This window comes from Prionailurus viverrinus, chromosome E3 (genome assembly GCF_022837055.1).
Source record: "Prionailurus viverrinus isolate Anna chromosome E3, UM_Priviv_1.0, whole genome shotgun sequence".
NCBI classification, from domain to species: domain Eukaryota; kingdom Metazoa; phylum Chordata; class Mammalia; order Carnivora; family Felidae; genus Prionailurus; species Prionailurus viverrinus.
This window is the reverse complement of record NC_062576.1, coordinates 4,333,566-4,449,772: the sequence shown is the minus strand read 5'-3', so window position 1 is coordinate 4,449,772 and position 116,207 is coordinate 4,333,566. Positions and strand designations below refer to the sequence as shown.

The following is a 116,207-nucleotide window of genomic DNA, read 5'->3' as shown; positions in this document are numbered from 1 at the left end:
CCGGGAGCTGATTTATTGGCGGTTTATTTGGAGAAACGCTATCGCTCTCGGATTCCGGAGGGGGGGAAAAAACACGCTCGTGGTGGACTTTAACCTTGGGCTGAAACCGCAGAGCTTTGTTTTCGGAGACGCTTCCTGGGGCGCCGCGGCGGGGGCCGGGGCCGAGGCGGGGAGGCACGGCCGGAATGCGGCTGGGCAGCCTCATCCGCTCCCGGGCGGCGGGGCGAGCGCTCGCATTCCTCTGGGCCCTGCCGAAGCCCTCGCGATCCTTCCGAATGTGCTTCTAGAAATTCTAGGAAGGAGCGAAGCTCCCACAGTAAGATCGTTTCGGGCCGAGGTTTCCAAACCTTCCACCTCCGGCATCTGCCCCGGGGCCGTTGCAGTTGTGTCAGTGGCACGGTGAGGGGGAGGTGCCTACGAGGGGGTGAAGGCCTCCCCCTTTCTCAGCTGTCCCCACCGAAGTCCCGAGCAAAGAGCAAAGACCATTTGGAGGTGATTGTCCCCGATCTGGCGCACGGCCTGCTCTGCTCGGCTGATGCGAGGTACCCGCCAGAAGGCTTGTTCCCCGCCCCTCTGGCAAAGAGACAAACAATGCTGGTGACATTAAGAGTTATTATCGTAAATTCACCTTCTCTGGGTCTGCCCTCCGGGTGCTCCGTGACTGCTCAGGTAGAAAGACCACCACCCCTACCAGGCTGCCACCAGCGCTCCACTAATTCCTGCTTTCCCGATGGTTCGGCTATAGACGCCAAAGCTGGTGGCGGATAGGGGTGCCGACTGGGAGGCGAAAAGTCCAGGGTATTCCTGGCATAAAGGGAGAAATGGGCTGGCGCGGGGTGGGGAGGTACACGAGCCCCCCTCCGGGGCCGGCTACCGCAGACACCCTGCTTGGTCCTCATCCCGCATGCACACGCGCACACACACACACACAAGCCCACCTCCCCTATATCGTGCGCCTGCAGAGGACTCTTGAGGGCAGAACGATGGCGTGGGATTAAAGCAGGGTCTTCGGAGAGGAGCAGCTGGCTGAGATCTGAAAAGGCACTCTGATCCTAACCCTGGCGTCACCCCTTAACGGTGCGGGAGTTGGGCTCAAGCAGGTGGCCGTGTGCCCATTCCAGCCTGAAAGAACCTTCCTAGGAGTAAGTGCCTGGCCCTGGTACCCCTACCCTAGGCGGAGATCCAGTGAGGCCCGGGCAGCCTCAGGGTCCAGCAACCGCGGGGATGGAAGGCGGTGGCACAGAACGGGGCGAGGCTGTTCCCTCTCTGGCGAATGGGGACGCTCCGGCCTTGACTCCCCGCGCCGCTCCAGGGAACCCCAGGCCATGGCGGGGAAAGCAGGGGGCCCAGTGCAGCCCGGGATGCCAGGGCGGCCAGGAGCACCGGCGTGTGAGCGACGGGAAGGAGGTCCCGCATGAAGATTTATGGCCGTATCCGGCCCCCTGTGCACCGAGCACGTCTCCGACCTCTCCGAGACAAACAGTGGAATGGAAGACCCGACCCGGGCCGGGGAAAGCGGCCAGGGCCGGAGGCGGAGCCGAGACGCGCCGGGATCCTCCGGGCCGAGCCTGCTGCTTCAGCCCTGGCTCTGCCCACCCAGCGCTCTTGTCCCTGCCGCGTTCGGGCTTGGGCGCCGCGTCCTTGGTCTTCCTGGAGGGTCGGGACCCCTCTTGGCTGGGCTGGCTGAACCTCGGCTCGGCGCCGAATCGTGGCTGAGCCAGTCACAGCACCAGAGGGATGGCGAGAATGGATGTCCCGGGCGCAGCCTCTCCGGGTTTTCGCGGTGCCCGGGCCGGGAGCTCCCTGGTTGCCAGACCCGGGACCTGGAAAACTGGCGCTTTTAAGCCCCAGATCCGGCCAGGGCTTCCCGAGCCGGTGGCAGAGGCCGGCGAACGCTCGAGGTCCCTTTCACCAAGAAGCTGGCACAGCGAGGGAACTGAGGTCCCCACCGGGAAGGCGGTTTGGGGAGACGGGTGGTGGTGGCTCATATGTCTTCGCCTACGAAAGGATGCCCATTTTCTTCCCGGGAAGGGTAAGGGGAGAATGTATTCAGGCGGCCAGCAACACCAGGGTTCCAGAAAGAGTCGGGTTCAGCCCTGAAAAGAACAGAGTTGACCAAGGCGCGGGGCTGTGCCTCCACGACAAAGGCGCGGCCGAGGAGAACCGGACTCAAAGTTGGCCTGTCCTTTGGTTTTAAAACAAAGGGGAATAATTTTGTCAGTGGGGCCTGGTGCACGGAGCCGAAGGCCTAGAACACACAAAAGGCCTCGGCTCCGGCGGCCCAGGCTGGCCGTGGACAAGAGCGCGGGCCTGGGCAGGCTCTCCGGGAACTGAGGTTCAAGTTGCGAGGAGGTCCCCCCTCCAGCCGATTTTCCGCCCAGTCAGTACAAAACACACACACACACACACACACACACACACACACACACACTGCGTCAACACACTTTTTGGCCAAGGATCCCGCCGGGTAAACACAAGTATGTGGCGGGGGGGGGGGGGGGGGCGAGAAGGGGGAGGCGGAAGATGGCGGCCAGACCCGGGCGGACCGCGGACCGGGCGCCTCCTACCAGCCCCGCGCAGGGCGCCCGGCCGGGCTTTGACGTCTCAGTGTGGTCCGCCGGAGAGGGCAGGGTGCTTCCGCAGACCCCGAAGCTTGGCATGGGATTCCCCAGAGGTGCCCGACGACCGGCGGCGGGGGTCTGCGAAGGAGCCCGGCTGCGCCCACCACTCGGCCTGGGATCCGTCCCCACCCCACCCCCCGCCCCAAGATGGCTCCCGGCCGCTGTTTACCCAGCGACTGCGGGGGCGCCGGGGCGCGGGGCCCGGCGGGCGGCAAAGACTAGGGCGCGCACCGATCGGCCGGGGCGGGCGGCTCCTCGGCGGGGCCCGCTGCGCCCCCACGAACGCCGCGCTCGGAGAGCCGGCGCTGGCAGGCCGTCCTGCGCACCCCGCGGCCAGGACCCGGGAGCAGCTGCCTCCGTGTCCCCAGGCCCGGTGCCCGGCCGGGCTCCGGAGGCGACCCGCGCGGCCGCGGGTGTGAGTGTGTGCCGGGAGGGCGGCGCGACGAGGGGGCTGGGGCCCACAAAGGCCCAGGAGGAGGGGGCAGGCGGGGGGGGGGGGTCTCGCCTGCCCCGAACCTCGACCCTAATGAAATGCAGGCTCGGATCGCCACGCAGAGAAAGGCACATACTTGGAAAATGCAAACGCCATTGGCAAATGCAGGGCAAACAGGCAGAATTTTTATTAGCAACTAAATGATTTATGGCACACATACCCCGCCATCACAATTACGGCGTCTTGGAGCATCCAGGGGTGAAAACATTAAACATTTATAAAAATCGGCTTTGTTTTTTTCCGCCCCTCAAGTCCTTTGTATTCCCCACCTCAACTTTCTCAAGATATATTTTGCTTGAGCTATACGGAGATTAAAACAAAACAAAACATTCCAGATCAAGGGCGGGGATAATGGGGTGGGGGATCAAGGTCTGGGCTCCGAATATTGGAGGGCAACCAGGGGGTGGGGAAACGATGGGGGCTCAGGCGTGGGAGGGCTTATTAGGGACCCACAAAGGCTTTCGGATAAGGTTCAAGGATGCTAGGCGCCTACCCGGGCTGCGCCCCCACGCACAGCCCCTTCCCCCTGCCTTGGCTTCTAGCAGCCCCGCGCAGCTCAACTGCATTTATTTCTGCAGTCAACCCCCTCCCCCAAGGCACACAAGACACAATACCTCCTTTCTCTAACCCCCCTCTCCTCTCCGTCTTTGCTCCTGGCCGTTCCGGGGCCGCACCGGGAACCTCCCGCCGCCCCGGCCGCCACTGAGACCTTCGCGCGGACACCGCCGCTGTTCCCCTCGGCTCCGGCTATTTTCGTTCCTTTCTTTACTTCTCACTCCTCCCTCCTCCCCCTGCGGAGCTCCAGCTTCCAAAAGAGGGCAGCCTCGAAACCAGCGCAGAGGCTCCTGCAGGGCAACTTGAAACTGCCCTCAAGAGGCTGAACTTTTTTCCTCAAATTTATACTGGAATTAAATTAGACACCCCCAGTTCGCTTTCTCCAAGCCTACCCCTCCCCGTCCGTTTTCTTCTAAAAGTGGAGAAAAGAAAATAGAACGGACGGGCGCCAACTAGCTCATTTCCCCCCCTCCAGAAAAGTTGCTTAAAAATGGATTAAAAAAAAAAAAAAAAAAAAACCAGCGATGCGAAAACGCTGAGTCCGCAGCGCCGGGCGAAAGAGCGGGCTTCTCTTGTTTTAATTAAAATCTAATCACCGCGGTTGCTCTCCGAGGCAGGATCGGCAAGGATTTCTGCCCCTCCAAGCTTCCATTTGAGGGTACGTAATGCCCAGCCGGGCATGGGTCCCTGCGGGGCTGCAGAGAGAGGGTGCGGGGCCCCCAGGGCGGCCCCTCCGACCGCGTCCGCAGTCCTTGCGCCCGCAGCCAAGTAGGTTGCCGCGGGCAGCTCCCGGCGACTCCACTCAGAAAGGATTTTGCTGAAAGCGCAAAATAAAAGTACAAAGTCTGGGGGATTGGTGCTCCCCTCCCCCTTCGGCCGCCGCGGCCAGCCAAGCACTTTTTGGGCTTGGCTTCTGCTTCCTCTGAGCTCAACAGATTTTTTTTTTCCCGGTCTCGCCCTCCCTGGAGGGGGCGCGGCGGATGGAAGGCGAGAGAGGCCCCCAGCCAAGAGGTTTTTAATATTACACTTTAATAGGTTTCAGAAGGCCCCGTGGAGAAATGCTAATAGGCTGAAATGTCAGAATCGAGAGGGAGTCAGTTCGCGCTCAGCCGATCTAATCCTTTTTTCTGCTCTGATTTTTTTTTTGGGGGGGAGGGGTGGGGAGAGCCCACGCAAAGAAAGGCTTTGGGGAAGGGCGCGCGGTGCAAAGCGCCACAGCCCCGGCCGGGGCCGAGCGGGGGGTGCGCCCTGGCCCGCGTTTCTATAGGAACCCCTTTTAGAAGATTAGAGACTCACCCGCTACCCGCCGCCGCGGCCTCTCCAAAATATTAATCAGTAACCATCTGACACAGGGTTTCAGGGAGGGACCCGCAGGCCGGGGCTAGGAAAACGGCCTTCACGCCTGCCCATCCCACCCAACCGCGCTGCTGGGGGAAAAGGAATGAATCGCTGCTTTGTTTTAAAAGGGGGAGTAAAAAAGGGAAAAAGCAGCCCTTGTCTGTTTTGGCGTCTCCACCGCGCATTCTAGAAGGCGCGCCCCAGGGGAGGTAGGGGGCCGGGGCCCGGGCGCGGGGTGCTGCCCGCCGGGCCCCAGACCCTTCCCGGCTCGCTCGGCTTGTCACCTCCTCCTGCGAGCAGGAAGCTGACAGGCGGCCCATTAAACCGCGCCTTGCAAAGCCCTGGATTGCGGCGACAACCATCTTCCTCTATTTTGATCACTCAGCCTAGACGCCGGGGGAGGGGGTAGGAAGAGGGAGGAGAGGGAGGAAGGGGGGGGTTCGAGCTGGTGGAGGGGGAGGGCTGCCTAGAAACGGCCGGGAAAAATTCTCACCACCAGTTTTGATCATTCAGCCCCGCCGTGGGGAGCCTGGAAACTGCTGGAGCCCCTAGGTCCGTAATTGGTTTTATAGGAATGGCTGAGGGCCAAGGTGTTTACATGCGTGTGATTGGCGGTACGCGCGGCCAATGGATGGCGGCCGGGGGCTGGCCTGGGGGGGGCAGGCGGGCGCCCGGGAACAATGCGTGTTTCTTCGCTGGAGAGTACTCCCCTCCCCCAGCTGCCCCCTCCCCCCTCCCCCCTCCCTCTGGCTTTTTTTTTTTTTTTTTTTTTTTTTTTTAGATCCAGCGAGAGGAACTTGAAAGGGGGGTTGTGTAATGTACCTTTTCCAATCCCGGGCTGTATATGGAGATTTGGGATTCTTTAAACCGGCGCTACCTGGATTTTATTAAAAAGCGGGGAGCTCGGCGGGAGGAAAGCTGGCTTTTCCGGGGGCTGCGGGAGCCGGGCCGCGGGAGGGCGGAGGAGTTGGCGCGCCGAGCGCTCGGCCCGGGGAGCGGTTTTCTACCAAAAAAAGGAAAGGCGGGCAAAAAGTGTGAGGCGGCTGCGGGTGGCGAAGGGGAGCAGCAGCCGCGGGATGGCGGGCAGCACGGGCGCCTAGCCGCGCCGGGAGCCGGGGCCACCACCGGAGTCGCCGTCGCCGGAGCCCAGAGCCGGGAGTCCCGCCGCGCCAGGTACGCTGCCGGGCCGCCCGTCCGTCCCTGGCCGGGCGCGAAGGTCTCCAAACTTCTTCATCTGACCCCCCACCCCGCCTCACCCTCGGGGTGCTCGGGAGGATCCCCGCAGCTCTGCGGTCCCCGATTACGGGATCGGGGACCGGCATCGGCGAGGTGGGGGCGCCCTGGGATGGGTGGGGGCGGGTCGCTGTGCCTCGGGCGCCCACCTGAGCCCTCAGCCCCGTTCCAGCCCGCCCAGCCGGGCTGAGGGGCGTCGGTTCCCTTCTCGGTTCCCGGCAGGCGGCGGGGGAGCCAGGGACGCCGAGACGTTTTCGATTATAGGCTGTTTTTAATTAAAAGCCGGAATTCAGCCATTTTAACTGCATTTAAGTGGGGGAGAAAAGTAGAGAGAACGCAGCGGAGCCCACAGATGGCCGAGCCAGCTTCTTTACCAGAGCGAGGGTGTTCCAGGGGCCTTCACCTCGACTTCCCCGAAGTGGGGCGTTGGGGCATGCTCCGAAGCTCTAGCTTTTAAAAGAAAGCTGCACAAAGAGCATTTAAAAAAAAAAATCACGGAAAGCTCATCGCCTCCTTAAGACATGTATCCTCGGATGTGGCGATCTTAGATTTTTCCAAAGTAAACGCGGATCTGGTAACCAGAGCCTGACGGGAGTGAGCGAGGGAGGGAGGGAAGAGGGTGTTTGTAACCAAAACCGGGTTAAAATAAGCACCCTTAGCAAAGTTGGGGAGGGAGGCTGGAGAAGGAGGCCGGGAGGTCAGCAGCTGAGGGGGTCTGCAGTTCGGGGGGCTGGGCGCCGGTCGCAGGGCGGGCACCCGGGAGCCGGTGGCTTTGGCGTGGATCGGTGGCTCTAGGAAACGCCCGGGCCTCTCGGAATCGGGAATCCGAGCTGCTGCGGGCAGACGGAGAGCGAGGGCAGCAGGGTTGGCTCCAAGACCCCCTCCCGCCCCCATGGGAATCGGCAAACGACAAATCTTTTAAACAAACAGCTTTAAACTGGAACTACAGGGGGATTTACCCAACGCTGGGGGAGGCGCCCCTTGGTCGGCCCGCGCTGCAAAGGTTTTCTTTGTAGGTTATTTTTGGGTTGGGGGGGGGGAGCTAGGGTAGGAGCAAGACCCTTCAGCCCCCTGCTTACCCTCTGACCGCCCCCCTCCCCCCAAATCCCCCGCGCCAGGCCACGTCCTAGGGCCGCAGGATTCCCAGGCCAAGGCGCTGGAAAATGAAACCAAAGCTTGTTTTGAAGGATTCTTTCCAGTGCTCGGGCGAGAATGCCACGTCTCGGGTCCTCGGACTCAGACTCTGCGACTCACAGTGGCCCGAGGGGGGCGGCGGGAGGAGGCACGAGCCTCTTTAAAAATAATAAACCAGCTTTGCATCTTCTCTCCTGGAAAAAAACAAAAAAATCCGAAAAAACAAAAGACAACACTAATTGGCGGCTCAGGGCGAATTTAGGGAAACCAGACTCAAAAAGGCAGGCCAGGGGCCAAAAAGGTTAAATATTAAACTTTCCGGATCAGATAGTGACCCAGTGTTTAGGGAGACATTTCGAACTGCTCATGGAAAGGTTTCACGGTTTGAAACCCCGGAGCATGTGACGCCCAGGAATCAGTCCCACTCGGGAGGTTTGTATTTATGCCGCCCGGGCGCGGCCGAGGGGCCTTCCCCGGTTTCGGGAGGACCGGTAAGCCGCCAAGCCAGTTTAGACTTGGGCGCAGCGCGCCACCGGCCACTTTCCGAGACGGGTCCCGGGAACCGCGGCCGCCAGAGCAAGGAGCATGGATTTTTACTTTTTATGGAGGACGGGTTACCCCCGATTTTATTTCTGGCCACCAGATCCGCATTCCCCGACCCCGAACGGCAAGACGACTTTCTGAAACTTTGTTGTCTTCTTTCCCCCCCTTCCCTTTTCCTTTTTCCCCCTTCTGTTTCTTCCGCGGCCCGTGTCCTTTCCTCGCCAAGACGCCGTGTGCGCCGCCTCGCGCAGCTCCGCCTGGCCGCCCGGAGGGGCCCCACCGCCGGCCGCCCGTGCGCCCCGGGCCGCGGGCCCGCAGCCGAGCGCAAACCCCGCTGGCCGCCGCCGCCATGCACGCCGCGGAGCCCCCGCCGCCCGAGGACTCTGGGACTACGCCGAGGCCGAACTTTTAGGTCCCACTGAGCGAGGCCCGCGGGCCGGGTGGGGGGCTGGCTGCGGCACTCCCGCGGAGGATGGATGGCCGAGACTTCGGGCCCCCGCGGTCCGTGCACGGCCCCCCGCCGCCGCTGCTGTCCGGCCTGGCTATGGACAGCCACCGCGTGGGCACTACTGCGGCCGGACGCCTGCCCGCTTCTGGCTTGCCCGGCCCGTTGCCGCCCGGGAAGTACATGGCTGGCCTCAATCTCCACCCGCACCCGGGTAAGTGCCTTGCGCCGTGGCCGCCCCCTCCTGCCCCCCCCCCCCCCCCGGGATCTTGGGGAGGGAGGCCCGGGAAAAACTGTTCGGCCTGTTCCTTGGCGTTCTTGGGACGCGGCACGTCTCTTTCCCTGGGCGGGTCCACGGGGGTGCGGGCAGGCTCAGCTCCCTGGGCGAGGAGACCCCCGGGCCCGGGACGGAGGCCATTCCCGAGGCCCCGGCGGAGAGGGTGCGCGGCTCGGCTGCTTTCCCCCGTGCGCCATGCCCTCCCGAAGCATATGCGTCTGCCGAAACCGGAGCCTCCGGGGGCGATTCCGACTCCCGGGCCCCTGCTGCTCCGGGCCAGCCTGGGGTTTTCAAAATCTGGGCGAGAAGAGAACAAGCCCGCTCCACACCCTTTGAGACGTCCGTTCCGCGAGCTCGAATCCTTTTCTTGGCAAACGCCCTTGCCCGGCGCCTGTGGGCCGTTCTAGCTCCTCCACTCGCAGCGTGCGGGGTTTCCGTCCCGCCCCGGCATCGGAGGCTGCGGGGAGAACGGAGACCACGGCCTCGGGCGGGCGGGGACCGTCTCGCCACCTCTCGGCCCCCGGGAGGAGAGCGGCGGCCCCGGGACTCACACCCCGGTAGGAGGGCAGCGACTGCGGCCCCAGGAGCCCCTTGTTCTCCGGCGGGAAGGCGGGCGCGCGGCGCGGTGGGGCGCAGAGACTGGGCCGCCGCCATCCCGAAGCTCGGGGAAGGAAGCGGCGTGCGAGCGGATCTGGCCGGGCACGAGCGGCGGAGGGAAAACCTTGGGCCTGACATCGAACCTCGGGAGAAGGTGGCCGAGAGGGCCCCGGAGGCCTCTGCCGTTTCCCAAGAGGGGCCGCTGAGGCTCGGTGGGGACGGCCCCCGGGCGGGAGAAGCTCGTCCTGGGCGGGCCGCGGCCGCTGCAGTCCAGCCGGGTGGGAAGGGAGGCGAGGGGCACCTCCAGACCTGCCGCCGGCCGCCGAAGGACACCCGCTCCCTCCTCCCCGGCTGCCTCCAGCTGCTTTGCTTGGCGTCCTACGCTTCACTTGAAAAAAAGCCACCTCTCCCACTCCAGAGTGTAGTCTGGGACTCTTGCGATTTCTCGGGGAGCCGCCGACTCTCCCCTCGGCCTTGGAAGGGACTCCTCCGGCCGCAGTGGCCGCCTTGGCCCTGTCCCACCGACCCTGCCCGCTCGACCGAGGCCGCGCTGGCCGGTTTTGCCTGTGTCTTTGATTTTTTTTTACGGAACTTTTCAGGAACCGGAGTCCCGGGGCTCAGAGGGACAAAGGGCCTTTGTGAGGCGCCGGGCAGGGGAGGGGCACACGCGGGGGCCGCGAGCCCGGGCATCCCTGCCCGCCGGGGTGCGAGGACTGGGTCTTGGCTTGGGGGCTCGTGCCCGTGTCCCCCCTGGAGCTGAGGCCGCAGCTGAGGCCCAGGGGGCCGTGACCAGGGCTGTGGTTTTCTCTACCGTGGTGCCAGGATCCCAGGGAGGGGTTAGGGGCTGCCCGCGGTACAAAGGGCAGCGTGGCCATCACCTTTTGCCCGCCCTGAGGCCAGGGTAATTTTTGTGTTTGCCTCTCTTTTGAGTTCATCCCTTCACTTAGTTCGCCCCAGGGTCGTGGCGGCATCCCTCGGCCTGGGAGTCAGACCCTGGGTCTTCCTGGCTGGGGGTGCCTTCCCTGGTCTCTGTGTGTCCCCCCCCTCCCCCCCCCCCCCCAGCCAGGGAGAAGGCGTCCCATCTCCAGCCTGGTTCCTGCCTGACAGAGCCATGTGCCCTAATGAGAAGCAGTGAAAACAGCTACTACTCAAGGGGGTGCCTCTGGCAGCCTGCAGTGTGCCAGGGCTCAGCGGGCAGACGAACGCCCATTAGCTAGATGGGGAGGCTGAGGCTGGATAGGTGAAGAACCTTCACAGCGGCAGGCAGGACAAGGAAGTCCAGCTGGAGGTGGCCGCAGAGGCCTGTCTTCTGAGCCTCCTGCTTTAGAAGCCGTCTGCCTCCTGCATGCTTGGTAGCTGAGGTCATGGAGGAAATAGCAAGCAGGCTTGGAAAGTGCTGCTGTGGCCATGCTCACCTGGGAAGGAAGGGTTGGGGTGGGGGGCAAGCTGGCGCTGTCCCTCGCTGCCTCCACCTTGAGTGGCCTCAGGGAGACCCTGGACCCTAGGCCAACGCCCAGAGCCCAACCCAGTGCTAATCCTATTAGCCAGGAGGTAGAGAGCTGTTTCCCATTCACTGCTCTGGTGGGGTGGATTACAGATTCCTCAACCCAGCCCCCCTCCCCCTCTTTCTTTGCTGGGTGCAGGTGCTAAGTTTTCTCTTTCAGGCGCTTCTCCTACTTGGCTGTCAGCTTCTTAGGTCTGGCCAGCGTTATCAGCCCTATCTTTATTTGTTTGTTTTTGTTCTGGGAAGCCAGGAGAGGCTGAGCCATTTGCCCTGGGTCACACAGCGAGGCAGTGTGAGACCAGATTACCTCCGACCCCTTCCTAGTCTGCTCTCCAGAGTGGGTAGGGGAGCCTGTGAATCTACCAGAGCTGCTCCTCTGGGAGAACTCCTGGCCTGAGGGGGACCCTGGCTAGGGCTGGGCTGTGGCCACCCCATCAAGGCAGGTGTTGACGGGCCCTGTGGTGAGTGAGGATCCCCGGGGTGGGGGTGGGGGGATGCCTTTTTGCATCCTCGGTCTAGGCTGAGGGCTTTGGCTCTTTCCTGTGCAGAAAAAGAGGCAAATAAAGAATAAATGGGGTTTGGTTGGCCATTACCTTGCGGGTAACCTTGAGTATTGTTATACAGAGTGAGCTCTTAAATGTTCTCAGCAGTCAGTGAAATGGACAAGTAAGTGACAAGCACCTGGTAGGCTCCCCTCTTCAGTTCTGGGGCTGGGAGCTCTGGACCCAGCCCTCCTCGGGCTGCAATTAAAGACCTATTAGCAGGATTTTGTACTTGGATGTTTATTCTCCCTGCCCCCACTGCCTGGGCTGGCTGGGCCCCGCAGGATACATGAATGGGGGGTGGAACCCAAGGATCAGGACCAGGAGGCCATGCACTTTGGACTGGCCAGGGGACAATAGGGGGCCACGGGCCTTCTCCAGGGTCCATCAGCTCTATCTCTGGAATCCAGCCCGTCGGCCTACTGGGATTGATTTAAAGAGATTAATCAGTGGGACTGGCCGGTGGAGTGATACGATCCAAAGATAAAGGAGATTTGCTGGGTGCTTCCTCCTCTCTGAGGCCTGGGGCAGGTTCTGGACTCTGGATGGGGGGCGGCAGGGGGCTCCTGGGCTCCCTGACTCTCCGAGCCTACTGGTTCCTTAGCTGTCAACCCAAACACTTCCTTTCTTCACTTGTTCATTTACTCGGCAAGCCATTTCCAAGCGTCTCTTGCGTGCCAGGCACTGCTCTGGCTCTGGGCATCCAGCGATGGCCAGACGCAAATCTTTGCCCTCATCGGAGTCCCATTGTAGTGTGGGGCCAGGCAGTAGTCGCACACACACAGATCGTCGAAGGAAATCGTTTTAAATAGAGATACAGGCTGCGAAGGAAAGAGAATGCCCAGGGTCTGTTTGGGCTGGAGTGAGGGGCTCCCAGGAGTGAGGGACTAGGAGAGGGGAGAGTGACTGCAGCTGCGGGGAGGGGAGAGGGGGACCCTGCAGGTCCCTGAAGGCCAGTAATGAGGTCTTGGAATTTCACACTGAGGAATGAGAAGGCAGTGGAAGGTTTTAAACGGAGAGGGTGATTCAAAGTGAGGGACGTTTTACAGAACTGGTCTGGACTCTCTTTTTCTTTCTTTCTTCTTTTAAATGTTTTTATTTGTTTTCGAGAGAGAGACAGACAGAAAATGAGAACAAGTGGGGGGGGGTGCAGCGACAGAGGGAGACACAGAATCTGAAGCAGGCCCCAGGGTCTGAGCTGTCAGCACAGAGCTCCATGCAGGGCTCGAACTCATGAGCTTGAGCTTCGAGATCATGACCTGAGCCCAAGTCAGAGGCTTAAAGGACTGAGCCACCCAGGTGTCCCGGAACTGGTGTGGACTCTTAAAAAATGTCAATGGCATGCCAAGACAGAGGAAGGCCGAGAACAGTTCCTGATTAAAACACTAAAAAAATGTGACCGCAGAAGGCGATGTATGGCCCGCGATTGGATCTTGGATTGGAGAAGAAATTGCTCTAAAGTACATCATGGGTGCAATTGATGAAATTGGAATATGGGCTGTAGATTAGCTGATAGTGTCAAATCAATATTAGGTTTCATGAAGCTGATAACTGGACCGTGGTTATGTAAGAGAATGCCCTTGTGCTTTGGAAGTAAGAACACTGAAATGTCTAGGGACAGGGGACATGATGGCCACAACTTACTCTCAGGAATGGCTCGGGAAGAGACAAATTTATAGACGTATGGGAGACACCCATAAATCGCTGAGCCCGAGTTACATACAGGGTGAGAAAGTTCACAATGGCTGGACCTGGGGAAGGTCATATGGCAGGTCATTGTACTATTTCAGACTTTTCCCCGAGTTTGAAATTATTTCAAAATAAGCATTTAGCAAAATTGGTCCGGGCTGCCAGCTGGAGACTGTGTGGTGGGTAGTCCGTGGCAAGGAGGCTGTTAGGGAGGTGATAGTGACCAGGGAGGGAGGCTGGAGGCGGCCAGGGTTTGGGGCTTTGGTGGAGGTCAGGCCACAAGGAAGACGCATGGAGGGGAAGAGAAGGAGGACGGAAGCTGGCTGGATTTTGGGGAGGTGCTGCTTGTGGAGGAATGGGGAGGAACAGATTTGGGGAGAGTGCGGTGATTGGGCATTCTTGATTTGGATGGGAGCAGCTTGGGGTGCTTTTGTTCCAGCGTGGACCAGTATGGTCTGAGCTGACTTATCTCCCTCCTGGTCATCGTCAGCCCTGGCCTCCACCCAGACTCCAGCCCCATCCCTGTGACGACCCTGTCCTCCTTTACGTCCCAGCCCAGCTTTTGAGGGGACCCATGGGAGCTGGTGTCCGGATAGGTCTTGGGGCTCCCCAGGGGCTCCTGGGAGCCCTGGCCAGCAGTCAGTCTTGGCCCCCAAGGTCAGGGTCCTGACCACACTAGCTGCCCACGGAGGCCTGGCATCTGACTCCAGAGGAGGTCAGGCTTATTAGGTGGGAAACACCAAAGCTCTGTGCCACCTTTGCAGGCCCACAGATGCAGCCATCACCTGCATCCGAGTTTCCTTCGTGAGCTAACGAAAGCGAACAAAAAAACCCTCTTCATGCGCTCTCCCAATCTTGCACGTTCTGGGCCTTCACGAGCCAGCTGAAGATTCTACCCTTTGATCTCCGGATAAAGAACTGCTTTATCTGGAGGCAGGTTGGCCTCGGAGCTGAGGTTAGACTGCTGGAGTTTTGGATCTTGCTCCTCCACTTACTGGGTGTGGGATGTTTCTCTAAGCCTTGATTTTCTCATCTATAAAATGAGTCCATTAGTGATACTGAATTCATCCGGCTGTTGTGAAGTTCGAATGAGCAAGTGCCAGCCAGATGCCTAGCATAGGGATGGCCCTCGCAAAAGTTCGAGTAAAAGTGATTGCTGGAATTATAGTCATCATTAACCGATGACTCAACAAGTCATCAAGTTAACAAGCTAATCTCTTGTTCTAGTCCCGTCCTCTCCAGGGGACCTCTGGAACTGTGTATTAGGCCCCTCTGAATGGCCCATGGGCTTCTGGGACTCCAGGGTCCCACCCTGAACCCGTCAATTGAATCTCTCTTTTTTTTTTTTTAATTTAAAAAAATTAAAAAAAATTTTTTAAAAAAAAGTTTAATTTTTTAAAAATTAATTTGGTGTAACAGATATACCGTAAAATGCTTCAATCGTGAGTGTTTAGAACGTGGCATATTTACAACACGAACACGCCTGTCTAACTACCAACCAGCTCGAGATCAGGGCATTGCCAGCGTCCAGAGGGTGCCATCTTGTTCTCTCCCAGCCACCCTCTACCCCACCTCCAACATCATTTCTTATTTCTGGTACCTTAGAATCGTTGTGCCTATTTTTGAACTTTCTATATATAAGTGGAATCATACGGCGTGCCCTCTTTTCTTTCTACTTGCTTTCACTCAGTCGTATGTACGTGAGATTTATCCGTATTGCGGTGTGAGGCGGTAATTTATTTCTTGGTGCTGCGTAGTATTATACAGAAAAATAGTACTACTTTATCCCCTCCTGTCGATGGACGCTGAGGGTTTGCTATGGATAGTGGTGTTAGGAACATGGCTTTTGGTATACATACGTACACAGTTGTTTGGATATAGTACCTAGGAGCAGACTGTTTGCTCACAGGGTATATGGAGGTTCAAGCTTTAACAGTTGTGCGTTCTCCAGTGGATGTTCCATTGTACCCTCCTGGCAATATCATTCCACCTCTTCCGCGTCTTCACCATTCCTATGAATACTGTCAGTTTCCTTAAATTCTACTCATGCAGGTGAGTGTGCGTTAGTATCTAATCGTGTGCGCATCTTAAAATCCTTTCCCTCGTTTATTTTTTTTTTAAAGTTTTATTGAGGAATACTCTGCCCACTGTGAAGTTCACCCCTTAAGAGTGTGCGGTTCTGCTTAATGCTAAATATAAACACTAGAGTAAAAGTTACACATCATCTTAAAAGTCAGTTAGTGTTAGAAGAAGAATTATGAAGAAAACCAGCCATCCCCTGCTTCCTGTCTCCCTAGTCTTGATTCCTTTAGTTAACTCTTTTGGCTATTTCTTGAAGCCTTTTCATCCATATTTCTATGTAATAACCTGCTTCTCCTGCTAGGTATTTTTCAGTCTTTGAGATTCTCTGTTGACTTCTGTGGAAGATGAGCATTTTGTGTGGACTGTCTGAGTCTGAATCGTGACTCTGCTGCTTCTTAGTGTGAGACCGTGGGCAAGTTTCTTTACTTTTCTCTGTGCCTTGAAAATGTTTGTCATCTGTAAAACAGGGAAAAATAATAGCGACTGCTTCAGGAGATTATTGTGAGGATTAAATAGTTAATACATGTAAAACACTTAGAACAGCATCTGGAATATAATAAGCTCTAGTAAGTATTTATTATTGTTGTTGTATCATGCCCCATCATGTTTCTTTCCTCTATCCTCCCAATATATGTGAAATAAAGTCTTGTTTAAACCAGGTTTATTATTTTGTGTTTGGCTTTGTAAATATTGCCTACATTTGAGCCAAGTAGTATAATAAAATTCACTTCTTTATTTCCTGGAGTTATTCATTGCCTTTTTTTCCCCCTTTAATTTGCTGGAATTTCTTACAATCTCTGTCTTCCAGTCTCTTGGACTCCTGTTTATTTGGTCATATGTACTGGATTAGTGCCTCTTTTCTTGCATATTTCTTTCCTAGAGTTTTCCATCTTTCTGGTCTAGTCTGGTTTGCCTGGTGCTTGGCCCTGTTTTAGAGCCATAATCCTTCAAACTCCCTTTATCTCTCTGCTGTGTTGGATTTCCTGTTTCCTCACTCCCTTGCTTTCCTTTTTTTTTTTTGTGCTTTACTTCCTTGTTTTGGTAGAGCACATCCTGCTGCAGTTTTCTGTGAAAGCGTCCGTGGAAGGCAAGTTTTTTTGAGGCCTGGTGTGCCTGAAAATGCCTCTGTTCTACTCTCATACTTGGCAGGCATTTTGGAAATAATTTACCCCTGGTGTTTGAAGGAATCGTAGCATCACCTTCCAAATTCCAGTGTTACTTTTGAGTAGTGTGATGCTCTTTTGTTTCTTGATCTTCATGTGTGAACCTTTTCTTTTTTTTTTTTTTATCCTTTTCCAAATGCTTAACATGTTTTAGAACTACATCAAGAGCATTGGCTCTACAATTCATGCACAAACATGCTTCACCACTCTCTAGCCATGTGGTCTTGGACATGCTTCAGTTTTCTTTTTTGTGAATTGAATAATAGTGCCTACCTTTTACCATTTCTGTGAAGACTGAATGAGCTTATGTACATAAATGCCCAGGACATTGTTTGGCACAAAGTAAGCCTCATGGATATTAATACTGTTACTATTCTTTTCATCACTTGTGGTCTGAAATTTCATATCGATGTGTCTTCCTGTGGATTCTTTTGCATTTCCTGTGTTGGGTGCTCCATAGGCCATAGTAATCTGGAAACTGAGGTCCTTCGGGCTGAATTATTATTATTTTTTTGAATTAATATTAATTTTATTAGTATTTTGTAATCCCCTTCCCTCTAGTAATCCTATTCATTAGATATTGGATCTCCTAGACTGATCATCTACCTTTTTTTATACTTTATTTTTTATTTTCCATCTCTCTTTATTCAGCTTTCTAGGACATGTTCTTAACTGTCTTCTAACCTTTCACTGTAATGTTTGTAATTTCTAGGAGCTCTTATAATTGGATATTCTTCCTTTTTTTTATTTTTAGGTTTATTTATTTATTTTGAGAGAGAGGGAGAGAGAGTGGGCATGTGTGCGTGCGTGAGCAGGGGAGGGGTAGAGAGGGAGAGAAGAGAATCCCAAGCAGGCTCTGTGCTGTCTGCACAGAGCCTGATGGGGAGCTCAAACTCACAAACCCGTGATATGACCAAAATCAAAGAGTCGGACACGTAAGTGACTGAGCCACCCTGTTCTTGTTTCATGGATACATTCATTCTCATTACTTGGAGAATGTGTGTATATGTGTATATCTATATCTATATCTGTATATTTTTTTTCTCACTTGTCTTTCACATTGGAGACTTCCATGGGTGTCTGGTGGTTGATTCTCTGGTGTCTCGTTTTTTTTTTTTCAACGTTTATTTATTTTTGGGACAGAGAGAGACAGAGCATGAACGGGGGAGGGGCAGAGAAAGAGGGAGACACAGAATCAGAAACAGGCTCCAGGCTCCAAGCCATCAGCCCAGAGCCCGACGCGGGGCTCGAACTCCCGGACCGCGAGATCGTGACCTGGCTGAAGTCGGACGCCCAACCGACTGCGCCACCCAGGCGCCCCTGGTGTCTCTTCATATTTAAGATGGGAGGCACAACAAAGCTAGGGGGACCCATTGACCCTTGTGGAACTCCCCTGAATGTCTCTATAGATCTTTCCCTTTTGAGTTTGCCAGACTGCCAGGCAGGAGTTCCAGTCTCCTGCCCACAGGGAGCTAAAGCCTGGCTGTTCCCCTTCCAACAGCTGGAACAGTGGAAGAAGGTTTCTACTGAGATCCATTTTTCATTTCGGTCCCACCCCAGCCCTGAGGACGTAGCCAAAGGCCCTCAGTGGCTCCATCGGCCCCTAGTAAGTAAACAGAGGGCTTGTGGGGGGCTCTCCATTCTTTCTCTGCTCCTCTCTGCACCATGGCCTTTGCAGGTGCTGGGTCCAGGTTCTGCACCTCTCAGGAATTGCTTGTTTCTCGGTAACCTCCGAGGTTCAGTTACAATTCTCCCAGCTCCCCACCCTGCCTCTTTGGTCCCTGCTTCCTGCTTCCAGAATGTTGTTTCCTTTCCATTCCTGTATTTTGTTGTTTCTCTCCCTGTTAAGCTGTACTGCTGTTGTTGTCGTGGGGTTCTGGCGTTTGGGAAAGGATTTGGCAGGACAGATTCTATGCACCACTTCTGGGATCCAGCCCACTCTCCTTCCCCTGGCCCCTGCGCCTGGGAGGGGAGGCCTGGTTCCTGGGTCCCTGCCTGTCCCACTCACGGGCTTTCTAGCTTTCGGCCCAGGGGTTCTAGAAGGCCCTCCTCCCTCCCTCTCTACTTCCTCCTCTAGACCTAGACCTAGGTTAGGGAGGAAAGAAAATCCACGGGCAAGTCCTCTAATTGCTTTAGAATTGAGAACGTCTGGAGCCCTGGGGCAAGGCTGGAGTGGATGCATTTGCATGTCTTTGGCAGGGTTGAGGCCTTGACCCTCTGGGCTGCTGCGGGATTCCCTTTATTTGGACTTGAGCACCTACTTTGTGGGCTGGGCACCTGGTTGGGGCCAGGCAAAGTCCCAGCCCACAGGGGTCCCACATTTAGGGCTGGGAGTAGGACGGGGGTTAAAGCCCCATTGTCCTTCTGTGGTGGGGGTGGGGTCAGCTAAAAGATGTGCTTTGGGATCTGACCCCCTGGGGGGAGCCAGGGTTGCCTCCCAGCGGGAGGGGAGAGGCCTGGTAGCAAGCACAAGGCTGAGTTGCGGAGCTGGAGGAACAAAACCCAGCGGCCGTAGCTGGAGAGGCGGGATGGGGAGGGGAGGCTGGGGCCGCCCAGCGGGTCTCCTCCCCTCCTGGCAGGGCAGGGCAGGGCAGCAGCTGGTCGATCTGGCCTGGTGGCTCCTCTCTGCTTGCCTCGGAGGAACCCCTGCAGCTCGACTCACCGCTGTCTCTGCCGCACTGATGGGAGCTTGGGGACAGTGGCAGTGGCCACAGGTCTCGTGGCCCAGCCAGAGCACCAAGAATGTGCAGAGCACCAAGAATGCCCCCCCGCCCCCCAACCCAGCCTGGAGCTCTGTCCCTCAGCCTTGCTTATCTGTCGTGTGGGACTTACCCCTAGCATAGGGGAGTGCTGTGGTCACGGCTTCGTTCCTTTCCTGCTGCCTTCACTTTCCTTTAGAGGAAAGTAAGGCACAGAGAGGTGGTGTTACCTCCCCAAGGCCACACAGCTGGGAAGTGAGGGCCTCTAGAAGCAAGGCCTGAGCTATCTGCCAGAAAGCCAGGGGCTGGGGAGAGCTCGGTCATTGGTAGGAATTTTTCCTTCTCTTTCCTTTTTTCCTCTCTTGGCTCATTTTAATTTATTCACTTGCTTCAGTTTTTGCAAATTTTGTCAAGGTGAGAGTTTGTAAAAATTACTCATAAAGATTACTTAAAATGTAATACTTATCATGTTAGTGTTCAGATTGGCCTCTCTCCACCCCCACTGACCTTTCTTTTCCTACAGATTTTTTTTTTTGAGAGAGAGAGAGAGAGAGAGAGAAGCGAACACACACACACACACACACACACACACACACACACGCACGCAGGAGAGGGGCGGAGGAAGAGCAGAGAGAGAATCCCAAGCAGGCTCCACACTCAGCACAGAGCCTGATACGGGCCTTGATCCCACAACTATGAGAACATGACCTGAGCCGAAATCAAGAGTTGGACACTTCACCCACTGAGCCACCCAGGTGCCCCATACGAATATTTTTTATTGGGGTTTAAGATGCACGGAGAAATGGGCATAGATCATAGACGTACAGTTGTATTATTTTTTCACAAACTGAACCCACTGCGTAACGGTCCCCCTGCTCTCTTCCCCCTCCCAAGAGGTGACCTTCTCAAACCACCTGAGATTTGAGTCGCTTGAGTCGCCTGTCCGCGCAGGAAGCATGTGCTGTGTTGCCTTTTGGGTGAGGTGGTGAGATTCACCACGGCCCCGGTCTGGGTGGTGGCAGCTTCTCCTCGCTGGAGATGTTCGTGGTGCGGCCAGGTCACGATTTGTTTATCCGGCTGTTGATGTACTTTTGGGTCGTTTTCCGATTTTGACTACTATCGTGGTTAGACTCTGCGCGCGGAAGGCGTAGAAATGCCGACTTGCTGTGCGCGTTTCCACACCTTGCCCTCGGATGTATACCTGCGAGGGCACGGCTGGGTCACAAAGGTTGGCAGATTGTGCCCAACCGGTCTCGAGAGTGGTTGTACCAATTTACGCTTCCTCCAGCCGCGTATTAATCTTTAATCCTGTCCATCTTTCCTTGTTGACATGAGCCCCTCTGGCGGGCCCGTACGCGGTAGTTTAAATTCACGTTCCCTCCCTGGTTTTAGAGGCTGAGTACCGGGGCGCCTGGCTGGCTCAGACGGAGGAGTGTGCAACTCTTCATCTCAGGGTTGTGAGTTCAAGCCCCACGTTGGGTGTAGAGAATACTTTAAAAAAAAAAAAAAAAGCTTAAAATAAAAGAGAATGAGGGCCTTGTTATCAGTTTACTGGCCATTTGGATATCTTATCTGTGACCCTCCGGGTGCCCATTTCTACCTTCTCTTGTCTGACTTTCTCTCATTGAATTGCAGGAGTTCTTTATATATTCCGGATACAGACCCTTCCCTGGTGACGTAGGGCACAGATCTTTTTCCATGCGGTAGCTTCCCTTTTCTCCCTCCTAATGGTATCCTGGGATGAATGGACATTTCTCATTTGAACGTAATCTCCGGTACATCATTCTTATCTCTTTGGTTCGTGCCGTTTATAAAATGAGCTTTGAGAAACCTTTGTTTGCCCTCGGGCTGTGAAGGTATTTTTTCGGCATGTTCTTCTAGAAGCTTTCCTGTTTTGCCTTTCACGTGGAGATCCACAGTCCACCTGGAATTGATTTTCGAAACCTTGTCCCCATTAAACAGCAGTTCCCTGTTCCCTGCCCCTCCCCCCGCAGCCCCTGCCACCCACCTTTCTACTTTAGGTCTCTATGAACTTGGCGACTCCAGGGACCTTCCTAAAAGAGGGATCCTACTTTGATCTCTGCATTTGTCTTTCTGTGTCTGGGTGATCTCCCTGAGCATAATGTCCTCAAGATTCATCCATGTTGGAGCACGTCAGAGTTTCCTTTTTTTTTTTTTTTAAATAAACTACTTTATTTATTTGTTTGTTTATTTTGAGAGAGAGAGAGAGAGAGAGAGAGAGAGAGAGAGAGAGAGAGAACCCGAGCAGGGGAGGGGCAGAGAGAAAGAGGGAGAGAGAGAATCCCAAGCAGGCTCCACACTGCCAACACAGAGCCCGATGCCGGGCTTGAACTCATGGACCGTGAGATCGTGGCCTGAGCCGAAACCCAAGAGTCAGATGCTTAACTGGCTGAGCCACCAGCCAGGGGCCCCTCCTTTCCTTTTAAGGCTGAATCATGTTCCATTTTATGGTTGGACCGAGTTCTGGTTATCCAGCCGGGCCTTGGGTAGCTCCTACCTTCGGCTGGTGGGAATAATTGCAAATGATGCCTCTCCGAATACGGGTGTGCAGATACCTCCTCGGGAGTCTGCTTCCTATTTGGGGGTAACATTCAGAGACTGAACACGCACACACAACTGCCAGGATTTGGATGGGGATTGCATTGAATCTCTGGCTCAGTCTGACCAAAGTGAGCATCCTAGGAGGTACATCTGGTGATTTCCTTGGGAGGGACCCCCAAAGTGGGTCTGCATGCCTTTTCCAGGCCTTGAAGAGTTCTGCTGATTTGCTTTCTGAAAGCTGGGGATGGGCTGGCTCTCTACTCACCCTCCCTGGGTGGCTTCCCACCCCGCCTCCGCCCTCCCCGCAGCCAAACCCCAAATGTGCTCGTTGGAAAGACGAAAATGGCGTCATCCCCTTTTGATACTTCTTTGTAAATCCTAACGAGAAATTTCTTACTGGATTCAGCCATTTGCTGTTGTCGGTGATTTGCTTGGGATTCTTACTGAATGATCAGACTCTTTTTTATACGGCGAGGGCATTAACCCGCTCTCTGGCTTAGATATTACAGAGGTCTGTGCGTCTCGGGATCAGTGGGAGTGAAGGTCATTTTATCTGGAGGGTCCTCACCCTATTTTCAGCTGCTGTCATAGAAACGCCTGAGTCACATGTCGGTGCTCTGGGCTGGAATGAGCTCTTTTCTGGGTGATAACCCTGATTTGATCATGCTGATGAGATGCTCTGATAGCCTTTGGTGACACTTTAAGGGATACAGCTCCTTTGTGAGGCCGGAACGTTTTAAATAGAAAGGGACGATAGATTTGTTCTGTTTTGGTTTAGGGAGGGGCTTTGCTGGGAGTGAAACCAGGCAAATAGGGTCCAGCGTCTGGGTGGTGTGGCTGAGTGGAAAAGTGTAGAATTTGGAGTCAGAGCCTCAATTTCCTCATCTGCAGAAGAGTTAAGAATCCTCCCCTCCCAGGGTTGAGGGGGGTGGGGAGACAGAATGAAGCAAAGCCTCTTGAACGCCGAATGCTGGCTGTGAAGCAGGGTCTCAGGAAAGGCTCTGGCTGATCATAACCTCCCCCATCCCTCTCCTTCATAATTGAGCTCCTTCTGTGCGCAGCGTAGGGGGCACTTGGGGTGGAATAGACCCACGCTGTAACGTAAGGGTCTGCGGACCCTAGCCAAATTAGGTGTACCTCCGGTTTTTTGTAAATAAAGTTTTATTGGCACAGAGCCCAACAGTTGATGTGTTGTCTGTGGCTGCTTTCCCTGCAGCAGGCAAGATAGGCCCACAGTGCCTAAATGATTTATTATCTGGCCCTTTCAAGAAAAAGCTTGCCGACTCCTGTTCCAGTGGGTGGAGAGGGACAATAAACAAGGAGCTACAATAAAGAAGGAACTAATGTGTGCTTGGTATGATAAATGGTGATAAGCGCTATGGAGAAAAATAGTTCAGGAAAGGGTGTAGGGTGGGGTGGGTCGCAGTCCAAAATTGCGTGGTTAGCAAAATAAATAAAATAGCATGGCTAGGGAAGGCCGTATTCATCAAGCGTCACTTGGGGTATAAGAGAAGGGAGCGGGGTCTATACAGATGGGAGTTTCCAGACCATTTGGCGTATCTGGAGGGAGGAAGGGATTCCAGGCTGAGGTGCAAAGGCCCTGGGGTGCAGCCTGGGAGGCTGTGCTGTTCCATGTTCCAGCCCAGCCCATTTGGAGTGATAAAATCCTTCATCGTTTACCAAACCTTTGTACCCGCCATGATCTCGCCGAGTACCCCTCCCTGCTCCCACCAGAGCAGGACTAGAAGGGTCCCCAGTGACTTCCATCTGTTACAGAGGCAGGATTCCACTGGCCAGCTGAGGTGGCCTGACTGTTACTCTGGCCGGGGGACGGGGGGGTGTCTGGCAGCAGATGGGCATAGCATAGCACGTTACAGAGTGTATCTGGATGGGCTTAGCCCCCAACTCCTGACACACAGTAGGCCTACATAAGCATTGAGGGAGGGAGGGAAGGAAGAAAGGAGGGATGGATGGATGGACAGACGGAAGGACGGACCTTGTCTGGATTCAAGTTCTGCCTTCTGGTGACCTTGGCCAGCTTCAGAGTAGGCAAACCTCGGAAGCTCTTCCTGTGTTCCAGGTGTGGGTGAGGGGGGTGGTGATGGCTGAAAACAGGCTGGCCAGTGTCCCCAAATCCATAGCTCCCTGCTGTGATCCTGGGGTGCTTGTCCATGGCTGGCAGTGTGTGGGGTGGGAGGGGCTGGGATGGTGGTGGTCCCAGCTCGGGGAAGGCCTGTTAACTCAGTGCGTGAGGGGGCACAGAGTGGGGAGGTAAGGCCGACCTTACCCAGCTCTCTCTGCTGCTTATGCTCCTGGAGGGACCCTGAATCTTTCCCCCGGAGAGCTGGGCCTCAGTGCCTCCTTCCTCGGCCCCCCTTGGGGCATCCTTGCCCTCTCCCTGGGCACTGAGGACCAGAGAAGGAGAAGACCACTTTCCAAGCACCTCCTAGGGTGGCGGTGGGGGAGGGGGGCCGGGGAGGGGCTTCCTTCACTTTCCCTCTCTTAGGGCCCAGGACTGGACTAGAGGTAGGGGTCCGCCATGGTGGGCTTCCCAAGCTGAGGGCTTGGTGTGACAGTGTGTCTATAGCAGTGTCCCAGCAACTTGGTCCCCCCAGGCAAGCTCTGAGCCTCAGTTTCTTTGTCTGTAACATGAGGAGAACCAAGTTCCTGCGCTCCCAGGCCTGTGGGAGGGTGAGTCAGGATGGGGAGCTGCCAGCCCAGGGACTGCCTGCCTTGCGCCGGGCATCAGGGCGCTCTGGGCAGAGAGGCTGGTCTACCAGCCAGCAGAGAGGAGAGCTTATCATTTGTTGTTGTTGTCTTCCAGTTCAAGGTGAAATTCATACAATGAATTTCAAATTAACCGTTCGGAAGTATGTGATTCAGTAGTATTTAGTGCCTTCGTAGGGGGCCATCACTAGCACTCTGCTTGCAAAATTAAAGTTTTTTTAAAAAAAAATTTTTTTTTTCAACATTTATTTATTTTTGGGACAGAGAGAGACAGAGCATGAACGGGGGAGGGGCAGAGAGAGAGGGAGACACAGAATCGGAAACAGGCTCCAGGCTCTGAGCCATCAGCCCAGAGCCCGACGCGGGGCTCGAACTCACGGACCGCGAGGTCGTGACCTGGCTGAAGTCGGACGCCTAACCGACTGCGCCACCCAGGCGCCCCGCAAAATTAAAGGTTTAAGGAAGGACAGAGGGAATTTGGGTAGAGGAAGTGGTCCCTTCCACACCCCGACTTTGAGCAGGTGCTCTGCTTCTCCGAGCCCCAGGGTTTGTACCGAAAAATCACGAGAATGACAGTAAAAATGGCAGCTGACGTCCCGTGGCACTTCACGAAAGCGTTTTGCACGTTATGTTTTACCATGTGACCACTTCACACAGCCTGGGGACACTGAGAAACTTGCCCAAAGTCAAGTGGGCCTTGGAGCCAGGGTCTTGTCTCCTTGTCGTCCCTGGGGACCCTTCTGTTACCTCCCTTCCTGTGGTGGAGGACGGGCTTGTCAGAGGTCTCGTCCCTGGCCCCAGTCTAGTTTCCAGCAAGGAGAGGCCCTCACAGACTGAAGCTAAATTAAGTACAAATAATTTAAAATTAAAACACGGTAAAAAAAAAATTTTTTTTAATGTTCTTATTTATTTTTGAGACAGAGAGACAGAGCACGAGCGGGGGGAGGGGCAGAGAGAGAGGGAGACACAGAATCGGAAGCAGGCTCCAGGCTCCGAGCGGGCAGCCCAGAGCCCGACGCGGGGCTCGAACTCACAGACCGCGAGATCATGACCTGAGCTGAAATCAAGAGTTGGACGCTGAACTAAGCCACCCAGGTGCCCCTAGACTCATGAAAATTTCAGAAAATTAGAGATGTGTTAACTCACAGGCCACATTTACGTGCTCAGTAGCCACAAGTGGCTGCTGTAGGTAGCCTCAGCACAGACACAGAGCATGTGTCCAACGCTGTTGGTTACCGGGCCGTAAGTGTCATTTATTCACCTGGCCTGCTCGGAAAGGCAAGCGGGGCAGCGGGAACACTCTTCTATGGGTGACTGCCCCGCAGGGCTGCAGAGCCGATTGCTGGGCTCTGGGGTCAGCCCCAGCTCCGCGCCCTGCCCAGCGCCCTGTGACTTGCGATCGTTGCTTGTCCTCATGCCGGCGAGAAGAGTCCACAAATGACCACGTGTGAACCTGAAGTGGTTTCAGCATGAGTGGTGCCAGGTGGCCCAGCCTGTTTGTTTAGCGTTCGCCGATATTATTCTGGATGACGGTAATTTGTTGTGGTTACACGTGTGTTTTAGGTCATTGGTGTTGGCTTCCAAGGCGGCCAGTGAGCAGGCGGCACCTCTTGCCACCAGGGGGCAGCCTGGGACCAGGGTGGGGGCCGGGCCTCGAGCTCAGCCCGCGGTGGGTGGCAGGGAGAGCCCCTCCCACCTCGGGCCCTGCGGGAGGATTTCCAGCAAAGTCTAGGGAGAGACCATTGGGCTCTGGCCTGACTGTCGCTGTCCCCTGGAGCCCTGAGACCCACATCTGGGGAGCTAGGAGGCCATCACCGGGTCCCCAGGGGTGGGTGCCAGGAGCAGGGGTGTGTACCTAGACTTTGAGAGGAGCACCAAGGATGCCGGGGCACGGGCTGGGGCCTCGGACGGCAGCCTGGAGGCTCTGGCGATGCGGGGCGGGGGTCAGCTGCCTGTCCTCCACGCCAGGGAGACCCGGCAGGATGGCCTGGGATGGCGCCTGGTGGGTGTCCTCAGGGGTCAGGGGCCGGCCCTGCCCTTAGTATCTGCGCTGCCGAAGGGAGCACTACCCTGTCTCCTAATCCTGACGCGGGTCTATCTGCTTTTGCCATCGGAGGATTAGAAACGGCGCTCGCGTAGCCAGTCCGCGAGTTGACACCTGCTGTGTGCCGGGTCCCGGGTGGCAGGAAGTGAGGCTGGCGGTTCTCGCCTGCAGGGAGGGGACCCGCTTGTGGGGAGGGATCCGCGTTACCAAGTGTGTTTGGCAGGGGCTTGGATGCAGTGGCCAGAGGGGCTTCGGTGAGGCGCCGGGAAGGCCCCACCTAAGGGGGAAACGGGCCGGGTCTGGGGGGGTCGACAAGGACACCTGGGGGCTGGTGCCCGAGCAGCTGGGTGGAACAGAGGCAGCCACCGGCATTCGGAAGCGTGTTTGGTTTGCATCCGAGATCCATCGCTCAGCGGCTTCAGGAGAATAGTTCGGGGAGAGCAGGGGGAGCAGGGTATATGTGCAAATGAACGCCCCTGTCGTGTGTAACCGTCCTTGTGACTGGCGGTGGGGTGGCGACAGTGTGCCCGTTCCACGGAGTCGCACACCTCTGGTCTGGGAGGGGCACACGTTGGCCCGCGTGGTCTTGCCAGGGCACCAGAATTCCCGCCGGACCCGGGGAAGGGAGTTTGGGTGCCGTTGAGCCCCTGTGGCGGGCGGGAGCCGTTGGTGGCATCCGGGCACCAACGCCCCACCGGGCCTTGGGTGCTGCTGGGCGGGTTTCACAAGCCTGGGCAGGGGCAGGCCTGGGCCACCGGGCTTCCGCGCGGCCCGAGGCAGGAAGAGCTGGTGGCTGATGTAAGCCCTTGCGCAAACCTCTGGCTGCTGGCTTCCGGAGCCTTCTACCCGCCTGCCTGCCAAGGAGGAAGCCTGGGGCCTAGCGGGGCCCAGAGGCCCTGCTGCCCGGGCTCGGGCCACATGGGTGTCCTGACCGGCCGCCATGGCCCTGGGTCCCGAAGGCTTGGCGCTGGAGTCTGGTGAGGGGGCTGGGTGAGGCCGGGCTGGAGGACGGGGACTCTGCAGACACGGGGTCTGGTGATGGCACATGTGGCCAGAAGGTGTCCTCCTGCCGTTTCCCTGCATGTACCCCCAAAGGGACCGGGTGGACTTTGTGGCATCCTGTGCCCCCGGGAGGTAGTAAGCGAGCACCTGTCGTATACAGACTGCAAAACGGCGCTGTTGGGGACCCTGAGGTGGGACGGGGCTCTGGGAGCACCCCCCCCCCCCCCCCCCCGTGGGCTGGGGCCACCGATGGTGTCTTGTCTGGGTCATTGCAGACAGTGCCCACCTCACAGGGACATGGGGAGGTTACCCGAGGGGGCACACGGGCAGCCCTTAGCTCGGGCTGGCCAGAGCTGGCTCCTGCTGGCTGCTTGGCCGTCCCCGCCAGGCTCGGCTCGGTGTGCAGGCCTCCGCCCCTCCTCCTGGGGGCGTTGGCGGGAGGATTCAGTCCCCAGACTGGTGCTCGTCAGTGACTGGGCGAGGCTGCCGTTTGTTGTTACTATTCTCCTGCGGTGCGTGCTTTCCTCTTCACTGTGGTTCTTAAGGGAGGCGTTAGTATTCCCATTTTGCTGATGAGCGACCTGAGGCCAGGGAAGGGCAGCACCCCCCCCCCCCCCCCCCCCGCCCAAGTCTCCCAGGCCTCCCCCTGGCCTGTGACCCGGAGGCCTGCCGGGATCTTCCCCTGAAGGGTGGGGTGTATGGATCCTGAGGGCCAGCGCCCCTGGCTGGTGGCAGCGAGGGGGCATCCCTTCTGGGGTGGGCCTGGCCAGGTGAGGCATGGCTGGGGTAGGCGACGTCCAGCCAGGCCCCGGCACGCCGCTCTACCAAGTAGCAGTTGGCCAGCACACCCCCATCCGAGGGACCTTGGGTGGGATGCTCTGCTCTCTGGAAGGATGGCCCATTGCTCTCGGTCTTTCGCTGCTTCCTCTCGCTAATCCGCTGTAGTTGTGGGGTGCTTGCGGGGTGTGTATTCCGGGTCAGGGCTCCCTGGCTGTGCAACCGGGCACTGCCCACCTCCGAACAGCAGCTTCCTGGTGCCTTAAATGGGCACGTGGTTCTTCCGGCACCGGGCTGGCCGATGCTGGCCGAGAACGCCTCAGGTCTGACCAGGGCTGCCTTGGGGTCGCTATCCGACTCGTGGGGTCCCCCCTGATCCAGGAGCTCCACGTGAGCAGGGGTTTAGGCCACGGGCCCCCCACCCCCTACCCCCTCGCTCTGTGGCCTCGGGACGGCCCTGTCCCCCGCCGCACCTCAGGTCCTATCTGCAGGTGGGGAGACCGTCCCGCTTGGGTCTGGGGTTGGGAGAGCCCTCTTGCTAACTGCCGGGTGCCCCGGAGGTGAGGGTCTTTGGTGGCGGGCGTCCTTCTGGCTGCTCCTCTGGGGCCGCACTTGCAGCCTTTTCAAGTCCCAGGGGATCTGGTCGAGGTGACCAGACCCATCCTGAGCCGGAGGGTCAAGGGTGGGGCGGAAAGGCTTCTCTGGTGTCCCTGCCAGTGGTAGCTCCAAGAAGTGGGGGAGACATGGGGATTCCGGGGTGCTGGGCCGGGCAGTGGGGGCCTGGTGGGTGCCTGACAGTCCCCCCCCTTCTCTCTGCAGGCGAGGCCTTCTTGGGCAGCTTTGTGGCCAGCGGGATGGGGCCCTCAGCCTCGTCCCATGGGAGCCCCGTGCCCCTGCCCTCTGACCTCTCCTTCCGCTCCCCTACCCCCAGCAACCTGCCTATGGTGCAGCTGTGGGCCGCTCATGCCCATGAAGGTAAGGAGTGTGCCAGGTGGGCGGGGCTGAGGGCTGTGGGCCACTGTCCTTGGCACCTCTCCATCCTGCCCACTCCCTTCCACCTCCGGGCCTCTCTCCTGCCGTGGCTGGGGGGTGGGGGGACAAGGCCTGGTCATCCAGCTGCCCTGCTGTTCCTCAGATACTCAGTGCTTCCTCTGGTCTCTGTCACGGGGCCTTTGCCCAAGCTGTTCGCACCGCTGTGGGCCCTCACCCACTGTTCATCCCTTAGGGCTCAGCTACCCGCATCCCCACCCCCTTGCCCTGGCCCACCTCTCACCTGAAGGACAGGTTGATCTGTGTGTTTATTTGTGAGACATCCGTTTTCTCGCCAGAGTGAGCTCTGAGGGCAGGGCCTAGTTCTGGTCACCGCGGTCTCCCGGGGGACCCTCGATAAGCAGTGTTGGAGCAGTGGGACCAGGGTCATCGGGTCCTCCTGTTGCAGTTCTGCAGTGAGGGCCACGGTCCCCTCTGCCAGGGAAGGGATGGGCCTGAGGGACCCTGAGCTCTTCCCCCCCCTGGTGGATTTTGGATGCCGGGTCCTGGGAGCGTCCACTGCAGACCCGAGGGCTTTCTGGGGTCTTTCGCAGCGCACTGTCTCCCCACTTTCTCCTCGGTGCCAGGGGCTCACCAGGAGGGGGTTGTCCTGCCTCTCCAGGCCTGGGAAGGTGGGCAGTCTTTTGGGGCTGGGGTCCCACCTGAGCCTCCCTCTTCAGTCAGCCAGGGTGGGGCTGGAGGGACCTGAAGAGCTAAGACTGTGCCTCTGGTGCCTGCGTGCCACCAGCCTGCTCCTCTGCCCCTCCTGACTCCCTTTTCTTCCGTGTCACAAGTGCTATGCAGTAACGCATATGCAGTAACGGCTCCAAGCACGTAGGGTGCTTATTACTATGTACATTGCGTTGCACATCTGAACTCATCTTATACGCCCAGCAAGCTGTGAGGTAAGGACCGCCGGGTCCACTCTACAGCCGAGAAAGCAGAGGGATCCGATGCGATGTTTCAGTGCTTGAAAGAGATCATGTGTATCAGGTGCTCTTGATCTTTCTGGGGTTGTGGTTAATATCTTTAGCAGGTGGCGCCGTGGGAGAAACGTGGGCCTGGTGTGGCCAGGGACAGGTCCTGCATCTCTGGCCTCGGAGGGAACAACTGGGGGCACGTGGGACCCGAGTCTCAGGTGTCTCCGATTGGCCTTTGGTCCCGTAGGACCCCCCCCAGCCCAGGCAGAGCATCAGGACCCTCCCCCGGTGCTCGGCAACCTGCCTGCTCGCCAGTTGGCCTGGCTTTCTGGGCCCTGCTCAGGGGCTCTTGGGCCTCCGTTGTGTGCCCTCTTAGATGTTCCCATTCTTTTCTCTGTGGCTACCCTCTCCTGTCTTCTCTGTCCCACAAAGCCCCAATTCTGGGCATCCCTGGTGGGAAGACCTCACCGGAAGGATCCTCACCAGGAGGAATTCTTGGGAGACCTGACAGTTGGAGATGCTGGGCAGGCTTGAGTTCAGAGGTGATCGACCTGCTCTGGGTCACACAGCAGAAGGGACTCATTAAATCAGTAAACCACCCGGCGTGGTCTGTGTGGGGCTGAGGTTAACTGTCCCAGTGACCTCCGTTCACAGTCGGGCTCCTCTGCTGTGTGACTTTGGGCCAGTGGTCCTCCCTGAGCCTGTTTTCTCATCTGTAAAGTGAGGATGTTAAGAGTATCCGCCTCGCAGAGTTTTGTGCTGCTGAAGTTTAAATGAGAATAACCAAGGCAAAACAGTTGGCAGCGCTTGGCCTGTGATTAGAGCCCCCATCATCATCATCATCATCATCATCATCATCCGCTGCTTAGCTGGAGCCATTCGGATCCTCTTCCGGTGGGGATTTGAGGGCTTAGGCGGCTGGGGGCTGGCTGGGCCTAGAGGGAGGCAAGCCTGCTCTACCGAGCTGGTCGTAGATCTCAGGGCTCCCGGAACCAGGGGCTCCCTCCACAGCTAAGAGATTTTATTTTCAAGAAAAAGAGCGGGCTGGAAGGAAGTTCCTGTTGGGAGGCCATGCCTTGGGCCAACCCGACTTTTTCTCTCTTCCAGGCTTCTCCCATCTGCCCAGCGGGCTGTACCCATCCTACCTCCACCTGAACCACCTGGAGCCCCCCAGCAGCGGGAGCCCCCTCCTCAGCCAGCTGGGCCAGCCCAGCATTTTCGATACCCAGAAAGGTATCGGGGTGGGAGTGGGGAGATGGGTTGGAGGGTACCTTCTGAGGGGCTTCTCTGGGGGCCCCCACCACTGCCCAGTATGCCAGGCAGCACCCCCTCTGTTTTCCATGCTCCTGAGGGCCTCCCCAGCTCCCCCCCCCCAGCCTTCTGGTGCCTTCTAGTGCCTTCTAGTTGTGCTGTACTTGCCTGACCCTCTCTCTGTAGGCTCGAAAGACAACCCTGGCCTCTACCCCTTTCCCAGATGAGGAAACTGAGGCCCAGAGAGGTTAGTCGGTGGCCAAGGCGAGATTATGACCTCCAGACCCTCCATTTCTGGAGCCTGCCCTCCAAGGGCTGTGCTGTGCAGGACTGTCCTTCCTAACCCTGGGGTTGCAGGGCGCCCCAGAGGGGACCTCCGCTTCTGCGTCGGCGGGGTGAGGGGGCACTCGCTCACGCCTGCACTCTCTCTCTTCTCCGCAGACGGCTTCTACCTGCCTGCCCCAGGGGCTCCGGGCGCCCTGCACTCTCACGCGCCCTCCTCCAGGACCCCGGGCGGCCACTCCTCCAGCGCCCCGGCCAAAGGCTCTTCGCGGGAAGGTGCGGCCAAGGAGCGGGCGGGCCGCGGCGGGGAGCCGCCCCCGCTGTTCGGCAAGAAGGACCCGAGGGCCCGCGAGGAGGCTGCGGGGCCACGCGGCGTGGTGGACCTGACCCAGGAGGCGCGGGCGGAGGGCCGCCAGGACCGCGGGCCCCCGCGCCTCGCCGAGCGCCTGTCGCCCTTCCTGGCCGAACTGGGGCCGCCGCGCGCGCCGGGCGCCGCCGCCGCCGAGTGCAAGGGCAAGAACCCACCCCCGCCGCCGGCGCTGAGCCTCTGCAACGGCGCGGGCGACGCGGGGCTCCCCGCGCTGGTGGCCAAGGAGGCGGCGCGCCAGGACGAGAGCGCGCGGCTGCGGCGCGCAGAGGCCCTGCTGCCCGGGCCCTGCCCCTGCCCGTCGCCCCTCCCGCCGCCGCCGCCGCCCAAGGGCCCGCCCCCGCCCCCCGCCGCCCCGGCCGGGGCCTTCGCCGCGCCGCAGCCGGCGCCCGCCGGCGTCTACACCATCTTCCCCGCGGCAGCCGCGGCGGCCGCGGCCGCGGCGGCGGCGCGCGAGTCGGGCCGCGAGCACCGCGTGGTGGCGCCCACCTTCGTGCCTTCCGTGGAGGCCTTCGACGAGCGCCCGGGGCCCATCCAGATCGCATCGCAGGCACGCGACGCCCGGGCCCGGGAGCGCGAGGCGGGCAGGCCCGGCGTCCTGCAGGCGCCGCCCGGGTCGCCACGGCCGCCCCCCGACCGGCCCGAAGCGCTGCGCGAGAAGAACTCGGTCATCCGCTCGCTCAAGCGGCCGCCGCCCGCCGAAGCCCCGCCGACGCGGGCCGCGCGCGCCTCCCCGGACGCCCGGGCTTACCTCCCCGCCAAGGAGCTGCTCAAGCCCGAGGCCGAGCCGCGGGCCTGCGAGCGCGCGTCCCGCGGGCCTGCCGCTGCCCCCCAGCAGGCCGCCAAGCTCTTCGGCCTGGAGCCGGCGCGGCCGCCCCCGCCCGCCGGCCCTGAGCCCAAGTGGAAGCCTTTCGAGCTGGGCAACTTCGCCACCACGCAGATGGCCGTGCTGGCCGCGCAGCATCATCACGCCAGCCGCGCTGAGGAGGAGGTGGCGGCCGCCTCCAAGAAGGCCTACCTGGACCCTGGGGGCGCGCTGCCACGCGCCGCGGCCGCCTGCGCCAGGCCGGGCACTGACGTGCACGCCGCGGCCCACGGGCCCGGGGAGGCCTCGGCCATGCAGAGCCTCATCAAGTACAGCGGCAGCTTCGCGCGCGAGGCCGTGGCCGTGCGCCCCGGAGGCTGCGGCAAGAAGAGCCCCTTCGGAGGCCTGGGCACCATGAAACCCGAGCCTGCCCCCACCTCCACGGGTGCCCCGCGCGCCCAGGCCCGCCTGCCACACCCCGCAGGCCCTGCGGCAGGCGGAGGCCGGCAGCTGAAGCGGGACCCGGAGAGGCCCGAGAGCGCCAAGGCCTTCGGGCGCGAGGGCACTGGTGCCCAGGGGGAGGCAGAAGTGCGACACCCACCCGTGGGCATTGCGGTGGCCGTGGCCCGGCAGAAGGACAGTGGCGGCAGTGGCCGGCTGGGGCCTGGGCTAGCCGACCAGGAGCGCTCCCTGTCACTGAGCAACGTTAAAGGTGGGTCTTGGGTCCCACCTGTCACCTTCTCCCTGCCTTCCTGGTATTGTGTGATTGTGAGATCTTTGTATGATTAAAATTTTTTTAACGTTTATTAATTTTTGAGAGAGACGGAGCTAGAGTGGGGGAGGGGCAGAGAGCGGGAGACACAGATGCTGAAGCAGGCTCTGGGTTCTGAGCTGTCAGCACAGAGCCCGACTCGGGGCTCGAACCCACGAACCGTGAGATCACGCCCTGAGCCCAGGTCGGATGCTTAACCTACTGAGCCACTCAGGTGCACCTCTGTGTATGATCTTTTAATGGCTTTAGTTATTGTGTCTAGAGCACACAGCATAGCTCAGCTGACCGTTCTTCTCATGGGCATCCTCGTTTTCCCTTCTCTGATGTGTTCGTGTTTAGAATGTTGCATTGAATATTTTTGTGCGTCGCATTTTCCTGATATTTTGAGCCATTTCCTAAGATAGGTTCCTAGGAACAGGCCAGCTGGAGGCCTTCAATCCTAAGTCCTTGAGGGGGGTGACTGCCTTGCCTCGTTCATCATCCCAGTGCTTAGTGTGGGACCTGGTGCCACAGTAGGTGTTTGATGAACGAATGAATGACCGAGTGCGATGGACAGAAACTGGGTCCTAGTGGTCTCGTGGGACATCCGGTGCCTTAGTGCCTAAAAAATGCTTGCTGATTTCGGTAGGGAAGAACGGTCCATTTCTTTCACTGATTGGTGAAGTTGAATATTTTCCCAGAACTTGGTTGATGGTGTTTTTTGTGTCCCTTGCATATCGTGCTGTTGGAATCGTTCACGGGATTGGGGAGGGTTGGTATTTGCGGCATTTTTATCAGAACTCTGGCCTTGGTCTGCCCATCGTTGAGCCAAGGACCCTTCGACAGTTGGGTATTAGGCCGTACCCTCTGCCTGGACGGTGTTAAGTGTGTTGTGGTGTGGGGTTGTGGGACTGGGGTAACCGCCCGGGAATCTCTTCTCCCACTGGCCTTGCTCTCGTGACTTCTCAATGGTCGGCCTGGATTTTTTTCCCTGCGTCTCTGTCCCCAGTGTCCAGCCAGCTTCCTGTACGTCCCAGCTGTGAGCTTAGGCTTTGGTCACATTGTGGGCCCCTGTCTGTGGCACCCACATGGCCCCCTTCCCTGCACCTCTCAGACTTTACCCCATAGGCCACCTGGGTGTCTTGGGTGTCTGACTCCTGGGTCCCTATCACTTCCTTTGTCTGGCCCACCCGTGCTGACTTCTGGGCTTTATCCTCCATCCGTGGCCACTCTCCTGTCCCAGATGCCTCTAGACGGCTCAGCCCTGCTCTCCTGGATGCGCTGGATGAAGCCCGCAAGGCACGGGCCGCCCTGGGACTCCTGCCGGTCCTCGCCCCACCCATTGGCATGCAGGCTAGCCGCCGAGGGTCTTTATCCGGCTTAGGTGACTCAGAGTGAGTGACGCTTCCTGGATGTTTGTTGAATGAGCCCGTGGTTCTTTGTGGAGCCTCCCTCGTCCCCTCCTCCCTGAGCCAGGAAGGCCCGTCCCCCGACCCGGGGAGCTGGCCCCAGGCCCTGCCTTATACTGGGATTGGAGGGGGATTGGGCAGCAACCCTCGGCCAGGGGGTGGCTGGTTCGGTGCTGGACGGGTCCTCTTGCTGGGACAGAGGTTTGCCCCCAGGGACCCCCCTGCGAGGTCAGAGCTCTTTGGGTCCTTGCCCGAGAGGATGCTCACGTGACATGGCACGGCACCCCTCTCGGGGGCTCCCAGTTCCCTGAGCTCGTGTCGGAGCGCAGAGTACCTGCTCGTGCCCGAGGGCCCTGTGTCCATGGGGTCCTAGGAGAGCGAGAGAGAGAGAACGTGTGAGAGAAAACATACGTGTGTGAGAGAAGGTCTGTGAGGGAATGCACGTGCATGTGTGTGAGAGCACGTGTGTGTGACGCTGCGACAGAACGTGGGGAGGAGGGAGGGCCTGGCGGGTTTGGGGTGAGATGTTCGGGGATTGGTCTGGAGCAGGCTGGGTCTGGTGCCGCCGCCCGTCGAAAAGTAGGCAGTGGGTTCTTCTCCTTAAAACCGTTCCCATAGGACGTGGTGGCTTTTCCCCAGTGCTGGGCGCCCTTGTGGGAGGGCAGGAGTGGGGGGCGCCCCCGGCCAAGTAGGTGGCCGTCAGCCCGGGTCTCTCGGTCTCGTCCCATCTTCCCTGTCGTCTCAGAGTTTCAGAGTGAGCCTTCTGCCTGTCGGTGGGTTCATGTCCCGTCTGTCCATCAGCTCCGTGACCTTGAACAAGAGGCCTGAGCCTTCTGGGCCCCAGTGTCCACGTGTACCACGTGGCTGCCGGACACATAGTAGGTGCTTCACGAACAGGCCTGCCTTTTCTTGGCTTGCATTTAGCGTGTTGGGGTCTGGGAGCTTCTGACAGTGCCTGTGAGTCCTAGATCCTCCCGGAGTAACGTCCCCGTGGGCCCTCAGGGGCCCTGAGATGGACCAAGGAGGGGCGTGATCTACGCCTGTGAGTCCCAGGGATCCGTGGCCTCTGCCCCGAAGCGCGGCACAGCCGTGGGAGAACTCGGTCGTTAGGTAGAACCAGCCCAGGCTCTGGTACCCTCCCAGCTTCACCCCTGGGGAGAGCGGGTGAGGAGGCAAAGTGGCTTGGCCAGGGTCCCAGGGCTCGGGCTCGAAGAGGCAGACTGAGCTTGAACCCTCGGCCCAGGCCTGTGTCTCCTCCCTCTTCGTCTCGCCTGTTGGCATCAGCTCTGTGATGGAGTCACATTAGGGGTAGATCTGGGGGGAGGGGTCGTGAGGACGCGCCCGCATCACTCCAGGCAGAGCCGGGGTCGCCTGAGTGTAAGCCCCGGCCATGGCCCCAGACCCGGGAGCCGGTGGCAGCCACATCTGCCGACAGGTTCACGGAGGCCAGGGCACCAGGCCTCGGTCCCAGCCTCAGCCCCGCTTGGAGAGGCTGTCGCCGCATGGCTGTGGGCCCCGGGAGCAAGGCTGCCGTTTCCCTGGCACCCATCCCGTGCCCGCTCTCCGTGGGAAGCGCAGGCGGCGCACTGATCTGGAAGACCCGCTCAGACTCCGATCCCAGCCAGGAGGCCTCCTTGTCAGTCGGTGCTGTGACCTGGGCAGGTGGCTCTGTCTTCTTGTGCCTCAGTTCCCTAACCTAGAGCAGGAAGACGGCTGGGGCTTACCTCCTGGGTTGATGACTCCTGAATGGGTGAATGCCCGGAGAAGATCCGGGGGCCTCCTACGCGTAGAAGTGGCCTTGAGGTGTGGGTTGTTTCCACAACTCATGTCTGGAGGGCCGGGATGGGGTCTTGTGCCTTTGGGACATTGGAGGGGGCCCCGCGCCTGCCCCGCACGTCTGCCTCGTGCAGGAGCTGGCCTCCCACCACCCTGGAACTCAGCACGGAGAGGTGATGGGCCCTCTGGTTTCCCTTCTCACTTTGAACAAAACCTGAACCACATTCCCTTCCACAGCCTATAAGGCCCTACAGTCTATACTCGCCCCTTCTGTGGTCTCCCCTCCTGCGCCCTTCTTTTTATTCTGTCTAGCCCCCATGGCCTCCCTGATGTTCTTTGGCAGACTTCTGTCTGAGGGCCTTTGCCCTTGCCTTCGCTTATCTCATTCTTCCTGGATATCTTCTTGTGACTCTGTCGGTTCATTTATCCGTTAATTCGTTCTCGCGTGTTTATCGAGTAGCTTCTTTTTGGCCAGCTATTGGGTAGGGAAGGAGGCACACAGGCGGGAGTGGGACTCAAACCAGAGCAGTTCATAATCTGATGGAGAAGACAGGTGGCGAACAGCCAGCGAGCAGAACAGCAATCCGTTGCGATCAGTGCGGGGAGGGAGAGAAACTAGAGCTTGATGGAGAGGTGGTCAGGGAGGGCTTCGTGGGGGAGGTGGCATTTCAGCTAAACTCTGACAGGAAAGGCTGAATAGTCTAGGGGAAGGGCACTCTGGGTGTCGGGAACAGCGTGTGTGGCCCTGAGTGTGGTGAATACAGAGAGCTATGGTGACCGGGGCATGGTTCTGTGGGGCTGGGGTTCTGCAGGAGGGACAGGCGTGTACAGGGGATGGGAAGCCACTGGCACCCTGAATGGTGACAGGGCAACAGACATCGGACAAGGGGGCTCGGGGCTAGGTGACCCTCTAGGCACTTGTCCCTTTTGGGGACTCCAGGAGTCACTGCTAAGTCCTGTCCCCGAATGCAGGGTGGGCCGCTGGGCAGGAGGGCCCTTGGGGTTTCTATGGGCTTGGGAGGCCATCTCCGCCTGGAGAAGGGAGCTGGGGCACATGCTCTAATTTCCCAGCCCGGCCCTGGGACTCTGGGGGGTCCTCCACACCTCGGCCTTGTCTGAAGCCTGGGCTGCCCTTCCGGACCTGCCCACCCCGGGGGATTCCCTAAAGGGACCCTCTACTCCGTCATGTAGCAGGTGGGTGGTCTCAGGATCCCTGTGGTTACAGGAACCACACTGACACTCCCCCCAGGCTGGCTGTGGCACTGCTCTCCCACTGAGGGCCCCTCCCCTGCTTGCCCCGGGCCGGATCGGGCCGGGTGAGACCACAGCAACTCTGAGCCGGTGTAAGTGAAGTTGGCTCAGCGACTTTGCCGACTGCAGCCCGCGTGGATAGTCGACGTAGCAGGGAGGCACCTCGGTGTCCCACAGGGGCCAGGTTGTGAAGACACGTGCTCCCTCGCCCGCCCTCACTCCTGCCTGGCCTCTGGATGCCCCCGTTGTTGGCCTGTCTCAGCTTAGATGCTCACTGCACTTCCCTGTCATCCTGGCCCGCCTCTGGGACTTCCAGGCTGTCCTCCCAGGTGGTCTCCCGGCCTAGTGTCCCCTCCTGCCTCTGGGGTGCGCCCGTCCCCAGCGCTGCTGTCTGTCTCCTCGTGTGCTTGGTCCACGGGCATGTGCCTCTCTCCGGGCTCCTGTCCTTTGTCCTGGGGCTGTCAGGCTCCCGCCTTCCTGAAGGCTTGGGGGGGGAACCCCGCGCACCCTGCCGAGCCTCTCCTGGGGGCTCTGTTCTTTGCTCGCTCCCCGTTTTGGGTGGGCAGAGGGGAGACATGAAGGGGAGATGGCTGATGGCAGCATTTCCCTGAGTGCGGGGGCCGCTGCCGGACCCCTGGTCTGGCGCGGAGCACCTGTGCTGGCGCCTCGGCGAGGCGAGGCCTCCTCCCTGCGTGCCCCTCCCAGGTCCGCCGGGCCTCTCGAGATGCAGCGGGGTGGGCGCCAGCCCCAGTGCATTTCTCTCTTGAGCAGCGTCTCAGCTGCTTTCTGTGAGGCCACTGCGGCCAGCGACCGTGCCCTAGCCTACCCGGGGCTGCCACATGTGCACCGGGTTCTGGCTTGTGCGGAAAACACCCCGAGAGAGGGCCCGGGGCAGGAGCTGGAGCTGGTGGAAGGTGGCAGGGGGAGGAGGGACGGACCAGACGGCTGTGTGCCAGGCCGGACTTGGGGACCCGCCTTCTCTGCTCTGAGGGCTCTCTGGGGGTCGGGCAGCTCATGGAAGGTATAGCCGAAGGGGCAGCTCACACGTTTTGCTGTCCTCCCCCCTTCCCTCTGACGTGGATCGTGTTCTCGAGTTTTACTTTACTGTCCTGATTTGAGAAGGCTTAGCCACGTGTCTGCAACAGCCAGAACCACGACGGGACCGCAGTGGGGCTTGAGCGTGGCAGGTGCTTCCCTGGGACCTGGGTCTGGCTGTGCTGCTTTCTTGGGTTGTGGTTTCCCCTCCGTCTTGACCCGCCCGCCCCCAGAACCTGCCTTCGAGGCACAGCAGTGGTGAAGCGGCACCCGCACTTCCCCGGGCGAGGTCCACACCGGCACTCAGGGGCGGGTGCAGGTGCGCCGGCAGGGGGTGCTTGCTGGGGGCTCACTGCCTGCCTGCTCCCCTCAGGACACGGTCGAGCTGATGACGACTGTGGGGACGAAAGGGCCAGGCACCGGGAGGAGCGGCTGCTGGGGGCGCGGCTGGACCGAGACCAGGAGAAGCTGCTTAGGTGAGGGCTTGGGGGGGCGAGGGGCCAGGGAGGGTGACCCTATGTGGGTGGGGCCCCTGTCCTGAGAGCCCGAGCTGCCCTGGCCCCTGATCCTAGGCCGGATGGCCCCACAGCCGCTCTCTACAGTCAGTGTGGGTCCCCCTCCTGGGGGAAAGCCCCGGGGGCCCTTCTGTTCTTTTTTTTTTTTTTTTTTTTTTTTTTTCAACGTTTATTTATTTTTGGGACAGAGAGAGACAGAGCATGAACGGGGGAGGGGCAGAGAGAGAGGGAGACACAGAATCGGAAACAGGCTCCAGGCTCCGAGCCATCAGCCCAGAGCCTGACGCGGGGCTCGAACTCCGGGACCGCGAGATCGTGACCTGGCTGAAGTCGGACGCTTAACCGACTGCGCCACCCAGGAGCCCCAAGGGGCCCTTCTGTTCTGAGGCTGAGCCCGCCCCTCTTTACGCTGGGTGTCCCCTGGGTACTTGGGGCGACACCCCATCTCTCCCACGTCCCCCTGGCCAGCTGGGCGGTTGCCAATGCCTCTGTTCTCCTTCCAGAGAAAGTAAGGAGCTGGCCGACCTGGCTCGCTTGCACCCCACCAGCTGTGCTGCTAATGGCCTGAACCCCAACCTCATGGTGACCGGGGGCCCGTCGCTGGCAGGCTCGGGGCGCTGGTCCGCCGACCCCGCAGCCCACCTGGCCACTCCCCCCTGGTTGCCCCGCTCGGGCAGCGCGTCCATGTGGCTCGCCGGACACCCCTACGGTAGGTGTGGGGCGGGCGACTTCCCCCTTGTCTGGCGGTTGAGGACGGAGCGGGCCTGACGTGGTTCTTACTGGAACAGGGGGCTGGGGCAGGACCGTGGGTGCAGGGGAGTCTCGTGCGGGACCCACGCCCCGAGCTGGCTCCTGTCTTCCTGTTGCTGGGGCCCGGGCCTTGCCCCTCCTCAGACGCTTTGGCTCCCTCACGTGTCTGAAGAGGACAGTTGCTAGGACACCGGCCTCGTGGGGGTCCCTCTGTTGAGCCCATTTGGAGGTGGTACCCAGGGGTGGTTGGCTTGCGGCCTGTCACCCCTCAGCTTCCTGCACGGAGACCCCAGGAAGGGGGCGTCTCGGGAATGGGCAGGATTGGGGTCGTCCTGGGCCCCCAGCCCCTGGCATTGACTCGGGCCTGGGTCTCTCCTAGGTTTGGGCCCCCCACCTCTGCACCAGGGCATGGCACCTGCCTTCCCGCCTGGCCTGGGGGGCTCCCTGCCATCGGCCTACCAGTTCGTCAGGGACCCCCAGTCAGGCCAGCTCGTGGTCATTCCCAGCGATCACCTGCCTCACTTTGGTAAGTGGTGGCCTTGTGGTGGTGGGGGGGGGGCAGTGGCTGTGGTAGCTTTGCCTGGAGAGCCTGACCCAGATGCCAAGGGCCTTCTTGGGGGACAGGCGTCTGCCCAGAACAATGGGGTGGGAGTTAGACCAGGGCTCCTAGGGGATGTTCTGATGTCTGGGGCTTCCCCGGGTATTAATGCTATGGTGGTCCCTGTTTTGATGGACTCCTACTCAGAACCAAAGCAGGCTGCCCCTAGCTGGGGCCTGGCCCCCCTGCCCTGGCCCCCCTGCCCTGGCGCCTCCCATTCCATGGGAGTCCACTTGGTAGAGCATTGGCTGCGGTGGGAGGAAGAGCTTTGGGTCCCCGCGTGTGGGTGCGGTCCCCCCTGGGCTGGGGACGGGGCCCGTGTCCCCTGGGCTGGGGACGGGGCCCGTGTCCCCTGGGCAGGGGACAGGGAAGGGGGTACAGAGGCTCCGCTGCCGGGGGCCTCAGCCTCCCCCTGTGTAGAGGGGGGCGGCGGGCACGGCCTCACTGTCCGCCCTGTCCCCAGCGGAGCTGATGGAGCGGGCCGCGGCGCCCCCCCTCTGGGCCGCCCTGTACCCGCCGGGCCGCGGCGCCCTGCACCACGCCCAGCAGCTACAGCTCTTCTCCCAGCAGCGCCTCCTGCGGCAGCACGAGCTCCTGTACCTACAGCAGCAGGCCGCCCAGGCCCTGGAGCTGCAGAGGAGCGCCCAGCTGGTGGTGAGTTGCTGGTGGGCGGGGGACGAGGGATGACCCTCCGAGCCCCCCACAGAGGGAGAGGCAGACGGGTCCGCAGGCAGAGACGAAGGATGGCGGGGGCTGGTGGTCAGGGAGGGCCGCCCGGAGTGGGGAGCGGGCGTCTGCCCCCAGACCTGGAGGAGTTGACCGCGGGCAAGGCCCAGAGGTGTGCGGAGCCGTGCGGGGGCAGGGTGCAGGGAGCAACGGGGAAACTGAGGCAGGAGAGGCAGCCTGCTGGACTGGGCAAGTTTGCGTTGGCTGCTGAGGAGGTCCCGGGGCCTCCTGCGGATTCCTAAGCCGGGCCTGACCTCCTCGACCAGCTGGGCTGGGCCAGGGCTGGCCTCTAACACCCACGTTAACTGTCCCGTGCGGGAGGAGCCACGAGGGGCTGGTTCCCCGTGTGGGTGGGCTCCCTGGAGCCAACGGCACTCCTGCCTACTTGCAGGTGCTCCGGGACGTCTGTCCTCTCGGCCTCGCTGCTTTCCCTTCGTGCAGTGGCCACCGCAGAGGCCACGGTGGTGGCTTGTGCGGCAGACGGGGCCTGGGTTTGACCCTTAGCTCTGGCATGCCTGGCTCTGTGCCCTTGGGCCAGTGACTTCACGTCTCTGGGCCTCAGATCTCCTCCTTGGGAAAGTGGCGATGGCGGTGATCCTATGTCCTCGGGATCGTTCAGTGAGATTCAATAATCGTGGGAGTAGCTGGTGCCAGCGTGTTCAATGTGCTGACCGCCTGGTCCCCCTGGCTCCCTGACCCCCAGCGAGCACTGGCTCTTCTCGAGCAGCTCCCTGCCATTTCCTCGAAAGCCATGAAATGTAGGAAGAGACCCCCACCCCCACCCCCACCCCCACCCCAGGCATCTTGAGACCCAAAGGTGTTAGGACAGCACACAGCGGGTAATGAGCTCTCCGTGAAGATAGCTATCCTAAAGCCATATGAGTGTGGGGAGTGGGGCGCCTCCTTCGTCGTCAGGAGCCTCATGCCTCTGCCCTGTCCCCCTTGTGCCAACTGAGGCTCCCGGTGGGGCCGGAGTCTGGACTGGAGGCCCCCGCCAGCCCCGGTGGCCCCCCAGACAGCCCCCCCGCCCAGCCCCGTCTGGGGTTCCACAAGGAATGCTGTGCTTGTTACACGTGAGCCACGACGGAATGTCCGTAGCAGGCTGGGAGGGTGGGCAGCCTGCATGCTGGGCCCTGCTTGAGGCGACCCCAGGGCCTGGGCAGGTGCCCGGCGATGGCTCCTGCTGTGCTCACCCTGCCTGCCGGCCCCCTCCCCAGCAGGAGCGACTGAAGGCCCAGGAGCATCGGGTGGAGATGGAGGAGAAGGTGAGCAAGCGGAGCCTGGAGGCTGCAGGCAAGGCCGGCCTGGCCGCCCCGGGCCCTGGGCTGCTGCCCCGGAAGCCCCCCGGCCTGGCCGCCGGCCCCACGGGCACCTACGGCAAGGCCGTGAGCCCGCCGCCATCTCCCCGCGCTTCCCCTGTGGCTGCCCTGAAGGCCAAGGTCATCCAGAAGCTGGAGGATGTGTCCAAGGCGCCCACCTACGCCTACCCCGCCACGCCCAGCTCCCACCCCAGCAGCCCGCCGCCCGCCTCCCCGCCGCCCACTCCCGGTGTCACCCGCAAGGAGGAGGCGCCCGAGAATGTCGTCGAGAAGAAGGACTTGGAGTTGGAGAAGGAAGCCCCCAGCCCCTTCCAGGCCTTGTTCTCGGGTAGGAGTGTGGCTGAGACCCTGGGGTGGGGGTGGGGGGCACGTGTCGCCCAGACCGGAGTCGGGTCTGGCTCTGGTCGAACCGATCGCCGCCAGTTCATTGACCGTCCGGTTCTCCAGCCCTTCCTTCCTCTGTCTCTGCGGGGCGCCGGCTGCGTACTGGGCCTGCCGCCAGGCTCTGGAGTGAATGCATGAGTGCGTGGGTTGGCCACAGCCTCTCTCCAGCCCCACCTCGGTAGTAAAGTCAGGGAAATGGGCGTGACGTTAGAATCTCCTTCAGAAGGACTCGTTCTGAGGGTTAACCAAACCGAATCGAGAACGGTAAAGGAAGCGCTCCTGGCACATGGCACGTGCAGGGTTGTCACGATGATCACGCCCTTTCTGGACCCCGACCCCACCCTCTGCCGTGTGCTTCGGGCACAGGTGCTCATCCCCTGCCCTGCGCCAGTGGGGACGTGCAGCAGGTGGCCTTCACGGCGTCCCTCTGCCCCGGCGGCTGTTAAAGAGTGTGAGAGCGTCCTCGGGAGGATTTGAGTTCCGATTCAGATTCTGCTACCACCAGAATCTTGGGGCAAGTGACTGCTCCTCTCTGGGGAGATTCGATGCCGTGCTGAAGGCCGGCACTAAGCCTGGCCCCGGGGGCTGCTCCAGGCACCCGTCTTCCCGCTGGTCTGGCTCCCGTGGAGCACCCGGAGCTTGCGCAGAAGCACCGCAAACACCTGGCCACGCGCCACCCTGCTCTTGGGCGGCTACACTCGCGGGCGGGGGTTCAGAGTAGAAACGTGGAGGGCAGCACCGTGTTGGCGTTGTTTTTGAACAGTTGGGCTGCCCCGACTCCACTTGAATGGGGTGAGGCGGCCACGGAGGCCAAAGGAGGCCCCGCCGGGTCAAGACCTTTGGTGGCCTACGGAGCATTTGCTTCTGGGCCAGCCTCGTGCCGGGCGCAGAGGCGTTGGGGGCCAGAGAAAGAAAGAGCCGACCGTGGTTTCTGCCTTTGGGTCCTGAGGCCCCCTCGGGACGGGGTGGCGGCTGACTTGTGTCTCTGTGGCCTGGACGTGCGGAAAGGCAGCAGGGGTCCTCCGATGCCGCCTGGTGTAGGACCGCCGGGGGCAGGGGGTGGCCACGGGGCTCCGTCCCGGCTGGTGGGTGGGTGTTGACGGGGGACGCGGGGGATGTCAGACGCGACGGGTGAAGGGGCCTCCGCTGACTGTCCGTGTCTTTGGCAGATCTCCCGCCCAGGTACCCGTTTCAGGCCCTGCCGCCGCACTACGGGAGGCCCTACCCGTTCCTGCTGCAGCCCACGGCGGCGGCCGACGCCGACGGCCTGGCCCCCGACGTGCCGCTCCCGGCCGACGGGCCCGAGCGCCTGGCGCTCTCGCCTGAAGACAAGCCCATCCGCCTGTCCCCCTCCAAGATCCCGGAGCCGCTGCGGGAGGGCCCGGACGGAGAGGCGCTGGCAGAGCGGGAGGTGAAGGCGGAGGTGGAGGACATGGACGAGGGTCCTGCCGAGCTGCCCTCGCTGGAGTCGCCTCTGGCGCTGCCCCCCGAGGAAGCGCTGGCGGCCCCGAGCCCTGCGGCCGGCTGTGGAGGCGGCCTGCTGGAGGCCCAGGCCCTGAGCGCCGGCGGGCAGGGGGTCGCGGAGGCCCCCGGGTGCCCGGACTTCGCGGAGGGGGCCGAAGCGCGGGTCGACTCACCCGGCCGGACAGAATCGTGCGCGGCCGCCCCGGACCTGGGGGCGCGACTGACGCCGGAGACGTTGGTGGAGGCCAAGGAGGAGCCGGTGGAGGTGCCCGTCGATGTGCCCATGGCTGTGCCCGTGGTAGAGGCGGTGCCCGAGGAAGGCCTAGCCCAGGCGCCCCCGAGCGAGCCCCGGCCCGGCCTGGAGTTGGCAGACTGTGACGTGCCCCCCGGGGACGGAGAGCACCCGAGTCTGGAGGCCCGGGAGGCCGCGCCTGTGCCCGGCGGCACCTGCTTCCTGGAGGAGGAAGGCTCCGACCAGTTTCTGCCTGGCCCGGAGGACCCGCTGGCTGGCATGAATGCCCTGGCGGCGGCTGCTGAGCTGCCCCAGGCCAGGCCTCTGCCCTCCCCGGGCGCCGGAGCCCAGGCCCTGGAGAAGCTGGAGGCGGCGCAGAGCCTGGTCCTGGAGCAGAGTTTCCTGCACGGCATCACCCTGCTGAGCGAGATCGCTGGGCTGGAGCTGGAGAAGAGGAGCCAGGACGTGGGAGGTGAGTCGCCATGGGCGGTCGGTTTCTATGGCATTTTTGGTGGTTTTAATTTTCCTAAGGATTTAAACAGTTTGAAAATCCCCAGGATGGGGTTTACCCGTACCCATTTTGGAAAAGTTGAGGCAGAAATACACGGGGCAGAATTTGTCATCTCTGCCGTTTACAGGTTAGTAGCGTTCACGTGCGTTTGTGTTGCTGCGCGCTCGGTCTGTGGGCTTCTCTGTGAAGTCTCTCCTGGTTCTGTCAGTGCCGCGTTTTGTATCAGCATGATTCTTTGGGTTGCGGGGACAGAAAGGCTCATTTGAACTGGCTTAGAAAAAGGGGAGGGAAATCGATGGGCTCTCGGCAGCCAGGTACAGCGGTAACTAGGTGATAAGTTTCAGGTATGGCTGGATCTGGGCACTCCGTCATCGGGAGTTTCTTGTCCTGTGTACCCCTTCCCCGTCTCTCCCTCTCCGCCTGCTCCACTTTCCTGTCTGTTGTCCTCATTCACGGCAGGCCCACTGTCCTCTTGGGGGTCACCCAATACTTTGCGCAGGCCCACGGGCCTGCCCAATTCAGCAGACTCCCAAAAGAGGCCACCTCTTTCCTGGTGGCTCCGGCAAAGGTATTCGATTCATTCTCGTTAGCTCCCTGGGGGTTCATGCTTTGTGCAGAAGCAAACTATCTGGGCTGGGAGATGGGTTGCAACGGGCTGATTGTGCATCCTCCCCAACTGCCCCCTCCCCTCCCCCCGCCATGGGGCCGTCACCACCGGGCTGCAGGGAATGGGTGCTTTCAGCAGAAGGGCAGCGAATTCTGGGCTGGGCACAAAAAACACGGGTGTTCAACACAGAAACTCAGGGTGCTCCAAGAAATGTGTACAGGAGGAGCCGTGGGCCAGGCAAGCCTCGCCACCCCACGCTCGGCCCAGAATCAGCGCAGAGGAGGGAGGGGCCCAGGCGACAGCTGTCAGAGAGATAATAATAGCGTTGCCAGTGTTTTGGTGCATTTTTTCTAGAACTTTTTCTACACACATACGCTTCTAAAATTAAGATCATTTTGTAAACAATGCCGTGTAAGCTGCTCTCTTCACTTAGCATATTTTTTATTAAATATTTTCTACAGCTATGTGTCTTTATTTTCTTCTTTTTTTTAAAGTTTGTTTTGAGAGAGACGGTGCGTGAGCAGGGGAGGAGAGACAGACACGGGGAGAGAGAGAATCCCAAGCAGGCTCTGTGCTGCCCATCGTGGGGCTCGGACTCACAAACTTCAAGATGATGACCTGAGCCCAAGTTGGATGCTTGACCACTGAGCCACCTAGGCATCCCAAGGCTCTGGGTCTTTAAACATTTTCTTAGGGGACAGTCGAGTTTTCCACCTAGTGGAGGCCCCAGCCTTCAATGCCTTAGCTGGCCCTAGGTTGTTAGGCATTTGAGTTTGCCTTTGGTTTTGTTTTATTGTTGGAACTAATGTGACGAATCTTTGTCCCCACTGCTGATTTTCCTGGGGGTATATTCTCAGGGGTGGAATTGCTGGGACCGAACAAAATCACATTTTCAAGGCTTTTTCATCGCCATGGTCACATGGTCCCCCGGAAGCTTGGACAAGTGATGCCCACTCCCCCACACCCCATAGCTGTCTGTTGTTTGGTTCTTGTTCTCCAGTTCATTACTTCTTTTCATTCATTTAAATAGTTTGGCACAAAAAATCACTTTTTGGAAAGAGACAACCCCCCTCTTGATCCTACCAACAGTTGGTGGGTTTTCCGTGAGGGCCACAGAGCATAGCCCTTGGCCCTGTCAGGTGGTGATAGGTGGTAGGTGGAGACACTGGGAGGGGGACAGGATGGAGGATGGAAGGGTGGTCTCTTACAGAGGGAGGTGCTTCTGGGTGAAGTGACCCAAGGAAGGCCAGGGAGGAACTCTTCTGGGGGATTTGCTGATGGAACAGCACCTGCAAAGGGCCTGAGGTCAACAGTACGTGTAGCACGTTGGAACCAGAGCAAGGAGGCCGGGGCTGGGGTGGAGTGGGAGGAGGAGAGTGGTGGCCGCCAGGGGGTTGGTGGGAGGGGGCCGGCATGGGGCCCTGGGCACCCACTGGAGGAGGGCTTGGAGTTACAGTGATAGGATTGGACTTAAATAGTGTCATTTTGGGGGGCTGTGTAGACACTTGACGCAGAGGCAAGGGGGATGCAGGAAGGCCCAGGCCCTGGGGTGGTGGGTAGAGGTGAGGAGCAAGAGGATTCTGGGTAGAAGTTAAGGTGGAGCACCCAGAGGGCTTTGCCAGCTCCCAGCTGGTGTAAGAGCGACTCCGAGGTTTCTAGCCTGAGCCGCTGGAAGGGCAGACTTTGCAGGAAGCAGCGGGAGGAGGTTTTGGGACCCACAGCTGGTTTCTGCATTGGAGGTGTGGCCCGCGGCTGGATCTGTGACCCTGGGCTGGAAAGCACACTTGGAGGTGCCGGTGTGCAGGGGTGTGTACATAGCAAGGGTGAGGGAGAGGCTGGCGGCCCTCTTCTCTACCCAGCAGGCAGCTGCCGATGGAATGCTGAAGAGGCCCCTGGTCGCCCGTCGAGCTTCCCGCGGCCCACAGGTCACCCCTGCATTGGTACAGCCACGAGGCTGTGTGTCAGCCAGGCCTTCTGTCACAAGTACCACAGACTGGGGGGCGTCTGGATGTTCTAGACCACTGTGTGGGCAGGGCTGGGTCCTGCTGAGGCCTCTTTCCTGGCGCGTGGACGCCGTCTTCTCCCCGTGTCCTCGCCCAGTTGCCTCCGTGCTTGTCTCCAGCTTTCCCCTTTCTGTAGAGAAATAGTCCTACTGGATTAGGGCTCATCTGGTCACTTGAACTTGGTGTCCTCCGTAGAGACTGCAAATAAGATCACTTTCTGAAATACTAGGGTCAGGACTTAAACGTGTGGATGGCGGTGGGGGGGGGTGGGTGGGACACATGATACATCCCGTAGCAGATGGCCTAGAGTCACCAGGCTCCCTGGCCTCAGTTGTGAGAGCCTCAGCCAGACTGGTTTGGAAGGTGAAGGAGGTGACAGAAGCTGCACCTCGGTCCCCTCCTCTGTGATGGAGCGGTGCTCTCCTGCCTTACCCAACCACTGAGAATCTCCCAGTTCGGACGACCTTGAGGGGTGGTCTGGTGCAGAGGCGTCACCTCGGGGTGGGCCCTCGTGAGCTGATGGGGTTCACTGCTGTGCAGCCTCCATGGCCGTGCCCGTAAGAGCAAAACCGCTAGTTCTCAACTGACAGTGACCCGTTTGGTTGTCGCAGCTTGGGGGAGTACTGCTGACATCTAGTGGGGAAAGGCAGGGGATGCTGTTGAGCCTCCTACAGCGCATGCCCAGGATGGCTGCCCCCATTGCAGAGGATGAGCTGACCAAAACGTGGATAGCGCCAAGGTCGAGAAGCCCTGATCTATGCGAGACCATCAGTGATGTCTGTTTTATGGAACTGCACGTGTCGGTAGTAAAGAATATGCTTTGAGGGCGCCTGGGTGGCTCGGTCGGTTAAGCATCCGACTTCAGCTCAGATCATGATCTCGAGGTTTGGGAGTTCGAGCCCCGCGTCGGGCCCTTTGTTGACCTCTCGGAGCCAGAAGCCTGCTTCGGATCCTGTGCCCCTTGTCTCTACGCACCCCCCTGCTTGTGCTCCATCCTTCTCTCTCGAAAATTAATGAACACTAAAAAAAACTTTTTTTAAATATTTTTTTTCTCAGGCATGTGTGGAACATTCATAAAAACTGATCACATATTAGATCACAAAGACAACGCCAATTAAAAAAGAAAACTGTTACTCTGGGAGAGATTGGAGGGGAGATGGGTGGCGTGCCCTTTCTGAAGGGGAGTGGGAATATTTATTAGATAAATGCACATACCTTAATCGTGTTAATCACAGAGAGGAATTTTCCTGAAACATGTGTCCTTGCTGTGTGCCTATGCCTCCACTACCCACCCCCCCCAAAACAAAAAGAAAAAAAAGAAATGCCGTTTAACGGAGGATTATTTAGATTAATTAAAACTGAGCAATGCAAGAGAACTCTAGGCAGTCGTTACTGGGTTTGGCCACATAAAAGTTGCTGACCTGTAGAAATGGCAGTTATAACTCATAAGGTCCAAGCTAACGACACGTGGTAGATTGCTGTCATGCGCTACCGTGAAAAGAGGGTAGGTGGAAAAAGGTGTGATACCGTATGTATGCGTTGACGCCGTTCCCATATTTACGAAGGATGCCCACGGACGTTGCGTGTGTTCGAGTGGGGGTCGGCATTTTTGGAGCCCTCTACCAGATTGTCGAGAGTGGCGCCTCTGGTGGCGGGGCCAGCTTTGTGCTGGGGCAGGGAAGGTTTTCGTTTCTTCGCACCTTTCTGCTCGGTTTGTCTTTTTTGTGTTCTCCTACTGCTTTTGCAGTTTATGAAACTTCATTTGGGCCCTTTTCTTCCTGAATATGAAAACCATGCATATTCCCTGTGGCAAGTTTAAAGGACAGATGAGCAGAAAGAGGCACAGCCCAGAACGCACCTCTGTGGGCGCTTGGCCGCCCGTGGTCATTTTCTCTGTGCGGCAGTGGACGTTTGGAACAGAGCCGTGCCGTGTGCCCCGGCTTCTGCCTGTTCTCTTCACTTAGCACCGTTTCTTGGCTCTCGGCAAGGCCGGGGTCCCGTCAGCATCGTGGGGGCCATGTGGCCTCGGGCAGGCCCTGAGCTGGTCCTGGGCTCGTTCTTCTCCCTGTTTGGGGTCTGAGTGGGGTGGGCTGCCCCCAGGGAGCACGGCGGGGCGGGCACAGTGGCGTGGGCTCACCTGCCTCCTATGTGCAGGTGCAGAGCGGGGCCCGGTGGTGCGGCCCTCGCTGGAGAGCCTGCTGGCGGCCAGCAGCCACATGCTGAAGGAGGTGCTGGACAGTCCCTTCGTGGACCCGCTCAAGAACCTGCGGCTTCCGCGGGAGCTGAACCCCAACAAGAAGTATAGCTGGATGCAGAAGAAGGAGGAGCGGGTGAGGTGTCCCGGGCCTGTCTTTGCCTGCCTGTGGCCCGTGGGGTGGGAGCAGAGATGGGTCCCCCAGAGACTCCGTCTGGCTGGGGACATGGCTGGCTTTGGAGTTGAAAGGGCCTGATCTGAGTCCAGGTTCCACCGCTGACTTGCCGCGCGGTCCTGGGCAAGCCGTATCCCCTTTCTGGGTCTCAGTTTATCCACGTGATAACGGGCGACCGCCTGGCGGGTCAGGAAGAGCAGGCCTGGCTGTGCCCCTTGGTGCCTGTGGGCCTCTGTAAGCGATGGATAACACGATGGCCCACACTGTTGGGAGCGGCTGTCTCGGGCCGCTTCGGCCTGGACGCGGCCCCGCAGAGTCGAGTTTTGGTCCCCGTCCCGCGTTCTGCCCACGGCCAGGGCTAGCGAAGGGGCAGGTGAGGCGTGAGCTGGGCCCCGGTCACCATCAGGCCTCGCCGCTCCCATCTGAGCGGATGCCTGGCCGGGTGGTGGGAGCCGGTGGGCGTTGGCATCCTTACCCCGCTCTCCCCGCAGATGTATGCCATGAAGTCCTCCTTGGAAAGCATGGATGCCATGGAGCTGGACTTCCGGATGCGGCTGGCTGAGGTCCAGCGGCGGTACAAGGAGAAGCAGCGAGAGCTGGTGAAGCTGCAGAGACGCCGCGACTCCGAGTGAGTGTGCACCCCGGCCGCACCCCAGCCATACCCCGCGGCCCCGGCCGGCCGGGCGACAAGGCCGCGGCAGGCGGCGCCCTGGTTGGGCTCTCGTAGGCGCTGGCGCTCAGTAGGTTGGCTGTGGTAGGCCATTAGAGGTGTGTGTGGACCCGAGTGACGTGTGTGCATCGTATGTCCTTCTCCGCGCCCCCCCCACCCCCCAGGTTCACAGCCGAGCGTGTGATTCTTTTTAAGGGACAGGCGCGAGGAACCCCATAGAAGCTTGGCACGCAGAGGCCCTGGCAGGCCGAGGAAACGGACCCACGCCCTGAGCACCCTGTCGCCCCCCCCGCAAGAGAGGGAAGAGCCGCAACAGTAGCGGAAAGTAAGGCTGGCCCCTCGGTGGGTCGGGAACTGGCACAGAGCTCGGAGGGGAGGAGCGCAGGCCCACGCAGGGCCTGCGTCTGGGCACCGGGGACCTCGAGTCCCTCGGGCTCCGACCCACCTGGTTTGGTAGCTCTCAGGGAGCACGGTGCGCGCCGCCCGGGCCAGGAGGGCGAGCCGGGCGAGTGGCGGAACGGACAGGCAGACTCATCCACCCGGCACTGAGTGGGCAGGTGACCCCAGTGAGAGAGGTTTCTGTGCCATGAGCTAAGTGCCTCGCCCGTCTTCCCGCCACACCTGCTTTCTCCACGGTTAGGGACGAATTCCTGCTCTTCTCCGTACACTTCCTCCCTGCAGGGGGATCCGCTGGCTTCCAGCCCCCTGGGATGGGTTCTGACTTGTGCTGTCACTTACTTCCCTCCGTGACGGACAGCGTCACTCTTGTCCTTCTGGCCTGACCTGTTGGCTTGTCGTGCCCGAGCCTGTGACCCCGGGGCCGCTCCTTTGCACACTCTTTGAGCGGCAGCAGGAGCGACGCGTGGCGTCTCTGGAGGTTTTCTTGAATGGTGGCTGGGATGAGAGCTCTTCCCCCAGGCTGAGCGTGGGTAGGAATGATGCTGCGGTCTTCCCTGGGTGTCATGGAGTAGCAGGAGCTGAATGAGGCCCATCAAGAGAGCGGGGTTGGAGTGTGCCCCAGCCTGGGACATCGGAGCAGGGCAGACTGTAGGTGGCCTGGTGCTTGGCTTGAGGAAGCAGAGGGGCCACAGGGTGCCCCCAAAAGGCGCAGGAGAGGCAGTGGATCGGCCACAGGGCTTGTCAGATCACCCCAAGCGTCCCCACGACTTGGATTTGTCCTCCTTGGATGTTCCTGTTTGAGGAGAGGATGGAAAGAGGAAGAAATCCCCTAAAACCAGCCAAAGGAGGATAGGGAAGCAGTTCCCGAAACCACAGGGGCTGGGCCGCCAGCACACAGCCACTGGTTAGGAGCACAGCCTCTGGAGGTGGGCGTCTGTTCCTACTTGTGAGTCCCAGCTCCATCCAGTGTTTGTTGTGACCTTGGGCTGGGTGTTAGCTTTTTGGAGCCTCAGTCTCCCCACGTGTAAAAACAGGATGTGGAACATTGTTTTGTGGCTAAAGTATCAAACACTAACCCGGAACAGAACACATAGTAAGCACCAAGTAAAAATTAGCTGCTTTTATTACTTGTGAGGGTTTAGCTTAAAGCAGGCAAGAGAAGCCTTCAACCTAGGACCGTGTCCCGACTGTCTTAATCCCAGGGGTGCAGGAGACCAGCCAGTGGCTCTTACTCCCCTTCCAATCCTGGGGGATTTCTTGGACATTTCTGATCTTCACTCTTGGCATGTTTTGATAAGGTGTGTGTGTGAGTGTATGTGTGAAGAAGCACAAGAAAGAGGCCAGCAGAGGATACTGCCTTGGAGAAGTGTTTCTTCTTTCCGGTATAACTCTCATTCTGCCCCACTCACGAATAGAATCCCAGCACCATAGTTTTACAGGATCCGTCTCCCCAGATTCGTCACTCTGCCATCACTGTCTGTGCTTCGACATCCAGAGCCCACCCTTCAGGGCTGTGAGGGCGGACCCCCAACCCTTGAGTCTTTCCTGGCCAGCGTGCTGACCAGCAGTGCATCTGGGTTTCAGGCTGAGCAGCAAGCCCCTGCTGACGTCGGATGAGTACGAGCTTGGAGCAGGGATGAGGAAGAGACACAAGGGACCTGAGGAGGAACACGATGCCCTGGTTGGAACAGGGAAAGCTAGGGGCAGGAACCAGCCTTGGGACGAGCACGAAGCCTCGTCGGACTTCATGAGTCAGGTCAGTAACCCTGTGTTCCAGAGATGCTGCCATCTTAGAGTGGAAGGTCTGGAGGGTGTGCCAGAGTTCACGCTCCCTTTGCAGGTCTGTTGGCCCCACCTGCTGCACAGACACTGTAGAAATGATTGTCTTAGTGCCAGAAGGACTGTCCTCTAGTCTTCCTTATTGCACAGAGGAGAAAATCCAGGCCCAGAGGAGGTCAGAGACTTAACCAGAGTAGTACAGCCTCAGGTAGAGCGGAGACGGAAAGCCACTCCCCCCCCCCCCCCCCCCCCCCGCATGCATGCTCGGTGACCCTTTGCTGAAGCCAGGAAGAGAGATTGCAAGTTCTTAACCAGATAACACAGTTACTATTGTTTAACAGTGTAATTGTTCAACGAGCAGCTTCGCCATCCTGTAGTTCTCAGAAGCAAGGGCTTGATCCCATCGTAATTTCCTTGTGAACTCTCCAGAGGTAATGGGGTGAGAGCCAGCTCCTTGGTTTTTCTGATTTCTGCAGAGCATTGAAATCGGCCACTTAAGGCCCTTGTCTCTAAATACTAATGTACCTTGTCATCTTTCCCCATAAGGCCCCATGCAAGGGGCTGTATGTTGATTTGGCCATCAGAGCGAAATAACACACATAAGGGGGATTGCATCCAGGAGGAGGGAATAGAGCCAGTTTGTAGATCAGCATCCTTTATTCACAAATTGTGAAGGATACTTGTGTTGTTTAAATGGCCCTATCCCAACTATCCCCCGCCTTACAATAGATTACCTGATTCAAGAAAAATAGAGACAAAACGTTCAAATGAGGGGCATTAATGGCTTTGAAACTGCATATTTCCCTTTGACAATGAGTGACTACAGCAGACTTGGAACCAGGAATTTAATCTGTGAAATCTTGAGTCGCGCTTTCTGCTTCAGGCATCCAGGGCACGCTCGCTCGTAGGGCGTTCTCTTGTCGGCTAGGCCCATTTAGTTGGATGGGCTGCTTTAGGTGGGAATCCATGGTATGACCTGGGTTTTCCATCTCGGTTCCATGCCTCTGACCTAATCCAGCTGCCTTCTGCTCATGGGCTGTGCTGCCTGCTTGAAGGGCTTCCCTAGGAGGCACCAGACAGCGCCAGGCAAAGCCAGTGGAAATGCCAGTGTTCATGAGAACCGTAACCGCAGTAACAGCTCTGTGATAAAAGCTTTGTGGGCCTGATCTTGTTCATCTTCAGAAAAACCCCCAAGATGCCCATACATAATTATCGCCGATTTACAGAGCAGAAGAATTGAGGCTAAGAGGAGGAGGTGAGCAGCTTGCTAGAAGCCACAGAGGCAGGAGGAAAGGACCGGAGCCCAGCTTCGGCACAGCCTGGGCACCGAAACACACGATCCTGTTTTGCCAAACGTCTTAACCCGTGACTCCCCAACTTCCCTCTCCAGCTAAAGATTAAAAAGAAGAAGATGGCCAGTGACCAGGAGCAGCTGGCAAGCAAGCTGGACAAGGCCCTCTCCCTCACGAAGCAGGACAAGTTGAAGTCGCCCTTCAAGTTCTCGGACAGTTCTGGAGGGAAGTCCAAAGCGAGCGGGGGCTGCGGCAGGTACTTGACGCCCTACGACAGCCTGCTGGGCAAGGACCGGAAGGCGCTGGCCAAAGGCCTCAGCCTGTCTCTCAAAGCCTCCAGAGAAGGTAAACACAAAAGGGCCGCCAAAGCCAGGAAGATGGAGGTGGGCTTCAAGGCCAGAGGCCAGCCCAAGTCGGCCCACTCCCCGTTCGCCTCGGAAGTGAGCAGCTACTCCTACAGTAAGTAGCGGACGCCGTGCCGCCTCGGGGCCTTTCCTCTCCTCAGTCTCCTCTCTCCGCATCTCGTGGGCGCTCCAACGACTCCTGCTTTTGCGCGGGCTCCAGGCCGGAAGTGCGTGCATGGGGTGGGGGTGGGTGCCTAAGGCAGAAGTGCCTGTGATTGGCGGGCGCCCGTGATTGGCGGGTGGGAGCGGAAGTCCGCCTGCCCTCGTGTACCGGCCTTCCGCTTGTTCCTTGTTCGAGGGGAAGCCGGCAGTGTGGGAGGCTTTGCGCCACCGAGTTGGCGGCCGCTGGGCCTAGAGCGGTCGCTCGCGACGACCATAGAGGGGAGTCCGTCTCCCCTGCCCACAGGCGGCTTTCTGTCCTGGGGCCGGAGATTCAGAGGAACGGTGTCCGGTGTCCGTGGAGCGGGCGCCGTGCTGGTCGGCGCACCGAGGGCTGTGCGGGCCGTGTTTCGCCTTGTTTTCGACAAAGACAGTCCTCCAGGTGGCTGCCCCGCGTTGTTCCCGAGGGTGGAGGCCGAGGCCGGGCGAGGTTGACCGCTAGGGGTGGGGAGTTGGCGGGGCCCGGATGGCTCGGCTCCCAGGACGGGAGCTGTGGAGCCTGGGAGCGCAGCCGCGGAGGGGCTGAGCGGTCTCGCACTGGCCCGGAGCCTGCCGCATCGGAGTTCCTTACCTGGGCGGTGGGCCTTGGGCCTTGGGCCCGCCCGCCCGGCTCTCCAGGGGCCCCGGGGCCGCTGCGTGGTGCGTGTGTGGGCCGAGCCCCTAGTGCCCAGGACCGATGCGCACCAAGCGTGTGGCCGCCGCAGGAGAGCCAGGCGGGGCTTCGTGGCTCCTGGCAGTTGTCCTCGGGGTTTGTTTTGGGAGTCCCCAGGCTCCGACGGGGGTGGGCGGCTTTTCCCCTTGACGACTGCCTGGCTGTGTGCGTCTAGGCTCTTGATTGACTCTGCGTGGTACATGAGGTGTCGGAGGGCAGCGGTTGAACGTCACGTGCAAGAAAGCGGACACTTGTAATGTTATTAGAACGTTTGTTTTCTTAAGGAAAGGAAATAAAGTTTTGTGGACATGGGGTTATCATCGTCTGCTTCCCATGGCTGTCCTGAACTTTAAGCGAGTTCACGTCGGTGAAGAGGTTGACGCGCGCGCATGCGTGTGCATACGTGTGTGTATGTTTTAATGTTCGTGGCTTTGGTTGCTGTGGACTGAAGGGTTTCTAGGGCTGATGCAGAGACGTGTGTGAAGTAAACAGCGCCTTTGTGGCTTATGTGCCCAGGACATGCTTGATTGCGATAGCTTTGATGGCCCTCCGGTCGTAATGGGTATGATCCGAGCAAGAGTGCCCAGGCCCGTGGCCACCATGAGCTCATACCGGAAACTCCTAGCTCTGGAGGAAGAGGGAAGAAGGGTTTTCCTCTGCTGTTTGTATCTCTGCTGGTTTTGGAACGATGGAGGGAGTGGGGAGCCATTGCTGCGGCTCTTACGTTTCAAGGGTGAGTGGCCGCTGGGTGTCGCCTGGCTGGTTGCCAGGTAAGAATCCTGTACCTTCCCACTTCTAGGTGGTTGGGGTACGTTTAGAGACCAGAGATCGGTTCAGCCGCTGAGATGTTTGGCGTGCTCTGAGCCAGTGAGTCGGCTGTGCGCACGTGTGAGCGTGCACAAAGCGATGTTCAGATTGCTAGTCTAGCTGTTGGGTCTGTGCCTACATTCCATCGTCCAGGTGAGAAGTGAGTAAACGTTGCAACATACAGGTCTAAAGGTCTGACTCCAACTAGATGCTGGCTCTGATACACGGCTGGAACTGGAGAGGGCCCTCGTTTGTATTTTTTATGTTGGCTTTTCCGCGGTTCTAGGTAAGTGAGAGTACACGGTCACAAAGAGGACAAGAGTGTTTTCTAGCACAGGGATGGCTGGCAGGAGATGGGAGGAGAGAACAGAACGTTCTTCTCTTTTTCGCTTTGGGGGTTTACAACTCTTGGGTTGTAGGGGTCAGGGACATGCCTGGTGGGAAGCCGATTCGGTTGTCGTCACCCACGAGTGGCTCTGGCCTGGGATGCGGCCTTGGGAATGATGGGCAGGGGCCTGGTGGGGCTTGTCTTTGTCCTAGCTCTGCCTGGAGTTTGGAGGCCATCCTGCCGTTGGGGTCTTGACGTGGAGAGCCCAGGTAGAGGAGGAGGCAGCCAGCGGACGCTGCGTCCCCCTCGCCTCCTGCGCCCGACGCGTATAGTTTTCTCGTGGACTTGCAGGTGGCAGGTGCTGCCAGAGCTGTGTCTCTGTTAGTGTTCCTCTTGTTCCGAGTGGATTTTATCAGATCAAGAGGTTATAGTTTCTGGCTGCAGAGCCCTTTCTTCCAATGAATTCTTGCTTGGGATGGGCTTCGAAGGGGCCAGAGCTGTGCCTGCTTGACTGTGGCACCCCCCCCCCCCCCCAAAGCTGGGGGATCCTCTCCCAGGAGAGCTTGGAAACCCTGACCTCACCTGCACGGTGAGGCCGGAGACAGGGAAGCCAGCAGCAGTGTGCCAGCAGCCCGGCACTTCGATAGGAAAAAGTTGGGGGGAAGCCTTGAGTTGTCCCGTCATTTGCCAGTTTCCTTGGCGTAACCCCTTTCACGATGGCCCATCTCGACGCGCCTTTGGGATGCTGCTGGGCGGGGAGTTGGGGTGCACGTGCGTGATTGTCGTCGTGAGCCTGCCTGTGCCACCCTGTGCCGGGGCAAACGGGTATTCTGGGGGAGAAGAGCTTTACCGGGGCCCTTCCTTTCTTGGGCCTTGTACCTCCCCATGCCCCCACGTGCTGGGTGCAGTGACCTCCATGACCACGGGCGAGACCCTCACGAGTGTGGGGCTCCTGCCTCCCCCCCCCAGGGCCCGGAAAGGCCTTGGCAGAAGTGGCTGTCTGGTGGGCGGGGCCGGCAGCGGCCAGCCCGGACAGGACAAGCTCTGTGATGCCTGCGGCTTGGAGGCCTCCCGGGCGAGAGGCGAGAGGTCCAGGCGGTGGGGCACGGCTTGTTCCGCAGCCAGTGGGCATTTGGACCTCTCTGCTCTAGCACGCGCCAGGGCCTTCTCGAAACCGCTAGTAGCGAGAGACGCCAGCCCTTCCCCGCCCAGCACCCCATGACTTACTGTGTCAAAAACTACTTTGACTGCAGATACGGACTCAGAGGAAGACGAAGGATTCCTGAAGGACGAGTGGTCTGCCCAAGGCCCGTCCAGCTCCAAACTGACGTCCTCCATCCTGTGTGGCATGGTGGCAAAGAACGGCAAGCCGGCCGGGGGCCCCAAGCTGAGCGAGCGGGGCCTGGCGGCCGCCCGGACTCTCAAACCCAAGCCGGCCGCCGGCAGGAAGCAGCCCTTTTGTTTGCTGCTTCGAGAGGTCGAGGCCCGATCCTCCTTCAGCGATTCCTCGGAGGACTCGTTTGACCAAGGTTACTAGCTCCAAACACAAAATACCTTCCGTGTTTCCTAGCGAGAGAGTGAGTGAGAGAGAGCGCGAGAGAGCGAGCGCGAGCGAGCGAGCGAGCACGCAGGAGATGGCAGGAGATGGCGGGCAGAGGTGGCCCGTCTGGGACGCCTCGGGAAGGGCGGCCGTCTTGGTTCTTGGCAGCGTAGCCTGCTGTATCCGCCTGAGTCTTTATTTTTGTTCTTACCTGTACCTGTATCATTGTGATAACGCCACGGCCTGGCTCTTTTTGAGCTCTTATATGGACTGTTTTTAGTCTCCACCCCTGTCCATTCTCCCCCTCTGCCCTCCTCCTCGCCTCCTCTGCCCCCTAGACCGCAGGCCTGGGTTGGGCGCTCTCGGGCGCGGACCCGGAGGAGGCCTCCGAGGGACATTTTGTAAATGGAATCCTGTCGTGTGGGCGTGTGACTTGATGTTTGTACCGCGATTTTGGTAATACCAAGCTTTATTAAACATACCGAGTTCATTTTTAACTAAACCCGTGTGCCTTGTCTCTCTTGCTGTGTCCTTACTAGACCGTTAGGTTGCTGCTCCCCCCAGTTTGTCCCTCCTTCCCCTCCCCCCCCGCCCCTCCCCCCCCACCAAGGGGCAGAGCTGGGGTGTGCAGTCTGCCGCTCTTTTCTATTGTTCAGATGTCCCCGGTAGCTCTTGGCATGCGTTTCATTCTTCAGATCGAAAGTCAGCTGCGTTCACCTCCAGCTTCATCTTTCTTCCTTTTTTTAATTTTATTTATTTTTTTAGCTGCTCGTTTGTTTTTTTATTTTCTTAAAGCTCTGTTCCTGCGTAACAGCGGTTTAAAAATACGAACACTCGTTTCCTAACACAGATTTCTGTTTTAAAGGGCATGTAGGCAGTGCAGGGTCAAGACCATTTGCTGCCCCGAGTTTTGTTGTGAGATGTGAAAGCGTGGGCCTCATTGCCGTGTTGAGCGGCGGGGCACAGGCTTCGGCAAGAGCACTGGCCTAGGAGCCCACAGGCCTGGTCTGCTGGCACCCCGGCCCCGCCCGGGGAACCTCATTCGCCTCACTCGTGAAGAGAGGGTGGGGGTTCAGTGACCCCTGCGAACACCCTGGCTCTGACTCTGCCCGGGTTAGGTGCGTCCCAGGGGCGGCGGGGGAGCCAGAGGATCCCTAAGTGTTTCCTCACCCTACTTTAGCATTTGCTTCAGGGTGGACCCCCCCCCCCCTTCAGGGATTCCCAGAGCCCGGACCCCACGCTCCCTGAGTGAGGCCCAGACACGTAGAGGCCAACCTGGACGGGAACTGGCTTGGGCCCTGGGGCTGGACTCTACCCTGATTTCGTTCCTGGTCCGCCTTCTCCCTGCCCACGCCCCTCGTCCTGATTGGCCCACATCCATTTTGGGTGACCAGGAGACGGCACAGCAGGGGGCCAGGTGCCCTTGGGACTCTGCTGTGCTGCTGCCCTCAGTCTGGGCCTGGGGGGGGGGGGGAGGCCACTAACCGATCAGCCAGCCTCCTTTGCCTCCTTTGCCCGGCCTCCCTCAGCCCTGGCCTCTGCAGACCAGTCTGGCTGGTTCATCCTTCTCCCTCCTTCCCTGACCCCTTCCTTTCCTCCCCGGGCTCCTCCCCTTTAAAGCCAAAGTTCCAGCTTCCATGTTTTTAAGCTCTCCTGCCCCAGCTCAGATCCTGTAGAGAAGCAGGCAGCCCCTCCCGATCCGATCTCTTCGCAAGGGGCCATTGGCCCAGAGTGGGCAGAGGGAGCCAGGGGCCCTCAGACCAGGCCAGAAGCAGCCGTGGAGAGAGCCCAGATAGGGGGAGGGGAGGGGCCTTGCTGCGCACACCAGCTGATGAGGTCTTGACAGGGATATTTGGGTAATAGGGACTTCTGACATCCGGTACTAAAACACCTGACTGCTTGGCTTTCTAGTGTCTGCTCTCTCCTCCCAGCAGCTTGACCATACCTTCACCCTTGATCCCTACCCATGATGCTTTGAATGTCTGTTTTGGTCTCTTGCATTTGCTCTCACGCTGCACTCTGGACGCAAAGCGAAGGCTGGGAGTAGGGCAGACGGCGCAGCGGGTCACTGAGCTTGGGTGCGAGCCTGGCTCGTTGCTCCGTAGGTAGGCAAAACCCTTTTCTTTGTGTCCCCTCTGCACCCCCCCTCCTCGGGGTTTGCCCCCATCGGCTATGGCAGCAGCGGATTGCTTTGGCATTTATCAATCGGGTTTTGGAAACCGAACCAAGTTAACAACAGACGACCCCACTGTACTGAGCCAAGAGATTTTTGTTGGTGGTGTTTTTTGTTTATTTTTGTAAAAAAAAGTTTTTCTCTATTTCCTTGGGCTTCTTTGTTGGGACTTTTTCTACCCTCTGCCCTTGGCAAGCCCTGTGACCTCAGGTGTGGACAGCTCTAGAAAGGCTTTCCTGGTCCGGAGACCCCCTCTACTCCCCCTGCCCCGCAGACCCCAGCCTGAGTAGACCGGCCACCATGGGAAACAGCCAGTGGGGGCTTGTCACGCTCCCAGCAGCCGGAGGTGGGGAGCGTCTCGGGAGACCAAGATCATCTGTGTCTCCGCTTTGGGGGAAGCACGCCCTGGTTTTGACTTTTCCCTTCCAAGCACTCTCCCGTCTCAGGGTGCTGGGATTGGGCCGCTGCTGGCTGACTGGTGTCCAACATAGACATCCCGGGCATCCGGAAGCCCAGAGCCAGCCCTCCCCCACCGGACGTTGCCGATGGGGACTCCTGGATGGGAGAGAGTTCTGGAGTCTCCACACCTGAGCAGCCAGGGGAGGCCTTCTCTACAAGGGAAAACCGGCCACACGTCTGACCCCGCGCCCCCACCCCAGCCAGCCCCCCGCCCGCCACCCTGCTCAAATTGGCCCACCCCAGGGAGGCCCGCTGTGGGGGACCCAGGCGCTGTCGAAAGTCTGCCTACACTTAGCCTGCTTTGCCGCTGTGGCCCGCTGGGGCGGAGACAGAACCATGTGATGTCTGCAATGTGAATGGACCGCAAGTGCGCACTGCCTGCCTGCTTGCCCCGCTGGCCTCCATCCTGCTTCATCCATTGCTCCGGGGGGGCCGGGTCTCCTCCTCCTGCTCCTCCTCCTCCCGCTCCTCCTCCTCCCCCTCCTCCTCCTTTCTCCCTCCTCCCCCTCCTCCTCCTCCTAACAAACCTCTGTCTCTGCCTCCTGCCTTTCTCAACTCCCTTCAGGGATTCCTTGAGCTCATCTCCACCTTCCTCGCCGAGGGGTCGCTCGGCACAGACCGAGGCTCCCTCGGTAAAGGGTTAGACAGAACCCCTGCCTGCATTGGCACACCCAGGGCCGCCACTTTGGGCTGTTAGTTGCACGCAAGCAGGCAGGTGGCTTGGGGCGTGGTGCGAGAACGTGGACTTGGCCAGCTGTCTCTGTCCCTCTCCATCCCCTGAGCCCAGGTGCTTCCCAAGGTAGAGTAGGGGGGATCTGGGCCACCTCCGTATTTCCCTTCCCCCTTCCTGCTGCAGAGGGGCACCTCCAGCCTCGCCTGGCCCTGCCCTTGGTCAGCAGCCCCCAGAGCCACCTTCATACTCCCAGCAGTCTGGGCAGACCCCGCCCTTGGGCAGATGTCCCTTGGGCATCTCGTGGGCAGTTGGCTTCTGATGCTCTCGTGCCTGCCTGCCCTTGTGGTGTTAGGCTGTCTCTTGGGGAAGGTCGGAAGCAAGCTCGTTACCTGCCTACAGTGTCTTGGAGGGCTGGGTTCATGTGCAGGGAGCACTGCCTTTCCTGCCCTGCCTGCCAGCCTGCCACCTGCCCTGCCTTTGTTCCCATGGCCCGAGCTGGGCTCAGGGCTGCAGGTTCCCAGGCGGGAGGCCGGTTCCCATGGAGAAGTACATCTCTGTTCACCAGCTGGAAACAAAGGCTGAAGCTCCTTTAGATTCTTGCCAGGAGATTCTGGGTGGCAAGACAGCCAGGCAGCCCTGGGTTTGAGTCCTGCCTGAGCACTTGGCCGTACCGAGTCTCCGTCTCCTGGTGTAGAGTGGGCTGACCTGGGTGCTTCTCCCTTCCCGGCTCCCCATGGGTCGTGAGGCATAGCCAGCTTGTGGCTCCCTTGGCCTTGGGGACAGTGGCTTCTTTCTGCTCAACAGGCTTGCCCTGTTTGACGCTTGTTGAGCCTGCGAAGTGCTTTCTCCTACATATTGGGAACCTCCCCTTACCTTGGGGAGGGGGGGCGCTGGGGAGACCATCCCTTGCCACAGATGAGACAATAGGTGCTCACGGAGGGCTGAGATTTGCCCCAGGCTTCTTGGCTCAGGGGGATCCTTGGAAGTCAAGTTTGGATCAGGGCTACAACCCAGGGGGTTTCCACTCCCGCAAGAGGAGATCAAACTCCACGTTCTCACCACCAGCCCCAGACCCCCAGGCGCCTGAGTCCCCGGGGCCCTCTCCCGCCTCCTTTCTGTCCCTCCCTGGCCTCCTCTTTCCTTCTCTCCTGCCTCCTTCCTCAGCCTCCATGTTGTATGTCGGGGCGTGTGTATGTGTGTGTGTGTGTGTGTGTGTGTGTGTGTGTGTGTGCGCGCACGTGCGTGAGACGGTGGAGAGAGCTGTCTCCAGTCCTTGTCCGTGTGTCTGTTCCCCTCCCCACAGCACAGGTGCATGTGGTGTTCCCCGTACAGAAACCCTCCGATTCCCAAGGCCGCTGCCCACCTCTGGGCTGTCCGGGATGCCCATGTCTTGGGCTTGCTGTGATGGGGTCACTGGGCCATCAGGGGGACTTGTGGGCTGGTATTGGACCACCCCCGGCCGGTGAGGAGTGAGGAGCTAGGCTGGAGCTGTGGCATCCCTCGCTGGTGCCCCGGCCGAGCAGGGGCGGTGGGGGGTGGTGCCCACCTGGGCCAAGGCTCTGACTCGCCCCCTGTTTTCTGCACCAGATGAGAGCTCCGAGGAGGAGGACGAGGAGGATGAGCTGGAGGAGGAGGAGGACGAGGCTGCCGGCGGCTATAGGCTGGGGCCCCGGGAACGGGCCCTGTCGCCAGGCCTGGAGGAGAGCGGGCTGGGCCTGCTGGCCCGCTTTGCAGCCAGTGCCCTCCCCAGCCCCACAGTGGGGCCGTCCCTCTCGGTGGTGCAGCTGGAGGCCAAGCAGAAGGCCCGGAAGAAGGAAGAGCGGCAGAACCTGATGGGTAAGTACTGGCAGGTGGACTTGCAGGGACGCTGCTGCCCCATCCTTCAGACAGGAAACCAAGGCTCGGAGGAGGCTAGAAGCAGAGCTGGGGGGCCAGTGGAGCCCTGCCTCGTGGGCCCCCATCCTGAGCAGAGTGGTCCTGGTGATGTGGGCCCGGCCCGCCCCCGGAGGGGTCGCCAGAGCTCTGCAGGTGACCTTCATTGTATGTGCATCTGACGGATGTATGTAGCCTGGCCCCGTGCGCTTCAGGCGTCCGGGGATGGGCCGTTCCGGGAAGCTCAGAGGCCTCAGATCTGCGCCCTGGGGGGCTGGAGCAGCCCAGGGGAGGCTACTCCAGGTAGGTGACACCCAGGCTGAAGCACGACAGAGAGGAGGCGCTAGGCTAAGTGTCATAGGAGAAACACAGGTACAGGTAGAGGCACAGGCCGGCCACGCAGAGGTTTGGAGGAAGAGGAAGCCCCTTCTGTCTGGGCATTAGAGGCGGTTCAGTCGGCGAGATGGCCATGCAGCCTGGGGTGGGCGCCCGGAGGAGGTCATCCCTAGGGGGTTGCCGGGCGCCGTGTGCCTGTTAGCCGGGCTCACCGTCCAGCTGCCCAGATGGGCAAATGGAGACAGCCGGGAGCTCCGGCAGGAGACGAGGCCTTGTCCTGGGCCCACTTCTTCCTCTCTGCCTGTCCGGTTGTAGCTGTGCCGTCTTGGGACAAACAGGGGATCTTCTCCTGGGCCCACCTCCATTCTCACTAGGCCAAGTGTCCCCACACGGACCTGGCTTACCTGTATCCGGGGTGTTGGAGACTGAGATGGTCCCACGTGTGTGCGCTGACCTGGGCCTGGCCTGCCCTCCCGGCCCCTCCCTGGGTCTCGGAGGTCCACGGGAGTCCCTCCTGGCAGGGGCCGGGACAGGGAACATGGGCACAGTGCTGCCACCCTGCTTTCCCCCCAGGTCTCCCCCAGCTGCCCCTGGCTTCATTTCTTGCAGGCTCCAGGACGAAGGCTCATTCCTGCGGCCTGTACCGCCCCCTGGGACCCCATCTCTGCGGCAGCCTCGCAGTCTCCTTCCTCCTCCTTCTCACTCCCTCTCACCCCACTTCCTGCCGTTGTTCCCTGGGAACTTAGGGCCTGGTTCCCCCGGACAGTGGCGCTGGCCTCCCTTCCGGCTTGCCTTGCTCAGGTTTTCTTTATGGTGAAGCAGCTGGAGGGCTTTTCCTCAAAGGTCGCGCTTGACCAGACCACTTCTCTGCTGAGAACCTCTCACTGGTCCCCCATTGCCCTCTGGTCACATTCCACCTGTCTGCTCCCCCACCCTCAGGCTGTGGCTGCTCAGACACCCATCATCCTGTCCACAGCCCCCAGCCTCACCCCCAAATGCACCAGCCATCCTGGAACCTGCAGGCTTCTGCATTTCACCCAGGTTGTCAAATGTATTGGCAGAGTTCGCATCATCCACCTGCTGCCCTCACCCCATTTTTTTTTTTAAACTCTGAGGGGTCTGTAGTGATGTTTTCTTCTTCATTGCTGATACAAATAACTTATTTCTGCTCTATTTCTTGGTCAGTGTGGCCAGAAGTTATCAATTTTATTAATTTCTGCTCTTTATTTCCTTCCTTCCTGTTCACTCTTGGTATAATTGCCAACCACTTCCTATTTTTTAAGGTGCAAGCTTAGGTATCAACTTGGGACCTTCTTTTTTTTTGTGGAGACTTGTAAAGCTCTCTCTCAACACTGTTTTAGCTGCAACTCATGCATTTTATGTTGTCCTGTTTTTAGTATGACTCAATTCAACACTTTTCTTTTTTTGTTAATTTTATTTTTTTTAATTTACATGCAAATTAGTTGGCATTGAGCGCAACAATGATTTCAGGAGTAGATTCCTTAAAACCCCTTACCCAGTTGGCCCATCCCCACTCCCACAGCCCCTTCAGTAAGCCTCAGTTTGTTCTCCATATTTCTGAGTCTCTTCTGTTTTGTCCCCTCCCTGGTTTTATATTATTTTTGCTTCCCTGCCTGTACGTTCATCTGTTCTGTGTCTTAAAGTCCTCATATGAGTGAAGTCATGATTTTTGTCTTTCTCTGACTGACTGATTTCACTTAGCATACTAATACCCTCTGGTTCCATCCACATAGTCGCAGATGGCAAGATTTCATTCTTTTTGATGGCCGAGTAATACTCCGTTGTGTATATAGACCACATCTTCTTTATCCGTTCATCCATCGATGGACATTTGGGCTCTTTCCATCCTTTGGCTATTGTCGATAGTGCTGCCATAAACACTGGGGTGCATGTGCCCTTTTCAAACAGCACACCTATATCCCTTGGATAAATACCAAGTAGTACAATTGCTGGGTCATAGGGTAGTTCTGCTTTTAGTCCTTTTGAGGAACCTCCATGCTGTTTTTCCAGTTTGCATTCCCACCAGCAGTCAAAAGAGATCCTCTCTGCATTATCCTCGCCAACGTCTGTTGTTGCCTGAGTTGTTCACGTGAGCCATTCTGACAGGTGTGAGGTGGTATCTCATTGTGGTTTTGGCTTGTATTTCCCTGATGATGAGTGATGTTGAGCAGGTTTTCACGTGTCAGTTGGCCATCTGGATGTCTTCCTTGGAGAAGTGTCTATTCATGTCTTTTGCCCATTTCTTCACTGGATTATTTGTTTTTTGGGTGTTGAGCTTGGTAAGTTCTTTATAGATTTTGGATACTAACCCTTTATCTGGTATGTCGTTTGCAAATATCTTCTCCTTTTAGTTTTGCTGATTGTTTCTTCAGCTGTGCAGAAGAGTTTTATTTTGATGAGGTCCCAATAGTTCATTTTTACTTTTGTTTCCCTTGCCTCCGGAGACGTGTTGAGTAAGAAGTTGCTGTGGCCAAGGGCAAAGAGGTTTTTGCCTGCTTTCTCCTCAAGGGTTCTGATGGCTTCCTGTCTTACATTGAGGTCTTTCACCCATTTTGAGTTTATTTTTTGGGTCTGATGTAAGAAAGTGGTCCAGGCTCATTCTTCTGCATGTCGCTGTCCAGTTTTCCCAGCACCACTTGCTGAAGAGACTGTCTTTCTTCCATTGGATATTCCTTCCTGCTTTGTCAAAGACCAGTTGGCCATACGTTTTTGGGTCCATTTCTGGGTTCTCTATTCTGTTCCACTGGTCTCAGTGTCTGTTTTTGTGCCAAGTTCAACACTTTTCTTAATTTATCTTGTGATTTCTACTTTTATCCGATGATTATTTACAAGTATTATTTATTTTCCAAATATGGTGGGCATTACCTTGTTATTTACTTGTTACTGGTTTCTAACATAATTCCATCTTGGTCAGAAAGAGTACTCTATATAATTTCAATCTTTATTGTTTATTTATTTATCTTTTGAGAGAGAGAGAGAGAGAGCACGCACGTGCGTGTGTGTGAGCACGAGCAGGGGAGGGGCAGAGAGAGAGGGAGACACAGAATCCGAAGCAGGCTCCAGGCTCTGAGCTGTCAGCACAGAGCCCGATGCAGGGCTCGAACTCACAAACTGTGAGATCATGACTTGAGCCAAAGTCGGAGGCCCGAGCAACTGAGCCAGCCAGGCGCCCCTATAATTTCAATCTTTTAAAATTTGAGGATATATGGTATTTCCTAGTAAATGTATTGTGTGCACTTAAAGAATGTGATTCTGGTGTCATTATACACAGTGTTCTGTAAGTCATTCCGTTCTATCAGGCAAGTCAATGTGATTGAAAGTATTAAGACCTTGTGTGTCTTTACTAGTTGTCTAGTTTTATCAGTTGCTTACAGATACATATAAAACCTCCGGCTATGGATTGCAGGATTTTCTTCCTCCTTATAATTTAACTCTGGACATTTGCTTCATGTATTTGAAGCTCTGTTATTGGGTGCATGTGTACGTTTATGAGTTCCTGTTTTCCTCTTAAAGTGATCCTTTTATTATTACCAAGTGTTCTATCTCTTAATATATTTTGTTTTGAAATCCCTCTTACCTGATATTAAACTGTCACTACCCTTTTTTTTTTTTATTTTGAGAGAGAGAGAGAGAGCACACCCATGAGTGTGTGCAGAGGATGGGAGGGCAGAGGAAGAGGGAGAGAAAGAGGGAGAATCTTAAGCAGGCTGCACGCCCATCGTGGACCCAGATGTGGGTGGGGCTTGGTTCTATCTCATGACCATGAGATCAGGACCTGAGCCGAAATCAAGAGTCGGATGCTTAACCTACTGAGCCACCCAGGCGCCCCTAAAATTCATCCTTTAAAGTGTACAGTTTGACGTGGTTTTTTTTGTATTCACAGAGCTGTGCAACCATTATCACTGTCTAATTTCAGAACATTTTTATCCCCCCGTCCCCGACAAGAAACCCCATACCTATTCATATCACTCCCCATATTCCCTGAACCACTATTCTCTATCTTCTGTGGATTTCTCTATCCTGGACATTTCATATAAATGAAATCATACCATATGTGGCTTTTCGTATCTGGCTGCTTTCAGTTGTTGTAATTGTCTGAAGGTTCATCCATGGTGTATGTCAGTACTTACTCCTTTTTTTTTTTTTTTTTTTTAGAGCAGTTTTAAGTTCGTAGCAAAATTGAGAGGAAGGTACAGAGATATCCTCTATACGTGCTATGCACCCCCCCACCCCCGTCCCACGCACAGCCTCCCCCTCCCCCCCCGTCATCGGCATTCCCCACCAAAGTGGTGCATTTGTTACCATTGATGAACCTACACTGACCCATCACTGTCACCCAGAATTCATAGTTTACATTAGGATTCACTCCTGGTGTTGTACATTCTGTGGGTTTGGGCAAATGTGTAATGGTGTAAAAACACCATTAGAGTGTCATACAGAGTAGTTTCACTGCCTAAAAATCCTCTGGATTCATCCGTCCCCTCCCCTCGCACCCTGGCAATCCCTGACACGCTTAATGTCTGCACAGTTTTGCCTTCTCTAGAATGTCACATACTGTGCACTTAAAGGTGTCTCCGTGTCTTTTCATGACTTGACAGCTTGTTTCTCTTTAGCTTTTACCTTTGAATAATATTCCATTGTCTGGACGGGCCACCGTTTATTTATTCATTCACCTGTTCAAGGACATCTTGGTGGCCTCCAGGGTTTGGCGCTCTTGACTAAAGCTGCTGTAATCATCTGTGTGTAGTTTCGTGTGTGTGGACGCAAGTTTTTAACCCCTTTGGGTAAATACCAAGGCGCGTGATTGCTGGATCGTATGGCAGGAACACGTTGGGTTTTGTAAGACATTGCCAGAATGTCTTACAAAGTGGCTGTGCCGTTTTGCCTTCCCAGCAGCAGTGAACAGGATTTGTCAACCCTTGCCAGCATTTAGCGTTAGTGTTTTGGATTTTGGACATTCTAATAGGTGTGTAGTGGTGTCTTGTTGTTTTAATTTGCATTCCTAGTGACATGAGGCGGAACATCTTTTCGAATGCTTCTTTGCCATCTCTGTATCTTTGGTGAGATGTCTATTCCAATTTTTGACCCATTTTTTCAATCGGGGTCTTTTCTTAATGTTGAATTTTAAGAGTTCTTTATCTGTTTTGGAGAACGGACCTTTATCCGGTGTGTCTTTGGCAGATATTTTCTCCTAGTCTCTGGCTTGTCTTTTCATTCTCTTTATGGTGTCTTTCACAAACCAGAAATTTCTACTTTTAGGGAAGCCCAGCTTTCGTGGATTGTCCTTTGGGTGTCGTATCTGAAAATTCACTGCCAAACCCAGGGTCATCTGGATTTCTCTTACCTTTTCTTTTAGGGGTTTTTGAGTTTTGCATTTTACATTTAGTCCTGTGATCCATTTTGGGTTAATTTTTGTAAAGATGTTAGTTCTGTGTCTAGGTTCACTTTTTCGCGTGTGGATCTCCAGTGGTTCCCATACCATTTGTTGAAAGAACATCTCCTTTCTCCATTGTATTGCCTTTACTCCGTGTCAAAGATTATGTGATTAAATTTATGGGAGTCTCTTTTGGGGTTCTATTCTGTGCCATTGATCTGTTCTTTTGTCAGTATCTCGTTGGATTACTGTGGCTTTATACTAGGTCTCGCAGTGATGTACTGTCAGTCTTCTTACTTTGTCCTTCTTCCATATTGAGTTGGTCATTCTGGGTTTCTTGCCTCTCCATATAAACTTTGGCATTAGTATGTTGATGTCCACTTCTGGGGGGGATTGTATCGAATCTATAGATCAAAATGGGAAGAATTGGCATCTTGACAATCTCAAGTCTTCCTATCCATGAACATGGAAAGTCTTCTTTGATTTCTTTCATAAGAGTTTTGTAGTTTCCATCCCATAGCTCCTGTACATCTTTTGTTAGATTTAACCTAGATATTTCATTTTGGGGAGTGCTAATATAGACAGTATTGTGTTTTAAATTTCAAATTCCACTTGTTCGACTTTGGTATGTGAAGGTTGTAAAATGCAGCCTTGCTATGATTGCTTATTAATTCCAGGAGGTTTTTTGGGTTTATTCTTTCAGATTTTCTACATAGATACTCACTCATGGCATCTGTGAACAAAGATAGTTCTATTTCTTCTTTTCCAATCAATATACCTTTTTTTTTTTTTTATTGCATTAGCAAGGACTTCTATCATCTTGAAAAGGAGTGGTGAGAGGGGACAACCTTGCCTTGTTCCTGATCGTAGTGGAAAAGCCTCTATAGTTTCTTACCCGTAAATATGATGCTGGCTGTAAGGTTTTTGTAGATGTTGAGGAAGTTCTCCTCTGTGCTTACTTTACTGAGAGTTTTTATGATGAATGCATGTTGAATTTTGTCACGTGCTTTTCCCGCTTCTGTTAATATCATGAGACTTTTCTTTAGCCTGTTGATGTGATGGACTCCATTAATTGTTTTTGATTTCTGAATGTTGAACAAACCCTGCGTACCTGGGATACATCTCACTTGATGGTGGCGTATACTTTTTTCATACATTGCTGGATTTGATTTGCTAATATTTTGTTGATATTTTGCATTTATGTTTATGGGAGATATCGATGTGTAGTTTTCTTTGTCTGGCTTTGGTATTAGGATAATTCTGGCCTCGTGGAATGAGTTAGGAAGTATTCCTTCTGCCTCTGTCCTCTGGAAGAGATGGTAGAGAATTGGTATAATTTCTTCCTTAAATGTTTCGTTGAATTCAACAGTGACCACATTCGGGCTTGGCATTTTCTGTTTTAGAAGGTCATTAACTGTTGATCCAACTCCTTTAATAGATAAAGACCCTTCATAAAGACCTGTTTCTTCTTATGTGACTTCAAACCTTTTTATGTCTATATAATACTCCATTTTATGAGTATACCACACACATTTTGTTTATCTACTCTTTTGTTTTTGTTTCTGTTTGGGGGCTGTCGTGAATAATGCAGCTCTGAATATTTATGTACACGTTTTTGTGTGGACATGTTTTCAGTTCTGGCTGCATTGTTTTTCAATGTTTATTCATTTTTGAGAGGGGGGGAGAGGGAGGGTCAGAGAGAGAGGGGACACAGAACCCGAAGCAGGCTCCAGGCTCCGAGCTGTCAGCACAGAGCCCGCCCTGGGGCTCGAACTCACACACCGTGAGATCATGACCCGAGCTGAAGTCGGATGCGTAACCAACTGAGCCACCCAGGCGCCCCTGTTCTGGCTACAAATCTAAGGGTAAAATCACTGGGTTATTTGGTAACTTAACGTTTAACCTTTTGAGGACTTGCCAAACCGTTTTTGAAAGTGGTCTCACCATTTTATATTCCCACCAACAGCCTGTGAGAGTTCCAGTTTCTTCATATCCCCCTTCTTGTCGTTACGTTGTTTTGTGGTTTTGATATGCATTTCTCCCGATGACGGTGAGCAGCCTTTCATGTTGCTCAGCCGTCCGTGTGTCTGGAGAGGTGCCTATTTAAATCCCTATTTCTTTAAAAAAAAATTTTTTTTTCAACATTTATTTATTTTTGGGACAGAGAGAGACAGAGCATGAACGGGGGAGGGGCAGAGAGAAAGGGAGACACAGAATCGGAAGCAGGCTCCAGGCTCTGAGCCATCAGCCCAGAGCGTGACGCGGGGCTCGAACTCATGGACCGCGAGATCGTGACCTGGCTGAAGTCGGACGCTTAACCGACTGCGCCACCCAGGCGCCCCTCAAATCCCTATTTCTTTCTTTTTTTTTTTTAATTTTTTTTTTTTTTCAACGTTTATTTATTTTTGGGACAGAGAGAGACAGAGCATGAACGGGGGAGGGGCAGAGAGAGAGGGAGACACAGAATCGGAAACAGGCTCCAGGCTCTGAGCCATCAGCCCAGAGCCCGACGCGGGGCTCGAACTCCCGGACCGCGAGATCGTGACCTGGCTGAAGTCGGACGCTCAACCGACTGCGCCACCCAGGCGCCCCTAAATCCCTATTTCTTAATTGGGTTGTCATTTTGTTGTTACGAGCTCTTTGTACATTCTGGCTGTAACTCTGACTGTGCTTCGCAAGTGTTTTCTCCCATTCTGTAAGTTGTCTGTTTATTCTCTTGGATTGTTTGAAATAACGGTTTCCAATTTGCATGAAGTCCAGAGAGATCACTTGCACTTCGGGCGTTTATGCAAACAAGTATTGCCTAACCCAAGGTCACAGAGATTTAGTCCTGTTTTCACTGAAGAGTTTTATGGTTTGTGACTTACCTTTAGGTGTGTGATCCATTTTGAGTTGATTTTTTGTGTATGGAGTGATGGAGGGGCCTTTGCACGTGAAGATCCATTTGGCCCAGTATCCTGTGTGTTGAGAAGTCCGTTCTTTTCCCATTGCAAACTCTTGGTGCCCTTGTGAAAAATCAGCGGAACCTAAATATGAAGGATTACTTCTGGACCCTCAGTTCTAGTCCATTGATCTCTATGTCTGTTCTTAGCCCAGTAGCATCCTGTCTTGATTACTGGAGGAATTATTGCAGGAAGCTTTGAAATTGGGAAGTAGGAGTCCTCCATGTTTGTTCTCCTTTTTCAGGATTGTCTTGGTGCCTCAGAGTCGTTTGCATTCCATAGGGATTTTGGGATTAGCTTGTGAATTGCTGCAAAAAAGCCACCTGGGATTCTGATTAGGAATGGTGCTAAATCGGGGAGTGTTGGCATCTTGACAATGGAAGTTTTTAAATCCAGGAACATGGGACGTCTTTCCACCTATTTGTGTCTTTAATTTTTGCCGACAACATTTCATAATTTTCACTGTACAACTCTAGGACTCCTTTTGTTAAACTTAGTTTTAAGTATTTGTTTTTCTGATGCTATTGTAAATGGGTTCTTTTCATCTTTGGAGTGTTCACTGCCAGTGTATAGAAATGCTAGTGGTTTTTGTATATTGATTTTGTATCCTGTGACCTCGCTGAACTCATTTGTTCGTACTAATAGGTTTTTAGTAGATTCCTTAGTGTTTTCTATAATACAAGATCATGTCATCTGCAAATAGAGCGGCGGATGGGTATACCTTTTCTTTCTTTTTGTAGCCTAATTGCCTTGGCTACAAAATTCTGTACAATGTTGAACTGAAGCGGCAAGAACAGGTGTCTTTGTCTTCTGATCATAGGGGTTGATAATATTCATTCTGCCACCATTAGGTATGATGTTACTGGTGGTTTTCATATGGCTGTCTTTGTCAGGTGGAAGGAATTTCCTTTTCCCAGTTTGATTTTATCACGAAAGGGTGTTAGGTTTGGTCAGTGACTTCTTCTGCGTCTCTGGAGGTATTCCTGTGGTTTTTGTCCTTTATTACGGTATATTACACTGATTTTTTGAAAATATTTATTTATTTTTGAGAGAGCGAGAGGGTGAGTGAGCAGGGGAGGGGACAGAGGGATAGACGGAGAGACAGATTCCCAAGCAGGCTTCACACTGTCAGCACAGAGCTGGTCATGGGGCTTGAACCTGTGAACCGTGAGAGCATGACGTGAGCCGTAACCAAGCGTCAAACGCTCAACTGACTGAGCCACCCAGGCACCCTCACGTTAATTTTCTTACACGTCGAACCAACCTTGTATTCCTGGAATAAATCCCCCTTGGTCATAGCGTATAATCTTTTTTTACCTATTTCTGGATTATGCTCATGTATGTTTGTGAATTGTTGTATCTTCCTAGTGAGTTGGCCATTTATTATGTAAATATATCCTTTGTCTCTAGTAACAAGTTTTGTCTTAAGGAAGGGCAGTTTTGTCTGATGTTTATATTTATGCTTATTCAGCTCTTTTTGGTTAGTGTTTGGATGGGTTGTCTTTTCCATCCTTTGACTTGCAATCTCTTTGGGTCTCACCCTTCTGTTTTATATTTTTTGTGCTTTCTGTTGTCTGTTTCTCCTTTGTTACCATATTTCTTGGGGGCGGAGGCAGGAGCACAGGACACTGGGTGGGCATCACAGACACGGACTCTGCTCCCTGCCGCGGCCCTGTGGGCGGTGAGGGCTCGGCACGTCCTCCCCTCTCTCTGGGCTTCCTGCGTGTCCCTACTCTAGGACAGGCCTGTCCCCTCACAGAGCCCGTTTCCTGTGTCCCAGGCACCATTCATGCTGCCCCACTGGCTTCATAAGTATTTGTCCCCCGGGCCGACCTTACTCCACACTTGCAAGTGTCCGCTGCCCGTCGCTGCTCTGTCCGTTCTCTGGCCCTGCTCCCTACGCGGCTCACCTGCAGCGTTTCGCTGCCTGGGGGTTTCCTTCTGGCTTTCTGCAGAGGGCTGTCATCAGGTGGGTCAAACCCGGCAGCAGAACCCCAGCCTTTTATGGCCTGCACCCTCATCAGCCATGAGAGCCCCTAGCTGCCTCCCTGTGCGGTGGAAAGTCCGTTAACAAAAGCTTAATTAATGGGATCATTAAGCTTTGCAAGTGGGTCCCTCCCACGGAGTGTGCCCCCTCCCAGCCTGGCTGCATCTGTTGGGCGATGGGACCCGGCCTCCCGGAGGAGGCCTTGTGGGCAGGCTGTTGGCTTCCCAGGGGTCATTAGGCCTGCGGTAGTAAAACTGGGGATCTGCATCCGGGGCACAGGGCAGGACCGGATAGACAGACATGGATGGGAGCCCCCTCCAGTGGGGTGTGTGCCTGTGGTGATGGAGGTGTGGACAGAGGATCTTCCCAGGTGCTCAGTGTGTCTTCTCCGCTAGGAGGCCGCGGATTTCCAGGTCGAGGTCAGGAGAGAAATGGTGCCCCAGGTAGAGGGAGCAGCAGCAGCAAAGGCCCGGAGGTTGGAAGGGACAGAGCACAGCGGGGTGTTGGGGAGAGGGTCTGTGTTCAGGGAGCCCAGGGGCTCGAGGGTTGGGATCAAGGCTGGCCTCGTGTCTGCCGGAAGGGCGAGCCTCGGCTGACAGGAGGCAGCTGGGCCCCAGGGCTTTGAGTTTGGTGAGGCCTGCCCTCTAGAAGAGGAGCGGGTGCCAGGGACCTTCCAGCTCTTGAGAAGAGGCACCAGGAAGTAGAGGAGAGGCCCCACCCGGCTTGGGGATTTCACACGGGCTTTCCGCATGCCTCCTGTGGACCTGCTGCCCCTGCAGGGCCTCGGGCCCTCCCCAGCCTGCCCTGGCTTCTGGGATTCCCACCGGGCATGCAGGAGGCAGTGGGGAAGCTCATGGGGGCCCCGGGCAGGGATTGTCACATTCCCAGGGAGTTGAGTCTGGGCAGCCAAGGGGGGTTTGGGACAGCAGCGGGGCCAGCAGGACCTGCCACTCACAGGTGTGTGGCAGGTGAGTCTTCCTCCTCTGGGCCTCTGTTCCTCTCCTGGATACAAGAAGCCTCCCGTGGGCAGCGAGGTGCCCTGGAGGAAGGGTGGGACGGTGGCCTTCTGCTGGTGGCCAGGGCATCTGGGTGGGTGGGAAGCAAGGGTCCCAGGAGCCCCCGTCCACAGCCCCTGCCCTTGTCCGCATCCAGGCACGGAGTTTGAGTACACGGACTCGGAGAGTGAGGTCAAGGTGCGGAAGCGGTCGCCTGCCGGGCTGCTGCGACCCAAGAAGGGACTGGGGGAGCCGGGCCCCTCCCTGGTCACGCCCGCACCCAGCGCCCGGGGCCCCGGCCCCGCCGGCCCCGACAAGGCCAAGCTGGCGGCAGAGAAAGGGCGCAAGGCCCGCAGGCTACGGGGCGCCAAGGAGCCTGGCTTCGAGGCGGGGCCCGAGGCCAGCGATGACGACCTGTGGACAAGGCGGCGCAGCGAGCGCATCTTCCTGCACGACGCCTCGGCCGCGGCTCCGGCGCCCAGCAGCGCGGCCCCCGCGGCCACCAAGCCCAGCCGCTGCGGCAAGGGTGGCCCGCTGAGCCCTCGAAAGGACACCGGCCGCGCCAAGGACAGGAAGGACCCCAGAAAGGTAGGGCCCTCAGTGTGGGGGTGGGAGCAGCGGGAGGGGGCCCCGAAGGCGGGCCTGACTCCTCCCAGCCACGGGCCCCTGGAGCCCTGCCGGCAGTGGGCGTTCAGACCCGGCCTCAGAGGGGCTCTTACTTCCCGTCTCAGGCGCAGTCCTCACGTGTGAGTGAGGTGCAGGGACCCCTGAGTGCCGTTATCAAAACACTGGACACCTCCATTTTTTTTTTTTTTAACGTTTATTTTTTGGGAGGACATAAGTGACAGGGGAGGGGCAGAGAGAGAGGAACGGAGGATCTGAAGCTGGCTCTGCACTTACAGGCTGACCTCAGCGAGCCTGATGCAGAGCTCGAACCCATGAACCTTGAGATCATGACCAAGCCAAAGTCGGCCACTCAACTGACTGAGCCACCCAGGCGCCCCTTAAATTTTTAAATGTTTATTTATTTTTGAGAGAGAGAGAGACAGACAGAGTGGGAGCAGAGGAGGGGCAGGAGAGAAGGAGACACAGAATAGGAAACAAGCTCTGAGTCAGCACAGAGCCTGACGCAAGGCTCGAACTCACGAACCATGAGATCGTGACCTGAGCCAAACCTGGACGCTCAACCGACCGAGACACCCAGGCGCCCCTATTCAGTTTTGAGAGAGAGCGTGCGCACAGGTTGGGGAGGGGTAGAGAGAGGAGAAAGAATCCCAAGCAGGCTCCGTGCTATCAGCATGGACCCTGATACGGAGCTTAATCCCATGATCCATGAGATCATGACCCGAACCTTAGTTGGATACTTAACCGACTGAGCCACCCAGGTACCCCTAAAATGCTTGCTTTCTAAGAACCGTAGGACAGTCAGACCCTTCTTGCACTGGCTGCTAGGAAGCCACCCCCTTTGGTTGGTTGCATTCAGACCTCCCCATCCCCGTCCCCGATGGAGGACGATCTCTCAAATACTGGTGATGTTCTATGTAGGAAGTCGAGAAGAGGGATGAGGCTTGGCACTGATTTCCCGGTGACGGGGCTAGTGAGGAAGTGGCTGTCTTCCGGTGTCGTCCACGGTGATTGGTGCCCACCTGTCTGCCCACAGCTGAAGCCCTCTCAGGTTTCTCCGGGCCTCGGAGGGAAGGTGCTGGAACAGTATGTACAGCTCATGGTGATCACACCAGATGGTCTGAGGCAGGGCCCAGGCCAGGTCCCACCCCTTGAGCACCTCTGCTACTTCGACTGGTGAAGGACAACTCCTTTTCTCCACTCACGACACTTCTGGCCCCGACTCCCCGGGCTTGGCACAGACCCCACAGGCAGAGGGCCCGGCCCCCACTCTGCGCGCCAGTTCCAAGTTCAGGGTGTCACCTGTGCTTCTGGCGGACGCACCAGCTGTGTACTGGGGGTTCCCAAGACCCACTTCTCAGGGTCTGTAACTCGCCAGGGGGCCTCCCAGAACCCCTGGGAGGCACTTCACTTACTGTTTACTAGAAAGGATACGGTTCAGCAACAGCCGGACAGAAGACATGCCCAGGGCAAGGGATGGGGCAAGGGTGTGGGCGTCAGTGCCCTTTCCCGGTGCGCCGCCTCTCCAGCACCGTCACCGACCTGGAAGCTCCCCAAACCCCGTCGTTCAGGGTTTTATGGAGGCTTCGTCACGTTGGCAGGATCGGTTATTAACTCCATCTCTGGACCCTCTCCCTGCCCCGGAGGATGGGGGACATTGGAACTCAGAGTTCCTGGCCTCTCCTGGCTTGGTGTTTCTCGTGAGCCGCCCCCGTTCCGAGGCCAGCTAGGGACTTACCCACAGTCGCCTCATTAGGACAAAAGACTCTCCTGTGATCCAGGAAATTCCAAGGGGTTCAGGAGCTCTTTGTCAGGAACCAGGGGCAGAGACCAAGTAGGTGTTTCTTACTGTGTCCCAACAGAGTGCTCACAAAACCCCGCGAGGTAGGTTACTCATGTTAACTGCACAGGTGGCCTTGTCACTTGCCCAAGGTCACGGCAGCTACTGAGCGTCCCAGCTAAGCTTTGAACACCCGCCCCGGGCCATGCTGCCCCCTGGGCCCTTTGCCAAGATATGGTACCTTCTGCTGGGGAGAAGATCGGGGGCTCACCCAATCCCAGCCTTCTGATGACACAGTAAGAGACTAGAACAGGAGAGACTAGTTGTCAACAAAAGAAATCAGATGCCAGTGAAGTCACCACAGGAGCAACCACTGTTCATAGTGTTTTGAGACCCGCTTTTGTATCCTGCTTTTTTAGACTCGGATATTCCCACTTGCCATCAGCCTTATTTTACTTTTTTTTTTTTAAATCAATATTTCTAAATGGCTGAATAACATCCCTCCATCTGCACCCACCCCTTGGTTTTCATTCTCCGCTGCCATCAACCATGCGGTGATTGGGTTGAGGATGGTATTTTCCTGCCGTAATGACCATGGCAGTGACCATGTCTGTTCTGGGTACAGAGCTTGTTGGAGTTCTTTTCTTACTCGAATAATAATAATAAGTTTCCCAGAAATGGGCTCTCTCATCAGTGGGAAAGAAAGAGGTCTCAGTGATAACCTGATGATAACACTGCCTTGGAGGATACAGAAAAGGAAGCAAATACGAGTCCACTCAGAACTTTGCTTGCTGTCCTCTGCTGGCCCCATGTGCACAGCTGCGAAGGTAGACGCCCATTCAGTGAGCTGTCCGTTTTCAGCAGGTGTTTGTGGAGAAAGGTGGTTCCTTCGACCCCCTGGATGCCTTCCGATTTCAGAAATGTGAACAGGATTAAGGCATGATGCATCAGAAACAAGAAAATATAATCATATATGTATTTCCCTCTCCCAAATGGGGATCCAGACTGAATACCTCCTATCCCTGTAACACTGTCTGTTTTGACCCTTATAATGCTGTTTGCTGCGAATGTCACTTGTCTGATAGGAAGTTGTGACTTCCGCTGTGGTCTTGGTAACATTTGTCCAGTGTTTTTTTTATATTTCTTAATTTCCCACATCCTCCGGTCCTTTGACTTGGTTGTTTTGTTTCAGGAATGTGTCTTTTAAAAAGCATAAAGTTACCCCTTGCCCCCTGCCGCCCACCTCCCCTGGGTCACGGAGATTATAGTCTGAGCTTCCTTCTGGCGCCAAGTATCCCCACTTTGTCGTCCTGGCGAGGCGCCCCCTGCCTCTTCCTGGAGCAGGACTCTCAGACGCTGTAGCAAAAGCTTGTAACTGTATCTGTAGATGCCCCAGTGTTTCCCTGACAGGCCGCAGGACAGACAGGTTGTTTCCAGTGCTTTGCTCTGATAAACGAAGCCATGCCCGTGGGGTTGGACTGGTTTCGAGGCTGCGGGGACGAGTAGCGGCCCCTTCACCCCACCGTGGGGGGCGGGGCTGAGTGCAGAGAATCCGCGGAGCCTCCACCCGGCCCTGTGGTGGGGGCGGGGAGCAGCGAGGCTCAGACTGGGGTGGGCGTGGCTGAATGCGGACCAATACTCAGCGAGCGGCCCCTTGCCCCTTACCACCTGGGGGCGGGGCTTGGAGCTGGGGTGGGCGTGGCTGAGCGCAGAGTTACTCAGGCACGCCCCAAGTGACCCGCCGCAGCCGAAAGGGTCTTCGCCCTTCTTCCAGGAACGTGCCTGTGGGACCACCCGGCACCATCCTGGTTTTTTGTGGCTTCATTTGGAAGCGTGTTAAAATGGAGGCAGCCGATGCATCCATCACCGGGTTGTGGGGGGGCGGTTGAATGAATGGCGCCCCCTCCCACAGCTGCACATTGAGCAGCTGTTAAAAACAAAGCTAAGCAGTCTCTATATCAGACACACTTGGGAGGGAAAGTTGCAAAGCAGGACATTTGGCAAATTCCCATTTGTGTTAAAAAAAATGCCGTTTGTGCACAAATGTATCTTCATAGCCTGTGTATTTACTCCGTTGTATGTGCTTTTGGAAAGCTCTGGAAGGGTACACCACACAGCCACTAGTGACTCTAGTTAGCGCTGTGCACTTGACAGGATTCATTGGAGAGGAAGTTGCACCTATATGCCCTTTGGTGATTTTTTTTTTTTTTTTTTTACAATAAGCAATATATAGTAATAATGAAGCAGTTAAGATGAAGAAAAGATGAAAAACGTATTTGGGGGAGGGGAGGGAAGGGGTTTCGTTCCTTTCCCGGGATGGCGAGGACGGCCTGTGATGGCACCTCTGTTGCTTCCTCCCCCAGAAGAAGAAGGGGAAGGAGGCCAGCTCAGGAGGGGCGGCGCTGCCCCCGCCCCGTGTTCCCGCCCTGCCCCCAGAGGCCCGGGCGCCCCACACCAGCTCTCCGGCCACTGCCAAGAGGAGCAAGGCCAAGGCCAAAGGGAAGGAGGTGAAAAAGGAGGTGAGGCTCGCGGTGCCCCAGGAGCCAGGTTCCCATAGGTCCCTCCCAGATGGGGCATGCTGGGCGTGCCCACCCCCCACACCACCTTGTCCCCAGCAGGCTGTTGTTTTGTTTTTTTTTTTTTTAATGTTTATTTTTGAGAGAGAGAAACAGAGCATGAGAGGGGGAGGGGCAGAGAGAGGGGAGACCATCCGAAGCAGGCTCCAGGCTCTGAGCTGTGAGCACAGAGCCCCATGCGGGATTAGAAACCACAAGCCATGATTATGACCTGAGGCGAAGTTGGACATGTAAGTGACTGAGACCCTAGGCTCCGCCCCCCCCCCCCCCCCCCTATTTGTGTCCGGAAGTGCTGCCTCAGCCCACGCAGGCCCAGGCCACTCGGGTTGCTTGCCGATCTCACGGACACCACCCCCTCGGCCCCGCACCACTCACGTGGCAGATGCCCCTGCAGCCTGACCGAGACTCCGGGGTTTCCAGGGAGGGTCCTAAGCAGTGGGACTTGCACGGCGTGCCCCGAGCCGTGGGTCTGCTGTGCTCTGTCCCCAGAACCGGGGGAAGGGGGGAGCCGTGAGCAAGCTGATGGAGAGCATGGCTGCAGAGGAGGACTTTGAGCCCAATCAGGACTCGAGCTTCTCTGAGGATGAGCACCTGCCACGTGGTGGGGCTGCGGAGCGGCCACTGACTCCAGGTAAGTGCCCTCGATGCCCTGTTGGCTCAGGCCCAGAGCGTGTGGCGGGGGGTGGGGGGGGGGGGTGGGGGGGGGTGGCTGGAGGTCCCCCTGGGGAAGCAGTGGGCGGGGGCTGAGCTACCCCAGGGAGTGGGCATGTGTAGGGGCCCTGAGGTTGGGTGGGGGCATGGTATCTGTGGTAAACCCAGAGAGGCCGGCTTGGCTCTGGTTTAGTAAGCTGGGTGGGGGAGGAGGGAGAGGCAGACGGCCCCATCTCTGGGCTGTGGTCACAGTTTGCCCTAATGAAAATAAGAAGCTGTCCACGACTGGAAGTAGATGAGGACAGTCGGACTGGCTTTGGAAAGTGCTTTCTGACTGCTTTGTATAGAATGACTTGGGGGTGGCCCTGAGGGGGAAAGGAGTCCAGGTAGGGAGGCCCTTGTGGGGATCCGGTGAGCGATGGTGGCAGGGGCAGCACGGAGGGATATGGGGTGGGTTTGAGCACGTCGCGAGGGAGAGAGGGGCTGTGTGAGCAGACCAGAACGAGTGAGTATGGGTGGTGGTGGGGTGGGCGTGTAGGGGGAGCAGGGAGAGATCACATGCCACACTTTGCTGGCTGGAGTCTGAGGTGCCTGGAGAACATCCGGGTAAATGACATACACTTGGCACCTGGACCCAGGGGTGTGGAGCTCTGAGGAGAGACTGAGGATGTGAATTGGGTAGGGCGGGTGTGGAACAAGAGGATGTGCAGGGCTGGGGAACTTAATCACCTGATTGGGAGTGTATCAGTCAGCTGTTGCCATGTAACAAAGAGTTACCCAGTGGTAGCTGGTAGTAGGTATCCATTATGGGTCTCAGTGGTCTGTAAGGCAGCCGGGCTGACCTCGCCTGGGCTTGTTGCCACAACAGCAGGACAGCTGGAGGTCCACAGACACAGGGTCAGCTCCACTCCGGGGCCGTTCACCCCCTGGGCCTGTGGGTGAGCCAGGGCGTGCTCTTCCTGGGGCCGTACTGCCAGAGGCTCACGAGGGAAAGTGGGAGCTGACCAGACCTCTGGAGGCCTAGATTCAGAATCAGTATTTGATCACTCCCACCCTTGTGCCATTGGCCGGAGGAAGTCTCACGGCTACACTCAGCGACAAGGGGTGGGTGTCCACTCTGCCCATGGTGAGGCTGTGGCAGGGGTGTGCGTGCAGGCAGGAATGAAGAAACAAGCGGGCCAGCCAGCGAGCCGTGTGGGTCATGACAAGGTGGGGCCAGATTCAAGGTCTCACAAGGCAGGAGGAGGGAGCCCTGGAATCCAGAGCAGTGTGGTCAGTGTGGAAAAGGAAAATGGGGAACATCTGGTGTGGGGGTTCCGGAGGGGCTGGCCTCTAAGCCGGGGGGGGAGAGGCAGCTTTCAGCTGAGGACAGGTGAGGAACGCGGAGAGCCTGGCCTGGAAGTTTGGCCAAGGTGGGGATTGGTTTCCACCGCGACACACAGCATTCCAGGAAGAGAAAACACCAGTGGAAAGTCCTGGAGGTCTGGTGGGAGAGGCAGCGGTGGACGGGCTGAGGACCTGGGGCCTCACGCCCAGGCCCCAAGGGTGGTGGTCTCTGGGTGGAGGAAGGGTGGCTTGTGTAGGTGATCACACTTGATTCACACCTGCCTGGGATCTCTGCAGGGGCCTGGGCCAGGAGGGGAGGGGCTGCGCACGGGCCCCCCCACATGTCCCTGCAGGGGGGCATCCCTGCCACCCGGCAGGCCTGGGGGAAGGGAGGCACTGGGCGCGGAAGGAGGGTCTCTCGGCTGCCCCCTGGCTCCAGCCCTGCCTCCCTGCGTGTCCCCCTGCAGCCCCGCGCTCCTGCGTCATCGACAAGGACGAGCTGAAAGACGGCTTACGTGTGCTTATCCCCATGGATGATAAGCTGCTGTATGCCGGGCACGTGCAGACGGTGCACTCGCCAGACATGTGAGTGGGGGCCTGGGCGGGGGGTGGCACCGGCCTCAGGGCCTGCGGACCCTCCCCCAGTCCAGGGTCCAGGGGGCCTTGCTGGGCCTCTACGGGCGGGTTGCTTTGCTTCTCTGAGCTGCGACTGCTTCTCCCTAGAACCAGGTGAACGGTGCCCGGGAGGGCGGTGCCCGCTGAGGGAGGCCCCAGTGGGTGTGGCCAGCCGGTCTGTGCTGGCCTCTCTCAGATCTGAACCCCCTAGCTGTACAGATGAGGAAACCGAGGCCCAGAGGGGAGAGCCTCGCGCCAGGTTCAGACCGCACGCCAGCAGCTCCCCAGGCTCTGACGTGCCATCCGAGCGGTCTGGGAGGCAGAGCTGGCGCCGCTGGGGCCGGTGGTTGAGGTGCAGGGTTCCTCCGGGAGGGGCCGCCGTCTCCGTCACCTCACACCGCGCCTGCCGTGGCCTTGCAGATACCGTGTGGTGGTGGAGGGCGAGCGTGGGAACCGGCCCCACATCTACTGTCTGGAGCAGCTGCTGCAGGAGGCGGTGAGGGGGGCAGGGGAGGCGGGGCCGCCGGGCGGTTGGGGGCCGGGCTGTTCCCGGTCACCCCTGGCACTCAATCCTTCGCCCTCGCAGATCAACGACGTGAGGCCGGCCTCCACGCGCTTCTTGCCACAAGGGACCAGGATCGCAGCCTACTGGAGCCAGCAGTACCGCTGCCTCTACCCGGGCACCGTGGTCCGAGGTGAGGCATCCTCGGCACCCCCCCCCCATCCTCCCCCTCATTCCCCCATTTCCTCGCGTGGCTTCCGGCAGGGCCGGCCCGGCCCGGCCCTCGGTCCGCTCTCGGCTGCGCCGGCTTCACACCCAGCTCCTCGGGGACGGTGTCGCACCAGATTAACAGGTCCTGCCGTCGGGGGAATTGCTCTCATTTCCCATATGGGGACACGTAGGACGGGGCCCCCGAAACTGGCTTGGGTCACGTGGATTTCGTCGGCTGCTGTGAGTCTCGTCCTTGAGCCTGGGTCACGGGCTCGTTCCCGACACCAGCAAGTGAGGTTGGCTTTCTGATTCCACTTGTGACCCGGGAGAGGAGACGGTGGCCACCCCGGGAAAACCGGGGTGTTGTTAGCCAAGTAAGAGATGGGAGGCAAGGCTGACATAAATAACAGGTGCCCCAGAAGCTGCAGGTGTTGGACAGAAACCACAGATCCTCACACGGTGCAAAACTGACGTTTCCAGGAGCTGAGCTCTGGATGTTCGTTCTTCAGACCGACAGCCAGATGGCAGATACAGTGTACCCGCTGCGGCCTGACATCCACACCCACCCAGGAGGTGGAACACGGATGCCGGGCAGGAAGTCTCCCCCGCCCCCCTGCCCCAGAGAGACCATGGCAGGGTCACCCTTGGTCCGTCCCCTGGGGATCACTCAGAATTCCATTTCTCCAGCTCCTGTGTTTCATCCCCGTCTTTCTCTTCCTTGTTCCGTTCCCTCGTTTCCATGGAGAATCTTTCTGTAGCTTTCTGAGAGAGGATCCTCGGAGGTAAATCCCTCTAGTACACGCATGCTTGAGATGGCTTTATTTTGGCATGTTCTCAAAAGATAGTTGAGCTGGGGATAAAGTCAAGGTTGGAAATAATTTTCAAAGTCACTGTGCCTTCCGTTTTTATCTGGCTGTTGACGTCTAAATTTGATGTCATTGTTAAAACTACATCTTTGTAGGAGCCCTGCTTTCTCTCTGGAAACTTTGAGGGTGTTCTCGTTATTCCTAGATCTGGAATTTCATGTGGGTTTGTGTGTGTCTGTACATGTGTGAATATGTGCGCGTCTGTCTTTGTGTATATCTGTTTTTGTGCATGTCTCTATGCACGGCTGTGTGTGTGTCTGTGTGTGTGTGTGTGTGTGTGTGTGTGTGTCTGTGTATGTGTCTCTGAGTGTCTCTGTGTGTGTGTTGCTGGGTGTTTGGGGCCTGAGGGCTTTGTGAAGCAAATTTCCTTTGTTCTGGAAACTCCGTGTGTGGCTCTCCAGGAGCCACTCCCTGTCCCCTGCAGCCCTCCCTGGGACCGCGTGCTGGCCTGCAGTGCCTGTTATCTTTATTCCTATCATCTGTTTCTTCACCTTTTTGTTCAACCTCTGGGGAGGTTTCCTCAACTAACCCCGACCTTCTGGCCCTTCCATCTACTGAAGTTTTGAAATTCCTGCTGTCGTGTAAGAAATTCCTAGAGTTTTTTCTTATTCTCTGCATGTTTCTTTTTCCCCCAACTTTTTGTGTCCTGTCTTCTTGTTTTTATCTGATTTTGTTTCTTACCACATTTGCTGGTATCCGTGTTCTCTTTTCATAAACTTTGCGGAGAAAGGACTGTTTCCACGTTTGGGTTTCTGCAGCTCCCTTTTCTCCTGACTTGCCCTTGCCGTCTCTTCGGGGGTTCTGTGCTCTTCAGCCCCCTGACCTCTCTGGTCCGTGTCTGTCTCGTTGAGAGGCTGGCCTCTCGGGTCAGGTGGTCTGTACTAAGCAGATGGGAAGGCCTGTGCATCGACAGGCACGTTTTGTGGCGACCCCTGGTCCCCATTACCCGTGGCTTCCTGCCACCGGCCGGCAGACAGTCCTTGGGGTTTGGGGAACCCACCTACCTCTCCTGTGCCCCAGGCGTAAACCCTCAGCCTGTCCGGTGTTGGGGTCCCCTGACCCCCGGCTACAGAGGCGCTTGGGCCTGAGCCTGGCAGGGCTCCCTTGTGAAGCAGGCCCCCTCCCAGGCCCCCAGCAGCAGGGGATAGCCCTCCACTGTGCAGGTGGTGGTCTGGGAAATGCCCCGCTCCCGCAGTCGGCCACTGACCCACCAGGTCCGGCCTGCAGGCTTCCCGCCCCTGCTCTTGCTTCCCTGTGCTCTCGGGAGGGTCTTGGGAGCGAGTCAGGACACACGCTCGGTGGAATGGCAGGTGCCAGTGCTCCTGCTGGACCACAAGACTCTAAGACTCACATTCTGTACCACTGGATACGTGGTACAGGCCCAGAGCTGCTCACCGGCTGGTTTCTGCTCCCCTTTTGCCCTTGTGGGCACCGGAGAGCGGGGGTCCGCTGGCGTCCTTGACCCTGCCCCTCTGCCAACAGGCTTGCTAGGCCTCGAGGACGACGGGGACCTGATCACAGTGGAGTTCGATGACGGGGACACGGGGAGGATCCCCCTCTCCCACATCCGCCTTCTGCCTCCCGACTATAAGATCCAGTGTGAGTGGCGGTCCTGTTGCCCTGGCAGGGGTGACCCCCACGTCCCCACCGGCTCCCCTGTGGGCCCAGCCCTGGGCTCTGGCCACCGTTCCGACCGTTTGCACCCGTGGAATGGAAATGGCAGGAGCCACGGGTGGGGCTCCCACGGTCGGCTTGGGGGAGGGGCTCCCGGGCTCCCCAGGTCTGCGTCCCCGAGCAGTCCAGGCCGTCGAGGCTGGTCGGGCACTGTTCCCGATGGTTCCAGGCTTCACATGTCCACGAGAGCACGGAGTTCCTGGCTTCGTCCTGCGCATCCAGAGATCCCATTCCCCGTGACTGACCGATACGAAGCTCAGCGTCAAGGAGGGAAATGACTCTTCCTGGGGTCCTACATCTAGTTAGAGGCAGAGCCGGGACTTGGACCTCCGGGGGGTCTGTGGTTTTGAGCATCCTCCAAGTGGGTTATAGAACCCACGAGAGTGGAACTTTGCTCACTCCCACCCAGTCCATTCATTCGGGGACCCCTGTGGAGCTTTTTGTGCCTGCAGACCCCTGAGCTGCGTCCCTGCAGAGGGAGTCCCCCTCTCCAGCTGCACGGCCCCTCCGGGCAGGCCGAGCGGATTCAGCCGCAGGGCCTTCCGGTCCCTGTCCCCCGCGATGGATGATGCTCTGGTGGCTGGGAGAGCAGAGACCCAGGCCTGAGCCACCGTGTCCCTCTCCCGCAGGTGCGGAGCCGTCCCCAGCCCTCCTGGTGCCAAGTGCCAAGCGCCGCAGCCGGAAGACCAGCAAAGACACCGGGGACAGCAAAGACGGGGGCACGCCAGGGTCCGAGGAGCCGGGCACCAAGGCACGAGGGCGTGGGCGGAAACCCAGCACCAAAGCCAAGAGTGGTACGTTAACCCCAGCTCTGCCTCGGCCGAGGCACAGGGGCAGGTGCAGGCATGTGGGAGACTTGCTGCGGACGTGGGATACCGTGGGGTCTGCGCGCAGAGACTGCGCCCCCCCTCTGTGGGAACTCAGCTGCAGGGCCGCTCGGACCCTTTGATAGAGTGAGACACTGAGGCTCAGGGAGTCAGCGTTCATCTGCCTCGGGCAGAGCTGACTTCTGGGCAGCCGAGTTGTTCACGCCAGAATCCAGAGACAGGTGCTAAGAGCCGAGGCTGCCAAGGACCGCTTGGGGGTCACCACACGTGGGATGAGAGCGATGTGAGAGTCGCTCATCCTGGGCCCAGAGCAGGCAGCGTCCAGGCCCAGCACCCGGTCACCGCAGAGGAAGCAGCAGGGCCAGCGCAGAAACCGGGCTTTTGGGCTCGGGAAGCCCCTCGCTGCCCTGACCTCACGTAAGCTTGTTCCTTTTCTCTTCTAGACAGAGCCGCCGTCCTGGAAGAGGGGGGCCCGACAGAGGAGGTCCCCAGTACCCCGTTGGCCCTGGAGCCCATCAGCACCCCAGGCTCCAAGAAGAGCCCCCCAGAACCCGCGGACAAGCGAGCCAAAGCCCCCAAGGCTCGCCCGGCAGCCCCGCAGGCCAGCCCCGCCCCGTCCACCTTCACCAGCTGCCCGGCTCCTGAGCCCTTTGGGGAGCTGCCGGCCCCCGCTGCGGTCCTGGCCCCCACCCCCCTCGTCGCCATGCCCATCGCCATGCCCGCCACCCGCCCCAAGCCCAAGAAGGCCCGGGCCGCGGAAGAGGCGGCCGCCAAGGGCGCCCGGAGGCCCGGGGAGGAGGCCGAGCCGCTCGTCAAGCTGGACCACGAGGGTGTGACGTCGCCCAAAAGCAAGAAGGCCAAAGAGGCCCTGCTTCTGCGGGATGACCCCGGAGCCGGGGGCTGGCAGGAGCCCAAGGGCCTCCTGGGCCTGGGCGGCTACCCGCCGGCCACAGGCAGTGGCGAGCCCAAGGCCGCCCGGCCCAAGTCCGGGGACGGCGACCTGACCCAGGAGCCCGGGGCCGGGCTCGAGTTCGAGGACTCGGGTGAGCCCAAGAGCCCGGACAAGGGCCAGGCGGAGCAGGACGGGGCCGAGGAGTCGGAGAGCGGCGGTAGCAGCAGCGACAGTGGCAGCAGCAGCAGCAGCTCAGAGACCGAGGGGGAGGAGGAGGGCCAAGGCGGCGGCGGCGGCCGGAACTGTAGCGCCTCCAGCTCCAGGGCGTCCTCCTCCTCGTCCTCGTCCTCGTCCTCCTCGTCCTCGTCCTCTTCCTCCTCGTCCTCCTCCTCCTCCTCGTCGTCCTCGTCCTCATCCTCGTCCTCGTCCTCATCCTCCTCCTCGTCCTCCTCCTCCTCCTCGTCTTCCTCGTCCTCCTCGTCCTCCTCCTCCTCCTCCTCCTCCTCCACCACGGACGATTCTTCCTGCAGCTCAGACGACGAGGCGGCGCCTCCCGCCGCGGCCGGCCCCTCGGCGCCGCCGGCCCTGCCCGGCAAGGCGCCCAAGCAGGCGGGCAAGGCTCGCTCCTCTGCCCCCTCTCCGGGCAAGAAGGCCCCGGCGCCCCCGCCCCAGGCGCCCCCGCCACAGCCCGCGCAGCCTCTGCAGCCCAAGGCTCAGGCCGCGGCCAAGAGCCGGCCCAAGAAGAGGGAGGGCGTCCACCTCCCCACCACCAAGGAGCTGGCCAAGCGGCAGCGCCTGCCGTCCGTGGAGAACCGGCCCAAGATCGCCGCCTTCCTGCCCGCGCGGCAGCTCTGGAAGTGGTTCGGCAAGCCCACCCAGGTAGCGGAGGGTCCGGACGTGGTGTTCTCCGGCGGGCCGGCCCCCCCCCCCCCGTGTGCCCCCCCTTCGGGCCCCCCACGGGGCGGGTTGGGGTGAGGCCGGGGACCCCGTCTCATACCCGGGTCCCCCGAGTCTCGGGGCGCCCGAGCGCGTCCCCTCTGCCGGCTCCTCCGCGGAGTAGCGCCGCCCTCGGTCTCGGGCCCAGCGAGAGAACACGCGGGGACGGATGCCGTCCCCTCCAGCAGGTCGCCCCGCAGGGGGTCTCAGAACCCCGTGGCCCCACAGCCTGTCTCGGTGGGGGCGTCGTGTGTAGCGGCACGAGGGCTCCGGGCCTCGGGCTGACCGTGTGGCAACCCCGGCAAGAGGCACTTGCTCCTCTCTGATGGCAGCGGAGGGCTGGGGTGGTCTCCCTGCCTGGCTGGCTCGGGTGTCCCCTCACCCACAAGCTAGCCAAAGGGAGAAGGTTCTGGTTGGGTCCCGTGGCCACCTCTGTAGACAGGACGGTTCTCCAGAAGGAGCCCTGCCAGCTCACCCGTGTGCACCCGCGGCCGCGCACCACACACGTACCTGTGCGCCCACACAGGCACCGTGAGGCTCCCGCCTGCAGGTGGGGAACAGCCCCGTGGTCACTGGTCCACCCCGTGCCCCTCGTCCACGGGTACGGCTCACAGGTTCCCCTGCGGTGCCTGTCTCCCTGGCCCAGGCCCCCTGAGGCCACATCTGAGGTGGGCTTGGCGTGATGCCCCCCGGGTCTGTTTCCCCTCCAGAGCCGCTTCCCGCCAGGGCAGGTGTGGGGAATTGGGGGTCGACAGTGATGAGCTTTGGGGGGGGGGGGGCGTCTGACCGTGCACCTCTCGGGACCTCGGGAAGCTGCTGGTGTATTCGTGTTGTGTTAGCTCCCTGGGTTCAACGAGGCCAGAAAAATTGGGGGGAGCTCTGAGGACCCCAGCTTGGGGGTTTCCATCTTCGTGTTTTTTGGGGCCCCTTGTGCCAGTGACACCAGGGGCAGTTAGAGTCCCCCAGAGGGCTCCTCAGAATGGGGGTACAGAGCAGGGTATCTGGAAGCAGTCGGCACCCACTCTCCTGAGGGCGTCCCTGCTTTTGAGGCACTAACTTGAACCTGGGGCAGACAGCCTGCGTCTCTGACGCTGTGGGGCACAGGTCGTCTGACGTTAAGCCCACCTGGATTGCTGGCCCCGGATGAGAGCTCCTCTCTCACCAGGGCCACCGCCGGGGACGGCAGAGTTGAACATGTAGAACCTTCCCTGACTCTCCTGACCAGGCCCCCTGGAGCTCTGATCCCAGCAGGTGCTTTATTGGGACGTATTGAGGAGTGACAGCTTCTGAGCTGAAGGCGGCACATCCCTGCCGTCTCGCCTTCACCGTGACCGACTCGTTGCATATTTTAGCATCTGCCACTTGCAGATTTACTAGTAATGCCGAGGTTCTTACTGCTGCAGCGGACGGAGCACAGGGCAGAGCTTAGTGGCCACTTTAACAGAAAATTCCAGGCTTCGGGTACAGCTGGAGCCCAGGGGTCTGAAGGGCCGTCTTCAGGCCTCCCTGTGGGTCCACAGTCCAGGCTTCCGTTTCCCCTTCCTGCCTTTGCGCCGGTCTCCTGCTCAGACAGCCCTTCCCTCCTGGCAGCAAGCAGCCTCAGTGGCTCCCGGCTCGGAAGTGGCACTAGAGAGGAAGTGTCTTTTTGCAGGGGGCTCAAGCGAAAGCTGATAGAACGCTCTTGGCTCGTGTGCCGAGCCCGCTTCTGAGCCAGTCATAACACCAGCGGGAGGGCAGGACGTTCAGGGTGTCCACACCGAGTCCTGTGCTCACTGCAAGGGCGGGATCAGCCCCCCCGGGGACCGCATGGAGTGAGGCGGCTCTGTGAGAAGGGAGTAGCCGGCGGGTGCCGGGCATGTCACGGCGGCCAAAGAGGAGTTGGTGTAGAAATCTTAGCCGTCCTCCTCACCTTGAATTTATTTTCAGCCTTGAGCTGAAAAGTGAAAAGCATTTGAGCAGTTCACAGGACGCAGCAGAAATCAGTGACAAGGACCTCTGAAAATCCATCACCCTCAGGGATCCAATGAATTAAAAGTAGAAAAAGCGCTTGTTGGAGAAAGTTCGAAATTGGCACGTAGTTTTCTCCTGTTGGGGCAAATTGGCTTTGAGTCATCTGGCAGCCGATGCGAAAATGGCAAAGTGATTTTAGATCTTGGTTTGAAGAGAGGATACGGCGGGTCACCAGAGGGCAGAGCTTTGCAGAGGCCTGGATCCTGGAGGTTTGGCCCTAGGGACAGTGACAGGCCCCAGAGCTGCCTGGGGCTCTGATGGGTTTGGGGTCCTGATGACAGGCCGTCTCTTCCCTCCTCGGAACGCGCGTGTCTGTCCCCATGCTGGCCCAGGCCGGGGCACTGAGCAGGCTTCGGGAAATGTTTGTCGAGTGACTAAGAAAAGCCCGGCACGCGACGGGCCTGGCAGATGCGAGTCTGGTGCTGGCTCCTGCGGGCCCCGGACGGACTTCAGGGGCTTCCCCTGGGGTCTGGCACCGTCCCCGTGACGGCCCTCAGCCCACGTCCCCTACTCCGTCGCCCCTGGTTCGGGCCACTTAGGTGGCCGACTCCCAGCCCCACGCTGCCTGCGGGGACGTAGAACGAGGCTGTGCAGCAAGTGCCCTGTGGCCCCGGGGCCCGAATGGCGTGTGCCGGCTGTGGGGGGTGGAGCCACGCCCTCTGTCCAGAGGCCAAGTGCGAGCCCCTGGGCTTCCCTGTCCTGTCCCCCACCGGCACGGTCTAGAAACCGCCAGTCCACAGGGGGCTGCCGGGCCCAGGGCACGGCCACCGCGAGCCCTGTGGACCGCAGGTGCGGGTCTGCCAGGCGTGTGCCCGCACTACTCCAGGACGGGGAGGTGCAGGTCCCGAAGTTTTTTTGTTCTTTTTTAATGCTTTTCTTTTTGAGGGAGGGGGCGGGCAGAGAGACAGTCACAGAATCCGAAGCAGGCTCCAGGTTCTGAGCTCTCAGCACAGAGCCCGACGCGGGGCTCGAACCCATTAATGGGGGGGGGGATCGTGACTTGAGCTTGACCGACTGAGCCACCCAGACGGTCCTGGAGGTCCCTCTTAGCTGAGGTCCTTGGTGTCGGTAAAGCCCCTCTTGGACACCCAGCATGGGCAGGGGAAGGGGTCCCCCCCAGTTAGAGCAAGCAAGGGGCCTCCTCCCTCCCACCCCGCCCTCTGCAGAGCCCCAGGGTTTGGGGACCGGCCCGGGCCTCCCTGACACGCGTGTCCCACAGCGCCGCGGCATGAAGGGCAAGGCCCGCAAGCTGTTCTACAAGGCCATCGTGCGCGGCAAGGAAATGATCCGCATCGGGGACTGCGCTGTGTTCCTGTCGGCCGGCCGCCCCAACCTGCCCTACATCGGTCGCATCCAGAGCATGTGGGAGTCCTGGGGCAGCAACATGGTGGTCCGCGTCAAGTGGTTCTACCACCCCGAGGAGACCAGCCCGGGCAAGCGCCTCCATGAGGGCCAGGTGAGGCCGGGGCCGTGCGCGTCACGCCGGGGAGCAGTGGCCCCGCCGGCCCCGAGGCTGAGGCCGGGGTGCTCGGCTCTGGGGCCTGGGGCCGGGCTCACCGCCGCCCCGTGTTTGTCACACACACAGCACTGGGACCAGAAGTCCGGCCGCGGCCTCCCCGCGGCGCTGCGGGCCTCCAGCCAGAGGAAGGACTTCATGGAGGTAGGGGGTGTGGGCTGGAGGGCGGGCCGCCTCAAACCCTCTGCACGCAGCCCGGTGGGGGCTGGGCCTCCGACCCCCCACCCCATGTTTGCCGCGCTTGGTCTCCCCCGTCGCTTCTGGGCCCTAATCCTTCAGGGCTCCCTCTTGGTCTCGGAATCCCAGCCTCTGTCTCTCCGCCTCCCTGGGGGGGCGTCTTTCTCTGTCTTGGCCCTCGGTGCTTTCCCTGATCCTGTGGGTCCTGGATGGGGGGAGGGCATCTTCCCTGTCTTCCCGGGCCACCTGCCCTGAGCCCGCCTGCCACGCCCGCAGCGCGCCCTGTACCAGTCCTCGCACGTGGACGAGAACGACGTGCAGACCGTGTCGCACAAGTGCCTGGTGGTGGGCCTGGAGCAGTACGAGCAGATGCTCAAGACCAAGAAGTACCAGGACAGCGAGGGCCTGTACTACCTCGCGGGCACCTACGAGCCCACCACCGGCATGATCTTCTCCACCGACGGCGTGCCTGTGCTCTGCTGAGCGCCCGCGCCCTGCCCGCTGCCTCGGGCCCCGAGGGCCGGCCCATCGGGGGCCCCTCGCCATCACTGCCACATCTCGGGGGCTGCGTGCATGCAAGTGTGCCCTGGGATGCCCTGGCGTGCGTGAGTGTGTACATGTGTGTGCCCGTATGCATGCACGTGTGTGCGCACATGTGCACACGACTCCGGCCCCCTTCACGACCCCCTCGGTGCCCCCCAAGACGGGGTTCCTCTCAGCTATCAGGGTATGGCTCTGCCGGGCCCCCCTCAGGGGCTCCCCTCCAGCACCTTGTAAGCACTTGGCCAGGCCAGCCCCCTCCCCCCACCCCCAGGCGCCTTCGTCCGAGGCCCAGCGGGGATTCGGCGGGGAGGGGGTTTTCAGGGAACCGAACTGACATGCGTTCGGGGGTTCCCGCTGCTCGTGGGTCCGGCTCCTCGTGCCAGACCCCTCCCTCGGCATGGAGCTCACTCCGAGCCTCCCGCCGTGAGACGGGGGGCAGGGGGCCCGATGCCCGCCAGCCTCACCAATCAGGCCAGGCCTGCTCTGGGCACCGGCCGGGGTCGGGGGGGGGGGGGGGGGGAGGCCGGCCTCCGCCCACTCAGGACGGCCTGGATGGGGCGAGACAGCCAGGTGCCAGGCGGGGGGTGGGGGGCTGCCCTGAGGGCCCCTCCTCCTGGTCCAGCCCCTCACACTACAGACAACCCCAATGGTGCTGACATCCTCGTCCCGGCCACACCCGGCCCTCCTGCCCAGGCCTTGGCCAGCCCAGAGGGCGGCGGTAGTGGGTCACCTGTACAGTTTTATTGTACCAAGAGACTCTCCTCGCCCCTGTATCATACGCCTTTAAATGGAGTCCACTTTTTAATTATATATATAAAGATAAATATATATAAATATATATAAATATAAACTTTTTAAAACTGTGAAAAAATAGCTATGAAATTATAAAAAAAAAGCAAACATTCTGACGTGCAGAATATTATTTTTTATTTCCTATTAGATTGTGTCTAGCACCCAGCTTCACGCCCCCCCCTTTGTCCCAAGCACACCCCACCTGCCCACCCTGCCCGGCCCAGGTGTACTGTACTCGCCCCCAGAACGGAGAAGCGGTTAGGGAGAGCAGAGGCCGAGGGAGGGGGGGAGGGGGCCGGCAGGGCGCAGTGACCCTGCTCCCGCGGTCGGCCCCGGCCCCGGCCCCGGAAAGCACTTACCAGCCCCCGCGCCTTCCAGGGGGACGGGAGGCCTCGTCCAGACAATCTTAAGGGAAGGAAAAGCCAGACTTCGGTTTTGTTTTTTGGGGGAATTATTGGTTTTTTTTTTTTTTTTTTTTTTTAAGTTTCTTTTGGAATTTTGTTTGTTGGCGAATTCTGTGTGATCTTTTTCATAAAAAAAGGAAAAAAGAAAAAGCTATAATCGGAGAAATACCGTTGTCTGGAGTGGTTCATTTCAAGGGCCGTGGGGGTGGGCGCGGGGTGCTGGGTGGCGGTGCTGACCTTTCAGGGCCGCGAGCCGGGTGTCCCCCTGTACAACGGCCACTGGGCACGTGGGGCTGTTTACATCCACGCTAATTGAAATGAAAGGAAATGAAAAGTTTCTTGGTTGCCCCGGCTGCATTTCCAGTGGTCAACAGCCAGAAGTGGCCAGTGGCTACCGCGGGGTGGCTGGGATACAGAACGTGTCCATCAGGGCGGAAAGTTCTCTAGGCCGGTGAGAGGCTAGAGGGCTTGCACCACCTGTTTCTTCCTTAAAAATGCCAAGATGAGCACTCCCGGCCGCACCCCTACCTGAAGACTACAGAACGAGGAAGACGCTGAGGGTCTGAGTGGCCCTGAGCAGGTGTGGAGACGCAGGCACGGCAGGGGCTGGGGGGAGGCTGGGCCCTGCTCCTGGTGCTGCTACCCACTCCTGCCCTGAGGTGAACTTTCAGCTTGACCCCACGGGTACCTGCCCAACCACCCACCAGAGGAAAGGTTCTGATGGTTCTCCCACTTCAGAGAAACGGAGTCACACAACAGGAGGAACAGTGAACTGGCGCCACCTGGCGGTCCCTGTGGTATCGCCTGGGGTCTCGGCTCTCCCCACAGCTGCCCAGGACGCCCACCTGGTTCCCAGAGTGACGACTGCCCACTGGGCCCAGCGGGTGGGTCCCGGAGGCTGCAGGGCTGGAGCACAGCCCCTCAGAAAGCCAGCTCCCCTGCCCCAACCCTCCTCCAAGGGACCTGCATCAAAGAGCGGACCGGCTCCACTCCTTGGGGGAAACTAAGGCACCAAACGGTACAGGAAGTGGTTCACATCACACGGATCGGCTGCACGGCTAGGACTTCGGCCCAGAACACTCAGCCCCCAGGTCCCAACTCTGAGTCCCTGCAGGCAGGGGGCAAGCTGCCCCCCTGCCCCTGCCATGCAAATGGGTGGGATGCCACCTTTTTCCCTGACCTGACCACCAAGGCGTCAAAGTCCAAATGCTTCTGGGTCCCGTGCCGCCGTTCACCCCTACCAGGTGCATGGAGACCCGGCTACGAGACTGACCCACCCCCATCCACCCCCTACGATCTCCCCCCCAGCCCAGGCGGACAGGGCCACTTTCCAGGTAAGAAGAGGGACGTCCCAGCCACCAGGACCCCTTCCCCCACGATGGACGAGCAAGGTCGGGGGGGCAGCCCCCACCCACACAGACACTACTCTGAGGCAGCAGCTGGGGAGTTTCTGCCTTCATCTTTTAATGGCCAGTGCGGTACAGTTAGTGGACAGACCGGGGGGTGAGGGGGAGACAGGACACAGGGGCGGGTGGTCACAGCTGTGCCGTGGGGGTGGCAGGGCAGACTCCTCTCCCCTGAGAAGCCTGACTTTGTCAAGACACTCCAGAAATCCCTCCGCTCAGGGCACCGGGCCAGCCTGGGGCTTGAGGGTCCCGGCTGAGGGACCCCCACACCTCCCTACTTGCCAGGGACTCACGTCCCTCCTTGGGCCTCCCTGGGTGAGGATCAGTGTCTGAGAGAGAGACTTCAACCAGAGCGTGCCCCCTTCCGGCGTCACAGACAGATGGGGTGGCCAGAGAAGCAGACAGGGTCTCGGGGCAGGCACAGACTGCCAGGCCTGTGGCATCAGGTGGGCGCCAGGGTGCACAGAGGGGGATTTCGGCGTGGGGTGGGTGCGCCCAGACCGGTGCGGAAGCTGTGGTCATAGACCGGCGTAGACCGTGGCCTGAAACCATTCAGACCCAGGGCTACGATTCCCTCCCGGCAGATGCGTTTTGTTCGAAAGAAGCAGTGTTTACGAACAGACGGAGGGGGACAGGCCCTCTCCGCTGAGGACCTCTCGTGTTCATGAGGAGGGCCCCTGGTGGAGGAGGGCTGGGGCCCGGGTCCGTGGGTGAGGGTCACCAGGAGGGGATACCGGCTGGCAGTCTGCTCTCCTGGCCGGGAACGGCTGCGACCCCAGAGAGGGCACTCATCTGGCGACAGCTGGGGCCACCGGACACAGACAGAGGGTGAAGGACAGGCCGGAGACGCGACGCAGAGCACAGTGCTGGGTGGCTCTGGGGGGCCGGAGGGCTCGGCAGAACCCTGGGGCCGGCGTGACGGCCGGCCGGACCCGGAGGGTGGCGTTACTGGCCCGGGGTGGGGGGGGGGGAGGCCGGGGCCCCGCAGGCACTGCAGGCAGGGGCGGGGAGGGGGCCTCGGGCCTTGGGGCCCCTAGTCCAGGCCAGAGGGGGGGAGGGGGGGGCGGGCCCGGGCCCGGCTCAGAGGCCGGCGGGGGCGGAGGTGTTGGTGGAGGGGCGGAAGCAAGTACTGTAGGCGTCCCGGGTGAGGCTGTAGGTGCAGTAGGCCACGGCGGAGCCCAGCGTCAGCCCCGTCATGTAGGACACGGTCATGGTGTTCCCTGCGGACGAGACTGGACCTGAGGAAGCAGGTGGAGGCGGGGCAGCAAGGGGCGCTCAGAGGACCGCGGTGGCCAAACCCATGCGGACCGACCCGGTGGTCTCGACAAAGGGCTGCTGGGCAGCAGCCCCGGCTTCTTGGGTCCGAGGCAGCGACTGGCGCCCGCTCCCGAAGAGGCGGCCGTCTCAGGGCTGTGAGACACCCCGATGGGAACACGTCGGGTGCCTGGGGCCTTGCCTGCTTCTCCACCTCCAGCCCCCTGTCTCCACGTGCTTCCTGGTCACGGACCGTCCAGGGTCTAACGGGGTTTCTGGGACCACTGTGCACAGAACAGACTCCAGGGCCCCTTCCCCCACAAGCCCCCACCATCTCAAGAGACGGCAACCCAAGCTTCTTGCAACAGCCCAAAGTGGGGGCTCCTCCTGGACTCCTGTCCCCTTCTCACACCCGCTCTCCCAATCTATCAGCTGGCCCCGTGAGCTCTACCATCAAAACAGATCCAGAAACCACCATTTTCCTCCAGAGACAAGGCAACCTCCCCTTGTTGTCAGGGTCCCCGCCCCTCACGTTGTCGACAGACGGGTGCGGGACCCGTCACTCCTTTCCTGCCCCCGTCTGTTCCCTCCCCGCTGTCCAAGCAGCACCAGAAGGGGTCTTAAGACACATTAAGGTCCAGTCTGTCCTCGGGCCTCCCACTGCCTGCCCTGGCGCCCCCCCCCCCCCCCCTCGCCAGCTCTGCCTCTGGGCTTTCCCACCGGCTAGTCCCTAGCACTGTCACGTGTCCCTCACCACTCTCTCCAGGTCGGCTGTCAAAAGTCACCTCCTCAGGGAGCCTTCCCAGACTGCTCTGCTTACATCGCAAGCTCCCATCCCAACTCCCACATCCCACTTCTCCGGTTTACTTTTCTCTGTCGTACTTACCACTCAACGTATTACATGCCCTGTCACCCGTCACCTCTGCACTGTCAGCCCCATGAGCGCAGGAAGCACTGTCTCGTGGCCGCCGAGTCCCCAGCACCTAGAATGGCGCCTGGCCCACGGTAGGGGCTCACCACGTAGTTGTGGAACGAAGGAACAAACGACCGACAAACACGCTCGCGCTACAAACTCCCTGCGATCGATCTGATCCCGGAGCCCAAATGCACCTTCTTGCCGCGTGGCAGGGATTTCTGCGGGCCTCGATTTCCCTGCCGGGCAGAGGGGTGCCGGGCCTTACCCGCCAGCTCCCGCTGCTTGGGGCTCACTTTGCCCGCCGCCAGGATCATGGGCACGCTGCCAAAGTAGCCGTTGCTGATGCCCATGAGCAGAGAGAAGACGCAGGGCCAGGCCGGGTGGCGCAGGGCGGGCGTGCCGCTGGGGTAGACGCACAGGATGAAGAGGGGGATGAAGACCACACGCAGGCAGGAGCAGGCCAGCAGGTGGGTGCCCCTCCAGTCCACGGGCAGAGCTGCCAGGATCTGCGGGGAGCGAAGCACGTCGGCCCCCTCCCTCCACTGACGCCACCACCCCGCCGTCTCCACCGCGGCCCCCACACGCGGCCCCTGTCTCCACACGCTCCGGCTCAGGGTGCGTCCCTGTCCTCACCCAGCCGGGACCACCAAATCCACAAATCCCGTGTCACAGTGACATGCGGTGCTCGCCGTGTGTCCAGAATCCTTCCAAACACCGCACAGATCCCTCCTGCTCAATCCTCACCGTCCCCTCGCAGGACGGGCTCTTGACCCCGCTTGAAAAATGACACCCGAGGCGCCGAGGGTCACCTGCAACCACTCCCACAGCAGGAAGCCGCAAGATCTGGAGCTGAGCCCGCTAACTAAGCCTCCTTCCCTCAAGAACCAGACTCCCTGCTGTGTGACCTCGAGCAAACGGCTTTCCCTCTCTGAGCCTCAAGTTCCCCCACGTCAGGCCTGTCCCAGAAACGGGAGCCTTGATCTTACTCCAGCCCTGACTCCCCAACCCTGTCCTGCACCCGTAGCACAGAGCACTCTGCCCAGATTCTCCTGGCCCCTTCCGGGCGCTCCTGCCCCCGGAAGTACTTCCTGTGCCGTCTTTGGAGGCCTGACCCGGGGCCCTGCGGGCTGAGCACAGACACAGAACGACGGTGCCGGACTTTGTGCGCACGGCCGACAGGCATTTCGGAGCCGCCCTGCAAGGTCGCGGGGCCGCGTCATTGCTTGGCCACCGCCCTCCCCGCTCGCTCAGGAGACACGGGCGTGCTCGGCTCGGGGCCTGCCCCTCCCCCGGGCCTCCCGGCTCTCGCGCCCCCACCGCCTCTCCCCCAGACGCAGGGAAGGGGCTGCGGGCCTACCTTGCCCACGAAGTCGGAGAGGTTGAACACGGCCATGATGAGGATGGGCAGCCACTCGCCCAAGACGCAGTGGCGGACCTCGGACTCGAGACCCGGGAACAGGCACAGCGTGATGAAGTAGGTGACGGCGATGGACAGCATGTCGGCCCAGATGGCGCGGGCCACGGCGTAGCGGTGCAGCAGCAGGGCTGCGGGGGACGGGCCAGGGGTCACGGCGCAGCGTCCGCGCCGGCACCGCACGTGCGCGCAATGAGGCCCACGGCGCCGGGGCGTCACCGGACATGCGCAGAGCACGGCCCGACCGCCCCCGCCCCGCCCCACGGAGCCGCGCGCCAGGCCCACGGGGCCGGGACACGCGCGGAGCACCGCCCTGCCCGCCCCGCCCCCACCCCCACCCCCACCTCTGAAGGAGGGCCAGCTGCGCGCGACTCCCAGCTGAGGCACATCGAAGCGCGTGTAGGCCCCCCCTCCGTGGCTGGTCACCTCGTGGGCCGGGCTGTCCTTCGGGGACCCGCTGTTGGCCAGGCCTGGGCCTTGGTGCTCCTGGAGGGAGGACGAAGCAGCGGCCGGTGGGGTTTGGGTGGGGGCTCCTCAAACACACCGAGCCCCATCCGCCTCTGAGCCCCTGCAGATGCATTTCCCTCTGTCCCCAATGCCCTTCCTGTGGGTCTTCCCGTCTCCCCTCCCCCACGGGCCAGGTTTCAGCCCAGAAGCCACTTCTTGGGGAACCTCCTTGGCCACCGGGGGGCCTCGTTCCCACTGTGGGCCTTATCCCAGCACCGTGACACGGCATGTGGCCTGGTGGTCCCCATCCTGAGCTCACGGCAGCGATTCCCACGCAGAGCCGGGGTGACCCTCTGGACCCCGTCTGGGGGGACTCCGCGCCTCCGCCCCACCGGCCCCGCTGCCGCCACCAGAGGGCGCCCCGCCCCCCAGCATGGCTCCGGGCGGCCTGCCCGCGGGGACTCAGGCCACAGACACGCGGTGCCCCGGAGGGACGCAACCTGGGTCCGCAGAACGAAGGAGGCCCCCGAAGGAGGCCACGGCGTGGCGGAGACCGCAAGCGGGACTGGGCGGGGCGGCGCCCGGCAGACTCACGAAGTGGACGTCCCCCGCCGCGACGTCGTGGTGCACCCGGTAGCCGGCCCTGCAGCCGGGGCGGCTGTCGCGGGGCCGCGCCGTGTGGTAGAGCACGAAGCGGCTACGCCGCACCAGTAGGTGCAGCAGGAAGCAGAGCAGCTCCAGGCCCGCGGACACCAGGAAGAAGATGAGCGTGCTGGCCCGCTCGTCCGGCAGCAGCAGCTTGGTGAGGATGCGGCTCAGGGACACCATGACGCCCGCCGTGCCTGGAGCCGAGAGGGCGCCGTGCTGGGCCCAGGCCTCGGCCCCCGCTCAGCGCCCCCAGCTCTGCCCTGCCCGGCCTGGCCCTGGCCGGCTCTGCCCCTAGCCACGCACCTGCCCCGGCCCTGCCTGGCCCTGCCCCCACTCTGCCCCTGGCCCTGCCCCCGCCCCTGCCTCCGGCCCGGGGCCTGGCCTGGCCCGGTCTTCAGACGTGCAGGTAGCGGTTCACAAAATGCGACCGCTCAGAACATCCCTCCCTGGCACTGCATAGTCACACGCAGGGGCATTTCTAGAACGCCTGCTGTGTATCTGGCACCATCCCGCCCTGAGGACACAGTGGGGACAGAGGGGACATAGGCCCGGCCTTCCCGGGGCTCGGTGGGGAAGGCGGCAGAGAAGTCGCAGAAAAATGCCAACACCCCCGCACGATTCTGCGGGTAGGCGACGGCCGGGGGCGGTGTCCCCGGCAGTGCGGCTGTGCTCGCGAGGTCACCAGGGAGGGCAACGGGGTCATGGCAGGCAGGAGGCCTCAGGCAGGATGTGGGTGTGGGCTGCTCCCAGAGTGCGGGGCTCCTGACTGCGTAAACCACCCCAAATCCGCACCGCTCCGGCAGGTGCCTTGCTCATCTCCGCGGCAAAATGTACAGAAGTGATCTGCTTGTCCAGTGCTTCCTGGAACCAGACCCCACAGACCTGAGGCCTGGCGCCCTGGGGCCATGTGGTCACCACACGGGAGGGGGCGCAGAGTACCTCGAAGACGAGAAGTGGGCCCCTGCCTGGACCTTGGCCCGTCCGGGTGCAGAAGGAAGATTGGGAGCATCTGGAGGAAGGTGCTTCAAAGGGGGTCCTGATGTGTGGGCAGGGGCGGCAGGCAAGAGGGGAGCTGGCCCCCCCGGACCGGGGCTGGGGTGCGGGGCAAGTCTAGGTGCTGGGTAAGTGTCCGGTGTGAGCAAGGGGGGGCCATTCACCGACCAGGGGCGGGAGGACAGGGCAGATGGGCTTGGGAAAGCGGGTCTGAGAAGCCAAGTGGGGGTGCCGGGCGGGGGTTAGCTCAGGGGTCTGGGGCTCCGAGGACGGCATGATGCTGGATGTCATGGTTTGGACAGGCTCACCCCCACACACACACGCACACACAGACACACGGGCACTCCAAGCCACCACAGACCCCCGCGAGGAGACGTGTATGCTTCTCACGCAAAGGACCGCATGCTTGGAGAGATGTGCACACATCGAAGCCACGTCCCTTCCCGCCAGGAGTCCCTGCCCCCCACCAGCCAGGCGCGGGGAGACGGCGGTCACGGTCCCCAGCGCCGGGTCCATGGCATGTCGTGGGGGGGGGGGGTCCCCTCCAGGGGGCCTGCTGCTACTTACTCTCCCCGGTCATCACGCCCTGCGTGTACCTCTTGGGCAGCATCCCCGTGTAGCCATAGAAGCTGGATTGCTGCACTTGGGGGGACAGAGGAGTAACCGTGAGATGCCACCCATCACCTGTCAGCTTGGAACCAAATTCACAAGTCCGAGAGCACACATTGGTGAGGGTGCGGGGAAACAGACGTGAACATCGCGGGCAGCACAGAGATTGGGTCCCAGCGCCCACCAAGCCGAGCGTGCGCGGCCAGCCGGACCCCAGTGACTGGCTCCGGCCAATGAAACACGTGCAGCGACAACGTGCCCCGCGTCTGGCCGCGGCAATGAAAAGCCCACGTGGACTGGGGGTGTGTCTTTCCCCCAGCAGCAGTGACCGCAGGGAACCCGTGTTACAGTTACCGCTGCGGCCCGACTCCCAGTGACTGTGGAGCACCGCCCCCGTCCACGTGTCGAACGCGTGGCAAGAACCAGAAATAAGTCTCGCTCTACAAAGGCACCGAGATCTCGGAGCCGGCTGGTTTCTAGAGCCTCACTGCTCTCGTCCCAACCAGCACCGGGTCTAAGGGGGTTAAAGACACTGGCTCGGACCCTGCAGGTTGGCGCATCCGTGGTCTACACGGACACCCTGGAGCGGTCACACTGGGAAAATATCTGCTTTTTAACCAAATGGAACAGAACAAAACAGACCCGAGGACACGGCCTGGAATGAGAACACTGTTTCCAGAAGCCTTGATTTCACTGATAAACAGGTAACTCACACTGGCTTGTAACAGGAAGTGTGTTTCTTCCCGCTCAAGAAGAACTTAAAGAGTACAAAAAAACAGGCCTGGACCTTTCCAAACGTCATGGCCGTGGAAACCTGAGGACCCTCGGGGATTAAAGGGGATTAACGACGAACGCGGGACACGATCCTGGATCGGATCCTGGATCAGAAAAGGAAAACGCTAAAGACGTTCCCAAGGCGATTGGTAGGTAATACGCGCATATGGGTTGTAGGCAAGGTACCGTGGGGGTCAGTGTTCAGTTCTCGGACGTGGGCAGCGTTCGATTCCCAGACTCGGGCAGTTGTAACCCGGTTACAGATGAAACGTCTCGGCTTTTAGAAAATACACCCCCCGGTGATAGTATGTAGGCAAGACAGGTAATGACGTCTGCGCGTAACCCCCGAACGGTTTAAAGGGAAAACATAGCGTATTTTATGTTGATGTGCATTCAGGGGCAAAATTTATATGCACCTATGTACGTAAACGGGGGGGACAGAGGGAAAGCCTATCCGACAAAACATTAGCAACCGGGGGTCAGTGTATGGAATTTATTATACTATTTTTGCAACCTTCCCGTGGGTTTGAAATAGTTTTAAAATTAAAAGTCAGAAATACAACTTTGAAAGCCAGTCTCCAAGAGAAACACAGTGGCGTGGTCACATGGGCAAGACAGTTCCTGAAGTGCAGTCTCTATCTGAGAAAGCCAGGGAACTGCCTCCACGTCCACAGGGCATGCAGGGGTGTGCAAACGTGTGCCCAGCGTGTGTGTGCGTGTGCGGAGCGTGCACGGGGATGTGGCAGGCGCTGTGCGTGTGCACTGTGTGAGCACGCACATGGGGCACGCACGGGGGTAGGTGCCAGCAATGAGTCCTTGTCACCTCGTGTCGTTACGCTCCCAGCAGGCGGACGGGGTGGGGGTGGCATGGCCAGCAGTGGGTACTCAGGGGCTCGGCCCCGGCCCCCGCCCTTCCCGCCTCCCCCCCGCCTCCCCCCCCCCCCCCCCCCCCCGGCCCGGGCTCCTACCTGTGCAGCCTAAGGCCACGGTGCCCACAGCGGCCAGGTTGATGGCGTAAGCCTGGTCGTGAGAAAAGAGCTGCAGCCACACGTCACAGATGCTGATAAAGAGGAGGGGGCCCAAGGCCAAGAGGTAGCCTGAGGGACGAGAGGCCAGAGACGTGGGCACATGAGGCTCGGGGCTCCCTCCGTGCCACCCCTCCTGCAGAGCCAGGTCAGAGGTGCCCTCTCTGTCTGCCTTTTCCCCTTTATGCTGGGAGGGCCGAGGCACCTTAGAGGGCTCAGGAGGGGTGCCTGGAAGGCTTCCTGGAGGAGGCCCCATTTGAGCTGGGCCTTGACACCGGACGTTGCCATGAAGAGGAAAGGGACAGGAAGAGGAGATTAGGCCCCAGGACGCCATGTGGGGCGCACAGAGCCTCCCCAGGTGCAGGTGTCACGCTAGCACGTGGCGCACCCGCCACAGGCCTGACCCTACTTTCATACGCTGAACTCTGTAGCAGTCCTAGGACATGTGCCCATTTCATAGATGGGGTGAGCGAGTCGCAGGGAAATTGGGGTGAGTGGCAGGCCGGATGTGTGAGAGCTGGGAGCCCCGGTGGGCAGCGTACCCGCGGTAATCCTGGTGTGAAGGTTCAGTCTCTCCACCAGCACGTTGTTCAGGAGCACGGCCACCAGCGCCACCAGGATGTAGGTGAGGCTCATGTCGAACACGATTGAGGTCCCTGCAGGGGGCCGGCCAGCAGCAGGTGCTCGGGGGGAACCCCGCTCCCTGCACCCACCCTCCCCAGGGGCCGCTTCCTTGCGCCGCCCGAGACTGGCTGACAGCCCAGAGAGGGTGAGCGGGCGCTTGGAGTCACTCCGCGTTCGGCAGCCGAGTGAGGATCTGAATAAAATGGGCTTCCCCGAAACCGAGGCCCGCTTGCGGGGTCTCCGGTGGGTGGCGGGCCAGAGCTGAGTGCGCCGGCCGGCCTGTGGCGGGCGGGACACGACCGCGGGGGACCCACCTGGGTACTTGTGGTGCAGGTAATCCACGTCGGTGATGAAGCTGTTGTAGGGCAGCAGGAAGCCCACGCCGGCCAGCAGCATCGCAAAGTAGATGGCGTGGTAGCGGTCGTCGGGCACGGGCTCCCCTACCGCTAAACCCAGAGGCGGCAGGTTAGAGGCGGACAAGCCCCTCGGAGCCATGGCCGCCGCGCCAGGACCACAGTCTACCGTAGCACCGCCACCCCCACATCCACGGGCCATCGACACCGTGGTCACCGCCCCCACATCCACCAGCATCGCGGCCACCAAGCAGCTGGCTTCACGGGATGGAGGAAGGGCCGTCGGAAGACTCAGCCAAGGTGGAACCCTCCAGAAGGCTGTGTATACTCTAACTCGGTGTCTAACACATGGGGTGATCTCTCCTTCGGCACCCAGGTATCCGGGGAGCACGGGCGGCCGTGGGAGTAGCACCACTCACGATGACCTTCAAAAGCCCGCAAGCAACATGCCTGCTCCCCACCCCTGTGCCTCGAGGCTGCCGGCCCAAGGGGACGGTCCTGGTTGCGACAGGAGAAGTGCTTCTACGCAGAGACACAATGATCCCATTGACCTGGGAGCGAGACGGCCACCAGGCACTCTGGACACCTCCCGGCCCTGAATCAACGGGCAGAGGAGAGGGCTGCCTTCCTGGCTGGGGTGGGTCAACCCGACTACCAAGGGGAAATCAGCTTGCTGCTGCCCGTGGGGGCAGAACAGAATAGAACGGAAGATGAGAATATCCGGATTGCAAGAGGTTCCTTATGGCATCTCTTAGGACTTCCAGTCCCCGGGACTGAAGTCAACGGAAAACAACAACAATCCAATTGTAGCCTTTAGAAGTGAAGGTCTGGGGGCGCCTGGGTGGCTCAGTCGGTTAAGCGTCTGACTTTGGCTCAGGTCGTGATCACGCGGTCTGTGGGTTCGAGCCCCGCGTCGGGCTCTGTGCTGACAGCTCAGAGCCTGGAGCCTGTTTCAGATTCTATGTCTCCCTCTTCCTCTGACCCTCCCCTGTTCATGCTCTTGTCTCTCTCTGTCTCAAAAATAAATAAACGTTAAAAAAAAAAAAAAGTGAAGGTCTGGGTCAGCCCACCAAGCAAAGAACCAAGGCCAGCTAGGTGCTGAGGGTGAAGAGCACGAGGAATGGGTAGCAGGGAAAGGGGGTCATAAGTGCCAGCTAGGACCACGTGGCCCGCCTCAGAACCGACAAATGCCGTTGTCACGCGTGTTTCTTCCTTGTCTTGACATGAATGTTTGCATATGTGTATTAACCGGGAACTCGTGTTTTGTCTGCTTTGTGACCTTAGTGTCGAACCTAAGACACGTTCACGTGTTAACGTCCCATCTCAGTATTTATGTTACGAGCTGTCAAAGGAGAGGTGGGAACGTGGGAACGTGGACTTTGCATCTTCCTGGGAAAGGATCAGCGTGTTTTTGGTTAGCTGTGTCACCCCAGGCAGCGGTATGACTTTGTTGGTGTCTTTATTTGGAGATTAAGTGTGGTTTACAGAGCCGTGTATGGGAGCCAAGTGGGCAAGGGGTGGACTGTGGTGGTCAATTTTATGGGCCAATTTGGCAAGCTAAAACAGTCCCTCGTTGTTCAATCAGACACTGACTGAGGTGCTGTTGTGAAGGGATTTTGTGGATTAAAGTCCCTCCTGAGTGGACTCTAAGTTAATAAAAAAAAATTACCCTGGGTGGGCCTGGCCGAATCAGGCAAGACATGTAGGTCTTCCCAGAGCTGAGACCCTAAACAGCTCATGCCCCTGGGGTTTCCTGAGCACCTGCCTTATGGACTTCAGACTGCTGTAGCCAGGCTCCACTGTGGAAGCTTATTTCCTGTAATAAATCCATACACGTGTGTATATATCTACACCTACATACCTACATCTCTCTCTGTCTGCTCTCTCTCTATGTGTCTCCTACTGGCTCTGTTTCTTGGCTGAACGCTGACTGACCCAGCCATCATCACCAAAGCTACTATAGTCAATTTTTTTTAACGTTTATTTTAGACAGAGAGAGAGACAGAGCAGGGGAGGGGCAGAAAGAGAGGGAGACACAGAATCCAAAGCAGGCTCCAGGCTCCGAGCCGTCAGCACAGAGCCTGGGCTGCCATCCACGTCTCTGGCCACATGCTATCTAGTGCCACCCCCGGCTGGGGGAAGTCTGGCACCTGGGGGATGGGCCGGGAGCTGGCCCTGCCTAGGCACAGGGGAGCAGCGAGGTTACTCCAACCCACTGCAGGGCTCGGCCAGCAGGGCCTCTGCTTCCCATCTGCAGACAGAGCGGACGGAACCAGAGAATAAGCCCCTATTTCCGAGCCTGCGCTGGTGCCAGCATAAACTATAGCCACCTCAAACGAACTATCACAGGGGCCTCCTGAGCGCGGGGACAGCCCTAAGCGATGTTCTGGGGCTTCCACTGCAGCCACACGGAGGGTGGTACCAGTCCCCTTCCTCTTTCCTAGAGGATATAACCCAAGCGCAGACAATGGAAACTTGCCCACGGTCCCCCAGCTGGCAGAGAGACGGGGGGCTGGGGCTGAACCCAAACCTGTCCAGGGGCAGCCCTCTACCCTGCAAGTCTGATCTCAGAGGCAGCCTGCCTGGTTCCTCCATGTGGGGAAACAAGCTCAGAGAGGCTTAGGCCCTTGCCCAAGGTCACACAGCCAGGATGAAAATCAAGTCTTTGAACCTCACATCAGTCCTTCTTCCAGGCTCTTTCCCATCTCCACTGAAGGGAGGCCACTGAACGTGACCCAGGCGGCCCATGTCACTTCCAGGCAGAAGCCCTACGGGGCAGACTCACCTTGCGCCCCCTGCAGGCGCCCACGGGTCAGGAAAGCCCATGTTAAGACGAAGCCTCCTCAGCCTGGCTCCCTGACCTGCGCTGGAGGCAGCGTCGGGGCGTGGGCCCTGCGACAGCGGGCTTGCGTGTCCCCGTGGCAGGCGTGACCCATCCCGACACCCCCTGGGGCCTGCGCTCGGACACCCCCCCCCAAGGCGCCCCTCCCCCAGGGCTCCGGTCCCCACGGGGCCAGGCTCGCACCCTCACTCACCAGAGTCCGTGAAAACCGGGGCGCCCCCGGGCCCGCCGTCCCGGCCCCCAGCTGTCCGCACGGCCACCTCCTCCTCCAGCTGGCAGCCGTCGAAGCCGAAGCTGGTCACCACGGCCCTGTCCGGCGTGCCCGTCACGCTGGGCTCCTTGAGGCGCTGGCTGCCCACGGAGCCCATGGCAGCCGCGCTGCGGGGAGAGGCGGGGAGGCCGGCTGAGCCAGGGGGGCGCCCCCGCCCCCACCGCGCCCCTGGGTCCTCGCTGCCACTCTCCCAGCCGCTCTGCAGCAGCACGGCGGGGTCCGCGCCCCTGCGCGCCTCGGGGAGCCCGGGACAGGGGCCCGAGTGCAGCTGGCGGCAGCGCGACGGGAGGGGAATCGACGGCGAAGCAATGGTCCGGGGCTGGAGCGCCGGGTGGAACAGCCAACGCGGCCCAACGCTGTGCCCCGTGTCCCACGCACGGCTTCCCTCCACGAGGGGGTGCCCGACGCGACTCATCCAGGGCGCTTTGCGGTCAGAGGGGGACACCTGCCCCACCCCCACTTGCACTCTGTCTCTCTCAAAAGTAAATACACCTTGAAAAGTTAAAAAAAATAATAAGCATGGGGCGCGTGGGTGGCTCAGTCGGTTAAGTGTCCGATTTCAGCCAGGTCACGATCTCTCAGTTCATGGGTTCCAGCCCCGCGTCGGGATCTGTGCTGAAAGCTCTGAGCCTAGAGCCTGCTTCGGATCCTGTGTCTCCCTCTCTCCCTGCCCCTCCCCTGTTTGCGTTCTGTCTCTGTCTCTCAAATCAAGGATTAGAAAAAAAATTTTTTTTTCAACGTTTTTTATTTATTTTTGGGACAGAGAGAGACAGAGCATGAACGGGGAAGGGGCAGACAGAGAGGGAGACACAGAATCGGAAACAGGCTCCAGGCTCTGAGCCATCAGCCCAGAGCCTGACGCGGGGCTCGAACTCATGGACCGCGAGATCGTGACCTGGCTGAAGTCGGACGCTTAACCGACTGCGCCATCCAGGCGCCCCTAGAAAAAATTTTTTAAAATGAATAAACATTAAAAAAATTCTACAAGAAAGGAAGAAGCCAGTTGATCCATGGCAGAGAGGCACCCCCTGTGTAAGTAACGCTGTGTGTGCAGCTGGGTGGGGGGAGTCTTGTTTTCTTTCCCTAAGAGAGTTACCAAGTTTTCCTTCTTTTTCATTTTTAAGATTTTTTTTTTTTAAAGTAACCGCTACACCCAGCGAGGGGCCCGAACTCACAACCGTGAGATCAAGGCTTTCATCCTCCACCGAGGGAGCCAGGCAGGCGCCCCAGCAATTTGGTTTTGTAACAACTGTTACTCATTTATCTGATCGCAAGCTCGCCTCAGAGGATCTGACACAGAGGTGGGACCGGAGCGTCCAGCACTGAGCGCGGCATCTCGGCCCGCACCACCGTGTGGGAGAGCCCCCAGAAGCAGCCAGGGGAAGGCCCCCTTCCCGAGGGATCCCACGTGCCGGGGATTACTCCAGGCTTCTCTGAGGTTGGCCTGTCACCACCCTCCACCTCTACCTGCTCTCGTTTCGTCTCGCTTCCTCCCGCTCTCCCCCCTCAGTTTACCAGCTCTCAGCCTCCAGTCACCGGGCGCCTCCTGCTGACCCCATGTTTCCACCTTTCCCAGCTCTCCATAGAGTTTCTACTGGGGCCTTGGAGCCCGGAGCCATCCTGCCTCCAGGCTGCTCCGGGGACTGGGGAAGCTGCCGGGCTGATGGGCACCCAGGAGTATGGAGGAGAGGGTCACCGGCTTCTCTGTCCGGAGGCCAGAAGCAGGTATAACCTCCCTACAGGCTCGGTGCTTTTCCTGAGTGCCCCCCAGTCCCGGGCCTCTGGCCACATCTGGAGCCGGGAAGCCCAGTAAGACTTAGGACAGAGTTGGGCCTGGTGTGAATGACCATGGCCTTGCTCCGTGGCCTTGGGCAGGATTCTGCACAGGAGGCTCGAGACCCTGGGCTCCGCCTTCCCAGCCTCCCTGGATAGGGAGGCCAGGGAAGGGGCCAGCGGCAGAGCGATGGAACACTCAGGATGGGAGCCCATCCCCAGAGGACACCCGAACCCCGAACTCCTGACCTGTGTTCTGCAAAGCTTCCCAAGACGCAGCGCCCTGGCCACGCCTGGCCACGCCACCCGGGAGGGCGGAAGTGCTCAGCATCAAGCCGGGAGGTGGCCCCACTGCTCCCTCTGGCTCCTTGGTGAGGCAGGCAGCTGCCACCCACGATGCCTGCCTCAGCCACCGTCCCCATGTGCTCCTCCAGGCCCCTCTTGTGGGATCCCCCTGTGGCGGCCCCATGGCCCCTGGGCATGACCTCACCGGCCTGGGCACGGGCCAGGCCTCACCGGGTGACAGAGTGGGGGGGGGGGGGTGCAATGAGATGGCTCATCTCCACCTCTCCTGGCCTACGTCTCCAACTCGTCCCTCCCTGGCCCCCTCACCTACACCAACAGCCTTGGAGCCTCGGATCGTCTCCGGCCCATCCCTCCTCTTCTCCTGTCCCTCTTTAGTTAAAATTTAAGGACACGCATGTGGGTTTAAAAATCTGAGACTGTCCGGGTTCTTCTCTGCTCCCACCGCTCCCCCCCACTCCTGTCAGAAGCCCTTGATGTCCACCCCTGGGGAGTTGAGAAGACACAGTTCATTTCTTTGGCCATCAGGTCACTAGTCACTGCTCAGTGGGCCACCCTGGGCCTCAGTTTCCCTACCTCCTTATTGTGGATGAGGATGGGGAGAAAGAACTTCATAAACTGTGGGGGGGGGGGTGGCGGCTGGATTGTCAAAGGCTTGGTGGCACACGGGAGGTGCTCAGAAATCACACAAGCCCCCGCATCAGGACACTGCGGCAGGCTGGAGAGGGCTCTTGACCCCAGCGGTCCAGAAAGCCTGGCTCATGCACCCGCTTGGCACAGAGAGCCAAGGCCAGAGGCCACGAGGGTCGCATCGGAGCCCCGGCAGGGCTGACCACCTTTGGTGCCCTTATTTCAGCTGTGACTGAGCGGACACGGGTTCTGAATGGGCTCCCCGGGTGCTGTGAGGCAGTGGGTGTCTGGACCCCAGGGCCAGGCTGACCCTTCCCTCCCAGGGGCTGTGCTCGGCCTCCAGAGGCGACGAGGAACCTAAATTCTATTGGGAAACCCAGCCTGCTGGCCCTCTCAGGCCCCAGCTGGCTGGCCACCCTCGGACGGCCCCGGCCCCCTGTGCCCGGGCCCGCTTGAGTTCTCTGCTGCTCCTCCACAGGCTTCCAGACTGCCCCAACTCCTCCCTGTTGGTTCTGCCCACAGAAAAGTGGGCTTCAAGGCTCCCCGGCCGCCCCCTTCCTACAGCGGCTGTTGGAGAGGTGAAGGCACTGGCCGCGGCGCTGGCTGGTGACTCGCTCAGCCCAGACCCTGGGCTTGGTTTCTGCAGGTCTCAGGGCTGACAGCACCCTGCACCCCCAGGCTCCTTCTGCCAGGCCAGCCCTATCAGCAACAAAGTTGGCTCCCAGGCCTGTGCCCCCCAGGCAAAGGGCAGACTCCGCAGGCTACCACGAGGTGACCCCCCCGGCTCAGGCCCTGCCTGGTACAGCAGCTTTTCCAAGAACTAGGAGGCAGCTGGCTGGGGGAAGAGGTGTGATGGGGCAGAGGGGGTCCAGGGAGGAACTTCAGGTGGAGGGACCCTTTGGGCCTGCCGGGGAGGCAGGGAGGTGGCTCCCAGATCTGGGCACGGCCTGGGGCCACCGGCCACTCTCCCCTTTCCCGGGTCTGGGTCCTACGCTCGCGGCGGGGGAGCCAGCCCGGTCCAGACGCTGGATGGGGCAGGGCAGGAGTACCCTCTTCCTAGGATGAGGGTGGGGGGGGGTGGGAGATTCGGGGTCCCCAGCGCCACGTGCCCCCGCCCCTGGACTCAGCTGCCCGAGCCGGCGCGGAGGGGGAGGGGGCGCGGAGTGGGGCCGCGCGCGCCGCAGACAAAGGCTCCGACAGGTCTCTGCGCCCCAGCCCATCGCCGTCCCCGTCCCCGCCCGCCACCTCCGCGGTGACCGCTTACCTCGGCACTGCCCCGGCCCGGGGGTCCTCGGCGCGCCCGGCCCCGCCTGTGCCCGCCGCCCCCGCGCCGGGACCCCTGGGCGCCCGCGCCCCACGCCCCGCGCTTCGGGCCCGGCGCAGCCGGCGTCCTCCGCGGGTCCGCGGTCCGCGGGCCCCGGGTCGGCGAGCGCGTCCGGGGGGCGCAGCGGCGGCGGCGGCGGCGGCGGCGGCGGCGGCGGCGGCGGCGAGCGTGGCGGGGGCCACCGCGCTCCGCCCCGGCCCGCCCCCTCCCCCCTTCCCTCTCGGAGCCCCGCCCTCCCCTCCCCCTGCCTGTCTGCCCCGCCCCCGCCCTCCCCAACCCACGGCGCCCGCAGAGGCGGGGGCGGGGCCGAGGCTGAGGTCGTCTCCCCGGACACCCCGGGGAGGGGCGTGGTGGCACCGGGCCACACCCCGGGTGACCTGAGGTTGACCTAGCCCGCCACCCCCAAGCCCACCTCCCCGCGTGGATGCCCAGGCTCACTCATCCCCTTCCCCGATCCTCTGCCCTGAGTCGGCCGGGGAGGGGAGGGGGGGCAGGCCTAAGGTGCCCAGGTCAGTGGGTGGGCCAGCTCACGGGGTGGCCAGACTCAAAGTTTTGAAGGATGAGTAGGAGTCCGTGGGCTGGAGACCTTGAGGTGCGCGGATTCCAGCCAGGTCTAAGGATTGCCGCTGCCCCCTGTGTTGCTCCCTGGCTGGGTCCCCACCTCGGTCCCGTCTCTCCTCCCCCCCAGCTTGGGAGCAGCCCCTGACTAGGTAGATGGACTTATAATCTTCTCTCTGGGCTGAGGGCCCCAGCTCCTGTGCCTCTGTCTGAGCCTCGGTTTATTCTTCTGTAACGTGGTTTTAAGAGAGACCGTGGAAGCTCAGGGGACCTTACAGAGGGGAGCCCACTGGGGCCCTGGCACAAGAAATGAGCCAGCGATGGGGCGGTTCCACATGCAGGGAAAGGGGTCCTGCCTCAAGGTGACAACAGGAACCGTCTGGGAGGTGGTCCTTCCAGGGCTGGGTTCTGTGTCCTTGGGAAGTAGGTGACCCCCCTCCCCACCCAGGAACCAGCCACCAGGATGGGATCAGAATACAGCACCTGCCAGAGCACCAGCCACGCCCCTACCTGGATGCCTCCTGTCCCTTTCCACCAGACTCGCTGCTCCTCCCCCTGCCCTGAGACCCACCTCTGCCGTCCCACAGGAAGCCCAGAGCCCACACTGTGGTTGGCACCTGTTCTCAAAGCCTTGTCCCCCTCTAAAAGACTAGAAGTCCCCTGGGAGAAGGCCCTGCTTGATTTCTGCTTGGATCGTCAGTGCCCGGAGGAGTGCATGGCGTGCGGTAAGAACCAGATATTTGTTTGAAGGGTGGACTGAACTGAGCGCGGAATAAGGCTGCACTGAGTGAAGTGACAGCGTGCGCTGAGGGTGGACGCTCCCCCTGCCCTTCGTCTGGTGCTGTTTGGACCAGGGGAGATGGCCAGCTGCTCTAAGAAACTGACCTTAGAGGAAATGAGCCTCGTACTTCCCATGGGTCTGGAGCTTTGAAAGCTCTCCTCCTGGGGGGAAATAAAACTTATTCGGGGTGGGGGGCACCTGGGCGGCTCAGTCGGTAAAGTGTCCGAATCTTGGTTTCGGCTTGGGGCATGATCTCACAGTCCGTGAGTGCGAGCCCCATATCAGGCTCTGTGCTGACAGCACGGAGCCAGCCTGGAATTCTCTCTCTCCGCCCCTCCCCTGCTCTCTCTCTCTCTCTCAAAATCAATAAATACACTTTAAAAATTTTTTACAAAATTACTCGCTGTGAGATGCTGTTCTAGATACAGAGGACACATCAGGGTCCCTGCCCCCATGGGGTGTCAGTCCCCAGCAAGCAAGCAGTCACTTCAGGAAGTGTCAAATGCCTGCAAGACAACAGGACAGAAGGATGGAATAGCGTGTGACTGCGGGGATGGGGTGGGCACCACCGTCTAGTGGTCAGGGAGGGCCATTCTGGGAAGGTGACGCTTGAATTGACTGATGGGAAGGAGCCCATGTGGGGAGGTTTGTGGTTAAGGGTGTTTTGGACAGAGGGAACAGCAAAGTCCCGGAGCCAGAAAAAGCTCATTATATTCAAGACCAGAAAGAAGGTCAGTGTAGCCGGAACAGGGGAGGAAGAACCTTCCGGTGGGAGACGGGAGGTGAAGTCAGGGCAGAAACCAGCCTGAGAGGGGCCTTGTTGGCAGGGGGAAGGTGGGGGAGCCCCAGGGGTGTTTCGGTTGGAGGAAAAAGCGTGAGGTGATCTATGTTTTTAAAATCCTCCGTCGCTGGTGGGAGTGCAGATTGGAACACCCTTCTGGAAAGTAAATGGGCCCCCAAAACATGCCTACCCTTTGGTCCAGAAAACCGAGCCCAAGGCAGTCATTCTAAATACAGAAAAGGCTTGTAGAGGAAGAGGTGCATTGCACCATTGTTACACTTGAAAAACTCAGAAAGGCCAGTGAAGGACCACGTAACCACACAGAGAAATCCTGTCACCACTAGACGGTACGGTTCTGGGGTACTTCCAATATCATGGAACCGCCAAGGTCAAAGTGGTAAGTGACACAGAAACAGGAAACGGGAAGGAATACAGAAGACACTTTGCATCGAGGCCCCAACGTTAAAAAGACAAAACAAACCCAGAAAACGGGTAAAATGATTCTCTGGGAACCTATAAATAAGCAGACCACCTGCTATCAGAAGAGAAAGGAATCTAAATAGAACAATCACTCGACGGAAGATAGAGGGTTCCTGGGTTTGTTCATTTTTTTAATGTTTTATTTATTTTCGAGAGAGAGAGAGCCAGAACACGAGTGGGGGAGGAGCATACAGAGAGGGAGACACAGAATCCGAAGGGAGACACAGAATCTCCCAGCACAGAGCCAGACACGGGGCTCGAACTCACAAGCTGTGAGATCATGACCTAAGCTGAAGTCGGACGCTTAACCAACTGAGCCACCCGGGTGCCCCAAGGGATCCCGTTAAAGAACAATATATTACCCCTGTGCTCAAAAACCCAGGCTTGGTTGGGCAGGTTCACAGAATTTCAGAATGTTACCAAACTTATATAGAAGTTACTTACAGTAAACTTCACTGTTCCGGGGCACAGGAAAAAAATACAGAAAGAAAGAGCTTCCTAAACCTGACAGATTTCTCTAAGAAAAGAACACATCAGTCTCACCTCTGAATATCAATATAAAATCCTCAATAAAATAGTAGCCAATGAAATCCAGCAGCACATTGAAATCAGCAAGCTCTACAACAGGGAATACAGGGCAGGTCTGATGGAAACTATGCTATTAACACCATGGCTCGTAGTAACAGCTCAAAGAGGAAAACACGGTCATTGATACAGATACGAAAATGGCAAAATAGGGGCACCTGATTGGCTCGGTAGGTTGGGTGTTAAACTCTTGATTTCGGCTTGAGTCGTGATCTCGCGGTTTGTGGGTTCAAGCCCCATGTCAGGCTCTGTGCTGCCAGCACGGATTCTCTCTCACCCCTCCCCCCCCCGCCCCTCCCCTGCTTATGTGCTCTCCCTCTCTTAAAATATATAAATACAAAATTAAAAAAATAATAATTAAATGGGTGAAATACATTTGGTTGGCACTTGGTAAAATGCAACCTCTGTTCCCAATGACTTGCAAAGTTTAATAAAATAGGAATCAGTGGATTTTTATGTGGACAGCAAGTCGAAGGCACATCTCTTTATTTTTTTTTTTAATTTTTAAATGTTTATTATTTTTTTGAGAGAGACCACAAGCAAGTAAGGGGCAGAGAGAGAATAAGACAGAATCCAAAGCAGGCTCCCGGCTCTGAGCTGTCAGCACAGAGCCTGACGTGGGGCTCGAACTCACAAGCTGTGAGATCATGACCCGAGCTGAAGTCGGACGCTTACGTGACTGACCCTTAAATTTTTAACATTTATTTATTTATCTTGAGGGGCGGGGAGGGGCAGAGGATCTGAAGCAGGCTCTGCCCTGACAGCAGAGACCCGGATGCCGGCTGGAAACCACGAGCCCTGAGGTCACGACCTGAGCCAAAGTCAGATGCTTAACCCACTGAGCCACCCAGGTGTCCCTCTGGAATAATCTTAATTAGAAATGTTCAACACCTATACAAAAAACTTGTAAAGGGACATTAAAAAAAGAAGAAGAAAGAAAAGAAAGGAAGATCTTTGCGAGGAAGATAAATAACCCAGAGAAAGATAAATAAGCAGAAGGAAGATAAATAAACAGAAAGGCCTGCCCCGTTCTTCGGCAGGAAGACTAAAAGTGAGACCAAGATGTCATTTCTCTAAATCGATCCTCTGATCTCACATCATCCCAGTAGAAATAACAACAAGATGTCCTTCCTCTGGAATCAGACAAACTGATTCTGCAGTTCATATGGGCAAATGTAGTTGCGAGAAAGATCCCAGAAAAGACCGAAGAAGAAGGAGAAGGAGTCGAGACGAACTTGCCAAACACCAAGGC

At 58.8% G+C, this 116,207-nt stretch overlaps 2 protein-coding genes and 1 non-coding gene across 8 annotated transcripts; 2 read left to right on the top strand and 1 right to left on the bottom strand.

Moving 5' to 3' along the window:
• The first annotated feature begins 5,780 nt into the window (after positions 1-5,780).
• TNRC18 (trinucleotide repeat containing 18) lies at positions 5,781-93,931 on the top strand. Its single transcript, XM_047837565.1, is given in 31 exon segments — positions 5,781-6,180; positions 8,144-8,576; positions 28,847-29,002; positions 31,084-31,209; positions 31,669-33,393; positions 39,277-39,379; positions 39,922-40,127; positions 40,548-40,694; positions 41,230-41,420; positions 42,710-43,139; positions 44,365-45,363; positions 50,167-50,342; positions 50,873-51,009; positions 51,247-51,334; positions 51,336-51,376; positions 53,035-53,206; positions 54,620-54,980; positions 58,125-58,400; positions 63,304-63,552; positions 75,401-75,831; positions 80,011-80,166; positions 80,713-80,854; positions 82,668-82,785; positions 83,236-83,311; positions 83,402-83,510; positions 85,876-85,992; positions 86,697-86,861; positions 87,338-88,665; positions 91,952-92,188; positions 92,318-92,392; positions 92,702-93,931. Coding segments are annotated over 30 exon segments (8,931 nt in total). The 5' UTR covers positions 5,781-6,180; positions 8,144-8,389; the 3' UTR covers positions 92,909-93,931.
• On the bottom strand, positions 93,876-111,748 carry SLC29A4 (solute carrier family 29 member 4). 6 transcript variants are annotated; one of them, XM_047837570.1, is made up of 11 exons: positions 111,711-111,748; positions 107,663-107,847; positions 104,589-104,720; positions 104,193-104,306; positions 103,594-103,722; positions 101,810-101,884; positions 100,102-100,443; positions 99,499-99,640; positions 99,098-99,285; positions 98,006-98,246; positions 93,876-94,472 (listed from the first exon to the last, which is right to left on the bottom strand). In XM_047837570.1, the coding sequence occupies exons 2-11, from the start codon at positions 107,835-107,837 to the stop codon at positions 94,355-94,357; spliced, it is 1,656 nt and encodes a 551-aa protein (XP_047693526.1). In that variant the 5' UTR covers positions 107,838-107,847; positions 111,711-111,748; the 3' UTR covers positions 93,876-94,354. The 6 variants fall into 6 exon arrangements, with proteins under 6 accessions (XP_047693526.1, XP_047693529.1, XP_047693524.1 ...); XM_047837573.1 differs by having other exon boundaries at positions 94,338-94,472; positions 100,196-100,443; XM_047837568.1 differs by lacking the exon at positions 93,876-94,472 and adding an exon at positions 95,514-96,808.
• On the top strand, positions 105,463-105,547 carry TRNAQ-UUG (transfer RNA glutamine (anticodon UUG)). Its single transcript has one exon. It is a non-coding gene; the product is annotated as a tRNA-Gln (tRNA).
• Positions 111,749-116,207: the final 4,459 nt, after the last annotated feature.

Coding starts and splice junctions, on each gene's coding strand:
- SLC29A4 (XM_047837568.1), bottom strand. CDS start 107,837: ATGGGCTCCGTGGGCAGCCAGCGCCTCAAGGAGCCCAGCGTGACGGGC. Junction 103,723..104,192: donor TCACACCAGGATTACCGCGG/GTACGCTGCCCA, acceptor CTCGTCCCTCAG/GCTACCTCTTGGCCTTGGGC. Junction 101,885..103,593: donor CGTGGCCTTAGGCTGCACAG/GTAGGAGCCCGG, acceptor TGTCCCCCCAAG/TGCAGCAATCCAGCTTCTAT.